This window comes from Trematomus bernacchii, unplaced genomic scaffold (assembly GCF_902827165.1).
Source record: "Trematomus bernacchii unplaced genomic scaffold, fTreBer1.1, whole genome shotgun sequence".
NCBI lineage: Eukaryota > Metazoa > Chordata > Actinopteri > Perciformes > Nototheniidae > Trematomus > Trematomus bernacchii.
Window position 1 is genome coordinate 144,508 of NW_022987782.1, and position 144,179 is coordinate 288,686.

The 144,179-nt window shown below is 41.6% G+C and overlaps 1 protein-coding gene across 1 annotated transcript; it reads left to right on the forward strand.

Moving 5' to 3' along the window:
- The first annotated feature begins 4,641 nt into the window (after positions 1-4,641).
- Positions 4,642-112,814, forward strand: adgrb1a (adhesion G protein-coupled receptor B1a). The gene is made up of 31 exons (XM_034149330.1): positions 4,642-5,377; positions 40,592-40,750; positions 41,599-41,703; positions 43,213-43,380; positions 43,773-43,952; positions 44,928-45,092; positions 45,806-45,970; positions 46,081-46,182; positions 46,289-46,395; positions 46,743-46,937; positions 47,416-47,484; positions 48,949-49,057; positions 54,127-54,270; positions 63,530-63,605; positions 69,038-69,140; positions 69,245-69,288; positions 82,337-82,463; positions 89,575-89,678; positions 91,735-91,837; positions 92,134-92,284; positions 92,367-92,436; positions 92,721-92,787; positions 94,672-94,757; positions 102,038-102,136; positions 104,989-105,160; positions 106,244-106,339; positions 106,432-106,471; positions 108,060-108,712; positions 109,862-109,897; positions 110,092-110,250; positions 112,022-112,814. Exons 1-31 carry the CDS (start codon positions 4,642-4,644, stop codon positions 112,214-112,216), a joined length of 4,785 nt encoding a protein of 1,594 aa, XP_034005221.1. The 3' UTR covers positions 112,217-112,814.
- Positions 112,815-144,179: the final 31,365 nt, after the last annotated feature.

Sequence of the window (144,179 nt, forward strand, 5' to 3'; positions counted from 1 at the left end):
CCAGTAGTGCGCGCCTCCGCCCCGCAGTGGGACCTGCCGCTGGTGCTCGAGGCTCTGGTCACAGAACCATTTGGGCCTCTGGAGCTCTCCTCCCTGAAAGCACTGTCGTGGAAGACAGCATTGCTACTTGCCTTAACGAGTTAACCGCTTTATCGGTGCACCCGAGTTGTTTAATGATCCGGGGTGACCAGAGCAGGGCGACACTCAGGCCGAACCCCTCCTTCGTGCCCAAGAGCCTAAGGAGTGCGTTCAGGTCGAGGGCTATTCAGTTAGGGGGCTTTAATCTTCCACCCCATAGTGGGGCGAGGGACGCTAAATTACACCTCCTCTGCCCGGTGCGTGCGCTGGCATATTATGTGGAGCACACGGCTGCCCTTAGACCCACGGAACAGCTCTTTGCGTGCTTCGGGGGTGGGGTAACTGGAAAAGCTCTGTCCAAGAAACGCCTGGCAGGCTGGCTCTGCGAGTGCATTGCACATGCCTACGGACAGGCGGGGAGAGCCTTCCCCACGGGGGTCCGTGCACACTTTACACTAGCCATGGCTGTGTCAACAGCCTTATTTAACGGCGTGAGTGTGGAGGACATATGCACGGCGGCATCTTGGTCAACGCCAGGCCCCTTCATAAAGTTTTATCTCTTGGACATGTCTGACTCCTTTTCATTGTCTGTGCTTGCTGGGGCAACACAGGACTGGTGAGGAGGGAGGGGGGCTGTGGGTCAGTGGGCATCTGACCCCCTCCCCGGACGTAATGCGCATTACGTTTCCCCGGCCCCGGGGGACGTGACGCGCACATGGGCCCATAGGGGCTGGAGGACTCTTTTCCCCCTGCTTTAGGGCAGGGGGGGGGGAGTCCTCCACGTTATAGCACACCTCCGCGGGGTAAGCGCGTCAGGGTGTGCTCTGTCAGCCGCAGCCTCTTTTCTCTCCACGGTTACGACCGAGGGAGAGGTGAGTGAGGCGCAGCGGCTGCTAACCAGAAAGCCGGTCAGAAACAGTGAGATGGAACAGTGTTGTTGTGGGACGACAGCGCGTGTATACATCGGGGCTCTGTACCCATAGAGTCCAGTAAAGGGCGGAGCCTGTGAGAGATATAACGAGGGGTTACGTATGGTAACCCTTGTTATATAAACACAGGCGGAGCCCTCTACTCAGGGGCCCTGTCTGTCCTATGCTGCTTGCTGAAGAGAAGCAAAGGATGGCAGTAAGGAGGCGAGGCCTCCTTTTATGCGGTGAGATGCACGCGCATTCAGGTAGGCCCGCCCACTCTAGAAAGTCTCAGTGGATGAATGCTTGCATGATAGGATCGAGGGGAGTACCCATAGAGTACAGTAGAGGGCTGCGCAACCCCTCGTTACTAAGTATATTTACTCAAGTACTGTACTTAAGTACTATTTTCTCATACTTGTACTTTACTTGAATATTTCCATGTAATGCTACTTTATACTTCTTCTGCACTTATTGTACTTTTTACGCCACTACTTTTAATAATAACTACTTTTTACATATGATATAATGCAGTACGCTACTACCAATATATATATATATATACGTATACGTATATAAAAAAGGATTATCTTAATATTAACAAATTACAACATTTAAATGCCCTTACATGTATTTGTAAGCAATTACAATATTAATGATACTAATATATTACTTTCAAAACAGCCATGGTGCATAATGGGTGCTTTTTCTTTTTATACTTTAAGTACATTTAGCTGGCAATACTTCTCTACTTAAGTCACTTTTGAAATCAGGACTTTAAGCGCAAAGTTTACTCAAGTAAAATATCTAATATCTTATAACAAGATGGCTTCCACGACTGAACACAGGAAATGATGATTAATACACAGTAAATTTCTCTGAGTAAAATTGACTCAAATTGAAGAAAATTTTACTCTAAAAATATAACATTTGGTCCCAACCTATATAGAGTAAAATGTACTCTTTGTTCAGAGTTTTATTTTTAGAGTTCATTTTACTCTATTATGTGCTCAGATTTGACTCTGCTTAATGGTTATTTACTCTATGTAGTGTATATTAAAAACAACTCTACTGCCATTTTACTCATAATAGAAGGTCATTTTACTCCCAATAGAACGTCATTTCACTCCAACTAGAAGGTAATTTTACTCAGAATAGAATAAATGAACCATAATGATCTTTACAATAAAAAAGGTCAATAAACCAAAGTGCTTAAGGAACATGAGTGGGCGTGTGTGAAGCTGGCCATTGAGCGGCCCAACCAAGCAAGGAGGCAGAGGCAGAGAGTTCAAATACAACCCGGTGTGGGCATTTATTCCTCTTTGTGGTACAGGATACACAGCCTCAATATGACTGTCTCACGTGAACACAGTCACCAGCCACCAGGACCTCTCACACTCTCACACTCTCACACTCTCTCACACTCTCACACTCTCACACTCTCACACTCTCACACTCTCACACTCTCACACTCTCACTCTCACACTCTCACACTCTCACTCTCACTCTCACTCTCACTCTCACTCTCACTCTCACTCTCACTCTCACTCTCACTCTCACTCTCACTCTCACTCTCACTCTCACTCACACTCACACTCACACTCACACTCACACAAACAGGAAAACAGAACCTAAATACACACAGGACTAATCAAACCAACAAGACACAGGTGAGGAGGGAGGAGAAACACAGGGCACCAGGTGAACGCAATCACCAGCAACAGACAAGACGGGAGGGGGAACACTTTTCAAACTAAAACAGGAAACAGAGACAGACAAATTAAAACATAGACAGATTGTGACAAATATATGCATAAATGACATATAATCACATGCTTCCTGTGCAATGTTTTAGCGTGGAACAAATGAATATACTTCGCCAATAATGAAGCTATATAATCCGTAACGGAGACCGAGATCTATGGCCCCAGAGATCACCTCCGTTACAGCGTGGTCATGGTTTAACTCCAATAGAATTGACTCTGCATTTTTGATCGCACTCTAGAAGCTATGAGTAATAAATACACTCCAAAATGATTAAATATCACTATTTCAGAGCAAAATAGTAATTACTCTGGAAAAAATACTCACCAATATTTCCTGTGTATCATGATTGGTTGGCTTTTAAACATATTTTTAAGAAGTAGAATTCATTAAAATGCATAGTATATTTATTTTCCTTTGATCATTGATATCAGAAACCTTAAATGAAATAAAGATCATTCTGAAGAGAAATGCCTAAAACATCATTGAATTGAACTATACTATTGTTAAACCCCTGTAGAACAACAAGCTGTATTCTAAACACTGACATATTATGTTTCTATAGTGTACAGATGGCAAACAGTTCCACATGCAGCCGATACAGAGCAACATCACTTTCCATGTATCATGTTTTTGGTCCCCTTTTATTCGGCTCTTTGCTTTCCTCTCCACTGATATGACTTTTTCTTTTGATTTCAACATCTTTACTCAGTGTTATCAGTACAGTACAAGTGGTCTCTTTTCCCAAATGTCAAATATGTATACCCACTGCATAGATCTACATTTGTTTATTTGTACTCTATTGCAAGTTAAGAACAGGATACAGGGGTTCTAATTCTCCACACAGCTAATGGCCAAAAAGCGCTCTAGACAGAACAATGTGAGTGACCTCTTTCATTTCCTCTCATATACACCTATGTTCAAGTCAAATGAGCTTTTCTTCTCATTTCCCCAAACTGTAGTTATTTAGCTGTGAAGATCATTTATCCTGCTTCTCATTATATTCTGTTCTTTTTAGTTCATATCTGCACTAATCATTCTGCTTTATTTTTAGTATACATCATTTTGTATACAATACCTTTAGCTGAAAGTGTGTATTTTAATTATACTGTGTCATAGTGTTTTCAATAAAAGAACATTAATTATAGCTTCAATCAGCAGAAGTGCTCTACGGGAAGCAGCCCTTCATATAATGTTCAAGAGCTGTGTAATAGAGGAAACCAGCCAAATCACAAAATAAACAGCTAAGTTATGAATCTGTATTTAAAGCAAAACATCTTCTAATGATTTTGGCTTTAATAAGAAAAAACAGAAAGGACTATTGATCATGGTGTTGTCTCACCCCTGATGCATTGGAGTAATGAATGGCTGCAGGTGTTGTGCTTTGGTAATTAATAGTCTTGTAATTGGACCAATTAATGAGCTAGCAGATGCAATCTGTGAGCAGACATTCTCTCAGGAGAAGACCAATCTGAACTCGCACAGAGAAGAAAAACTTAACTCAACTGCTGTCTGTCTGCCTCCATCTGCTTCATCTCCCTGTTGTTCTCCAGTGGCTGCCGTGGGTTTACAGAGCAAATAATACCAGCTGATTTGCAGAGAATAAGAGAATCAGTGTAATACCGTTCTGTCGTCTGATGAGATACAAACTCTAATTCAATTTCTGTCTCTTTCATTTCGCAGGTTCTTGTGAATCTCGGGTTGACTGATGCAGCCATGGGCCGATCACTGGACCTCTGAGAGCACCTACCCCCCCCCCCCCCCCCCCCTCACCCTGTTCCTCTCCACCCTCTATTCTTCCTCTGCCCTGCAGAGCTGGCAGTAGAGTCCTCCAGAGTCAGAAACCAGCCACCAGCCTGTGATACCTTCTCCCCCCCTTCATCTGTGCACCATGAGAAGTGTTGTTTCTCAGATTAGCGGGCCCCCCAGACGGCCCCTGCTGGCCCTGCTGCTGTATCTGGCCCCTCTGCTGCTGATGGAGGGTTGCTGCTACGCGGCCCCCTCAGGCCCGGAGTCTGACTCTTGCTCCACCCTAGTCCAGAGCCGCTTTTTCGGCTTCTTCCTGTCATCGTCAGCGTTCCCCAGCATGCCCTGCTCCTGGACTCTGCAGAACCCCGACCCGCGGCGCTACACCATCTTCCTCAAGGTCACCAAACCTACGGAGCACTGTGTGCCGTCACAGCTGCGCACCTTCCAGTACGAGTCCTTCCTGGAAACAACGCGCACCTACCTGGGCATGGAGAGCTTTGACGAGGTGGTGAAGCTGTGTGACGCCTCGGCCCCCGTGGCCTTCCTGGAGGCGGGAAAGCAGTTCCTCCAGATGAGGAAGGGTCTTCCTCGGGCAGGAAAGACCATGAAGGATGGTGATGGGGATTTCAAAACTGAGTACCTGGTGGTCGGGAAGCGAAACCCCAGCATGGCAGCCTGTCAGATGCTGTGCCAGTGGCTGGAGGACTGCCTGGCCTCCAGCACCTCCAGCAGGCCCTGTGGCATCATGCAGACCCCCTGTACCTGCTGGGAGCCCCCACCGCTGCTCAGTGAGGGGGATAGCTGCTATCACAATGGAGTTTACCTGGAAAACTGTTTACCCAGCGTGAAAGAGAGTGGAACAAATGCTGAGATAAATGGTGAGTAGGAAAGCTTTAATGGTTATTAAGCAAAAAAAAAAATATTACTCCTATTTACGGCTATTTAACAAAATAAATGACGCCTATTTTCTAAGGGGATTACATCATGGTTCACAAATGAACTTAAAACGCATCTAAGTGCTGAGATTAACGATTATCTGGGCTTCTCTGTCAAACAATCACGGAAAAAAAAAGCTTTTCCTTCAACAGAGAAAAGTGTATTTGTTTTATCTGACAAGGTCACCCTTGGAGTATAGCACGCTCTCAGCGAAATGACAGAAAATGGCATATGCAGTAGCGATCAAGCCGGTGGAAATGTGTATGATTTGTGGAAAGTGAGGATAATTGCATGTCATTGGGCCGAAAGCAAGTAAAGTGCTTTGGCTAAAGTAGAGGAGATAAAGAGGGACAGAAGGAGGCAAATGGAAGGTTTAGGGTTTCATCTGATGGAAGCCAGCTCGGTGACCTTGCGAGGTCGAAACCGTATTCCATCCCTCCGGTCCGGGGAGAGACACTCGATCGGCCTTCGGGAAACCTGTGGAAACAGAGGAGAATGAAGCGCTGATATCGGATAGCTCTGGGGCTTCTCAGAAGGGGGGGGGGGGTGATGTAAAGTGAGACAAAAGAGGAAGATAGAAGGAGAAGTGCTGCGATGGAATACTGGCCTGTGGCTTGAGGTCTAATTGTCTGCTGCTTGATCCCGCCCCCCCCCCCCCCTCTTTCCCCGGCAGACAGGATGTGGCCTGACATCTCTATCCTGGCTTCATCAGGACTATGGCCAGAGGGAAGGAACATTTCTCTGCTCCCTCTCTCCCCCTAACCTTTCCACCATCTCACTCTTCCTCCTCTCTCAGTCACTTCCCCTAATCAGCCAGTGGTCTTTCTCTCAGTCCTCCTCCTCCTCCTCCTCCTCTGAGCCACCACCAATCTTTCCCTCTCCAGGCTGATAGTGGGCTGATACTGAGCCAGTCGTGGGAAGCCAATGAAGCAGAGAAGATGTTGGGGTGGGTATCTCCTGCCTTATCCTCCTCCATTCTCCAGAGCGGCGAATATCCCCCAGCCTCCTCTCTGCTAGTTATGGCCCTTATGTAATCCCGCTTATGGTGTTCAACAGCGGGGCGTGGGCTGTTTGTGCCTTAAGGTGTGAAAAAAAAAATATTAACCATCCACTGTTGGCTTTTGTAGAGATGGAAACGCTTTATAGCTCTGTGTGCTTCAACCCACACGGGCGAAATGTCTTTCTGACGATAATCCTGCTTCAGAGTGGCGATGGAACCCTGTGATGAGCTGAAATAGAAAAAGGCAAGCAGGCGCTGAATATTTGGCTGGATGGCTCACTGGATGGATTGAATTGGCGGATGAAGATAAAAAAGGGGTGGGGTAATGGATTCTGTGTGGAAATAGGTCGGAGAGCCAGGCAGTTATGGCCCGCTGTGTAGAGGATGAGAGGAATAGATGGGTTGTGAGTGATGAATGAATGAAAGACAATAGACACAGTAGGGGAGAATAAAGGGGAGTGAAGAGGCTGACAGGCTGAGAGGGGAGTTGTCTCAGGTGAGGGGGCCTGATGAGGATGGATGGTTGTTGCTTGGGTCAGGCAGAACACAGCTGGCCCGGTTTGGTCCCAGAATCCTCAGTAACTGAGGAGTTCAGAGATTACAGCTGCCTCCCAGCATCCTTCACTCCCTCTCTGCAGAAGGACTGAGGTTCCGCCCAAAAGCAGAGAGAGGGGCGAGACCTTCTGTCAGCTCTGCTTAAGTCCAGCTTTTCGGTGGTTGGACAGGAAGTTTGGCGTCTTATTGTGTTGCTTTACCTTGTGCTGAACCTCTCCTCATATCGCCTTGTGTGTCTAAAGCTTAAAAAATAATGGAAATGCAACTTAAAACAGAGAGCAATTTCCCTTGTCCAAGCAGCTTAAAACTGTGAGGGCAGAGACAATTCAGATTATTGTAAATGGAAACTTCACATGTGCAGAATTGTAATCATTTCCTCTGGGGTCCCCTGAGGTGGCTTTATAATCGAGTGAATTGCCACTTTGTCTTATTCAGCCAGACATCATGTCACATTTAGTCAATACCTCGGGCCCAATATCTCTAGATACGTCCATAACAATCTGCACATCAAAATGTAACTCAAATGTTTAGAGCCTCCTCAGGAACTTTGACTCTTTAGGCAGGTGAAGAGATGAAGTGGGCGTGGCAGATGGACTCAGTACAGCAGATTCTTCTCGCAAAGTTTGTGTCCCACCACTGACCTGCATTTCACATTTCAACCAGAACAGAAATCTTTCTCTTACCCTTAAAACAGTTTTTGTTGTGTAACGTTAACCTCGCCATTCCATTATTCCCTAACTTGGCTTTAATGAGCTTACTTACCAAAGCATACTTGTCGGCACATATATTACAGAAAATGAAGAATTGGTCTGACTGAAGACCCGTGTTAAACATAATCCAGGGTTTGCCAACGTTTTTATCAAACAATTGAGTCTTCTGTTTGGTAAGCGGTTTGTTACTACTTTGTTTACTTCCGTAACATAGTGACATCACTATGTAACAATTGTGCTTCTATTGGCTAGCGCACCAAAGCATTGTACGTGAAAGTCTAAGGGGCGGGACATCAGTAAGCATTTGACCAATCACAACAGAGCCGGCCAGCTAACCAATCAGAGCAGACTGGGGTCTGGTTTCAGACAGAGGGTGAAAAGAGGTGCTGCAGCACAGGCAGTATGAGAAAAATAAAGAGCTTTTTGAACATTAAAGCATGGAGACATGTAGAGACACTACATACTGATATACACCTGAACATCAGCAGGAGAGGACTCTTTAAAGTAGAGACACTACATACTGATATACACCTGAACATCAGCAGGAGAGGACTCTTTAAAGTAGAGACACTACATACTGATATACACCTGAACATCAGCAGGAGAGGACTCTTTAAAGTAGAGACACTACATACTGATATACACCTGAACATCAGCAGGAGAGGACTCTTTAAAGTAGAGACACTACATACTGATATACACCTGAACATCAGTAGGAGAGGACTCTTTAAAGTAGAGACACTACATACTGATATACACCTGAAGATCAGCAGGAGAGGACTCTTTAAAGTAGAGACACTACATACTGATATACACCTGAACATCAGCAGGAGAGGACTCTTTAAAGTAGAGACACTACATACTGATATACACCTGAACATCAGCAGGAGAGGACTCTTTAAAGTAGAGACACTACATACTGATATACACCTGAACATCAGCAGGAGAGGACTCTTAAAGTAGAGACACTACATACTGATATACACCTGAACATCAGTAGGAGAGGACTCTTTAAAGTAGAGACACTACATACTGATATACACCTGAACATCAGCAGGAGAGGACTCTTTAATCAATATATTCCAGTATCACTGTCAAAAACGTCATTGTTGAAAATATTAGCTGACAATAAGCAATGACAATTTTGATGAATAAATGTTGACCTTAGTTTGATGCGGTCAATGTTCCTTCCAGTATAAAATCAGATGAGGTCAACCTCTAGTATGACCGATATAGAACAACTTGATTATCTGTCTCACTGTGTCAATAAGGTGATCAATAAGATGTGCTTAACCTACACTGATTCTAAAATGACCTCTTGATCCAATTTAAAGGTTGTGTTTTGTTACAGTTTTTATCAATATCACTGCAGTTTCAATTAAGTCACAGTTTCTCTGAATAGCAGAATGTTTGGGAGATATTAAAGCAGATCCTATAAAATGAAATTCAAAATATTTACAATTAGCGGCTTCACAGAAATGCCTAAAAAAGTTAAATAAATAATCCTGCCTTATTACATTAAGTCTATGTTTTATGAGCGTGGCTAATTGTGTGAACACAGCTCCTGGGCAGTGTGAGAAATCTTTAACCTTTAAGTTAAGAGGAATGGTGATTTCAGGGCTATTTTTGGAATGTTCTGACATTCAAATGGTCAAAGTTAAAGGTTTTGGGACAAAAAATTGGCTGATGGTCCAGAGATATTGGTAGCCCTCCAATGAGTGGATGTGTTTGAGTTGTGTCACGAAACGTGGTGTGGCACGGAGCAGGAGGAAGGATTTATTTGTTAGCCCTCAGCGGACAGCAGGGGAGGCAGTGAGTGATTAAAGGATGGAGGAGAGAGATGTGAGGAGATGAGAAAGCACATGACTCAATCTGAACAAAAGAGACACGTCTGTAATAGCTTTGAGAACGAGCCAGAAATGAATGGCAAAGCTATCTAAAGGTAAAGGCGGTCTGATAACGACTTACGCAATACAATGGGAGCATCAGGGGTGTGCTCGGTTGTACATAATGCACTTTCACAATTGACTTTCAGACATTTTTTATATGTAGAGTAATGATTAAAGCTTGAAAAATAGGCCTGCAAGCATAGAGTGACATGTTACTGTCTGCACTGGACACAGATAAAAGGCTCTTATAATAACAGTGTCACACTGCAAACAAAACAAGAAAATCATCATTTTGAGACAATGTTTGCTGGCTGGACAGACATGTTAATTTTTTACAAATGAACCCCCCAAATTGGCCAAAAAAGGTTAATGTAAAGCTCTTTATCAGATTTGAGAGGCTATATCCTTCAAAGTTATTCTATTTATATACAGCTCACCCTAAAATGCCCGAATGAGGTTTCAAAAAAGCAGCTTTCTCTTGCCTGATATTGTATACTGGTATACCACCATTACATCTATCACTCTCCCATAGTCGACTGTGCACTGCTCATTGTTTAAATGGAAGGCTTTGGGTTTGATCTGATGGAACTTTGAGCAGTTCTCATGAAGATGAGTCAGGAAAAATCAAGTGATTTGATCATATTTGCACTGTGTTTGTGTTTAATTTGTGAAAGGGTGACTTGTAATTCCATGACTTGAATTAGACCAATGAAAAAGCTTTATACCAAGAATAAATACTTGTACTTAACATCAGTCTCATCCAGTTTTCCATTATCTGCTGAAGTTGAACTTTACTTTTAATCAGACATACTAACATTAAAAAATCAACCATTTATAGATAATAATTGTATAGTTGGACTTGATAGAAAAAGACACATCTCTAAAAGGGAGATTTAATGGAGTCAACAGCACCAACAAGGTGAAACATCAGCTAAGTATATCCTTATGAAGGCCACTCTGTATGTCTGTATGGATATGATTGGATGTTGCCATTCAGCTTGAAGCACCTTCACTCTGATGCAGTGATTATAAAGCATGACTACAGCAGCTGATGCCAATCAGCTAATGCAAATGCAACTTAAGTGCTTTGCCTATATTCAAATGCTCCATACCACGAAACGTGCCACAAATTCAACTCTGATAGCATTTTGTTCAGAAGCTCCGAAACACTTCTGTTGTGTCCTCTGGGAAGGTGCAGTTTCAGTCCAGCTTTAAGATATAAAATAGACTTTTGGGTATAGTCCGACACAGGCCTAAAGGTCTCGTGGGGGGTGGTGTCCATATGAGGCTGATCAGTGAGTGAGTCAGTTCAGGAGATGCTAGAAGATGTCAGATCACAGACTAATCAGTTCTGCTTGACATAGTGATCGTGATGGAAGGATAAGGAAATAATAAAAAGCCAGACTCTGTCCAAAAAAGTAACAGCATGTGGAAAAAAGAAGGAGGAAACCCATAAAGCCTCCTGGCCTGCACTCCTCCTCCAGTGGCTGGCAGCTGGAAGATGAATGTGAGTTCTCTGTGGACCACAGTGCTGCTAAACTAAGGGATTTCCATCCCGCCTCCACAAGCAGCACTGAGGATTCCTAAAGCCGGTCGGATGCATTACCTCCTCTTCACATCCAGAGGTGGAAGAAGAACTCAGATCTTGTACTTGAGTAAAAGTAGAAGCAACACAGTGTAGGAATACTCTGTTACAAGTAAGAGTCCTGCATTCCAAATGTTCCTCAAATAAAAATATGAGCATCAAAATAAGTACCAAAAGTAAAAGTAGTGATTGTGCAGATTGGTCCATTTCAGAATAATATATATGATATGTTTTATAATGATTGATCATGAAAGTGTTCTCAAAGCTGGTAAAGTTGCAGCTAGTTTGAATGACTTTGTATACTGCAGGGTAGCTTGTGAATTTACTCCAGGTGGAACTAAAGTCTGAGTTAACACTTGATTATATTTCACATCATTCATCCACATCTGTAAAGTAACTAAAGGTATGAAATACATGTAGTGCAGTAAAAGTACACCATGTACCTCTGAACTGTAGTGGAGTAGAAGTACAGAGTAGCATAACATAGACATTCTCAAGTAAAGTACAAGTATCTCAAAATTGTAATTAAAGGTAGGGTAGGTAAGTTTGAGAAACCGGCTCGAGATCGCTAGAATTTGAAAATACACAACCGGAAAAAATCTGCCACTTCCTTATAGAGCCCCTCCTCCAACACACGAACGCGCACATGACCAATGAGGGCACGAGATAAGTTTGTGCCCCGATGGAAGGCTGACAGGCAGGTAGGCCATCCAGTTATTTTAGCCGGGCCGGCTAAAATGATTGGTCGTGCTTTTTACAGTATTACGGCTTCCACAGATGATATTTTTGTATGGATTTTTTGTCAAAGCATTTAAGATATTCATTGCTATCGGGATGTTAAGAGCATTCCATGGAATATAACAAAAAGTGTATCTCGAGCCGGTTTCTCAAACTTACCTTTAAATGCAGTAATTGAGTAAATCTACTTAGTTGCTTCCCACCTCTGCATCCATCCACGTGTACACACACATACACAGCACAGTATTATCGTAAATGACACACACTGGTGCAACCACACACTGGTCCCTCGTGACTGACTGTGGGTGGCTGACCGAGGGAGGGAAGAAAGCTGATTTTGTGTGTGTGTGTGTGTGTGTGTGTGTGTGTGTGTGTGTGTGTGTGTGTGTGGTGTGTGTGTGTGGTGTGTGTGTGTGTGTGTGTGTGTGTGTGTGTGTGTGTGTGTGTGTGTGTGTGTGTGTGTGTGTGTGTGTGTGTGTGAGCGTGTGGAGGGAGCGAGGTGCGGTGTTAACCACGGGGTGCAGCGAGTGGGCAGCAGTAAACTGACAGGTGATGGCAGGAAGTTGCTCTGTGCTGGTGTAGCGCTCGCTCCGCCTGCAGGGAGCCATCAGCCTGTCTGAGTGCTTTTCATATGGAGGCAAGGAAAACAATTACCCAACGTGTTCCTGGTGGTGTGGTCACCTCATGTTCACCTCACAGAGGATCAGTGCAATTATTAGAGATTGGTGGCTGTGAATATAAACGTCACAATTATATATTTCCACGTCAGATCAATTTGATTTACAATCCTCATTGATGTCAGTAAATGTTAAACAAATAAAGGGAGAAGTATTCTAGGAGACATGCCGCAATGCCGAGTCCAGCTCTGAACCATGGGTCAACTTTTCAAAGGATGGACCAATGTCAGGCATTTGGCATCATTAGCGCTTTACTGCTGTGCCTCCTTTTGAAAGGACTGCTGGATTACAATACACTGGTGTTACAGTTCTACAGAGTAAACAGTCTGATAGACATGTGGGTCAAACTCCAGCAGACGTTCTGATGGGCGTAAAGACACCGCCTCCAAACCTTCTTACTTTGTGTATGGTCATGTGGATTGCTTTTGGATTCTGCACTAATATGAACAAAGATAAGGAGTAGCCTCTATAGAATTTGGTCATCCTTTATTAAATATGTTCTTTTATTTGTTTTCTTTAACAAACAATGGCACGTCAGGTTACTAAAGTCTGCTGAATGGCAGCTTGTGTCCTCATAGCTCCTTTGTCAGAAAGGCACTTGCAGGCGGTGACCAAAGCCCGTCTCTATTACAACTAGACAATGTATTATCGCTGTTGTATGACAAACTAGAATCGGCCCGTTGGGATTACCAAAGCAAACGTTTTTATGTTTGGGAGAATTTAAGAAATAGTTTGGTTACAGGGCATACATAACAATCAAGATACAGTTCAAACTGAAATAATGAAATAACAATCCACAGATCAAATAAAAGATAAATGATTAACCATAACTGATAAGAAATAGCTAACAGATAACAGATATATCATTTATACTCATAATTGTCCAATCTTACCACAGGGTCATGAGTGATGTTTTGTGTTCTATATCTCAGCAATTGATCTCAACCTTCATCAAAAGTAAGGACTTGTTTTCAGATGATCAGTTCATTTATATATTCCATAAATGTATATTCCATACATTTATTTGACCAGATTCTTCCATTCTGGATTATGAAGTTATTATCTTTGAACCAGTTCCATGAAATGTGTTTCATAATTGCTCCTCTTATTGTTATGAATAAGTAAGATTCTTTCAATTTCTTCCACATTTCTTATAGTTATTTTCCCAGTAGCCACTTCAATCTTTACAAGTCCAAAATATATGACTATGGTTTGGTGTTAATTCTCTCCAGTCATTTGAAATGAAAGTAACATAAAGTGTCCGCCCAGCCGATGGGATCTAAACAATGATCTTTTGAGTCTTTCTAATGGTGGTTCCTGTCTGAAAGATGCCGTCAAAAACAAGCTTCTCCCCTTTTTGCTACAATATCCCTTTTTCCTGAGAAGTTCAAATATTTTAACGCATGGAGCGGCCACAAAGAAAAAAGGGTGCACTCAGAAAAAGCTATTTTTCTGGTGGCAGTAATATACAGCTGCATGCACTCTGAAACATACTGAAAAAAGACAATGCTGTTCAGAATAAGTGGTCCTTACCCAGCTGTGTACTGTCATTGCTTTTGTTACAAACATTACACAAATGGAGTAGCCTATATATTATTTTGGTCATACTTCATTAAATGTGTTCTGATTTTTCATTCAATTAAAATGTTCTTTCAACCAAACATCTGGCAGGTCAGCCTTCTAGAACATATAAAGTGCACTGAAATGCCAGTTGATGGCCTTTTGTGGTAGCCTGAATGAGAATATATGTAGTGCCTATCCAAGACATTTAGAGACTGAGCCTGAATATTAAAGCAGGCGATCAAACAGAACCAGCCCGGGGTTAAGGTTACAGTTTTCGCTGCGGAGCTGACAGACCCAGCCTCTACAGAAGTGAACAACTTAGCATTTTAAAACTGTTTAAGGCGATGACCCTCCGCTGAAGAAGTGTCTGGCCTTCAGCAGCTCCACCTGTTCTCTGTCAAAGGACTCACTTGAACTTAAAGTCAGTGTGAAGCGACATGAGGAATGGTCTGTCTCTTCCTCCAGGCTTCCTGTGGACGGACGGCCTCTCTCAGGTCCCTCTCCACGCGGCTTTATTAAACATTCATGCTTTAATTAAGCAATTTTACCTTCGCTACTTACCGAGTGATGATAAAGGCACTGCTCTAGGATGAGCGAAGAGATGTGTGTGTGTGTGTGTGTGTGTGTGTGTGTGTGTGTGTGTGTGTGTGTGTGTGTGTGTGTGTGTGTGTGTGTGTGTGTGTGTGTGTGTGTGTGTGTGTGTGTGTGTGTGTGTGTGTGTGTGTGTGTGTGTGTGTGTGTGTGTGTGTGTGTGTGTGTGTGTGTGTGTGTGTGTGTGTGTGTGTGTGCTACGTGAGAGAGGTCATTAATTTCCTGCCATAAAGGAAAGTGTGCGGATTAGAGAAAAGGCAAGTTGAACTTCTCCCCCCCCTCATCAGTCATGTGTGACTGCAGGATGACGTCAGCTCGTCACCGTTCACTCCTTTCTCCTCTATTTTACACTTCATCAAACATTTTCTTTTTTAAGGAGAAATCCAGTAGAGTCGAGGATAATATAAAGTCCTTTCCCCCCGTCGGAAAAGTGCTCTATAATGAGAGACTGCGGTGTGTCTTTGAAAGGTGAAATTGTGTGAGACAATCAGAGTGTGTGTGCACACTGCCAGTCTCCTTGGTGTGAGGACATTCAGCGGCGGCCGACTGACGCTCTTCAGATTTGACGAGTCGGACAATGAAGATGAATTACTTGGAGCATGCTGAAATGTTCGGGGTTATTGCTGCTGTGTACCAGAGCTGGATAGCAAAGCTGTCTATATGTGTGTGTGTGTGTTTGTGAGTGTGTGTGTGTGTTGTTGCATCTTTGTGCCTCTGTGTCCTTGTTAAGAGCGGGCACTCGCTCTGCGGGGCGGCTGTAAGGCTCTCTCCACGGTGGTGTCACCTGGAATGACACCCAGAGGTGACACGCTGTCAGACCACACACCCACACAAGACGTAGGGCACAACACACACACTCACACACACACACACACACACACACACACACACACACACACACACACACACACACACACACACACACACACACACACACACAGACTAGATCTTGGCCAAGAGCTGCCAGATCCAAGAATATAGCTCATTAGTGCAGACATATCCCGTGTGGTCTTCTAAAGGCATGCACACACAACTCCGCACGCATAATCAGGAAATGTACACACACAGACCAACACACACCTAATTTCCTGAACTTAATACAATAATGGATCACTTTTCAAAAGTGAAGTGTGCTTTAAATCACAATTAACCAAATGAACCATAAAGGATGTATTCAAGGATTCAAGGATCATTTATTGTCATTATGCAACACAGCGTGGCACTATGGGATGCAGTTGTATCTTGTTTCATTACGCTGCACAGGAAACACATGAAGAACAGAAACATTAGTATTGAAGTGCATTTCTGAAGGACATGTTTTCAATGGGCAGCAGGAGAAATGTAAAAAGACAGCAATAATAGTGAATGATCTAGACACTAAATATGCCCTGCATCGTTCAATAAAAAAAGATTAAAACAGGTATCCTTTCAACAATACAGACACACACACATATCTTTCAACATATAATGGAATTTCAAGCAGCAAGGCTCACAGGCATTCTGTATTACTTTCAAATATGTTAATTCTTCTTTTCCTGTAGATCAACTTTTTCATTTCATGTTAAATAACATCTTTAGGTGTGCATGTGGCACCTATCCATCTCAATGATACTTTCATATATTTGCTTTCATTTCTAAACTCCTGGACCTAAATAGATCAGATGGGTTTCAACTAAATGTTTTCTTCTTTCTCATGTTTTCTTCTTTCTCATGTTTAAAATTGTGAAAGTAAAAAACATATCTGTGTTCTCTGAGATTTCAAGTCTCTGATATAATGAGAATCAAGTTGTGATAATAGGAAAATAAAGTTGTATTTTATTAAATAATATTTAATATTTAAAGGAAAAAAATGCAATATTGAAGAGGATAAAGTCAAAACATTTGCGAAGAAAATATTATAATATTAAAATGTACTTTTATAAACAAATGAGAGCATCATTGTCAGGGTTTGGAAGGAAGGCAAGACCCAAACGCAGTACACAACTAGAGGTCAAGTAGTTTGAACAAAAAGCAAGCTTTCATCCACAAAAAATAAGATTACCAAGAAAACAAGGAAAATGCACAAAGTGGGGAACAGGAACAAAACCAGGAACACGAGGTGCAGGAGCCCAGGGAAACCAACAGGTACAGGCATGGGAAACCAACGACCACCCAACAAGGAGCTCAAGGGAAGACAAGACTATAGAGACACAAGACCAATTACAAGAGCTGGGGGGGCAACTAGGGATGCCAGCGATTATTCGATTTTTCGAATATTCGTTGCAGTCTCCATAATCGAAAATTATTTTTCAAAATTCGTTTTTATTTATATATTTTTTTATTATTATTTATGTTTTTCTTTTTTTTCCTGGCTTAGTTTCAACCAAAATATAGACTAATGCTAATAATAGTAATAGTATTAATAATTGTAAATGGCCATTGGTCACACCACCAGTTTGTTTTACTGTAAACTTGGAGGAAACCGCAGACTGCTGCTGCCTGCTACAGCCTGCTACAGCCTGCTACACACCGACCCCGCCCCCCCCCCCCTTCTCCGTCACACGTGCGATTGATTTATTGGCGATATACAGAACAGTGAGAACAACACAACTAAAGATTAACAAAGAAGAGTTCCTCGTGGAACTACTTCGAACTGACAAGTGCAAATGAAGTAAAATACAAGCTTTTAATATTCGCCAGGGCTGTCCGATTTTCGAATTTGATCATAGTCAGTTTCTGGCATCCCTAGGGGCAACCCGTGAACACTATCAGACAATCACTGGGAAACTAAAGACAGGAAGTGAAACTAGACCAGACACAAAGATGTAATACTTTCAAAATAAAACTGAAAAACAAACAGACTGTGACAATCATGTGTGAAATTAGTTTTAATGACCTGAAGTCAGGTTTAACCAATAAGAGCCCAAGAAAATAAAAGTGGTCACATGATGTGTGAGTCAATGTGAAGCAGCAGCTGGAGGACAGAGGGCCCAGGGTCATGGCTATCACATCAATGATGTCTTGTAGGGGAATCCTAAAACATGCAAACTTGATGTAATGTATTATATTGTACTTTAGTTCTCCAAATATCAGATATGTTTTAATGCTTGTGGAAATGCAGACTGGAAAGAGAAAGAGAGATAACCCACACAAAATGTTCCCTGGCCAGAACATCAGGGATATCATTACAAACCCAGTTAATGATTGGTTAATGAGGGTTGGCTATCTGCAGGAACCAACAAATGTTTAAGTCACCCCCTCTGTGTTACAAGTCTTAAACCAAAGCCAAGGTCATCAGACACCCTCATTAACCTGTTAAGCCCCAAGCCTGTTTTTCAGGTCTCAGGCTCGAAAATGACATTCCCAGAACAAATGACTATATCTTCCCTTCTAAAAGGGGTAAATGAATAATCTTTTTTCTCAACGCAATGATACACCTCTGAGTTGGATGTAGAAAGGTTAGAATCAATATAGATGTTTTTATTTTAAAGTAAATTCAGATTGAACATAGTAAAAAAATGTAAATTATAGTTTCCGTCCAAATAAAAAACATTACTTATAGTGAAAACCACCCTTGAATGATGGGATAGTAGACTAAAAGCTTTAGGAATCTATACTATAACATATAATAAGTACCCTGGATCAAGATTGATGCAAAACAAGTGACATTTGACATTTTTAGAGAGATTTAGAAAAAAAAAACCCACCTCTGGGGTCCTTTGGGTGCATATTCCATATCTCTGGAACCCATCGACCTCTTTTTAACCGTTAGAGCCAATAGAATCGAGAGGGAATTCCTAAATCCATCTAAACATTAGCATTGGTGAATGAGAGTGATGCGCAGCCAGAATGCCCAAAACCGGAAGCTCTGTTACACTCTATATCAGGGGTGGGGAACCTCCGGCCCCCGGGCCGTATACGGCCCGCGAGACCATTTGGTACGGCCCTCGAGGTAATTTGTAAACACACGCAAAAAAGAAAACAATTAAAGAAATCTAGACCGCAAAAAAGTTAAACAAGCGAGTGCCTGTTTTTCCTGGCCAAGGTCAGGGTCCTTGAACACAACACGAGCCTAACTTGTCATCACGTGGTATATGTCTCGTCTGACAGGGGTGTAGTTCTGACAGAGAGCACCAGAACGTCGCTCCGGCACTTCCAAAAATTGCAGTTCTGGTCGCACAGTGATGATACTTATACCATTGGAATCTGTGGAATCTCAGCTTCCATATGATATCTTGTTTGTGCAGATCCGATGAAGTATAAACGATTGCTACCGTGAGTTATGTGCTAAGTGTGTTAGCACTCTTTCGCTTGGTGCTAATTCAGAGGCTTGACGTTAAAGTTGTGTTTTGTTTCCTTAAAAATTGTTCATATAGTCCGTTAGCTGAGTTTCTTCCCGTTAAGTGGGTATGACACATTCATAGGTTGTTAAATGTTAAGAAGCCCTGAGACACAGTTTCCCCGCCGGCGGGGGCTTAACAGGTTTTAATAGTATTTTTACACCAAAGTGACTCATGCCTCAGTCATACCAATCATAAATAATAGAAACATAATCAGCATAAGAAATGCCAGTATCTCAACTCTTTCCGTGCAATGAAACGGGTTTATAATCAACAACCAGAGCCGCTCCTCATTCCGTCTTCTGTGTTGAGATCGATTGATTTACTCTCATTTATTTCCCATCAAAGCATCACAACACGATTAGCTCGTGCCTTTTCACACTTTCATTCATGTGCAGCATAGACTTTTTTATCTTTTCATTGCCTTCCTCTCCGCTAAAGATTATATTGCTCAATCTACTCTTAAAAGAAAATTACAATTAATTATGTTCTGGCATTGTGAAGAACAAATGGTGTTATTGCAGCTCAGACGCCCAGAGGCACTGATGGTACATCTTTTCTGTTTCAGCTGAACACATTCTCTCTCCTCTCCAGATTTGGCTCACTTCATGAGCGGATCACTCATGTATGATCTTTATCTGTAGTGTGAGCGCTGTCATTCTGTGCTAAAGCTCCTGCTTTCAATTTAGGAGCTCAATTTGGTTTCAATGCATTGATAGTTGGATTGTTGAATTGTTAAAAGCTATCCTTGGACTCTGTGGTTGCTGACATCTGCAAAAATCCATCATTTGTGCTCAGTTCAGCTGAGAGGAGGTGGTCAGTAGAAGAAGAGTGAATGAAAAGCTGAAGACATGACGCAGACGCAGAAAAACAGCCACCAGTCAGAGTGAGGTTGTGTTTGAAGGGTGGAGCAGTAACTTACCTTAAAGAGGTTCATATCAGTATGTAGTGTCTCTCCTGGGACATGTCTCCATGCTTTAATGTTCAAAAAGCTCTTTATTTTTCTCATACTGCCTGTGCTGCAGCACCTCTTTTCACCCTCTGTCTGAAACCAGAGCCCAGTCTGCTCTGATTGGTTAGCTGGCCGGCTCTGTTGTGATTGGTAAACCAGATGTCCCTCCCTAAGCCTATCATGTACAATGTGTTGAAGCTCTAGCCAATAGGAGTGCAAGTGTTTCATATTGATGTCAGTGTGTTACAGAAGTAAACTCCCTCTGGAGGGAACACAGGAATTGTAGCCTTTGCAGACCATTTACATGCACTAAAACCTATATAACACTTTAAAGCTCTTAAAATCTTCATAAAATAGTTTTTTTTACAACAATCTGAATTTGATCTCTCAATTTGAGCACCAGCAATGTTGTTGGATAATCATGCTTTCTTTTATTTAAGTTTTAAATAAAGTTAAACTTACAGCAACGCCCAGCCAACAGTTACACTGAGAAATAAAGTGACAGGAACTGAGATGAATTCACAGATCAGAACATTAGTGTACAGCACGGGTCCAATTCAAGAAGTCACATGCAGGTGTGTAACTCCAGAATAAAAAAGTTACTCAAAGACTGACTAAGTTCTGAATAGAATTTTTATCTTAGCATTATCTTAACTTATCTTATATTATGTTTTAAATTCATTATTCCTGAAATAGATAAACACAAAGAACTTTGCAGAAAGTAGACTGTATTACACAGACAAATACAATTGTAAAACTCACCTGTCTTTTCTAAGAAACCGATAATTATGGTTTCCCATCCAAACCAGCTAAGCGCTGCTCGCGTTCTCAGAGCCACACTAAACATTTATTAGCAAAACAAAATTAAGAAATGGCCCCAAAACAATAACCGGCAACACTGTCAGATGTTGGGCTGCAGTGTTGTTAGGATGACACATCTAAGACTGCACTCGACACAGAGCTGCATCAAATCAAGTTCATCTCCAGGTTCACAGTTTTCATGATGTTCACCACTGGAATTTCTCTTTTAATTCTCTGAATAAATAAGTCTATGGTGTTCAGAGGTGACGGTGAAGTGGTTAAAACATGTATATCTAATGTTTATATTAAGGAAAAAGTCCTTTTATTTTCAAAATGTCACAAAAATAGATTTCCGGGACATTCTTATGATGTCTCCATTGTGACTTCAAGACTTTCATCTTTCGTGTCTGCCTTAGATGAGGGTTCTGTTGACTTGCACTGCCTGTTCCAACAATCTTAGAGGTTGATTTCCTGCCATTCTGTGCCTGCTTTTCCTTTACAATTGTGAAGCATTTTATTCTAGCCTTTGAAATAGATGGAACATCTCTATTTGAAGAATGAAAACTGAAATTGAATGCAAACACTGAAAAGGCCATGTTGGAAGTGCTCAGTCGTCTGAGCTATTACATTGATTTCATTTATTTTTAATCACCACTCTTCATGCCGACATTTTTGTGGAGCGCTGTTTGCCTCGAACAAAATGAAAACGTATATTCAGAAGCCGGTTTGTCAGCTTCCAGGCTACTAAGTGGAAATTCATTCCCTTCCATTGTGGTGGGTCCCTGTGTAACCCTGGAGCCTTAAGCACCAGAAGACAGCAGAGCAGTGCATCTGCTGCAAATGCTCTTTCATAAAAAGCAAATGTCTGGCTGCTGATGTTAGCAGAACAATTGTTAATGACCGACACGCTGCAGCACAGACAGGAGGTTCATCCATGAGCTTCTGGAGCCATAATCACTGCAGACACAAGACAGTCCGTACAGTAATGAGACGCCAGGTTTTTCCCAAAGAACCCTCTAATATCTCCCTGCTTTCATACCTTTAAGGCTAAAGTTAGGGCTGTGGTTCAGTCTGGCACGACACCTTTTTGCAGATATTATATTCCTCAAGAATGAAAGGAAATGTTCCACATCAAGAGGACACAAAGCTCCTCCTTGGTTCCTGATTCTGATGTGTCAAGTCTAGACACATTTTTCACACACCAGTGTCCAATTATAACTAAAGGTATTCACCTAAATGTAGATGTTTCTAGTTTTTGTTGCCACGGTTTTTGTAGGTTTGTTTGATCCAACCCAGTCCCACCTAAAGTCGTAAATCCCTTGGAAAAACATGCTTTTGTTTCTTTAAAGGTTCAGTCATTTTTTGTATTTAAAATGTCCAGTCAGCACTGATTAAGGAGCATTCTTAAGCAGTCTTCTGGTTCAGGATTCTCACCAGATGTTGGAACCTGACTCCAGGATTTTGCTCCAATTCATTTACAATAGCTTTAGTAAGTGATAAGGTCTGTCTCACATTCAGTCTGTGCATCCCAAAGGCCTGTCATGTTGTTCTTCACCAAACTGGGAAAACAAATCTTTACGGAGATGGCATCGCCCTGTTGAAACAGGAAACATTAACTGATGGCAGACAGGTAAAGCACATGCTGGTCTTAATATATAAATATTCATACAGTACATGAGTCAGTCTTAAAGACAGATTCATCCTTCAAGTGATATACTGTAAGGTAACAGATGTACAAGTATCTTTTGGGGTAAGTAGTAGTAGTAGGTTCAAAATTGTCATGATATACAAATAAAAACAAAAAAACACTGGTTTGACATAAGATTTATAATATAAAAGGAAAAAAAAGATAGTAGAGATCAGTTTCCTCAAGGTCTTCCTGCTGGTTGCTGTCCAGAAAGAAGGTCACGGATAGTTTTTTGGCTATTTCTTTTGGCATTTCACTGTCAAACCATTATTCCTTTATTTCTGTAAATGAGCTGCCAGTAGTTTTTTTGGGACTCTCACTGCACCACTACCAATACTGCCAAATCTGTTTCTGTATCATGGCGGCTGTGTCTCAGGAGGTGAAGCGGGCCTCGACCCAGCAGGAGGTTGGAGGTCTGAATCCCCGGTCCTGCACCTCGGCATGAACAGGGGACATTCAGAACGTTTGTGCAGTCAAGAGAGTTGAAGGTGAACTGAGTTGAAACCCTAAAAGTAAACCTAATGGACAGAAGGACTGTGCTTTGGAACCCCAAGTCTAGATCAAACCCTGAAAGACCCTACAAGTGCATCCGGAAAGTATTCATACCCCTTAACGTTTTTCACATTTTGTTATGTTACAGCCTTATTTCAAAATGGATTAAATTATTTGTTTGTCTCAACATTCCACAGACAATACCCCATAATGAAAAATAGAAAACGTTTTTAAAGAATTTTTCGCAAATGTGTTAAAAATAATAGAATGAAATATCACATGTACATAAGTATTCACACCCTTTGCTATGACACTGACAATGAAGAGAGAAGGGCCTTAGTCAGAGAGGTGACCAAGAACCCGATGGTCACTCTGACAGAGCTCCCCATCCAAGCTGAGGGAGCTTGAGACAATCCGCAAAGAAGAATGGGAGAAACTGCCCAAAGATAGGTGTGCCAAGCGTGTGGCATCATGCTCAAGAAGACTTGAGGCTGTAATTGCTGCCAAAGGTGCTTCAACAAAGTATTGAGTAAAGGGTGTGAATACTTATGTTTATGTGATATTTTAGTGTTTTATTTTTTATTCATTTGCAACAATTATTTTAAAACTGTTTTCACTTTGTCATTATGAGGTATTGTGTGTAGAATGTTGAGAAAACAAATTAATTGAATCCATTTTGAAATAAGGCTGTAACATACAAAAATGTGGAAAAAGTGAAGGGGTATGAATACTTTCCGGATGCACTTTACATGAAACTCATTCGTCAGGTTTATAGCTGCACCCACCTAAGTGGAGGCGGGAGCTGAGAACTTCACCGTCACACCTCCAGCTGCATGTTCCTCCCCCACAGGCTCTCCCTACATGGCCCACCAGGATGGTCCCCCAGCGGCCCCCTGCCACCTCCTCATACATTTCTCTCAGCTTATCTCAGGCTGCGTCTCTGAGTCACAATGCAGTCACATCCCACACTGTGTGGGGAGACAAGGGCTTCTGATGTATGAGAGTGTTATAAAGCGTGGGCAGAGTAAACCTCATTGCTCAGAGATCATAGTGTGTGTGGTGTGTGTGTGGTGTGTGTGTGTGTGTGTGTGTGTGGTGTGTGTGTGTGTGTGTGTGTGTGTGTGGTGTGTGTGTGGTGTGTGTGTGTGTGTGTGTGTGTGTGTGTGTGTGTGTGGTGTGTGGGTGTGTGTGTGTGTGTGTGTGTGTGTGTGTGTGTGGTGTGTGTGTGTGTGTGGTGTGTGTGTGTGTGTGTGTGTGTGTGTGTGTGTGTGTCTGAATCTGTTTGTATGTGAGCCAGTGGATCCGGGGCGTACAGGTTAGTGATCCCTGGACGCCTCTGAATATATTTCATACGCTGCAACGTGCCGTATGGGTTTTAAATGGAGCTGTTAAATGCGCTCCCGAGTAACTTGAAGAAACGCTGAGGAGAAAAAACAATGACGCATGCATCATCTGAGTGAGTGAAAAAGCTGGAGAGAGTTAAGGACACACCGGAGCACAGCGGGGGCGATTTTCAGTCTTAATAGCCATGTTAAATGTTGAGGGGGCGGGGAATCCACTCAAGTCCGTGGAGGAAATAGAGACGCAGGCTCTGGCAGTTCCCATAGGAACACTTTAGCCTGATGCCCGGTGCTGAGAGGTTTCTGGGGGGAAGACAACCTGTAAACAACACCCGGCTGCAGAGAATGTACTTTTCAGCAGCTCTCAACAGCTTTTTAACCGCTGTGAAAATCATGCATATCACTTCGCAGCCCGGCTGGCAGAGACTTCCAAAGTAATTGCAGCTGAGATGTTTGACAGGCATTTGGACTAGAGTGGCCGCATGCAGTCTGAGCACGGAAGCTTTATCAGTAGTCGTCTCAAACCAAGACGGATGTGTGTTGAGAAGGACAAAAAGCAGTAAAGAGCCTTATTTCTGCGAGCTGTCAGTCAGAGTGGAGAAAAAGAAAGAAAAGCATCTGATCCCTGTAGTGGAAGACCTTTTCAGCCTTTCCTTATCGTTCCCTCTGAAATGGGGCATTCATCTTCGGAATTGAAATGTCTGCTTGGCTGACCTGCACCTGAAACCAAAGAGCGGCCCATGATATGTATTTATAGACAATGGGTTGGGGCTGAGCGTTTCAGAGATGGGGCCGCTGTGGAAGGTGAGGGGGGGTAATGGTTTGTGGCTCCTTGGATGTTGACTGACACAGACTCATGCTGATTCATCAATCTGTTGGAGAGTGTGGGATTGGTTTGTGAGTGGATCACAATTGAAGCATCCATTTACAGTAGTAGCATTTAGTTTCCTATTTTCCCTGCAGGAGTTTGACTAATACATGGGTTTTAATAAAGCTCCTTTCTGACAAACACTTGACATGTGCTGGCAGTTTGACGTATGCTTTAAAAGGTGTCTGAGTCACATTCCTGTAAAGATTAGAAATCAACATTCAAGCAACACATTTAACTCCACGTAACTCTGAACTGAACGCTGTCATATTATCACAGAAACTACAGAGGCAGAGGGTCGGTTTGCACAAATAACCACATAGCGCCGGCCTTGTTCCTGTACCCCGCAGCCTCTATATTTATAGAAATGGAAGACTACTATTACATGAGTACCTGGCTAAGTTGAACACAGTTTTGCTCATTTTATTTGAATAGCTTATTAAAATAAATGGTGCCATTCAAGGTGTACATCAGTAGTTTTCATTGTTTTTCATTTTTGTGACAAACAGACAAACAGTGTGAAATCCGACAGGGCCATCATGGGTCAAATAAAATGCTTATTATCAAGTAGAAAGAAAAAAAACAATATACAAACAGACATACAACAATACTGTACATATGCACACACCTATACATTTGTTTACTCATTTATGTACTTAAATACTTCTTAGTGCATACCATAGACTGTATATATAAATGGACGTAGGGTCCGTGACGTCACCCATAGGATTCTGCAGAGTTGCAGAGAAGCCCTTAGTAGGCGGAGTCGGCCACTAACGGCTCGACAGTGACGTCAGAGTCTAACTCCCGCCTGCTCCAGCCTGCTCCAAATAAGGGCAAAGAGGCGGAGCCGAGGCGGGACCTGCTGCTGAAGCACAAGGCGGGGCTCCAAGCTCCCGATCTAGCTGAAGCTAGCAAGCTAGGCTAACATGCTCACATGTTCATGCTCACTTAATAAGCCTTGTTCAACATCAGTTCTTTAGCTAATACTACAGCGGGTTGCAGGCGAACTGAGTCCGTGTTTCGCTGCATTCCTTGATCTCCAGTTATAATGCCGGACTCCGCCGCCGGGACGCCGGAGCTAACGGAGCCGCAGGGGTCTAGCTAGCTCCCTGCGGCTCCGTTAGCTCCGGCCGGCGGATTCCGGCGGCCACCACTGAGATAATTGGGTCCCCTTTTAACATTTGCTCCCGTTTAGCATTATGGGCGTCATAGTCTTACCCAAGGCTGAATCATAAACTAAGCTGTATATATATATATATATATATACACATGTATAAAGGGTTACGTCCTTAGCTGGCTAATAAGCTATATAACAAGCTAAGCTAACAAGCACACAAACACCTGCTAACGGGGTTAACATGTATAATATTATCATTTTACTCAACGAAAAAAGCTGAGAGTAGACTTCTTAGAAGTTCTGTTTAGTACATTCAACCGCACAGCACGACATTTTAATTGTCTGGTATTTGTAACAACATTCCCTAAAAGGCACAATCACCACGAACACGGCTAAAGGGTCAAGTACAGTAACTACAACTAGCTAACGTTGTAGCCTAGCAGAGTGGACAAGTTGCTGTTAGCTGACAGTGAGGCACGTACCTGTCCATCAATGTGACCACGCCCTAATTTATGCAAAACTTTAAGACCTAATATAAATAAAAGGGTCGCGTTATAAAACAATTCACTCAACAATTAATAATCATTAAGGTGGAATCTAACTATATCCCAAATAATTTTTATTGCATCCAGGGGTAGAAACATGTTTATTTCTGCTGTAAAGTTGGGCATTTTAACATGGGGGTCTATGGAAATTCCTCCTTTCTGCAGTCATCGCCTATCGGCCAATAGATGAACTGTAGTTTGTGGCACTTCCTTATTGGCGTCCCGGCTCTGCCCCAGAGTTTGCCGCTTGGTGCATACGTGTATATACATTTAGACACATAAGGCTAATGAAAGTAGGGTAACATTACAGCATCAGAATATCAGTAGTTTCTTTTTAAGCAGATCTTTGCAGATGTTGTCGTTTTGGATCTGGATGTTGCTAGAGCCTCAGCATCACTGTACTACTTTCATATTTTTGTGTCAAGCTTTACATAAAGCACGTAAAAAAACATAAATCATATGTAATTTTAAAGTATGCTGTTATTGTTAGTAGGCTCCAGGATAATGAGACCAGCCCGGTCATCGACAACTTTGTCAGGTGGTGTGAGGAGTCCTATCTACAACTGAACAAATGTAAAACCAATGACATGATAATTGATATTAGAAGACATGAAGTATTGGAGACAGACAGTGGAACTTGTTTTGGAAACACTACCTACTTTATGTCTTTGCTTTCCAATTCACTGCAGTACAACCTCACGTTTTGTGTAACATGTCTTCAATTTGTGCAAACATTGTGGCTCTTGCTGTCAAGTCATGTCTTAGTGGAGCCGATACAGTGCATTTCGGTAATGGACATTTATGTTTTAAAGCACAAGAGCTTCTATTTCTACAGCCTACTGTTGTGCATTCCTGTCTGAGGAGGGCTTATATGTGTAGAAATGTAGTCGATGTTCCTCCCCGGTTTGAGATAGTCCCTGTGTTTTCATATTATTGGAATATGTCTGACCAGAGAAAGGATTTCAGAGTAGTCGGAGGACATTGTGTGTAACCTGAAAAGAAATCTAGCCTGAAGGAGCTGTTAACCTGCCCAAAATAATTCAGATTTCAATGGAGAGATGTGCCGTCCCATGATGCTCTCAATGCTGCTCAAAAGTCTTTCTCACTGAAAATAAGATAAATCTAAAGAAACAGGCTGAGAACTTGCCATATTTCCGTGTGCTATCTGGAGCATTTCCACTTGTTGTTACACATGGGAAAGAGGAAACATCTAAAATGGGATTTGAATCACTTTTGAACCGAGGACACTCTTTTATGAAAATTATTTTTATTATTGTCCAGTGTTCCCAATAAAAATAATGTTTAAGTTCAAGAAAAAGAAGTCAACCATGGCAAAGGGAGACGACACACGTGATGTCAGGCAGGGAAAAGGAGTTCCAGCCATGCTAGGTTTCCCTGTGCCATAATCAATCTGTGTCTACATTTCACATGTGCTCGCGTTAGTGTTGACCCCCAAATAAAGTGGTTTAGTTCATCTGGTTAAAGTGTGGGTCTGATTGTCGGCATGCTTGCTTCGCCAAACTTCAATGTCACCTCATTCCCACAGCTCGGCAAATGACTCACAACTGGGATGTAGGAAAACAGATATCAAGGTTAATACAATAACAACATACATTCCCAGGTTATTATAAACCATATCTGTCCTTTAAATATAACTGTAGTGGGGTGGAGTAAGTATTGTGTGTATCTAAATTCTGATATATAATCTTTCCCTGTGACATAGTCTCACACTGGGTGACATCATTATCATGAACAATGACACACACTGTTGATATTTTAAGAACCTTTACAACCAAACTTCAATTGGACACACCCAGCCATCACATTTTTTCAATTAATTTTCAATGGGCAGCTTCAGTCCAATAGAGTGGCGAAGTCCCTCCCCTTCCGGTGGACCTCCATGGGACCTTATTTCGGAAAAATTATGTATTGAAGTCAATGGAGAGAGAAAGATTATCTTTCGATCCCGTTTGAATTGTGCCACGAATTACACATATGGTGTTTGTCAATTTAAAAGATAATTTTGCAAGTCAAAAAAAATACAAGTAACACATTTGTTTGTGTGAAACGCTCAATGAACTACATCTCTGGTCAACAACACACATCACCAAGATGGCCGTCACTACTGTCTTGTCAACAAAATGATTGACTACCCTCACTATCACCACAATGAAACACGTCCAGAAGAATGTCATGCAAAGCTGCCTGCCTGCCTTCCTTTGATTCTCTCTGAACTGCCTGGTCGTTTTAATTTCAACCATTTGTGCAGATAGCATGAAGTAGAAAAGATCGCCGATCGCCGATGCTAGCGTTAGCGTTAGCATTTCTCCCCCGGGCTTAAATTGTGTATTATAGAATGATCACACCGGTGACAGTACTCTTCAAAGGGTTCACGAAATATGACTACTACTCTTACTGTTTAACATTTTGGGTTACTTGATGTTACTTCATGTTAAGGCTAATAAAAATGACAAGGCTGTAATGCTAACTAACGTGCTAGCTACTAGCTAGGTAGCTAACTTGATCCTTTCATCAGACGGGAAGCAAAAGAACGAGCTAGACCCATTGCTGGTATGATAACAACCTGGTACTAAGCACACAGGCATCTTGTTAAAGTTATCTTATCTTAGCCAGCGCCATATAGATAGATTATATCTATATGGCGCTGATCTTAGTTATCTCTTAGTAGAGGAAAACAATTGTGACATCACTTACGTGACTCTGGGATTTGTAGTCTTTCTAGTTGCGTATTTTTCATAGTCTTATATTTCAACAGTTTTACGACAAACTGTGACTTTTTTGACATGGAAATGATTTTTTAAGATTGACAAACATCATATGTGTAATTCATGGCACACTTCAAACGGGATCGAAAGATAAGTTCTCTCTCTCCATTGACTTCAATACATTATTTTTCCGAAATAAGGTCCCATGGGGCGGAAGTAGATGGGCGTGACTTCGCCACTCTATAAGATTGGTGCTGGTTAAAGAGTGAACCCATGAACTGAAGGTGAAACACAGGCCGTTTCTCAATCACGAGGATATTGGCTTCCAAGCCAATATTTCAAGGATGCTACGTCATCAATTGGCGCAGCAGGACCGTTCCAATGTCCAGCATACTTGGAATTCCACCGAGGCCGCGTCCTTGGTTTGGGGGAAATTTCGAGGCTGCACATGGGTAGACTTCGCGTCCTTAAAATCCCCACAATGCTTTGCGCACGGACCAATTTCCCCAAATCTGTGGCGGAAAATGTAAGGCGGGGCCTATCATATGACGCACACCTGCACACTTACTAGCCTGTTCCACTCGTTGTTTTCCGAATGCCAGGAAGTATTCTTGCCTAGCTTCTGAAGCAAGTGACTCGGAAGACATGTGCTACCAAGCAAGCGTACTCGCGATTGAGAAACACCCACAGAATCAGTTGATGTTACCGCCCGACGCAGAATTGTGTCTTGATATTTGTCACCGTGCCCTGGCTGGGGGGCTGTTTGGTGCTCGGTGCTCTAGAGGCTGCTCTACGGAGACTGATTGATTGACTCTTTTTTTCCATTTCATTGAATCACCTAGAAAGTGCAAAGGGCTATTAGACCTGTCAAAAACACAATGGAGTATTCAAATCAAATCACCTTTTATTAATCACACATGAACACAGCACTGAAAATGTAAGAATTCAATGTTTTATGTCAACAGATGTCACATGACTGTATTAGGTCAGTTGAAAGCAATAATATTAAGTTGAAAGTGATTTTTTTAAACTTCATATTATTGCTTTCAACTGACCTAATACAGTCATGTGAAATCTGTTGACATTTTAGTTTTTTCAGTGTGTATTTAAACTATAAGCAGTGGGCAGTTACTATGATGTGCCCATGGAGAAGTGTGGGGGTTCAGTGCCTTGCTCAAGAGCACCTTACTGTAGCAATACCCAAGAGGCATACTGGCACCAGTCCACAGTCCACATCATTTTGTCCATCCTGGGACAAGAACCAATGACCGTGCAGTTAATCCTGTTAAAATCATAAAATGTGTGCATTTCTAACTACATCCACTCAAAATGCAACGAAATCAGTGGCACATTTTTTCAAGAAAAACCCCGTAGTGCATATTCACTGCTGTAAAGAAAAGAGAATAACAAAACATAATTCTCTCTTTATAAGGACAACACGTGAGCGCTGTAATTGATGTTGAATTCTAACATTGTGCTCAGTTAAGAATAAGACTACCTTTTTTCTCCCTCTTTTCATTTCCCCTTTTCTTATCAGTGCCAAAATTGTTTCCCTCTTTCTGTTCCTGTCTCCCTTCATCTCCCTCTGCCCCCCCCCCCCTCTCCCCTCTCTCCTTTCACCGCCTGTTATCTCCTCCATGCAGTTGACTGCTTCTGTCCTCTGGGTGTCAGCACTCGCCTTATCCTTCATTCAGCCATCCAGCTTTGTGTGGACTAATCGGCCCGCGTTTCTGCCTGCATTTCATGTTTTCCTGATTATTTTTCTCGGCCCTCTCGTCTCTGTCTTTATTTCATTTTCCTCACCCTCCTGCTCCACCCCCCCCCGGCCCCCCGGCCCCCAGCTGCCTGCTTGTTTCAACAATAGCTGTCAACTTCAACATCATATTTCACCATCCTTTCTTCCTAACACGGCACACACACACTCAATCGATAAATCTGCAGCAACCCTATATATAACAGTGCATGTGTGTGCGTGTGAGACCTTTAGTGAGGGGGTTTGGGGGGGGGCGGGTTAGTGGCAACTATTGATGATTCCAAAGCTGCAGAAACAGGAGCTGTAACAGGAGATGCACTAAGCATGCTCCAAACTGAAGGTGGAGATGATATCCAGGAAGTTCTTCATAAACACATAAATAATTGCGCGATACACATACATGCACTCACATAAGTGCAAAGCCATGCAACACACAGCAGGTGAAGGTCAAGCTGAAGGTCAAAGTAAAGTAGGCGGTTTGAGAGGTGAGCAAGAAAGGAGAGTTTAAGGATTATTGTTGTGATTTCTGGGAAAAAGACCCCCTTCTGAATTATTCAACATAATGTAATGCCCTTGCAGAGAGAGAAAGTCAACACTGTGTCACTCTCCTCCCATTACCTCCCCTCCCTGAGTCTGATTATTGGGCAGGGTGAAGAAAAAAAAGTTGAAGTCTTGTCATTTTGTCAGTTTTTTCCCCCAGAAGAATGAATCTGTAAATGGACCCCGCCCCCTTATTCTCTCGCCTTGCCAAAGCCTTCATTTAACAGAAGGAGCGTCTGTCCTTTGCTCCAAACTGCACTTAATCTCCCTCTGTATTCATAAAGCATATTTGTTCACAATAAACCCAGAATGATCCAGGAGGGCAGCTGAAGGTTACTCTGCAGTGAAAGGCTTATTTTAGCTCCAGAAAAACTCAAACTGGTTCCTTTCTGAACTGTACATTAAACCACACGTCTGGGACAATGCAAGCATAATGTACATATATCAATAATGTTATTAATTGGTCAAAATTATACAAATATTTTAGATTTCCAATAATTAAAATGTTAAAAAAGAAACCAACAATACGTCTGTAGCAACAAAACAACCAATACATGAAGTCTCTAAATGTGTTCCTTAATAAAAGCTTGTACCAAATGTAAAGTTAAATGATGTTTACTGAACAAAATGTATTGTGTTTTACCTTTTTAATCCGCCGAGAGGAAATGTTGAGTAATAAAAAAGCTTTTTCCCTCTGGGGGCATAAGTGTGCTCAGGTTGCTTTATGGCAATCTGTCTATCTAACCTTAATATATCAAGGTCAAGGATATTTAAAGTGTTCTCCATAAAAGAACATTATCTTAGTTTGGAGGAAATGTTACAGAAAACTACAGACATGTCGATAAAAACAAACTTAATAGAAAGTTGATAAAAATGTTCTTTACAAAATCTAACCTGCACTGAAAGAAACAAATCAAACTGCTCACAAACATCACCACAGCTCAGATCTCTGTATCATACAGCGCCAAACACATGACAAGCTTTCAAGTACACACTACGGAACAGATAGAAGGATCATTCTATGTTTTCTAACAGTTGTGCTTACACAATGGGACCCTGTGACTCTTAGCATAACTAGCTTATCAAATCTTAGTTAGCATTAGCTTACAAATGTTCAATGCGTCCCTGACAAAAATACTGTAGGTTGGAGTGTTTCATAGCAACCGGGTCATTTTATTAGATTTATTTGTTTGTATTTTATCATCTGGGAGTGTAGTATTATCAAATCAAGTTGTGTCTGTCTAGAAGTGGTGTTGACAGACCAAATGAATAACAGACTGAACCACTGACTAAGCCAATGAGAAAGTCCGAAGAGGAGAGGAAACACTCCGAGGTCCAGGTTAATCGTCAGCGTAGTTCTGGAGGTCTAAATGTAGTGGCAACACTTCCAATGCATAAAGTCCCTAAGGAGGCTAAAGAGTTGTTGTTCCATGGAGTTTAATACAGAAAGTCAAACAAACAATCATCTTTACAGGACCATAACTATCTGAGCCTAGCCCACCCTCTTTGTCATCCACCCACGTGATGATAGCTGGAAGAAGAAGAATATATCTTTATTGTCATCATACAAAGTATAACAACATTTCTTAGGCATCTCTCTCTCAGTAAGTAATACAAAAGAGACACAAAGACATCAATAAAAGCAGGAGTAAAAGCCGAGGTAGCAGCAAAGACAGTGCAACGCAGCAGGATACAATTCCATGTCAATGAGCATATTTACACAGAAACAAACGATTCTAATACATATTTATTAATAACTGTGGTTGCAGTCTTTGAGGTGCGTGCGTGCGTGCGTGCGTGCGTGCGTGCGTGTGTGTTCACAGTTGTTGTAATGTGCTCTGAGGTTGGACAGGGATGGGAGTGATGGAGGCCACAGCTCTGGGATAGAGGGGTGTCTCTGATGCTACGGACCTCAGTCGGGTGGTGTAGATGCTGCTGGGGTCTGGGAGCTCAGTCCTGACGGTGCACTGAGCCGCTTCACCCCCTGCTGCAGATCCATCCTCTGGGCGGCTGTACAGCTGGCGCACCTCACAGTGATGCAGCTGGTCAGGAAGCTCTCCATGATGGAACAGTAGAGGGTTGCCAGCAGAGTCTGTCGTAGCCTGGCCTTGTTCAGTTTCCTGAGGAAGAAGAGTCGTTGCAGGGCCTTTTTCACCAGGTTTGAGGTGTTGGAGGTCCATGTCAGATGGTTGGACATGTTGAGGTCCTCACGCTCTCCACTGCTTCTCCATGGATGTGGAGGGGGGAGGTGGACTTCCTTTCTTGTTCTCCTGAAGTCAGTGATGAGCTCCTTGGTTTTAGAGGTGTTAAGGACCAGGTTGTTGTCCTTAGACCACTCAGCCAGATGTTCCACCTCAAGCCTGTAGGCCGTCTCCTCATTGTCTGTAATAAGCCTCACTACTGTGGTGTCATTTGCAAATGTAATTATGGAGTTACCAATTAAAACTGTGTGCAATGTGAAAAATAATTATAACATTAGAAATAATCAACAATGGCTAACTAAGGATTTTGGCTCTTAAATACTTTCCAACGCTACCCTGTGTGTGGCACTCACACACATCTAGCTCCAAACTAAAAGTGTTCTTAGTCATTTCATTAGACATCTTGCCCTAATAGCTATAGACCAACATTTCCTTATTTAATCCTCATTCTTAAATGTGTGTCGGTCATTGCTTTTATCAAATGTTACTCAAACAAGAAATGAATCGTGCTTTGGTCAGGAACTACTTCAGCAGCAGATGAATCACCATCTGGACCTCTAGTGAGTCTTTGTAGCAGCAGAGGTATGAACTGTATAGAGGATTCACTTTGAAAAACTAATGTTTACATGTTCATGAGGGAAGCGTGATGTATTGTAATCGTTCTTGGATAACAATGGAGCTCTTTGGCACAGAACAAATGATTTATCAGGCTTTGGATAAACACACAATTTAGAAGGATTTATGAATGGTTTTGTTTTGTCTCAGAACCTAAGGAGGAGCTCACAGTCCGGTCCCTCTGTCCTTTTATACTTCTCTTTTCTCTTCATTTACCTTCAAATTGACAGGATTCAGACATTAGCAATAAAGTTTGCACGTCACTGAATGACCACTTGTCAGGACAACTCGTTGCCATGGTAATGACATTATGCTCATGGTGACTGAACTGGCACACACCCACAGCTCTCTGTTGTCTTCGGTGTGTGTCACCTACTTTTCATATAAGTGCACTAAAAATGTTCCCATACATAGAATAACACATCTAATTTATAAGCACTTCTTTGCAGACAGAAAGCAAGATTAAAGCCCCCAAAAGGTCATTCCATTCAACAGTCAATCAAGAGTGACGCACCAATCATTTAGCTATCCAAAGAGCCTTACCAGATACAAAAAAAAGAAAGTTTGTCTGGAAGCACATTGGAGGTCAGTGTAATAAAAAAGCTTTTTCTCTCTGGGGGCATAAGTGTGCTCAGGTTGCTTTATGGCAATCTGTCTATCTAACCATAATATATGAAGGTCACGGATATTTAAAGTGCTCTCCATAAGAGAACATTATCTTAGTTTGGAGGAAATGTTACAGAAAAACTACAGACATGTCGATAAAAACGATAAAAACTAAGTTTACAAAATCTAACCTGCACTGAAAGAAACAAATCAAACTGCTCACAAACATCACCACAGCTCAGATGTCTGTATCATACAGCACCAAACACATGACAAGCTTTCAAGCACACAATACTTTGTTTATTATCGTCAAAGTGCACAAACTGGTGAGAAACAGATAGAAGGATCATTCTATGTTTTCTAACAGTTGTGCTTACACAATGGGACCCTGGGACTCTTAGCATAACTAGCTTATCAAATCTTAGTTAGCATTAGCTTACAAATGTTCAATGCGCCCCTGACATAAATACTGTAGGTTGGAGTGTTTCATTGCAACCTGGTTATTTTATTTTATTTACAACGATCTTCTATGCTGGCAGCGGTCTGATAGCGAAAAATAGCAGACCTGGTGAATGTGTAAATTGATAGAATGATAGTTTTACTCGTCCAATGGGTTGATGTTGTTTGTTTTGTAATTGTTGGCTTCCAGTGGATGAAATGGTCAGTTCCTGCCTGCATTGGACTGCTTATTGACTGATTGAGTGCGGTCACAGAAACATAATAATAATAATAATAAATTATATTTATATAGTGCTTTTCTGTTACTCAAAGATGCTTTAAAGGGCCCATGTCATGCTTTTCCGGTTATTACCCGTCCCCTTGTGTGTTATGAAGGTTTCTATGCATGTAAACGGTGTGCAGAGTCACAAACCCTCAAAGTACACCCTGTAGTGAGTAAAACTCTAACACAGAAAAGACCTGTCTATGCTGCCCCAGAACGCCTCGTTGGACATTTCTCATTTTCCATTGTTTGCTTCCTGGGTTCTGTGACGTGTGAATACCCAAATCAACAACAAATGACTGCCCAAATGGACCAATCCGTGCAGCACCTCACACACCAGGATCCCTTGGCTAACTAACAGGGAGTCCCCATTGACTTGCATAGAGCTCCCTGAACACTGGTAATAGACGAGTTGGGATGGCGGAGAAATGCTCTCCGCAGACCCATTCTCACAGCGTTATAAACCTTTTTCTTACTCAATATCAAGCCACACTTATTGTTTTTACTTCGGCTGTGAGTGTTTGTGTGTGCTCAGGATGACTTTCACTGTGTCTCGCTGTATCGCCGACCCGGAAACCTGTCCGCTCCTTGCAGCAGCAACGAGCCTCGCAACGTCCCGACCAATCAGGGCAGGAGCTCCAACAAGCCGTTAAGGACAGAGAGTGAATACACATACTATACAGAGATGCTGTATGAGAAACCAATGTGATTTTGGAACATTGCACAATTTAAATCTATTCTAGTAGACCTCAACAATGGAAATATGATCAGTAGAAATGGCCATGACATGGGACCTTTAACATGAACAAAATCCAATTTTCGCAGCCATAAGTAAACACTCAGGCTACACTCCGTCAGTCTGCTGACAACAAAGACATATTGACTGTGATCACTGGTGCCTGCTGATTTCATTTCTGAAGGAAAACACAACATTTGACAGGTTTGGACTTTGTCCACTGAAATCTGTCTCTTTCAATCAATAAAGTTTGGCTCAGCGGCAGTGAAATCAGGAATGTGTGTGTGTGAGTGTGTGCGCATATCTGACTCTTTTGACTGGATCAAGTGCCCTCCACAGCGCCCTCCCTTATCCCAACCCTCATCCCAAATTAAAAGGACTTGCAGCTAATTAAAAACGTGTGTGTCTGGATGTTAGCCAACTTCATGTTCTATTCATGCAGATTAATACATATTTGCCGTTGCCTGTGGGGGCTGAAAAGCATCTGTCTCTGCCATTAAACATTCATGAGTGTGCAGGACAAAGGGAAAGAGAGCCATGGAGAGCCACTCCTCCTCATATCAGCACACATCTTAATGGAGCACATTAAATTGGAACGGCCAAACAGGGAATTTCACAATGACAATGGCATTCATCACACCTCTGTTTTAAATCTCCCCTCAGATCAGTCTGTGTGGCCGGAATTCTGTTAATGCAAAAATCTACGTATTTTTGTATTAACTCATTTTCTACTAACATGTATTCCACTCATATACTTCACTTCCAGTTTGGCATACAATAAACATGCAAAATGACATATTTGAATGATGTATTGGTACATGGTAAAACCTGATTTCCATTTAAACACCAGGTTAAATGGTTTAATGATGTGACAATAGAGTGGGCGGTTAGTGGAGAAATAGAATAAGTCAAAATGTAACTCAACATATATACATAATGGAAGAAGGCTGTGTCTTTAGTGTCTATATATTTAAATATTAGGTCATCATATTGATTTGTATTAATTGTGCATGCAATTGGTAAGTTAGTTTGAATGAAGGAAAATAACCCTGCACTTCTGTATAATGTATTAACATCAGGTTTCATCCCTATAGTAAACACATGCAAGACTAGATACTAGAGAGAAAAACCTCATTATAAATCTGTGGCGTGACACAAGAAGGTCAGAAGATGATTACATGAATAATTAAAAACATACATTCTTATATGCACACATGTGAGTCTGACACTTGAGCAGCTCCTGTGTTTTCTCTTCTTTTTCTGAAAACCTTCAAATATGACTTAGCAATTACACTATGAGGGTAACAATATGTCTTATAATTGGTTTATAATTAGTGATGCATTTATCTATCTATCATTTACATTTTCAGGAGGAGATAACACTAATTACTTTTTAGACTGCAAGGTATTTCCATCCATTATATTTTCTAATCATTGGAATGAGTACAAAAGTACAATATGTACTGCTAAAATGTATTGGACTGGAAGTATAAAGTAGCATAATATGAAAAAAACTCAAATGAAGTACATGTACCTAAGTACAAAACTTGAGTACATTATAGGTCTCCTATCATGCAAAATGCACTTTTTAATGTCTTTTATACATAACTATGTGTCCCCGGCGTCAGGAGACTCACTAAGTGTCAGGAAACAAAACCCTCTCTCTTTTCCTCCATACCCACATCTCTAAAAACGGGGGAACAACGGAGCTGATCCAGATTTGCTGAGTCATCAATCAATCAATAGGATACGGCTGTAGTAGGCCTAAGGCCTTTTAGTCGCTCATAAATAAGTAGATCACTGTTCTTATATACTATGGATGCTGGCAACAGTCACATAGTCCAAAGTGAAGGTGATGTTTGAGGCGGGACTTGAGACAGTTAACCGTCTTGGATGTGACAACGCTTTCTGGCAGATCATTCCACAAGTCAACCACACGCAGGCTGAACAAGTTGCGGCGGATAGCCAGTCTTGAGTACTGTTTCTTCAACTTGAGGCAATGTCCACAAGTCCTGGTGTTATAATCTCGTTGTAGTGGGCATGATGTTTTGTAGATGTTGTGGAGATATTTGAAAACTTCGATGATATCTCCCCTCGCCCTTCTATAATACATACTCGGGATCTTAAGACTTTGCAGTCGTTCTTGATATGGTAGGTCCTTTAGTTCTGGAACCAGCTTCGTTGCCCTTCTCTGTATTTTCTCGATGAGCTCAGCATCCTTTTTGTACATGGGGGACCAAGCGACATTCCCATACACGAGGAGTGGCCGTACAAGAGAGATGTATAAACTACGTACTACGTCAGAGTCCAAATAAGTGTATGATCTGCGGATCATTGCTAGGATACCATTCGCTTTGTTACTTGCCCGACGGATATGGTCACTAAATGTCAGGGTATTATCAACATTCACACCAAGGTCCTTTTCATTCTGAGTCTCGGATAGGTTTATAGAGTTTGAATTATCACCCATATTATACTCATATTTTGGGTTCTGAAAACCTAAGTGCATTACTTTGCACTTTGCTGCATTGAATTTGAGCTGTCAACACTCGGACCACCTCAGCATTTCCCTGAGATCTGACTGGAGTTTTTCTGCATCCTCTTTACACTTAATTACCTTGAAGACTTTAGTATCATCTGCAAACATCTGGACCATGGAGCTCACATTATCGGGTAGGTCGTTGATATAGACGACAAACAGTGCAGGACCCAGGACACTCCCTTGTGGAATTCCACTGAGAACTGGGCACCATCCAGATGGTTTCCCGTTAACAAAGACTCTCTGTCGCCTGTTTTTGAGAAAGTCTGAGATCCAGGTGAGTATGTCTCCACGGATACCATACCCGTAGAGCTTCTTCAGTAATCTTTTGTGAGGTACAGTATCAAATGCTTTCTGGAAATCCAAATAAATGGCATCGAGACTTCCTCTTTCGTCAAGGGTACGAGACCATATGTCAAGGCAGGCCAGGAGCTGGGTTGAACAGGATCTGCCCTGGACGAAGCCGTGTTGGCGGTCTGATAATAGGTTATTATCATGACGACATTACTCAAATGTGGGCTGGCTTTAAACCCACGGCACTATCAGAAACGTCGCTATCAGAAACGTCGCTATCAGAAACATTGCACGACGTGTTTTGGAAGTATTATTGTCTGTGTTTACACTAGCAAGCATCTCTAACACTCAGAGCTAACCTATACTGGAGAGAGTACATGTATGTGTAAGCAGGATATTAAAAAAGGAACTCACCTTGTAGTAAACCCACAAGAAAAAAAGAATTTGAGCTCCATACTGTTTCAGAAATAATCTGAGTGGTTTGGAACATGATATAGCGTTTAATCAAGGCAGCATTTAGCTGTATCTGCCGGTAGAAATCTCTCTCTTCCCTGTGCAGCTCACAGCTTGCCTGCGTGCTCAAAAGGGGGCGGGGCCAACAGCTACTGACCCAGAATCAGCACTTCTCTAACAGGGCTGAAATAGAGGGATATGAGGGATGTCTAAAAAGCATGATCTGTTTGGTATTTTGAGCAAAATCATCATAGACATGTTTTTTATATATTTTTATATACCTGAGACCCATAATATATGCCTAAAAATAGCATGATAGGAGATCTTAAGTTACTTTCCACCACTGCTCAGGGGGGGAATTGATGTCTACCATTTGGAGGGTCAATGGTCCGATCATCATCCCTAGAAACGTGTTGGAAATGCAAGATACCCCAAAATTGCTCCTGCAGTAGACGACATGTAACAACATGTTAACCGATTTGATCCAGAAAGTGCACTCTCTGGTCACCCTTGAATGCAGTGCTGCTGTGTGTGTTTCAGGCGGGTGGAGTGTGTGGGGGCAGTGGAGACGGTGCAGCAGCGAGTGCGGAGGCGGGATTCAAACCCGGGCTCGGACCTGTCAGTCACCGGCAGAGGAGTCGTACCTGTGTGAGGGGGTGCTGGAGGAGGGCCGTCCCTGCAACGCTCAGCCCTGCAGCGGTGAGACCCCCATCCTGTGTGTGTGTGTGTGTGTGTGTGTGTGTGTGTGTGTGTGTGTGTGTATGTGTGTGTTGTGTGTGTGTGTGTGTGTGTGTGTGTGTGTGTGTGTGTGTGTGTGTGTGTGTGTGTGTGTGTGTGTTCATGTTTCTACACATCCATGTCTGCAAGATGTATTTACTCTATGTGGTTAATTATGAGCACCAGGTGTGTACAAATTGTGTGTTTACAGCTTTATTTTAATATAGTTTTTTTACATCTTGTTCATCCCCTTGTGTACCCGTCCTCTATAAGTCAGCGTGTTGACTTAAGGAGTGCATGTTGGAAAGGGGACTTTGATCGATGAAAATAATTAGGGCATGGTCAACCGTTTTAAAGACCATGCATGTGTAGTGAACATCATTACACTCACAAATGAATGAAAGGACACAGGATATCAAACATCTGAGCACAATTATGTAAAAGCTATTCACCAGGAAGCATTAGAGCTTTTACTCAATTGTTCTCCTGCTTCCTTCATTTGTACAGGACTAGCATTTCGTTTTTGTCTGACAAATAGCTCCAACAGCATTATCGTAGATGTGTTATGTGTTTTTTTTCCAGTTAGTCATGCCATCAGAGGCATTCAAGACTCACATGAACATAATTATACAACAGCTGAAAACATAAAGCACTGCACACATTTACAGCACACTGACACCGACAGCACAAAAAAAAGTCCCAAGTTTGGCTGATGCTGTTCTGGGTGACCATCACGTCACGGTTGTGTCCCAATTATAAGACGTTAATGACGGACCACTGGTTGCTAACCCCCGCCCCCTCCTCCCCCGGCCTTGCCTCACCCTCTTTAGGCAAAGGCCTCCATCTCTCTCGCAGCCAATCGCTTCGCTCGGTGGACAGCCGCAAGCGTGATGACGTAGACAAGCCCCGCGGCGGACAGCAGAGCCCTCAGACAGGTAAGACAACGGGACGCAGAGGGAACCCATGCATCAGTCACTGTGGCAGCTTGGGTGACCAGCACATCTGTACACTTTACACACCATGACCACAAACAACACACTTTTAATCTACACATCTATCAAAATCTCCCAAAGCAGTGCCTCGTCCGCAGTGGACTAATTCCAACATGGACCCTGACTGAACATAGTGAAATGGTATTTTATGTGGGTCATAACAGGACACTGTGCTCTGTCTGTAAAACACTACACCGAGTCTCTGCTAAAGTGATACTCCACCCAAAAACAGGAGAAGCAAGCACTCAATAGTAGGCTGAAGGAACCGATTAGGAACCCCTCAAAATGAGATACAAGTCTCCTGTCTGGTGTATTTGGAGCTAGTTGTTTAGCCTAGCTTAGCATGATGGCATGGCAGCTTCACTGTGATGTCAAAATAAATAGTTACACACATAACTCCCCTAAACCATAATACATAAGTGAACTTTATTGGTAAAAGCTGTTGCTTTTTTAACTTTGAAAAAGCAATGCAAGCTGTGTGCCTCTTTATGCTTATCGAGCTAGTTCATTAGCCTCTTGGCTTTATCTCCGAACTTAATGAACAGACAAGAGACTGGTATCAATCTTTTTAAAATGTGAAACATTACTAAGCGGATAGTTAACATGGATAAATATCTAACAAAGAAGATGGATGACGAAAGTGGACCATGATGCAGGGTTGGCTGCAATGGATTATTTGATCTGCACCAACCACAAAAGTCACTGTTGGATACCACCGTTACTGATATGAATCCAAGCAGAATTAACGTAAAGACCTTTCAAGCCTAAAGGGTTTGCAGTTTTGACACACAGAGCATTTGTGTGAAGTATCACTTTACCTAGCTAATCGATTCACCTCTTCCTGTTTAGTTCTCTTCTCCCTGCTTCCCAAGCTTTAACTGCCAAATTCTTCCCTATTGGTGAATGTACCTATTACATTGGCAGTCATGGCCATTGAAAAGATGACTGACATATCCTAAGCCAGTGGCATTAACTTCCACTGGAAGTTAATGCAGAGGATATGAAATCAGAGCCCCACAGTTGAAGAAGAACAAGCAGAACAAAAGCTGGGGTACATTTCAGGGGTCGCCTCCTTTTGAAGGATGTCGTTTACGAATTGACACAGAACATTAGATGGTTTGGACCTGCAGCTCAGTTCCTATGGAGCAGGTCTACAAAGGATTTAAGCCCTCTGGCAAGTTCCTATCATTGTCTTTTAAAGTATGCGATGAGCAATCAAGGCTACAAGCTGCATGTAGAGGAACCATTGGTGGGTGAGCCTCCTCCACCTGTCGCCTCAGAAGGAGGCAACCCTTCAAATGTGCCTCAGCTGGAATCTACCCTCACACCACAACCCTTCCTGTTTTGGCCACAGAGGCTGCATCCCGCATGATAATTAGTTATGGCCCTTTCCTTTTCCTCTTTCTTCTCCTTTTATCCTCCTATCCTTTACCCACCCCCCCCCCTCCTCAGTAGACTCAGCTTCAGGTGAGGAGTGGTCAGCGTGGAGTGTGTGTTCTGCCACTTGTGGGGAGGGCTGGCAGAGTCGCACTCGTCTCTGTGTGTACGGCTCCTACAGCACCCAGTGCAGTGGGAAACTGCGCGAGCAGAGAGCCTGCAACAACTCTGCTGTTTGTCCAGGTAAGCCCCCCTCCCCCCCTCCACAAACCCTTCCCTCCACTTCCACCTCCCTGCGCTCGCCAAGCCCTCTCCTGGACCCTGCCTCACCCATACAAGACCCTCCTGACTCACCTCCTCAGGCACTTAACAGATCTGTCGCCCCTGGGTTTATTTGTCCCCTCACTTTGCCTGCAGTTAGGAAGGACCCTCACTATTACAGCAGATATTCCACAGTGCTCTCAGGCTCTCGTACATGCAGACAGGCAGGGAGACTCCTCAACTTAGAAAGCAATATCATCCCAATCACCGGCTAAACAGCAGTCATGTATCTGAGTCAGGTTGACAGTTGAGTTCTCTTGTTGTGGTGTGTTCAGGGGGTCTGTGTATGTGCCTGTCTATAAATCATACCCTAGCTGCTCTGATTGCAGTGCACGGCGCTTGGGACGAGTGGTCGCCGTGGAGTTTGTGTTCATCGACCTGTGGCCGAGGTTACAGGTCGCGAACACGAACCTGCGCCCCCCCACAGTTTGGGGGGGATGTCTGTGATGGCCCAGAGAAACAGACCAAGTTCTGCAACATAGCTGTCTGTCCAGGTGAGGAGCACATTCAAGCATTATCTATTTCAAATCGTGCATCATTGGAATAAAATGTAACCTTACCGCATGCAACCTTTACAAGGCTACTTGGGCCTTTTTGTTAATAAATGAGTTAGTAAATTGATTACATTCTGTCCCCCTATAATGGCAGGATTCTTACCTTTCTTTCAAGTGTGACTATTTGGAAAAGTGATCAACACGTTTGCCTATTAAAGCTGCTCCATGTCACTGCAGCATGTAACCATATTAAAACAGGACAGTATGTAATGTGAACCAGCTCATGCATATCTGTAGATCAGAGCTGTCAAACATACACCCTGCAGGGTGACCTTACAAAGTGTAAAGATTTCAGAGAAGACATGGACTGCAACTTTCACAACTTTTATGTATTTTGTATTTATACATTTACAAGGCAGGGGGATAACTTGACCTTCTGCCTTAATAGTTCCCACTTTAGTTTGTATGGTGCTTGTATACAGTTCAGGTGGACAAGATGACTACACAGATGTGGAAATGAATGTTAAATGTAGTTGTTTTGATCATTAAGTAAAATACTATATGGTTCAGTTCAAGATCCGATGACTAAATGTCTTGAAATTACACTTATTTTTCTTAAGAAATGTCAGGTTGTTCATAATGTTTTACAAAAAGATTAAATGTAGACATTTTCAGAATGTACTTGTATGCACTAAAACAAAGGGAACAATTTAAAGTTGTCATTAAAGGGTTATTATGCTTTGATTCGATTGGTCAACACCCCTGCCTTACATATAACAAAAGCACAAAGAATAAAAGAAAAGATGGTATGTCTAAGTACACATTGTTTACAGTGAACCCTATGTGGAGATGGAAAACTGCAACTCTATTTATTACATTTTTGGGATTTTTATATAATCAATAATGCACCAAATGCATGTATTTTCCGTGTTCTCTTCCCTGCGACCCTGCTGCTGACCTGGTGCCCGCTCCCAGTGGATGGAGTGTGGAACGAGTGGTCCAACTGGAGCTCGTGCTCCGCCTCCTGCTCCAACGGGACCACTCAGAGGACCCGGGAGTGTAACGGCCCCTCGTACGGGGGCTCCGAGTGCAGAGGGGAGTGGCTGGAGACCGTTGACTGCTTCCTTGGGGAGTGCCCGGGTATGAAAGAGACAAAGCCAGAGCTAAATATTTACTGTGCTCCAATAATGTGTTCCTTGCTCTTTCACTACTAGCTGTTGTATATAAATGACATATTTAATCAAACATGCATTTACTTCATTGTTACACACAGAAGGTACTTTCTGTTTCTATTGTGTTCTATTGCTTTTCAGTTCGATATTGAATCATTTGTTGTGAAAGCCTACATAATCAAACTCTTTTGAACACACATTGGCTCCTCGGGTTGGTCTTAGCAGTGCTTCATGGTTTCACGTGGCTTTAAAGGACCATGCATTGTTTCTGCATGTGTTATCCAGTGTGGTCGGAACATTGTAAGAATGTGAGAAGTCGTTAACAAAAGAAAAAGTCTGACATTTCTTTATTAACATAAAAAGAGGGGGAATCAGACATACAATAAACCAGATTCATTGATTCAGCTACCAGAGGACTTGCATTGCCTAGACTTTTGCTTTCTAGTTTCCTCCCAGCTACCAACAGTTTCCATTCATTGCAGATTGCTATAAATGATCAATGAGTAAGTGAGTTTAAAATCTCAGCTAACTAATAAATGATCTTCGTGAATAAATGCAAAAATACCAACACACTACCATTTTGAAAAATGTTCTACAGTATTGTAAATATCTAAACACACTGGGTTTAATTGTGGCTGATGAAGTCCTGTCTAACAGTCTGTGTGTTTCTGTTTGTGTCAGTGGATGGCAAGTGGCAGCCGTGGTCTTTGTGGTCGGGCTGCTCTAAAACCTGTGGTGGGGGGAGCCAGCAGAGAAACAGGATTTGTTATGGGCCCTTTTTTGAAGGGCAATCTTGTCCCGGAGAACGGGAAGAGGTCCGGCACTGTAATGAGAAGAGATGCCCAGGTGAGTGGACAAACATAGGTTGCTTTGTCAGCAGTATTTCATCAGGACTGGAAACCTGAGGTCATATTTCATAACATATACATACTCATTTACTGTCCTTTTGGGAACAGAACCTCATGAAATATGTGGCGAGGACAACTTCTCCAACGTTGTATGGAAGATGACTCCAGCTGGGGATACAACGGCAGTACGCTGCCCCCCCAATGCCATGGGTGAGCTCACACCTCACCATCAATGATACACCAAAGTCCACCTGGAGTTCTTTGAGTTGGATCAGAAACATATCTTGCTGATATAAATGCATGTGTCCTCACACAGGGCTGATCCTGCGCCGCTGCTCCCTGGACGAAGAGGGCGTCGCCTACTGGGAGAATCCCACCTACATGAAATGTATATCCAATGACTATCGCAGCATACAAACTTTGGTGAGCTGCTACAACATTTTTGTTTACAGTCTTGGTAGCCTTAGAGCTAAATTACCATATAAAGACAATAATTCAAATCAGGGCACAAAGGTACGGCGGCAGACAGATGCAAACTCGCAACAACAGCCCAAAACACTTCCATAAGGAAGCTGCAGCTTCAGAAACAATGCAAATATAAAACACAACTGTGCCAAAACACATGCAAATGAAGAAATGTCTTCACCAACTTGAAAACACTTACGCAGCCTGAAAGTTAAAAAAAAGTCTCTCCTAATGGAAGTGTTTCGGGCCGTTGTAGGTGTTTATTCCTTACTGTTAAAACTAACAGAACCCACTGTCTCTGTTAGACCCGGGAACATTTGTCAAAAGCACAGCGTGGCCTTGTGGGAGATGGAGTCTCCGAGGTGATGACCAAGCTGAGGGTGACCTCCAGTGATGGGACCAGCTACAGCGGAGACCTGCTGGCCATCGTGGACGTGCTGAAGAACATGACGGAGATCTTCAGGAGGGCGTACTACAGCCCCAGCAGCACAGACATGAGGGTGAGGAGATGCTGTTTGGGTTTACTGCTAGTGGACCGCTGTCTATACACTTGTGTGAGGGTGTTTTCTACCCTAGAATAAACCAGTAGAGGTTACAGATGATATTATGCTGTTTGGAGTTCTCCCTCTCCTGTAGTGTCTTCTACGTATATGTTGTGATGCAGAGGCTAACATCCCAGTGTTCCCTCCAGAGGGAGTTTCTCTCCCACACACTGCCAGAAACACCTGCATTGGACTCCTTTGTTTACTTCCATAGCATAGTGACATCACTTTGTAACATTCGCGCTTCTGTTGGCAAGCACTCCAACACATTGTATGTGATAGGCTAAGGGGCGGGACCCTCTAAGCCAGGAGTGTCAAACTCAAATGCGAAATGTTGTCATGAGCCCCCCCCCGGTTCGTACACGTAACTCTCTCTTCTTGAGTCTAGAATAGAAAGATAACAATGTCATATGTTTTTTTAAATACTTTTTTGCAGAACTTTGTGCAGTCAGTCAGCAATCTGTTGATGGAAGAGAACCGGGATAGATGGGAAGAAGCACAACTGGTGAGCATCCCCCTCTCTTTCTATAACTGGATTTACATCATCACACATTCTGTAATTAGTGTCTTTAGTAGAACTAAGGGTAAAGTAATGACAACAACCCTTCTGCTGTACAACTGATGGGTTAGACAGTGTTACAAAGACACAGGTGGACCAGCAGCCCACCTGTCAGGAGAGTGACAGGCAGAGGAGGACTGCTGAGGGACAGAAATATCTGCAGCTAATGAGTAACCGAGTCACCGCTAACACCCACTCCTCCATCTGCTGCACTCATCCACTTGTGCCTCACTATCTGTGCCTCCCTTCAGCCGTCCAGCTGTCCGTGCTTCTCTCGCCATGCACACACCAGAAGAATGCCAAACAAACCAACTCCAGAATGAGTGTATTCAAATGCAAATATCAAGCATTGTGCAGAAAGAGTTTGTTATTCCCCTGTGAGAGGATAATATGAAGAGGCACATTTTTATAATATCCACTAACTGTGTGGCTCTTACCTTACTGTAATATATTTTCTTTGTTAACATTAACAAAATACATCTGATTTGGTATAAACACAACATCACTGCTCACCAGTCTAAAGTGTGGATGTAATATTTCATATTTCTGAATCTGTGTGTCCCTGCTTTAAGGCCGAAACAGTTGTTTTTGTACTTCTCATGGGTAGATAATGAATACCTTGCAGTGACTTTAAAGTTCATCCTATCTCAAAGCCAAAACTTCTCCTGAGACCGTTATCAGGGCTAAAGAAGGATTACCAGCAAGGTCAATCTGCCCCTGAGACCCCAGCCCCGCAGGGGGCAGGACCCCAGTTTACCATGTGGCAATAACGGAAAATGTGAAAATGAATTGACTTGCTTATATAATGGTCAAGCTATATTCATCAGGTTTCACTTCTCGGCAACTTGTTCAAAGTGAAATACATGGAGAAGGGAGGACAGCGCTTTATTAAACGGTCTATAAGGCAGCCAGAGATGATTATATTATACCAACAAACACACTTATAACTCAGAGTTGTACTACTATACATACATGTGATCAGCCAGACAAGAGATGATTTATGTGTTGTGTTGTCATTATTGGGAAAACATGGCGCTTGCAATACCATTAATTTATTTATTTATTTATTATCATGGCAAAAATAAATAAGATGGACACAAAGGAATTATTTGATAGAATAATACAATGACTATAATTAATGTACTTACCATTAAGTGTCAAGCTTTACCTAGTAATTTAAAAGAAGTACACAGTCATAACCAGTGTATATGCACCACATGAGATATGAATGTTTGCTGTGTGGAATTTGAGAAACGGTGGCCTGTAACTACAAAAAACGCTTCTTTATGAAATACTTTCTATTTCAAATGCTTCAACAGCAGTTTACATTTGTATGAATACAGTTTGTTTATTAACCTGAAATCCATAATCCTTTTTCTTATATTATTCTTTTGTGTGTGTGTCACTCAGCTGGGACCCAACATCAAAGAGCTGTTCCGTCTGGTGGAGGACTTTGTGGACGTCATCGGCCTGAGGATGAAAGACTTCCAAGACATGTATGAAGTCACCGATAACCTAGGTCAGCCTTATCTCCATCACAGCTATCTCTGCTCATCAAAAGAAACTCTTATCACAGCTCTGCTCTATTCTCTGATGATTGATCTCCATATCTACTGGAAATACATAGGAGGCAGGAAAAAGGGGGGGGGGGGTGACATTTCCTGTGCCCTCACTCAGAACTCCTTCATATCATCTATGTTTCTATTTGAGCTTGTCACAGATATACAAATGAAATACTGGTGTGTGTGTGTTGGCCAAAAGGTGAGAAGTATTACATAAATATAAATAAACATGAACATACATGTGATAAAGACATGTACTTTTGAAAGCTCACAGTTTGTCTGTCCATTAGATCATTAGAGAGGATGTCACACAGACACAAAAAAGGAAATTATAAATGAATATCTAGAAATGGTATTTGTATTATTTTGACTGCATACTGATCAAAAAACAATAATACAATATTGTTGAACTACATGAGTAATTTTATAAATATTTATATGGGATGAATTTGATTGAACAGATACTCTTCTCACTGCAATTGTCACGCATTGATTTGGCTTATTGGTCTTATTCATTTAGTTTTCTGTTGCTGCTTTTGATTTGATCTAAAGTTTATTTTGGTGCTTTCAATGCCAGACACAAAGAACACCATTGAAATGAAAGTGGTAAGGAGAACCAAAACAAGCTTTGGGTGACGTCCATAGCAACAGGCATTATTTGATGCCCCAGCTAAAATAAATGAATATTTCGTAACGTTTGATCAATGAACAGTTATTTCACTCATGATGTGATTGGTCACTCTGATGGAGCATCATTTCTATGATATTGGAGACGAGTAGTGGTGGTTCAGCCACGTTATGGATTTACAAGTACATCTTTTTTAATTCAGCTGCATATAGTCTGAATGGCTTATCAGCATTTCACTCAATCTGACTCCATTTGTTGAACTAGTTAAAAAAAGTGAGCCAAGATCCTTATCTACAGTAGCACCTTTTCAATGTGACGCCTTTTCAAGTGAAACCTTCACACACACACTGTTACTGCATTGTGAGTCTCTAGCAGGGGTGCCCAACCAGTCGATCGCGGGTAGATTCCCAGTCGATCGCGAGATGTGTCTAAAAATATTCTGTTTTATCGTTAATGTCCTATAACATAATCTTCCTGTGCCAGAATAATGCACTTGAACGCATTAAAGCTTTGTGATTGGCCGGCGTGACCCCATGGTTCGGGGCGTGGCTGGTGGGCATTGGGCACTAGTTCGCTGAAGTTGTCCGTGTCAACAGGAGTGACAGTCCGCACACACACAAGACCGCAATTATGGCAGAAGCAAAAAAGCCCAAAATATATCATTTTCACTCCGAGTGGGAGGATGATTATGTTTGTATCTATTCCAATTCAAAGTCCATCCGTCTCATCTGCAATGCGAGCGTGGCTTTATCGAAGAAGGGTAATTTAGGAGCGGCATTTCAAAACAGTGCACAAACACTACGAGACGGAATTCCCTCCTGATTCTGCCCTACGCTCCCAAAAGGTGAGGGACCTGAAAGGACAGCTAAATGCACAGCAGTCCATTTTCAACAGGCCCAACAACAAGAGCAAGGCTGCTACCATAGCATCTTATCGTGTCAGTCACGTTCTTGCCAAACACATGAAGTCTTTCAAAGATGGCGAAGTTGTGAAAGAAGCATTCCTGGAGGCTGCCGACGCGCTTTATGGGGACAGTAAAAATAACAGTAGCATTTCAACAGGTTTTTGATATAATAAAAACTCAAGTTAGATACCGTTATTAATCAGCTGTAAGTTTTAGTTTGTTTGAACTTATTCATTATAATTATTGTACAAAATGGTATAAGAATGCAAACTTAAATGTATTATAGTCTATTATCAATTCAGGTTAAGAAACTAGTATTGCTTGCATCCTATTTTAAAGGCATTTCTTTTTATACTCTACTAAAATGCAACAAAAAAAGGGTTTGATTCTATTAATTTTGACTTTTTTATTGCACTTTGGCAGCAGATTCCTGTGTAGCTTCAGATCTGAGTTGTCTTATTAGTAAGCCTAATTTATACTTTTGTAGCAACACTGTGTAGATTAGAAAGAGGTAAGATAAAGGATCTGCAGTATTTTATGAAGTATTAATCGTACAAAGGTCAGATCTCGGCAGACTGGCAACTTTAAAAGTAGCTCTCGGTTCAAAAAAGGTTGGGCTTTGATAGACTGTATACAGGGGCGGACTGGCCATCGGGACGTTCGGGACGAATCCCGATGGCCAGTACTGAAGTGGTCCGGTCGGACGAGGTGGGCCGGTCGGATAAGTCACTAGCACCCCCCCGTTGATAATTTACTTGCGGTACTTGCTGTACCGAGGTGGGCCGGCGGTACCGAAGTATATATGTATTTTAAATCTACAGCAGTATTTTTCCTCATCAGTTGCTGCCCCTGAGTTTTGTCCTTGTCCATTATATATAAATACAGTCAGATTCCACCACTTCATCATCCCTTAAAGTGGACCTATCATGCTATATTTAAATGATATATTGTAGGGCCATACCTATATAAGGTATATTTATACGTTTCTGTTTTCAAAATACCAAACAGATCATGCATTTTAGCCATGCCTCATTTCGCTCTATGTGCTGTTTGCTGTCTACGGGGCTGATTATGTGAGCTGCAGCTGACCACGCCCCCCTGCAGGAGAGGGAAGCCGTGCTCTGATCAAGTCAAGAGGGGGAGAAAAAAAGATCTCTGTTCTCCGTGTTTTATTATATAGAGTCGTTATTCATTTGTTTTAAAGCTCAATAAATAACAAAGAAGACCTTTGACCGGCACTTTTCTAATATTGTCCGGAAGATTTCAACTTTAACGGACATCTTGACCGGCGAAAGAAACTGAAACTGAAACTCTGCCGCACGGTCCCCTCGTTCCTTGGAAGAGGCGGAGAGGTGGGTGTTTGTCATCTGCTGGTGGACTAACCGGAGAGAATTACAGTGCTTGCCTCGACGGGGAGGGATTGCATTGAATTAAAGCAGCAGGAGCAAACGCTTGCCTCGGGGAGGGAGAAAAAAAGCCACAGCGGAGAATAAACAGAAGGGTAACCATGGTAACTATGGGCGGGAAGTCTTCTTCGCTGCTTTTGTGGCAGACTACAGCGCCACTTACAGGCCTGGCATATGTACTACAGCGTCTCCAGCGCTTTCGAGCGGCAATGGCCGGCCGTGGCCCAACCCCACATTCCCCTGATAGGTGGAGAGTTGGCCCAATAGCCGTAGCGCCACTTCTGTGACGTCATAGAAGTGTTCAAATCTGGATCAGTTTTTATCAGATCCGTTGCAGCCCCTTTTTTAGAGATTTGGGTATGGAGGAAAATAGAGAGGGTTGTGTTTTCTGACACTTGGTGAGTTCCCTGGAACACCGGGGACACATATTCATGTATACAAGACGTACAAAAGTGCATTTTGCATGATAGGTCCCCTTTAAGGAAAAGGTCTGGTAAATGATGAATTACTGGAGAACACTGAATAAAACATGTTTTAATACTATCGTATCCAGCCAGATGGCACGACTTCTATAGCATTCTATTTCTGTGGCTCAGTATCTACAACAAGAGAACAAACCCCGGTCAATATTATGATTCCCCAGGGCCGCAGGTCCAGCAGATCCACATTTATAACAACCTGCTGTCTGCTTCCATTGCCCACTCACTGTAAACGCTCTGTTTTCCTCAAATAGGGGGAAAACATAGTGCAGTCATCACAGAGGCTCCGCTGCTCCCTGTGACCTCCAGATAAAAAGGACTTTGAGTTGAGTCAGGGGAGAGTGTGTGGGAATTGGGGCCAGATGAGAGGTCCTGTTTGTAGCGGGGCCACCTCGCTGTCTGGAGCCCAGCAGCCGCCCACACCTGCAGCGGCCCCTCCCACTCCATGAGCAGAAACAAAGCGGCGCACATCGTCTGCCAACATGGAGTCAGATCAGCTTCCTCCTCAAACTCATCGAAGTAGTTAGGTTGTGTAAGACGAGGAGACTCATCAACTCCAACTCTGTCTGGGACTGATCTGGATCTACTTCTAACAACATATAATGATAGGATACTATAGTACAAGGATGCATAGTAGTTGCAGTTTTTAAATTAAATTAAAACGCATTTAGTTTGACTTCTCTTTGGTGATTTACTTTAATGATATGAACCAGAAAAGAACCAATCCTGTTTCTGTTGCTTTTCTGTTCGACATATGTAATATTCAAAGCTGGAATACAAACAGGGCAAACCATGGAGCTACCCAAAGCTCAAGGCTTTATGATGAATTCATTTAAAATAAGTTTTGGAGAATTATGCAGATTATAAACTGACATGATAAGAGCTTCAAGGTGAAGGCCTGTCTTTCTGACATTGTAATAGAAACACATCTCCCATCAAAGTAAATTGTACTATTTGGTATTTAGCTTTTATGTATAATTTATTTTGTAACAATGTTCCTTTTTACTTTACTTTGTTTTCCATATTCATCAGCATACAGGTCAGCTTTATATCTTGTTATGTTTTGCAGTGGCGAAGCGTGTCTATCACAACTGGACCTTCTGTAGACACAAACACACCCGCCGCCGCAAAACATCTGATTGGTTGCATTACTTTTCTAACACAAAACCACTGAAATGCGTAGTGCATGGACCGAGAAGGACAAACAGATCAACGTAACACTGTAATATTACAGATCAACAACACAGATACCATTCTCATTTAATCATTTTACATACATTTTATTTATATAATTAAATCGATCTTTTGTTTGTTTTATCTGAGTGTTCCAGGGTATTCTCTGAATACCTTGAAGGACCTGACGGTTCGCCACTGATGTTTTGTCATTTTATATAGCTGACATTTTTATCCAAAGCAACTAACATGCACTGAAATACTGTAGACGTGCCAACAGGAGCTATTTGGGGTTGCCCAACAAAACTTCAAGTGCAGGGGCGGATCAAACCACTGACCCTCTGATTGGTAGAGGAGACAGCCATTCACCCCTGAGCTACAGCTGCCTGAGTGCAAATCCATGATAACTAACAGCTTGCACGTTTTTATGTTACAGTTTTGAGCGTCCACAAGCGCCCGGTGGTGGGTCAGGCCGACATCAGCTTCCCGATGAAGGGCTGGAGGGGCATGGTTGACTGGGCCCGCAGCTCTGAGGACAGAGTGATCATCCCCAAGAACATCCTGTCCACCGGCAAGCCAGGTGAGAGACGTCAATCTGCATCCCACTGAGACATAACCAGTGGCCTTTTCTCCTGGAGGCCAAGGGAAGCCAGGCTTCCCCTGTTTTTTCGGACTGTAGTTATCATTTTAATAAATGAAAAAAACACTTTGTTTAGTGTTGGTAATTCTTCTGTGCTGTGTGTTGCTGCCATCTCTCCCCCATTCTCATTGAGTATTTTACAAAGAGTGAAACAGCGCCCCTCTAGATGTTATGGTGAAACAGTATATTGCACTCACTGTAAACTAATGTCATGGTCGAGAGGAGGCCAGCCGAAATTGGCATCCCTTGGTGAAAAGAAATGGAGGGATTGACCAATCAGATGAGGCTACCGTCATGCCCCTGCCAACCTGTGATTAGTCAGGGCCATGCCAAGGGAAGCCAGGGGCGGGTGGCTTCCCTTGGCATGGCCCTGACTAATCACTCGAATCAAATCGCATCAACTTCGTACTGTCATCACCGCCGTTAGCAAGTAGCAGCATTAGCAAGTGCAGTTATGGAGGGTGGAGATTTAGAGTATTTAGTAAAACATAATTTTACTAAACTTTCGCTACTTTTTTACTTTTGGGCTAAGGACTGAGCTAATTACAGAGACGAGGACTGCTGCTGCACTTGCCGTGTGTTAGAGAGGGAAGAGAAGGTGGACTATCGCATGCAATGTTTCTGCACATAACTGTTTTTGAAGTCATGTGTTCCATACACGTAGCCTACTGATACTTTGATGTGAACGTAAAACTTTAAAGGTCTCCTGATTTAGTTTATGAATGAATGCTTATTTGTTATTCATTACCAAATCTGCACTGCGCATTAAGCGGCTGGTTATGCATTTGGGTGGGGGGTTAGCTGCATACATTAATAAGAAAATGCATACATGAATAAGACGAGAGAGTTTCTGCGGACCTGTCGGTTAGATAACAGCTGTGTGCAAGTCCTGCATCTGTATGATACACATTTGTGTAAAATGATACCGGGCGCTGTAATAACTCATCTGGTTACGTTTGACCCCCCCCCAAAAAAGGGACATCGATTATTGGCTTCCTCAAATGTTTTCCCCACGCCACGCTACTGGACATAACATACTGAAGTAACAGAGTGTTTGACAAGAAATTAGTATTTTTGATCATTAATAAATGTGTCTTCTGAGAGCAAAACATTCCCACCTAAATATATTGGTGCAGGGAGGACGTGGGCAGACTGGGAAGATGGAAACATCCCATTGCTCGCAAAAGCAATGGGATGTTTCCATTGGTTTTCGATACATTGCAGAAAAAAAGCTCAGTGGAAAACACACCTTTATAATACTTGCACATTTTGTTCCGCAGGATAATTTCCACATATTAACAACATTTTAATGGTTTTTGAAGAGCACAGGCAATCACTAGAAGTAAAAAGCTAACGATTGAGTATAAACAAACTACATCACGGTCACATGACTGTGCATCTCCACCGCTAAGCTAAAGGGGGCTAATGTCTGGAGGGATGATTCAACAAGGGAACCTGATTTTGTAAAATGCTAAATCCTTCCTACACCACTATACTGCAGCCCTATCTGTTTCAACGTGCTTCAATGTGTGTTTGACTTGATGTGTGTGTACGTACGTGCTCGGTGCATTCGTTTTAGAGGAGCTGTCTAGAGGAAAAGAGCAGGCATAGGGAACAGCAGTTGATTTATGAAAGAGTGGTAACTGACATTAAATTGTAAAGAAGAGCGCCTCGCTCACACGTTTCAACCAGAGCTGGTTGTATTTAATGTTGAAAATAAAACATGCAGGAGAATAAACATTTCATTTTTCATCCCCCACTGTTCAGCAGCTGGACAACAACATTCCTTGTTGTATTCAATAAAGCCAGTTAGTTTCATACAATGTTAATACAAAGCCCATCTGCCTAATCATTTGATGGTGTTGAATTGCAAACAGGAGCATTGCATACTACTTTTTGCTTAAAGAAGAGGGAATAATAGGACTCTGTGGAAAAACTGAGAATACAACAACATAAAATGTGTATCTAAAAATGTTGAAAATGAAATATTGCTACCTTCCATTTAATGTCATTGTAAATGGAATTGATTTGGTCTCTGGAAACAACTGCTAGGCATTCAACATCTGTTGACACTAGAGACTAAATGTATTATTGAATCAATAAAATATGTATTAATACAATACAGAAATCCTTAGCTGCTGCCTTCAGCCTTACACAGGAGCTTACTGACCTACCCTTGGTAATTATTGCTCATAATCTGAGACAAACATGTATCAAATATGTCACAGAACAGGGTTTTGTGCTGAATTATATTTGATAAGGGTTCCATGCATGTGTACACTTAGTGTTCCCTTTATAAAGTATGCCTCTTGAGTCAAATGCAATCAACGCTTTTGTCATAAAGCAGACTCTCATGTTTTCTGTAACGTTAGTTTTCGACCCTGTCATAGAGGTATTAATAAAAGCATATTTGAGCACTGAGGTCAAAGTCAGAGTCTTGGTGGACTGCTTCATGCTGAGAGGCGCTTCTAAAAGTCTGCCATGCTCATATTGTACATAAATATTGAAATGATGGCTAATAAAGTGAAAATAGACTTACTCACATACATTACAGTTGGTGGTATCTAGTCAAGTACGAGGCCCTATTATGCCTATTGGGGTTTTCCCTTTCCTGTAGTGTGTCGTTTTTTGGTGCATGTAAATTGTCTGCAAAGGCTAAAATTCCTATGTTCCCTCCAGAGGGAGTTTCGACATGTTGAATCGGTGGGCAGTCGGCCAAAGGCTGTCGGCAAAATAAATCACTCTGATTGGCTGTTCAGCTTAGCGAATCAGTGCATGAGAAGCGAAACGGAAGTGAGGGACCCAAACAAACTATTAATTCATTTACCTCCAGCTCTCGACACAGGTTCTGGAAAGCCCCATGAGCTTCTCACTGTAGAGTGAAAATGGAACACGCACTTTATTGTTGTTTGTTTATATCACGCAGTCTGTTCTTCTTCTCTCGGTTATCACGCAGTCTGTCTTCCGCTTGTTGCCTCTTTTGAATGACGAATACACACTACCGCCGCCTGCTGGTAAGGAGAGTTATTGCCACTCACGCATGCGCAGTTCGTACGTGCTTCTTGGCCGTCGGCTGAAGTCTTTGCGGTGTGTTCCAGTGCGACACATGGCCAAGACGCAGAGACGTGAGGCGACACAACAGTCGGGGGTCCGTCTGTGTCAGTTCTTTGGTGTCAGCTTGGTGTGTCCGGGCCTATAGGCTAAGGGGCGGAACATCTCTAAGCGGTTGACCAATCACAACAGAGCCGGCCAGCTAGCCAATCAGAGCAGACTGGGCTTTGGTTTCAGACAGAGGGTGAAAAGAGGTGCTGCAGCAGTATGAGAACATTAAAGCATGGAGATACTGATATGAACCTGAAATAATAGAGCCCTTTTAAGTAAAGACTTCTTTCTCTGAGACAATTTTAAGAGACCTAACAGCAATTTGCCTCGAACACCCTTAATTGGACTGCGTTTAACCAAGAATACTTCCTTATTAAATATATCTGGCATGCTGACTCAGCGACGATCAGTGGCAACACGTTAACCAAGCCAGCAGCTCGGGGATCCCAAGACCTTTTCTAGTCCAGATTGATACATATACAGTGTAATCTTGTCAGAGCGTTCTGGGTCTGCACCCAGTTCTACTCGCAGGTGGGGGTGCAGAACACCTCCACTGTGAGGGGAGCAAGAGGCCTCCTTATCAGATGACTGAAAGTGAAAGAAACTCATTTTAGCTGCTTGTATCCTCAGTGGAGTTTCAATTACTTCCTGAACAGGTGATGGTTGGAATATAAATAAATAGGTCAATCCAGAGCTTTATCTCCAGGCTCCACTGTGTTTTCATCACAACACACCAATCTGCCTGTTGCAGGTGACTTCTTCAAATGTGTTTTTGTTCCATTGCTTGAGCACCGCAATCAAAGCTTCATTCACAATCATTTGTATTGGAGTAATGGAAGACATTTCTCAGTGAAAGAAAATAGTTTGATATTGAACTATTAGTGTTTATGTTGGCTTACCTTTGACCAAAGTTGCCATGCATCAGTACTGTATTACAACTGATTGCAGACCGCCGGTAAAACGTATTTTAATTCCATGTAATCTGGAGTTTTATAGCATCAATCAATATCAATATTAATGTTGTGGAATTTTGTGGTGGCAATATTGCTTTATGAGTTGTAACACATTATGAAGGGCAGCAGCAGCAGCTAGTCTCCTCTCTATGCAGGTGCTGCCGTTTCTGTCCATGAGCTGTTAGCGTGGGTCCGTATCATAAGAGAATTGTGTCATGGTGGTATTCAGTAACAAAGTACATTTACTTAATTTACTTGTACTTTACTTGAATAGTTCCATGTACGGTATACTTCTACTCCACTACATTTCAGAGATTAATATTGTACTTTTTACTCCATTACATGTATTTGATAGCTTCCATTGCGCTGCATCAATCATATGAAATATAAAACACATTTACAGTAATGCATTTAGTCATACAGTGGGTACATTCACCAGCTATCAATCTGTCTAATACTTGAATTAGCTCTACCTGTGCCAGCTGCATGAAACACAATAATGCATCAGTAATTATACTCAAAACATATAATGGATATATATTATTCTGGAATTGGCAAATCTGCATAACGAGTACTTTTACTTGATGTAGTTGAAGCTAATACTTTTTTACTTTTGCTTAATTAACATTAAGAATGCAGGATTTATACTTGTAACAGTCATTTTACTCTTTGTGTTTCTACCTTTCCTTAAGTACAAGACCTAAGTACATCTTCACCCTTGTGTTTTATCGCTCGATAAATAACCCCATGCCAAAACACTTTTCAAAAAAGAAAAGCATTGTAGCTCAAACGAATGGTCCTCTTATTATTGACTGGTGGCTTTATTTTCAGTAGCCGGACGGGTTATTTATCAGTCGGGACATTTACGACCATAAAAGACAGCCCTGTACTGCTAGTATGCTAATGAGGCCGTCACTCCTAATCAGGAGTCAACAGGAGCCAATCAGGAGCAATTAGAGACCATTTCCACCCCAGCTGGGGGAGCGTCTCCACGGTGACTCCAGCAGCCAGCCTCTTTATGCACACAGCTTGGACGTGCTTACATGGATCCAAGCAGCACTGTGACGCCTTGTTCACACTGATGCATGGTTCCCTTCTCACATCCCAAGAGCATTCTTTAGAGAAAAGAGAGAAATGTGTTTATTGAATGTTTCAGTGTTTGGGGGGTATACAGGACAAATGGGATGTGCCTTCTCTTTACAGTGTGCAACAACAATGACCTACATTCAATCATCTCTATTTGTTATTGCAGTGTTTTTATTTAAAGTGCAAAATAAAAACTGTGTCTATAACTTTTAAACAGAGAAAAACCAACATCTTGTCATTCTGTATTAGCTGCAGAGCATTTGCTATGAGGCACTTTAGGAACAATGCAGTTTAACACACAATCAATCATTCAAACTGTGACCCCAACCGTGACAATACATCTGTCTCCCTGTGTGGTGTTTATATATTATTTAAATGTACTGCAACAGGTAAGACTTACCTCCAAACTTCAATGATTGATGTTGTTTTTCTGCGTGGTCTCTCCACATGGATTTACTCACACACCAGTGGAGGCCTTAGTATTAAAGGGGCTGTGTGGAGTTATTTTGTAGGCAGACATAAGTTCAAATGTGTATTCAGTGTTCCTCACCGCAGTGTGCATCTTTTAAAGAGGACATGTCAGGCACAGAAACCTACAACACAACAGGAAAGGGAAAAGCTCCAAACGCATAATGGGGACTCTTTAAGTCTGAGAAATGTTTGGAATACATGTTGTTTTCCATTAAGCATTTGTAAAGCCAATTCTGTAAGCACTTTGTATGCAGCACTAATAACACGCATTTCGACTTTCTAGAAATGCACAAGGTTACACACTCGTAAAGAAAAGGGCTACTACATAGTGCAACTAGCAAAAACTCTGCTTGAACCTTTAAGAGGGTAACAGTTCAACTGTGAGACACTTGGCATTCTCCTAAATAAGCCCCTCGTTTCCAAAGATGCTGATGTCATGTGCTGTTCCTTCTAAGTGCATAACGATATAATAAAATGTACAAATGCGATGGTACAAGTTAAATGAATTTAGAGACAAAGTAAAATATTCATCTGTATTTTTAGTTTTAAACTTGACCAAAATTCAGTTGTTTTGTTAAAGCCTCCATTAGGAGGCAATGTGAGAAAACTACTGCAAAGTTCATGATGAAAATCCTATCTGACGGAGAAGTTAAATTTGTATGATGTTTACTCCGCTCTTGGCATGTGTGTTACTGTTAGGAGGTAATGGAGTATATTAGGTAAGCACAAGTGCACACTCGCTTTTAAAGGGTTTTCTAGTCCACTTCCTCTCACCACTAACTGGTTTAGGAGAGCCCCCAATACGGCACATTCTATCTGCAAAGTGAAGTGTGTTGAAGCAGCAATTTGACCAAGAGATATCATGTGTTTCAGACTTTATGCCTTGTCATGAAAATGAGCTTTTCCTACTCATAACATGTGTGAAGCCATGTGAGTAATGAAGCTTATTCATGACCACATGCATGAGCATATTCACACAGCATATGCAAACAAGTATCCATTCTCACATTGTGCAAATGCATATCGACAGACACTTGGCTAGGGACTGTTTCAGTTCTCCTACGCAGACATATAACTTATTGAATCACTGAGGAAAGTCCCTCCAGGCTTAGTGTTGTTGGGCACAGACAATCTGGCTGAGCATATTGGATAGGCCAGCCAAAGAGAGGATGAGCAGGACACATAACACTCCATCCTCCTCACACACACTAACACGTCTTGCTTGGTTCCCCCCTGATGCCCATGGGAGCTCAGCTGTTGCCTGGGAGCCTCTGCCTGGCACGCTGATCGCTCTCAGGCTGCCACAGTGTGCTGGAGCAGAAGAGCTGGATGTCTTCAGATGGCCCGGCAGATGGAGTTGTGTTTTTTTCGCCTTTGACACTGTACCCAGAAAGAGGAGGCATCTCCTTGCCCCGGGGCTGTGTGTGCCTTTACATAGTCCAGCAACTTTTGACACATTTCTTCCGATGCTGGCACTACTCTGTTGTCTTGCAGCAGAGGGAGCTCACCTGCAGGGGGCTGCAGCAACATGCAGAGCAGCCAATACATACTGTGAGAGTCCTGTAGATGTTTGGGGATTGTGAACGATCACTAGTCCAAAGAACTCCAAAATGAGACAATAGTGCATATGTTCTGAAGCCACTCAAGTGAGCCTGGCAGCCAGGCCATTGGATGATGTGAAGGGCCTGGGTATGCAAAATCATGGGAGTGCAAGTAAAGGTTGAGATCATTTATTTTATTTACCCAAATTATATAATATTTTTACGATTGGTTATAAAATGAACAAAGATTCTAGAGCCTAAGCATAACTAAACCGAGTTGAGTGCTCCTCGAACCGAGACACAATGATCTCCTCTCCAAATTGCAAGTTTTAAAGGTCACCTATTACGCAAAATCCACTTTGTCATGTCTTATACATAAACATGTGCAACAGGGCTGAAACAGAGGGGTGTATGGGATGCTGCAATGATCTGTTTGGTGTTTAGAGCCAAACACTTCAGAGACATGTTTTGTATATATCTGAGACCTGTAATATATTGATGCAAAACAGTATAATAGGGGACCTTTAATAACCATGCTGCCCAGTCAATAGTTGAGTACAGGGGAGATAAGCCCTTTCTTCATTAAAAGAAGGGGAGCTTGGGTGAAGTTGCTCTGTGAACTGAACACCCCTTGGGTTTCAGGAGAATGGCACGGTCCAATCAGACGCACATCTGCTGAGGCAGGTGTGATTCAGCAGCTCTGCTGCAGGACACTGAAAGAAATTGGGTTAACACTTTATATTTACTGGATCAAACAAGTTTGCGTGCAGTAAGATTAGTAAAATAAAGTGGGTTCCAGTTTGTGTGATGTTAAACAGAAACAAAAAACATAACCTTTAAGAGGTGTTGGTTGTGAGTTACAGCCTTTACAGAAGACCTGAAGGCAGTATGATGTAGACCCAATGCGCTGACTGAGTCAAGTCCAAACTGTCCCTTCTTTCACTTTTCTGGAAGGAAAATAAGTTGCTGTTTTTACTTTCTTAACAAAGTCTTTAGGGTTTTAAATAGATGCAGGCCATATCGACTTATGTACAGCATGTGCCAAATGAATAGATAACCAAAGTGGGCCAATACACTCTGATCTGAGATTAGCCATGCTAGTTACTGCCTGTTAGCAGGATTGTTGATGTGAAAGCACTATTGACAGAGTGGTCAGTACATTGAGAACACAGTCAGTCCATCCCTCTGTCTACTGCTGTTTCATTCACACTTCCATTGGAGTCAGCCCCAATCTACTCACACCAGACTCCTCTTGTGTGTAATGCTGTGTATGCCTGTCATTTTAACAATCATTTCACTTGCATTCTGTAACTTTATCAATATCCATCTTTACATAGGCTAACAGTAGAGATTTATGTTACTTTTACTACTGTTCAAATTACATTGGGTGTCTGAATGGTGGCTTTCACAGTTCCAAACAGTAGGATGGGTTGAATGCAGTAATACTGTTCTGTGTGCATGTGTGTCAATTAAAAGTAGATTTGATTCAAATCCCAAATCTGAACATCATTAGACATCATATAATGATGTGATAAACGATTGGATCGTTTTACTGTTATCTGGACTGGAAGCCCAGAGGAAAGTTCAAACATGTTGAGATAAGCACCTCTGTGTATCCACTCAGAGTGTCTTTACTCCACCGCTGGAGTTTAGTCCATTCTCCTTTGTTTTATTATTTGATTTATTCCCCAGTGTGAGCCCAGTGTCAGGCTCCGCTGCTACTATCTGTCACTACAGAGATTATTGAAATAATTTGTCAGTTGTATCTGTATATGTATATATGTATATGTATATGTACATATGTATGTATCTGTGTGTTTGTGTCAGGCTGTGAAGCTGTGGAAGTGTTCATAGCTGACTAGTCATGTAGGCCAGCTCCAGTGTCAGAGCTCTTGGTGGCTGGAGGAGTGGAGCAGCCTGGCTGAGCTTCTCCTCTGCAGCTGGCCTGTGAGCCAGCAGAGACTGAACCGGTTAGTCTTTCCAACACTCCTGAAACAACGACATTAACCTTCCTGCTCTGTGTGCTTTTTGTTTCTTCCCAAACAGAATCAGACGAGTCCTCCACGTTTGTAACCGGGATCGTTCTGTACAGAAACCTGGGCAGCATCCTGACTCTTCAGAGGTAAGACTGCTGACACTGAAAGATTAGACACTGTTGACTTATAGTTATTATTGTTAACCAGTCATGAAGCTTGATTCAGGGGATTTGGGGGGTGTATTCCGACATGGACACCAAGGAGCACAAATATAACCGAATGTATTTGACAGGTTTAGCGCACGAGAGCACTGGCCGCAGTACAAGGAATACCTAACAATGCAGGACACAAAGTATATATGTTTTATGTTCTAGGCTTGTTAGTCATTAGTGGTACAATAAAGGAAGGAACGCTATGTAAAACAACTTATTAACTAAAAGTCTACCTACTAACTTTCTTTTAAACTCTCCAACTAACTCAGCAGACCTTGAAGTTTTTTTAAATATCTCAACAACTTCTGGATGTATGCCATGACACTTTTGTACAAACACTCATGGTCCCCAGATGATGGATCATACTGACCTTGACCACTTCATTTTCTATTGCATCACCTTCTTGTTGGCATGATGGTTTAAGTGAAATTCTCTGAAAACTACAGATTCGTACAGACATTCCCTTTCCACTCAGGAAAGTTTTAATGTATGTAGTGATTCCAACATTTTTTTTACCTACAAAACAGACCAATCAACCCCAGCTGTTCTTTTGATTAACCTGTTAAACTAAAATAAACATAGTAAACATAATATTTGCTGAATCATGTTGGCATTATCATGTGTGTACGAAGTGTTTTAGCCCACACACCACTGTGCCCAGTCTGTCCTCACAGACCTGCCAGCATAGCTCGAGTCTCCCAGTCTTGCTTTCTGTTCCAAGACAATTAGACTTGATATGGCTTGGAGTTTAATATGGGTTTATATATTTGTGATCTTATTATGTGTATAATAATAATAATAATAATACATGAGACTTGTATAGCGCTTTTCAGGAAACTCAAAGACGCTTTGACAGAGAATTAAAAAAAACAACAACAAAACAAAACAAAGAAAAATACAAAAAGAGATAAACAAAACAGAAAATAGGGGGGGGGGGGGTCAGTGGTTGAATGCAGTGTTGAACAGGTGGGTTTTGAGTGATGTTTTGAATGCTGTGAGGGAGGAAGAATCTCTGATGGATTGGGGTAGTGAGTTCCAGAGGGTGGGTGCAGCAACGGAGAAGGCTCTGTCGCCCCAGGACTTGAGGTTGGTCCGGGTGGGGGGGGACAGGAGGTTGGCAGTAGCAGAGCGGAGGGAGCGAGTGGGAGTGTGTCTGTGGAGGAGGTCAGTCAGGTAGGATGGAGCCAGGTTATGGGGGGCTTTGTATGTCATCAGGAGGATTTTGTACTGGATTCTCTGGGGGATGGGGAGCCAGTGGAGCTTGATGAGGACGGGGGTAATGTGTTCACGGATTCGGTGTGGGTGAGTAGACGGGCGGCGGAGTTCTGGATGTATTGAAGTTTGTAGTATCAAACATCCCTATGAGTTATGCCGCTGAGAGGCTAAAACTTGCTCTTCGCTGTGACGCGTTCCATACAAGGGTCCGTACCGTAGAGTTCATGGTGTTTGATAAAGACACAAAACAAACAATGTCCAACTCCGGACCACACGGTCAATAGAAAGGAGCAATTCTCTTCTCCTCTTCATCATACACAAAGACGGCATCCCACAGGTGACCTACATACCAATAAACCACACCCATGTGACAATTGTCGGAAGTGATAACCATGAAGAATTAAACGTGCTGTAAATGGAAATGAAGATTATAATATAAATAATAAGCAATGGCAAAAGAAGCGTTTTGGCTCCTACAATGTGGTTGAAAACAGATAGGCAGTGAAAGGCTTGAGAGACAGGAAGAGAGATATATGGACGAACAGAGGGACAATAATATGTTGTATTTTCTGATCTGATGCCTCTATGAGCAGTACAACATTGTCAGAGCCTTCCAAAAAAACATTATAAATCACTGTAACATACACATGAGTTAGTTCTCTTCTATCGGCATTGTCTGGTAAGATCCTTTTTAGGGTCTGAGTTGAGGTTAAGCAAAGATCATCGTCATAGTTGGATCAAACATTGACTATTGGTGAGTAAGTAGAAACAACTGCTGTACTCCTGTGTGAAAGCCGAGGACAATTTACACCTGTCCAGAATCAGGGCATTTAAAATCCGTCCTGCAGTGAATGTTCCCAGTTAAAAAAGGATTTGATGCCAAACAGCAGCACACTGGCAGTGGGTGGCCTCATGTCCGTCCTTTACCTCCATGAGGAAATGGATTTGTTGGGGGAAGTTGCTGCTTGCATGATGCTTAACATACATTTTAGAACAGCAGTATGTGGAGCTCAGTAATCATGTGTTGTGCTTGAATGCATGCATGATTCTGTGAGTAACAGCCTGCTAAATATGACTGTGCTGGTAAGGATCATTATGATAATGTGGTAAAAGCACATAATGAGCCGGTACCATAAGGGAAGAGGACATGAAGCAGACCTCTCCCTCACAGGCCTCCCACAGGTTTTTCTAAATCTTTGGACTGTTGCTGCTCTCCATATTTCCACTTCAAATAAAACGTTATTTATAGAGCACTTTTCACACACAAAGGTAACTCAAAGTGCTTCACAAACCAAAAACATGATGAGGATAATAGTATTTCCCCCTTCCCTGGTAATTATCACAGTAACACATAGCTTTGTGATTAAAAAGAGCACTTAAAGGTGTCATGGCCATTTCCACTGATCATAATTCCATTGTTGAGGTCTACTAGAATAGATTTATATTGTGCATTTTTCCAAACTCACATTGGTTTCTCATACAGCATCTCTGTAAACTACGTGTATTCACTGAATTTCACTCTCTGCCTTTAACGGCTCGTTGTAGCTCCAATAGCTCCAGCCCCCACCCTCCCTGTGAGCACAGTGTGCTCTGATTGGTCGGGACGTTGTGAATCGCGCTGAGCTCTGTGGAGGTGTTGTTTCCTTGTTTAGCGATACACAGCCAAACACAGCCAAACTCATCCTGAGCACACACAAAGTCACAGCCGAAGTAAAAACAATAAGTGTGGCTTGATATTGAGTAAGAAAAAGGTTGATAAACGCTGTGAGAATGGGTCTGCAGAGAGAATGGGTCTGCAGAGAGAATGGGTCTGCAGAGAGAATTTCGCCACGATCCCAACTGTCTGTTATCAGCCTGCAGCCAGGGAGGAGAAATCAGCTGAGCTGCCTGCTCCCTGCACACAGATGTGTGTGTGAGGAAGTCTGTGGATTGGTCAATTTGGACCAATCAGCGGGGGCTTAACGTAACGGCTCCGCGGACGTAACGTAACGGCTCCACGGATTGGTCCATTTCGTTCCGGGTACGGCTTGACATCATGCCGTACCCGGAAGAATCAAATGGGCAGTGACGTATCTCCAACGAGGCGTTTTGGGGAGGTATTTTCTGTGTTAGAGTTTTACTCGCTACAGGGTGTACTTTGAGGGTTTTGACTCTGCACACCGTTTACATGCATAAAAACCTTCATAACACACAAGGGGACGGGTAATAACCGGAAAAGCATGACATGTCTCCTTTAAAACCAATGCATGTTTATAAATAAAAAAATAAATAAAATAAAATGTACAATACAATTACAATAAAATAAGAATATAAATACAGATCAGCTAAAACCAAAATGAAACTTCACTCTTTTCTCTTTTCATCCTTTTCCCCCGTATTGCCTCTGCATTGATTCCCCTCCTTTAGGTAAAGAAGGGAATAGGAGATGAGTTTGAGGAAAGACAGTAGATGACACAAACATTTAAGTTGACTGATTGTGTTTTTGAATGAGAGGGCGATTGTGCGTACAGGACACACTGATGATGTGAGGAAGAGCAAAACGGAGCATGGTTTGTTGAACACGTTTGTCCGACTGGAAGCTTTCGCTGTCAGAACTTCCAGCAGCAATTCACTTGTTCCTGATTGTCTCATTCCACATGATTGATAGTAGTACCTATGAAAAGCAAAAATTGAAATGCATACTAAACAGTCGAGGAGAAAAAGGATAAGCTGTTGAAAAACAATGTGGACTGCTTGAGAAATTCTCAAACTTGTTAGGTTTTACTTAGCAGGAAGGATTATGTGTTGGCTCTGAAGCAGAGCACGCACATTCTGCTGAGCTCATCAGAGGCAGATACATCAGAACATCTGTAGCATCTTTTATTGTTGATTCAGCAATTAAGGTGATTTTGATGCCTATGTATAAGCTGACTGAATTGCAATGCAGCCATGTCAATCTGCCCTTTCCAACTTCACACGTGTTTCATGTTCCCTTCGATGCAGTCGTCTACGGATGTCATTGGGTGTTTCTCAATGTCGAGTAAAGCTGCTCCAGAGCCACTATTTCAAGCATACTACGTCATCGAGTGCCGCCGAAGGACTGTTCCAATGTCCAGCATACTTGGAATTCTACGGAGCCCGGCGTACTTCGTAGCGAGACATTTCGAGGCTGCACATGTGTAGACTCCGCGGTCTTAAAATCCCCACAATGCTTTGCGCATGGAGCAATTTCCCCAAATCTGTGGCGGAAGATGTAAGGCGGGGCCTCTCATATGACGCACACCTGCACACTTGTTAGCCTGTTCCACTCTTTGTTTTCCGAATGCCAGGAAGTATTCTTGCCTCGCTTCTGAAGCAAGTGACTCGGAAGACATGTGCTACCAAGCAAGCGTACTCAACATTGAGAAACACCCATTGTTTGTGATCAGTGATTTAAAAACCTCTTCTTCCAAAATGTTTAACCACACTACCTATATGGCTTGAGATATTGCAAAAAGTTGATGGTATATCTTTCACCACTTTGGTCCATCTTGAGTATCTCAGCAGCTTAGATAGTCCTAATGTCTTTGGTGACCCCTCGACCTTTCCTGTAGTGCCTACACAAGATGTTTTTCATTGAAATGTCTGAAAAATTGCTATAAAATCTGACTCATACTACCTAGAACAAATATCCGTATGACATTCATGTTGTCTGAAATCGCATATAGCACCACTAGGTCAATATTTTCACCTATCATGTAAAGTTGGGTTGGAGTCAATACTTTGACATTTATTGGATGGATTACTATGAAATGTGTTAAAGTCATGGTCCCATTGGGAATGACCCTAATGAAGTTGGTGACTCACATATATTCATACAGTGAAATGTCTCTTATCAGCCATTTGGAACAGATATTCATCCAATAAAATATATTTGAATGACTTGGGTAATCCTTCGTCTTTTTATCTAGCAACATCATTTAGTAAAAACTGTTGCTGTGCAAAACTCAGTCATCAGCTTCAAATGTACTTTGTTTAATGCTAGTTGGCTAAAAGTAGCGTGTAAACATACTAAGTTGAGATGTGCACATCTTGACTTGTTCCTCCTTTACCTCTGCACATTCGCATTGTCCTTCAGAGCTAATGCTATCATTCCACAGATCACCCACTGATGTTTTCCTTCCTCCCTCTAGAAACACCACAGTCCTCAACTCCAAAGTGTTATCAGTGACCATCAAGCCCACCCCCGCCTCCCTCTCCGCCCCGGTGGTGGTTGAATTCTCTCACCTGTACAACGTGAGTAGCTTTTGTCTTCAATATATTGATCTAATATGACATGATGTGGTATTACCGGTTATCTTTCATGCTGATCATATATTTGTTCTGCCCCCATCCATTAGGGCACCACCAACCAGACGTGTATATCCTGGGATGAGAGTGACAGGTGAGTTTTACAGTTTTGGTGATTTGTCTTTTGATCATGCTAGTAGGTCTTTTGTATGTAATCCTAATCATTGTACCATGCGACATGGAGGATCCACCTATTCTGATTCTACCCCATACTTGAAATTGCCTGTATTATAGCTTCTATAATAGCTTCTACATGATTCTTCTTGTTGATCCTCTAACTTTATGACAATTTAGTTAGCCGGAGTACGCTGCCACTAACCAATATTCAGTAACTCCCTGTTTATACATCTGCCCTACACAAAATCTATATTTTTCCAGACGTTTTGTAATTGTGACTTCCTCTTTCCAAACGGATGAACCTCAATGTTTCGGATAACATGATTTTTATCATTTAATGCTAAAATCAAACCACTTAGATTTGCATTAGATTTGCCAAAATAGCAGAACATATCACTATATATGTGTTTCTTAAATGCATACATGAAAAAAACGTAATGGCATAATTTGATGTCTTTCTTTGCAATGGACAAATCAGGGCCAATATTCAGTCTTGTTCTTTTGCAATTGAAGGTAAATAGACTATTTAAATGATCTCATATCAGAGGAATTTGGCACGCAAGCTAATTAAACTGCTTCGTTCTAAAAACCTGAGCTTACACTGGGTTCTTGATGAATGTAATTATTTAGTGGCATATTGGCGACACACTGGTAGTTCCTGGTACTCCATGGAGATGTTTTAGCATGTTCCCTCTGAAAGCTCCATGGCGGCCCAGAGTGTTTTGTATTGAAAAGAACAGAGCACTGCTCCCAGATGAAAGGTGCTGATTGTTTGAAACAGCTCCGCAGCTCTTGTCTGGCAAAGCGCTAACCCCGTGCTATCACTGCTACGACACTGATGCAGCATGTGGAAAATGAAAAGTGTCGCCCACAGCTTTCCTCTCCGTCGCAGCCCACGCACACACACCAACATGTTCCAGAGAGCAGAGCGGAGTCTGAGAGAGAGAGCGTGGCAAGTGTGGCAGGAGGCAAGAATACATATTGAACAGTTTGGTCTTACTGCTTCTGTGGCCAGATCTAAAATCGCTGCTCATTTACTCCTTGCTCACAAGTGCCCTATTTGTTTAAAACAAGAAGAAAGTGAGCATGTGTGAGCGTGAGCACTGAGCGGAGTAAAGAGTGAGGGAGAAGGAAAGAGGCAAACATTTGGAAGCCTTAATGCAATGCAGGTCCAGCATTTGCATTTAGATGGAGGTGAAAAGCAGAACATCCACCGTTTCAGACCAAAAATGAATACGAAGTTTGGCGTGGCACATAACAGACCTGCAGCAGGAGAGAGTCTGAAACATAGAAGACATTTGAAGGAAATAAGAGTCGATACTGAGAAACTGAATGCATGATATCATTCAGCCCTAACAATGCAAAGGTATGAGTATATACAACTAGTAAAACCAGTTTGCCAATATAAAAGTGTTTTTCAAACTTAGATTTCAAGTTAAAATAGAATTTGCGTTGTATTATGTCAATATAAAGTTTCATATTAAAGGCGTATTTTCAATGACTCAAAAAGAAGCTGGCAGGTGCAAATGATACGATTTAAATATGTTTACTTGAATCTAACATTTGTGGGCCTGCTGTTGTAGTTAACATATGTTGGCATTTTGTTCTTAATATAATGCACAATAAGGGACAATTTGATATAATAAAGTGTGCTGTCTAATTGGCCTTTCCCAACTCACCTACTCTGCTGCTATAGGCTTTTGTTTTGAAACAGCTGCAGGAAGTATTGTGTGTATTTTCAGAAGTGTGTCAATTGTTTGATTCGTTTGAAACAGGTTTGAATACAAAAGTGAAGATAGTGATTTGGGACATTTCAAAAATGTCCCAAATTGGGATCAATAAAGTACTTCTTATCTTATAAACAGTATGTCATGGAAAGCGGAGAAGGGTGAACCTAAATGCAGGAGAAAGATTATCTTCACACAAATTCATTATTTTTAAGAAATGTAACTAAATCACAAGCAGAATAGAACATAACTTAACAATGTACACCAAACAAGAATCCAGGGGGGGGGGGGGGGGGGGCTTTTGTGTTAAAGATGGAATTAGTGCCTTTTATGGCAAAAGAAATGTTTTGCCATTTTATTTGTTGGACATATTTATGTTCATTACACACAGTATGTAATGAAAACCATAAACATGTGCTAATTGCTAATCGGAAGTGTTCTACATCCTCTGAACGGTTATCATTAGCTGTATGATCATCACTTTCTCAGAATGATGTACATTTCCACAGCACTCTATTTCTACTTAGTCGTCTTAAGCCTCAGCACAGGTGATAGCTGGGGCCGGGGGCATTATGTTTTTGGGTTGACTACACTTGTCCCAGTTCCCTGAATGCAACATCTCAAAACATCTGGAGGGAATTTCAAAAAAAGGTTCACCTGGACCTGTATAAAGTCATTAGTATTTGGTAACACAAGGTTGAAGGTCAATGTCACTGTAACATGACAATAGTTATTTGGATGTTGGCCATAACTCAAGGATCCGTGCGGTAATTATGATAACTTTACACAAATGGCTTCAATCCAAGCTCAATGAAACTCAACAGTTTATTGGGCAGATATTTCTCATTAAAAGCGTTCTAGTTTTGTCGTTCTCTACCTTTTCTTTGTTTCGTTGGCTTGCTTTGTTACGGAGCTGTAGAACGTTTTGAGATTGATTGACAGGAATTGCAAACACTGTATAAATTCAGAGCAGCAGATTAGTGAGGACGACATGAATCTGCTGTTCGCTGCTAACGGAGGTAATGCTGTAGAAATGTATTTTATAGAACAGACTGCCACTGCCTTTATTTGTTTTCAAGATGCCCTTTTTATCAAAGCAAGGACAATGAATCTAATCATTTGGCGTGTGTGGTTCGGGGGGGGTGACACGTCTTTTCAACATTACAATTCATCTTGGACAGCAGGCATGATTAATGAGTTCATATTTGGGGGAGAAATTGGAAACTGAAGAGGCGTCGGCGTGTTGATAAGAGACGTGGAGCAGCAGGGCTTCAGTCTGCTGAAACTGATAAGAGCCTCAGCAGCTCCTTCTCTCCTCTCTCTGACATCAGCTCTGAGATGTGTTTAGGTTCATCCCGTGTTTTGTAGTTCCACCTGTTGGCTAACTCTTTATGCTAGTTCTGTATGAAGAGTGTAATAGATGTGTCCGGCAGTGGCTCAGTAAGTAGGGGCTTGGACTGTGAGCCGTAGGGTCGCCGGTTCAAGTCCCCAACCAGACCTAAATATGGAGTGTGGTCTGCTACTTGGAGAGGTCCCAGTCCACCTCCTGCCCTGCCGTGGTGCCCTTGAGCAAGGCACAGGACACCCCCCCCACACCCGGGCGCTGTACAATAGCTCCTAGTAGACTCCTGGTACTAGGATGGGTTAAATGCAGAGAACACATTTCACTGTGTGCTGTGTGCTCTTCATGTGAGAGCATTATAGAGGGGTTCATCCCTCCCATTCTATTCTATGTAATACCATGACAGGAAATGAAGAAAGAGAAAGATGGTGAACAGTATGCAGAGAGGTTTAAATTAATTGGAATTCATCTCATGTAACCTAACCCTGAACTATGGTGTTTAAAAAGACACTAAATTGCATTTTAGATTGTTAGTAACTTCCTCAGCCTTTCACTTACAGTATACAGTACATCTTGATTTTTAACATGGAAAGACGGACTGTACAGTAGAATAATACCTCACCTGAAATGGACTATTATCCACCCCACAAACATTATGCATTACATGAATGTAAACAACATGTTTCTTAATACTGTGAGTCATGCTCAGCTCTCTGAATACACTGCACACATGTCTGCATAGCCCTCTACTTTAAAATATAATACACTGCAGTATGTCATTTATTGTCATATTCATTGTACTAGGTGTTTTATTTTTTTAGCTTTTAAGTTTCTTTTGTATATTTAAATTTAAATTTGATGTAAATACTTGTTTTTATAATTTTTTATTGCTAAATGGTTCTTACAACTTATTTTCTTATATTGTTTATGTGTAAATGTACCTGGCAATAAAGTTGATTCTGATTCTGACACTATTGCTTATTAATAATGTGTGTAAATGCACAGGCCCGTGATCAGATGCCATTACCCAATACGAATGAAGGTACAAACCTCTTAAACCACACACACCTGCACTGACTGCAGTCAATGAATTGATGTCATCACTCCAAACATTGGAGCCTGTTTGCAGGGCCTTCATTCCTTATTAGTGTTAAAACTGTTATGCAAGCCCATTGACCCTTAAGCCAATGTTCTACTTAACGCATTGGCAAGTTCATAAAGGTCAGAGTGACGTACATGTTATCATCAGAAGGTGTATACCAAGGCTCTGTGCAAACTCCAAGTACTGACAATCCTTTCAGAGTGTGGACAGTCCACAGCAAAGTGGGAGCAGAATGATCTTCTGTGCATAGAAGGAATGCAGCCGGGTTGTTTTTGCAGTTGTCTGTGTCCATGTCTGTTTGGAAGTATAACCAAGAGTGTAGTCTTATCCTATTCTTTAATGGGACTTTTGCACAGGTACTAAATAAGTGTCTACCAATCAGAGGGTCAGGGATTTGATTCCAGACCCTGTAGTGTCCTTGGGCAACATACTTATCACCAAATTGCTCCTTTAGGCATGTCTAAAGTATTAAAGAGTATGTATATTGCTTTGGGCAAAAGCGTCAGTTAAATGAGATTGTACCCTATTATGTACCCTATTATGCAGAAACTAATATGTACATATGGTTGTCTTGCAGACACCAAATAACTATAGCTGCGACTGAAAACATTACTTTCAGATGTGGATCACTTTGAAGAATCCTTAGCAGAGCCTGTACACTGAAACTGAAATGGTTGTGTGCTTAAGAAACATTTTTGTCAGACAGCAATTTCCTTAATCTCTTTATCTAATGGTTGTAGATTAACTCTTAATGTGTGTCACCAGGAAATTCAAGTCTCTGAATGAACAACTAATTTTGTCACATCCCATCATCATCCATATGCTGCTATTAAAGCTGCTGGCAGGCAAAGACCCTGCAACATTTAGAGAAACACTGCAGCAATAAGAGAGGCGGAGACACTTCTGTGCAGGCTGAGCATTGTTTACCAGACTGCAGTACTAACTAGCCTTCGTTCTGATCATACAAATCACGTTGGCTGTCTCACTTCATTTCCAGAGTCAGGCTGATGTGAAGGAGCTGCCGCAATTCATCAACCATTTTACAGCTGACCACCAATCTCCATCAGAGGCTGTGATACAATTATAGAAGTGAGGTGAGGTTCAGTGGGCTGGGGCATGTTTGTTTACAGGTACTTCTGAATAGAAACAGGCTGAATTACAAGCAACACACTCCATAACCATCTCATATGCCAGCCCAATGAATACCTTGGAAATGTTCTCCTACACTTGAGTGACTTTAGTGTATGGACAGTTGGAATTTAATAAAAATATTCAGTATCTAGTCACAATCCTGCTGCGTCCCTAAAAAGGGTAAGGCACACTAATGCCAGGACATAAGAGCCTCTTATTACCATGGTAATGTGAAAATATTAGCTTTGTAAATAATTAGTTTCTCGAAAAAGGAAAACTTGAATGTCATATTTTTGGTTTTTTTCAGCTCATGGTTTTGATAGAAAGAATGTCTTGTATGTGTCTGCCTGGATTTAAAAAGTTGGGACATTTTCTTGACCATCCCTAATGGGGTTCGAATAGACAAGACTTTATGTATATTATGAAATAGTATATAGTATAAAAGCAGAAGACTGCATTCATTCACCACTTAGTCTCAGTGCAAATATCTGTAAACACAACAGTTAGTATTGCCTGATACATTTGTGATTGGGAAAATAATATCAGACGTATGCCTTCAGAGAAAGAGCTCTTTATTCACTCTCCTTTAAGCACCAACTCCTGAGGAAAAGACAAACCAACAATCTTACTCCTTAGCTGCTAGGGACATCACTGGTTTAGCAGCTGGTTAATGACATGTTCTGTCTGTTTGGAGCAGGGGTCTCCAACACGTCGATCGCAAGCTACCGGTAGCTCGCAAGCCCTCAATAAGTAGCTCGCCAAGCAAATCCAAAATGTAAAAAATACACACAAAAAAAAAGGAAATGTAATTAAAAGAATCTACCCTATCCATAAACGAAACCTCAATCATAGCGAACTCTATCTACTTACTACAACTCCATCATGTTGTGTAGCAGAATCTACACTACACATCAGCCCCATTGAACAGCCTATCATGCCAGCCTATACAACACATGGGGGGCAGAGTTTTACTGTGTGTGTTGCAACTTGCATATTTATTTATTGCACTTGACCCACACGCATGGCGTAATTTCCCACTGGGACAGGGGGGACAGTCCCCCCCACTTTTCGAAATCCCGTTTGTGTCCCCCCACTTTACAAATATGTTTATTATTATTTTTTAACGCAAGCCGTTATCGCCACGGAGGAGCACGCAGCCTCTGTGAGCGAGAGAGACAGAGAGAGAGAGAGAGAGAGCTAGGGAGGGAGGGAGGGAGAGAGAGAGATAGGGAGAGAGAGAGAGAGAGCTAGGGAGAGAGAGAGAGAGAGAGAGAGAGAGAGAGAGAGAGAGAGAGAGAGAGAGAGAGCTAGGGAGAGCACACCTTTATCTATTGTAGATATAGACAAAGTGAAACGAAATCATTCCAACAGTGTGTACTATAGGCAGTACCGTTGAAAGGGGAGTGATTAGTAAAATAAGCATAAATAAAAAGAAAGAAATGCGTCAACTAGGTAACATAAGATAAGAAATAATCAAGGTTAATGATTTGTTATTGGTTGTGATCATAATTCTAAAGATGTTTTGGATTATTGAAAAGTATACAGCTCCCTTTCATCTGAGTGTTGAGAGCTGTATCCATACATTCATGTTGTGCTCAAAGTGCTCCAGATTGATGCATTTCACTTCAACATTTAAAAATACATCTTCCCGGGGGTGCAGGCCCCCAGACCCCCCTAGAGGAGGTGAGTTCCCCCCTAGAGGAGGTGAGGACCCCCCTAGAGGAGGTGAGTTCCCCCCTAGAGGAGGTGAGGACCCCCCTAGAGGAGGTGAGGACCCCCCTAGAAGAGGTGAGGCCCGTCCACCCCCAAATAAAGCAGGTTAAAATAATTAAATTGCATTCATTTTCTTTTAGTAAACACTGAAAACGGGTCCCACAGACCCAAACAGCACACAAAGGTTAAAGGTCAGCATATCATAATGTTAAAATGTGCTAAATATATACACTGCAAAAAACTAAAAGTAAAAGTAGCTCACGACTTGTTTTAATTTTTGAAAGTAGCTCTCATCCTAAAAAAGGTTGGAGACCCCTGGTTTGGACCTTGGAAGATATTGTACCAAGCTGAGACTGAATTAGAACAGTAAAGTCACAAAGACCTAAATATTGAGCTTATCAAATCAAATCAAATCAAAGTTTATTTATAAAGCACATTTAAAAGCGATTTTTGGTCGGGCCAAAGTGCTGTACATGTAGTAAATACTACAATCACATAAAAACACCTTACTACAATCACAATAAAAGACAATAAATTACAACAGATATATAAAAAACACAGGGAAAAGTCAGGAGTCATTTATAGATGCCACAGAGCTCCATAAATGTGAGGGGAGTTGGTGGTAAATATGTGTGGATGTGTCACTATATGTGTTCAATATAAATATGAATTGTGCAGCCCTAATAAAGTATGCTTAAAAAAAAGGACTTTCTAAATTATCAATACAGCAAGCTTTATTTCTATGTCAATGTACCAATATGTGTACAGTAAAGATAATAAGCAATGTGTTGTATATTCATATTGTATGTTGACATGTGAAAAACTAATTCCATTACTAAAGTTAGGGAACATGCAGAAAAAGAACAGTTCAAAGTGAAGCAGCAGAGTCTGACTTATACTGACTTTAAGTTCCTAGTACATTATATAGGTCAAGTTTAAAAAAACCATGAATCCCACATTTCCTATAATGCAATGTGACATGTCCCCAGTATATAGAGCATCTTTCTGTTATCAATGTGTAGTCTCCTGCCCAGGCCGAGATAACATGATGACTTCATCAGTGTTTATATTCCCTCTGTGCTGGCAGACTGCTTCAGCCGCGTGGACTGTTTTTGGCAGAGGACATTCTTCCATGCAGGGCTGCTGGACCAGCACCTACATTATCCAATTAGATGGAGGGGGGGGGGGGGGGGGGGCAGGGCTGTCTGCAGGCCACTGTGTGGATCACAGAGAGGCCTAATCACGTCAGCCATACAGAGAAACAGCACTGAGTCTTAATATATTGGATTTCTGTTAGAGGTGATGTGCTAATGTCAGCACTGAGTCACCTCCTGGGGCTAACTCTGTCTCTCTCACACACATGTGCACACACGTAGGCACACACACTCACACACTCACACACACTCACACAACTCAACTCAGTCCCAGATTTCTGTGAGCTTATGAAATCAATCGACGTGAGTATGTGGCTTTAAAAAAGTATTGCTCATCACCTTTTTTTGTTGAGCTTATTGCTATTGTTGTTGAGGAGACTTTGACTTATCTATTGACTCAAGTTTGTCCCAGATTATGTTTTCATTTGTGCCATCAATATGTTTCAAAGGCAAGTGAGCATATGGAATAGGTTGGGGTTGGTGGATGGGTCTAGCGAACACAGGATGTTCACTCAACAGACTGCTGCACCAAAAGTCAACTTCTTCAATGACATGATAGAAATACTTATTTTACGGCAAAACATGATGTGTCACTAATAACTGTGCAGTTGTTTTGCACTTTTGTTTTATTTGTTTAAATGTCCAACATTAACCACCATACAATTTCTTTAGGAGACTCACAAAGTGTCAGAAAATAAAACCCTCTCTCTTTTCCTCCTTACCCACATCTCTAAAAACGGGGGAACAACGGAGCTGTTGTTTATTTTGTTGTTTTTATTATGCCTCCTGTAGCACCTTGGGATTGCTGTTAGCAATGAAAGGTGCTTTATAAATCGAATGTATTATTATTAGCTGATCAAGATTTGCTGCGGTCATGACGTCATTACTAAAATGTGGGCTGGCTTTACGTTGAACTCCTGGCAACGTCCCGCCCACGTCCCAACCTATCGTCCCCTATCAGAAACGTCGCTGTATCAGAAACAATGCGTGACGTGTTTTGGACGTAATATTGTCTTTGTTTACATTAGCAAGCATCGCTAACACTCAAAGCTAACGGTTTACTGGAGAGAATATGAGTAAAGAAGCAGGAAATAAAAGGTACTGTCCTTGTGGTAAGAGCTTGAGCCCCATACTGTTTCAGAAATAATGCTTGATGTGGTTTGGAACATGATATGGCGTTTAATCACGGCAGCGTTTAGCTGAGTTTCTGCTGGTAGACAGCCTTCTCTTCACAGAGCTCACTGCTTGCATGTGGACGCTCCAAAGGGGCGTGGCCAGCAGCAGCTCCAAATGGGCGTGGCCAACAGCAACTCGGTTACATTTAAAGGGCCAGACCCAGAATCAGCACTTTAGTAACACGGCTGAAATAGAGGGGTATGAGGCATGCTACAATGGGTGATCTGTTTGGTATTTTGAGCAAAACACTTCAGAGACATGTTTTGTATAGACATGACCCTATAATATATTGTTCAAATATAGCATAATAGGTGACCTTTAAAGAGGCTCTATTCTTTTTTTGTTTTTGTTTTCCCTCCCCTGTAGTGTGTTCTATACTGTAGGTTGTTGTGCATTTGAATGTTCTGAAAAGGCTCACATCCATGTGTTTCTCATGTGTGTGGGAGGTTGTCTCCTAACTTTTGTTAAGGTGGTATACAGACAGCTTATAAATTAAAGGAAAACACAATACAACCCAAACATCCATGGGAAATTTGAAGTAATGAATTGGACATCGCTCTCCACCATCATCCCAGCACATATTTCAGTGAATACTAGGAGAATCGGACCCTGTTCTTGAGGCTTTAGTGGAACAACACCTAACAGACTTCATGTTGGTTTGTGCTTACATTTCTCACCCCATTGTATTAAATCATGAATTTAAACAGACATCTGAGGTTTGGTGTAAAGTTTCACTGGATTTGGCTTCACTTGAGTCTGGTTTGTGCAGAGTCTCTTGTTCCTGAACAGCAAGTATTAACAGAGACTGTAATGCTTTTTTTTTTATTGGTCTGTTTATTCATAATAATAATTTCCTAGAAAGCTCCCTGAAATAGACAATTTATTTTGGCAGTAATAAATGAAATAGAGACGATGTGCCCATGGTTTCTGTTGTTTTCTGCAGCAGTCGTAACGGAGATGAATTATGAGGCAACTGCCTAATATATAATATGGAACAGAATCAAAAAGCCTTTGGGTCACTTACCTACCTACCATATAAATAGTGTGTCACACCCGTCATTGTCTTCAATAATTGATCATCCGTACCTTTAGCAATCCAAACACACACTGACCCATTAAGAGAAATTGATGGTTACAATAATCCATGCAGAATACTTTAAGAACGTTTTAAGACACACACCAAGCCGATTTTCGGCGTCGATAGATGTCGGGCCGTCGATGAGCGTTGTGTCGCCCTACTCAGATTGGTGTGTACTGCACCGTCGTGTCTTTTCGGCCGTGCCGACACCTTCCGCCGCCGATTCAACATGTTGAATCGGTAGGCTGTCGGCTAAAGAAATCACTCTGATTGGCTGTTCAGCTAGCGAATCAGTGTATGAGAAGTGAAACGGAAGTGAGGGACCCAAACAAACTATTAAGAAGGCAAATCTGAGATTTCCTTTAACCCCAGCTCTCAACACAGGTTCGGGAAAGCCCCATGAGCTTCTCGCTGTAGAGTGAAAATGGAACGCACACGCTATTTGTTGTTTGTTTATATCACGCAGTCTGTTCTTCTTCTCTCGGTTATCACGCAGTCTGTCTTCCGGTTGTTGCCTCTTTTAAATGACGAATACACACTACCGCCGCCTGCTGGTAAGGAGAGTTATTGCCACTCACGCATGCGCAGTTCGTATGTGCAACTTGGCCGTCGGCTGAAGTCTTTGCGGTGTGTTCCAGTGCGACACATGGCCAAGACGCAGGAGACGTGAGGCGACGTTCCGTCGGGATGTGTTCTTTGGTGTCAGTTTGGTGTGTAAGGACCTTTACTCTGTGTAGACTCTTTGGGTTCCTCTGAGCGTCTTTTGAAAATGCAACACTATTGACATTTCAAGAGCTTCCTATTATCAGTGCCTAACAAATTAATTAGGATTCCATGACCCGAGTACAAGTTAAAGTCCAAACCTGCGTGCTGCACAAGTCTGTTAATTGAAGTCAATCAAGTGGATGTAAATTTGTTGGAAGAGAATTGAAGTCTGTCGCCTGTTTCTGCCATGTGGTTAATTCATAAAACTTGGTTGGTTTTTCATCACTTTTACATATTTGCTTAATTTCTCTGTGCACTGGAGCAGAGTAATGTAGGGCCAGTCTGTATCAGGAGCACGGCTAAATTGAGTTTCTCTGAATAATTGCGAGAAATATCAATTATATCGTATGCCGAACTGCTTTGATTCATCAACAAAAGACTTTGCACCACTCTGAATAGTGAAGTGATGATGATGGAGAAGAGCTGTTTCCCTATTCAATATTACCACTAATACTTGGAGTATACACTATGTAAGAACTATTAGTGCAAAAGTCATTACTCGTTATAACTGACACAATCTACATTTTTCAACAGGAAATTATACAAATGTCAAATAACTTTGTCTTCCACTTCTACAAATGTCTAATTTGGAAAGTTCAGGCCACCAGGAAAGATGTTTAACTTATTCTTAACCATTCCCAACTAACCATCATCAATTATTTGGGTTTTTGTGGTAAGAACACAGATATACCTGTTTTCAGCAGGGGGGTTCTGAAGCGTCTTTTCCTCCACAATATTATGAGCAAAGCAATGGAATGCCAGTATAATGTTAATAAGGTGTTTTTTATTTCACTAATATGATATTTAACAAAAAGATAAAAGCGCTAATCAACTCACCACGTGACACAATCCCTTCGCTTTGTGATTCCCTTCGTAGGCATAGGGATTTTTCAAATTATAAATTATAAATAATAAAAGTTTGTTTATATAATAATACAGATGATAATTATGGGTCATATTTATTTAAAAATGTATTATAGTAATTTAATATGCAGCCACTAACTTAATAATAGGACGTCTATAATAATAATAAAAGGATACAAATAAAGTAAATTGGCGGGGTAGTTGGCAGTGAAGTGAAGAAAACATGTTTTCAGGCTTTGTCTGCTCCAATTTTTTTTTATAAAGTGCTAATCAAGGCACCATGTGACAATTCTTCAAAAATATGCATACAAAGGGGAATAACAAAGCAAAGAAATGGTTGTTTTATTATTAATAATACAAATTAGGGGTATTATATAATAATTGGATAAAGTCGGATAGTAATTGTGAGTAATATTAATAAAAATAAAAATAAAGTAGGCTACTTACACTACAACGTCTATAATAATAATAATAATAATAATAGTAAATCAGTTGGCAGTGTGATGAATAAAAAAGGAAGTCACACATGCCAAGGAAGTCGTTGTCAGTCTTTGTCTGTTTTACCTGACATTTAACAGCAACAAATAAAAGTGCTAATCAAGGCACCCATAATAAATAATAATAATCCTGATAACTATTGTGATTATTTCTATTCAAATAATCACATTAAATGTGTGGGGCAGTCGGAAGTGTGGTCCCGGCTCTCCTCTCGCCGCTCTTCTCGCCGCTCTTCTCGCCGCTCCTCACACCGCTCCTCTTGCCGCTCCTCTTGCCGCTCCTCTTGCCGCTCCTCTCGCCGCTCCCTCTCCGCGCCTGTGCTACCGGCGGAGATGTAAAGTGGATTAAATAGCCGGTGTAACGCGGTGGGATTTGAACCGCTGTTTTCTCTTTTGCCGGGGCTGCATCTGAATTCACCGCATCGCTCTCTCTGTGTGTGTGAACGTGTGTGTCTGTGTGTGTTTCTCCCGTGTAGCTCCTCTCTGCTGGGATCCTGGTCTGCCAGGGGCTGCAAAGCCGTGCTAGTCGACTCCTTCAGAACCAAATGCGTGTGTGACAGACTGTCCACCTTCGCCATTTTAGCACGGCTAAACCCCGAAATGGTAAGTCGGACAACCTCCCTTTGACTTCGTTAACGGTAAAGCTGTCAGTAAACGGTGTGTTTTGGGGGGGTTTTATGTGAATGCATCAGCTGTTGTGTTTTTTCCCTCTCCAAAGGGCGTCATTGTCATTACATATCAACAGATCCTCCCTCTCTGTCCCCCTCCTTCCCTCTCTCTGTCTCGACATGCCATAGCCATGCTGCAAAAAAAGGTTATTATAGCATTGCCACGGGAAAGGATTTCATTTATTATTTTGCAGGGGGTGGGGGTTGTTAATTAATGTTGCACCTAGAAGGAGATGTTCCAGGAGGGATCCACACATAGGGCAGCACTGAGCATTAAGATGGTGCTGATCACTGTCACACACTGACATGGTGAGTGGGATTTAACATCATGTTATAGCTCAGGATCATACCTGCATGCACCCCCCACCCCACCTTCTGTATTCCATCCAGCAATTCTTGTTCATATTTGCATATTCCAACACATTAGACAGGCGATGGTGTCTCCATGGTTACCAGGCCCGATGGAGAAGGTGCTGCATGACAATCCAGTGATGCAAAGAAACACACATTTAAAAAAGACTACAGCACTGTAATTCACATTGTGTCTGCAGCGTGGACACAGCAGTGTGTGTGTGTGTGTGTGTGTGTGTGTGTGTGTGTGTGTGTGTGTGTGTGTGTGTGTGTGTGTGTGTGTGTGTGTGTGTGTGTGTGTGTGTGTGTGTGTGTGTGTGTGTTGTGTGTGTGTGTGTGTGTGTGTGTGTGTGTGTGTGTGTGTGTGTGTGTGTGTGTGTGTGTGTGTGTGTGTGTGTGTGTGTAATGAAATGTGTGTTCGTGCCACAGGAGCATCCCAGTGACTCAAACCTGCCCCAGATTCTTTGGGGAAAGGGCAGTGTCTTGGAGGGGAGTTTTCATTCAGTGCGATTAGTTATTATTAGACTGGAAATTGCCTCGGAAGCAGTTTGTTCACTAGTTGCCCTGGTAACAGCATGGGCACCGAGGCTTTTAAAGACATAGAGGTGCTGTTTATCCTGCTAGCTGCAGCCCTGAAAGAAGACTAGGCCGGATGAAGAAAGCTTGGGTTTTTCACCTTGAGACACACATATTTCATTATTTTGTTCAAGATATTTGCAGTTTTGAGGTATATGACCATGAGGAACGGATGTGATAGAAGGTGCTGTATGCTTTGCTGCTGGAAGCTACACTGGTGTGTTCCCTTTGTGATTTGTGCTCAGTGCTGAAATGACTAGTTCATGTTAATCAGTTGAATCAATGATTGGTCAATGCTCATTTAACCCTCCTGTTGTGAAATAGTTCAATATCTTGGTAATTAAACCTGGATTCAGGACATATTTAGCCTAGCTAAACAAAATGACTCGAAGCTGTGGTAAACATTTAATCTGTTTAACGTGTACACACAGAAATGTCTATGGGATACTTCTGTGGAACATCTTCAGCTATAGTGTGCGTCACAGTGATTGCTGTGCACTGATTTTTCCTTTGGTCTCTGTACATGATGATACCACACGTGGACGCATGACTCAGATAAGCGTCACACAATCACTGCCCCTGGCTATTGTTGGTTAAGCAAATAGTTCCACAATGCAACAGCCACTGACACCACATTAACCTCAGTCTAATCCTGTAACGATGTGGCCACGGGTTGGCGTATTACTTGTGCTTCACTTTGAATGATGCAACCTTGCTAACTGTCATAACGCTAAGCTAGGTTTACAAAATATTTTAAAACATTTTTAACATTGAACTATCACCATTATGTAGATTCTGTGATGAAGAAGGGGAACAACAGATGCATTTGTTTTTCTACTGTCCATACGTTGTAAGTCTGTGGTCAAAGATTCAACATTCTCTCAAATTGATTTTACATTTACACCTTTCAACACTTTATTTGGGTAAGCTAGGCCAACCACATAATTGTCTTCAGCTTCATACATTATGTACAGACATAAGATTGGTATTCATCTTGTTAACCGTGTTAGACGGAGTACCACACACACAAAGAAAGTGTCTGTGGGATTTTCTGCAGAGCATGTGTGATTGGCAGCAGAACCTTTTTTCTCGATAGCCTACGGAACAGGCAGGGAAACCCCTACATGTTCATCTCTCAGATCAAATAAATAAATAACAATGAGTTGCCAAATATATTTTGGCAGTAGTGAAGTGTATGTGTGGCAAACATTGGGTTTCCTTTGAGTCAATTGGAAGTTGCTACTCATTATTGTAGCTATTAATTTGCTTCTTATCATTGCACACCTTTATGGTGTTTAACTGTTGGGCATTAGCTACAGTAAACAGCATGTTCAAAGAAACTGCTGCATTTATATGTACGGTGGATGTTTGACATATATTTTACCATTTTAGACAGCTAATGTTCAGCCAGAGAACTAAAAATGAATCAATAGGTCAATCAATAATGAAAACAGACATCAGTCACAGTACCAACGCCCTACCCCATCCCAGAGCTAATGTTCAGTTTAGCTGTTAGCTGTGGCTGAGTGTGTGTCAGGGGGTCTCACCTCAACAAGCAGACACACTGAACAGCTCCTCCGGCATCACTCACAGCAGCAGGATCATCAAAGGTTGTTTTTATGGAGCAAGGCATGATATGTGGCTTATGCAAGACAATATACTGTAACAACAAACAGCCCTCGATAATCCAGCACAAATAATGTTTCATTTGATCATTTTATTGTGGAGAGCAATTTTGTCTTTTTAGAATTTTCATTGACCAAATCATCAAATATGTGTTGAAGAACATAAGTCAAATACATGATGTGCTCGAGTCAAGCTTGTTCCCAAATAAATTAGCATTACATTTGATAAGATTGTCCTGCGATTGAGGATTATTTTCATATCTATCTATCCATCCATCCGTTCATCCATCCATCCATAGTGTAAGATGTATCATATTGTAGCTGATGTTAGCTGCCATGCTAGCTGGTTGCTTATCTTTTACATAAAGAACAGGTCTTGACAAATATGAAATGTATTGCCATATTTAGCAAACATTAACAGAATGTGTTTCATCTAAACATGTGAAACTGAGGTGATGAACATGTTATACATAATAGTGTCTGAACAGCATTGGCATTGTCATGAATGCGCCTGTTGCCATAATATAATTAGCATTTAGCCTAAAGAATGTACAGTTTTAGACTCTTGTCTTGTCCAGAAACAGGTACAACTGTGAAACAGGAATATAAGCTAACCCGTACAGTGGAGCATGGTGCCTCCTCAGCTAGCTGTCCTCCTGCAGCCTGCCTCCATGTGTGCAGAGGCAGCCTGTCCACAGCTCTGTAGCAGCCCGGAGGCTTCACACACCCTGAGGAAAGATTGTGGTGGTTCATTTTGCCAGAAAGGGAGGAAAGCCATCTCCTCTCCTCCCTCATTCAGTGTCCCTCTCTGCACATTCTAGTTATTGCGAGGCAGTCATGCTAATTATTCCTACTGCAACACATAGTAGCTGCTAAACGGCCAGCCGCTCTGACTGCAGCTATCCTCCTACTGCCCCAGCATAATAAACACCCCAACCCCTTTTTTCCCTCTCTGCCTCCCCCCTCTCTCCTCTCTTCTTTCTCTCCCTCAATCATTTCATCACACCATTTTCCATCCTCAGTTGCTGTGTTACATTTAAGCCCTCGCTTCCTTTCTCTTCCTACTACATCATTTACTCTCTTGCTGCCACCTCTCGTGTCCATTTTGCTCAGTTCAAAGCCGCTGCAGGCTTTTAGAGGGGCAGACTGAAAAAAAAATGCACAGGCAGTCAAAGCAAAGGCCCCAAAACCTGAGTCCAGTTGACTGCCGCTGCTAGTGTGTTCCTCTCTGTTCTGGGGTGGGGGGGGGTGAACGTGTTTGTTCTTGTAACATTTTGAATGTTTTAAGCCTGCGTGAGCTTGTTTGAATGTGCTGGATAGATGCAGTAACAAGCCTCTGTGGCCAATTAGCCCACATTCTAACAGTGACACGTTAATAAATAGGACCGACTGAGGTCTGCGGGGCTGTAGGCCAATTCAGGGTCATCATAGTCAGATAACAGAGGGCATGCAGGACACACCACATACTGTATATCTATGGTAGTCATACATGCCATCATACAAGTTGTATGGAGGAATGTCTTGGCTGTGTGGTCTGAATGCTGTATTCAGATTTGGCTTTTTGAGTTGGCTAATAGTTTTAGCGTTTTGTGAAATGTGCTCATTGGCTGTCTTGCTAAAAGTTAGATGAGAAGATTAATGTGACTCTTGTGTCTGCATGGTAGATATGGAGCTGGGGCAAGCAGCTAGTTAGCTTAGCATAAGCACTTGAGATGTGGGAAAGCGACGAGCCTGGCTCTGTCCGAGGCAACAACATCCCACTTTCAGTACATATAAAGCTCAATTAAAAGCATGTTATTTCTCCTGTTTAACCGATGCAAAAGCTTAGCTGTAGTTTAATTAGGGTTAGCGTTAAGATTTCTTGGATTCTCCCCAATTGCCTGGCAAACTCAAGATGAAAACACCGCTCCAGGAAGCTGTGCACTGCACCCAGCTGCTGTTCATCAACAAACACTTTAGGCATGTACCTTCTCCTAGAAGCACTGATAAAACAAGCAAGATTATATGTTGTTTCCCTCCGTCTGCTAAGTTAAGCTAACCATGACCTGACTCCAGATCTTAACTGATCTTAATACTTCCCTTTCAGTATGGTTTAGTCCATAATAGTTTCACATTTTATTATAATTTATTTCAGTCAACATATTATATTTACAGCCAGGCCCCATTACTAGGAAGCATGAATTACTTTTATTTCATTAATATTCCAATCAGTAGAATAACATTTGCATACCATTGAGTGTAATTGATACCTATGCAATTTGCTTAAGCAATCATATTTGTTTACTGCCAATATTGGCAGGAGCTTCATCTAATAGATTTCTAAATGAAATGACATCCCATGGTCTTCCTCAGTGGAGGTAGCTGCTCATGTGGAATAATGCAGTCTGGTCACTTTAATGTGGATGGTAGCGCTCTCGTTTAGAAACTGCGTGAGACTTCCTGCCGAGCTCTGTCATTGGCTAAGGAGGAAGTAAAAGTGTTTCTGTCTCAGCAGACGCCTTTCCATTTGAATGCACTCATAATCGTGTTCTTCCCCCTGTTTTAGAGAAGGAACTCACTGCAGTGCAGATTAATCAGAGGGATTTAATTAACTTGGCCCCAGCACACACACCTGGAGACAAGACAGGCTATAAACTCAGCCAATTATCTCCTGCTAGGAGGGAAGTGGGGGGGTGAAACTCCCTCAAGTCCAGGTCCCTCCATGTTTAACCCTCCTCCGACCACCCCCCTCACCAACTGCAAAGCTTTTTTAATTAAACTGTCCCTTCACGTCACCTTAACCCTTTGCACTTGGTCACAACACTACATACCATCATAAGGCCTGTGTATGGGGGTGTTTATGGTTGTGAAGAGCCATATTGGACTTTAAACATCACTTGTGTAGTTACCTTGGCTATATTTGGCCGTATTCAATTATTTCTTACTTTCTCTTTGTGGGCATGTTTACTGGCTCTATTGGCGCTAGGGAAGGCAATGTTGGTCGGTCCAATACTGATCTATAAAATGGTGTATAGACACGCATGGTCTTCAGGATATATCCACCTTTTATGGTCCTCTGTCGTGCGTGCGTGCGTGCGTGCGTGCGTGCGTGCGTGCGTGTGACGTCATCCCTCTAACCCTTACATCTCCACTGACCACCATAAACACTGTGCAGACAGCCAGCTGGGGCTAGCCGCTCTAACTGACTGAATCCAGTCATCTATCTGTGAGTCTCCAGTGAAATCAGCAGTCTTTGTAGCTGATTATCAAGAGGCTAGTTTTGATATTGGCCGTGTCGTCCATCTGATGACATCTATGCTATATGTGTTTACAGACACTTCCAACTACACACAACCTCCCTTTTTGTCTGATTCTAGAATACATGTTGCTGCTAGAGCTGTAGCTAAAGATTTGAAATTTGATTTGAAAAAAAATATTAGTATTGGTTTGACTGATATTGCAATTGCGCTATGATTCATGCTATGCGAGGGAATGACCATCATTGCATTATTATTCTCATTGTCAATGCAAAATATATGAAATGATTCTATAATGATGATCTGTACCAAACAAATACGTTTTTTCCTGTCCTTTAGAATATGATTTCTAGGCCAAGATATCTGCAGCTCCACAGTACTTCATTCAAATGGTAAATTAAAACATATTTAGCCTTAAACAAATATTGGTCTTCCTGCAATTTGCACTCGTCCATATTGCAATTTTGGTTACGTTTTGATTTATTGTGCAGCCCTATTTACTGCCAGGTCAAAAGAATCAGAAACATATGAATAAAATACAGTAAATCAAGCAAAAACAGGAAGCCAGTATGCCGTTGCTCAAATCATTAGCATCCCAATACTTGGTAAACAAATAATCAGTTGAAGTTGAAGTTTCACTCTTCTGTCTATAAGACACTTCAGGAATCCCTGAATCAGCATTAGCAAGCAATTCTGCTGATCTAATTAAGATATTTAGATCCAGATGACATGTTAACTAGATTAACCTTAAATCAGGTTCCCAATGGGGAATTTGATTTTGGGTGCAGCCCTTAAGTAAGAAAAGTAACTTGTTGATCGTTTTTTTGTTGAATTGACTACATGTCAGCGGGAGTTTCGATCCCTCGAAGATGTGCGATCTTCATCAGTGGTTTTGCAGTTTTGTTTTAAGCGTGAGCTACAATTTCTGAGAACGTTGGCCTGCTGAAAACATCACAGAGACTGAAGTGATGCTAAGGGAAATGTAGTCTGCTGCATTTGAACCATGTTAGGAGGTGAGATCTCACCAAATCCAGTCAACAGGGAATGGTTCTGCTTGTGTACTCATCTGCTGACAGCTCCTGTCAAAGTCTACACACTACAGACGGACCAAGCTTCTCTGTGTAATGATGCTTTCAAGACTTTAGTCTTACTATTCATCATTGTGTTTATGTGTGATCAGCTGATGAATCATGATTGCATCAGATTACATGACCACAGCTCTTTTCATATTCTTTGTTCTTTTGCTTTTCTCTTTCAGAACATGGATAAGACTCAGCTGCCCTCGGTGACGCTGATCGTCGGCTGTGGAGTTTCTTCTCTGACTCTGTTGCTGCTCATCATCATCTATGTGTCTGTGTGGAGGTGAGATACAGTGACCTGTAACCAGTGAATAATGTAAGGTGGTAACATCACGCCAACATTTCTACAGGTGCAACGATTTGTTCTGTACATCTGTCAGTTAACCTGAGACACAAAAAACCATGGTGGTGTTAAGTGAAGACCAAACAGCTAGCGTGTGCTTGAAGAGAAGTTTTAATATAAAACATAAACATACAATCACCATTCTTTCATGGGAAACCTTTGATCCGTGGTTTGAGATGGGAAGTCAAGTACACGTCATGCTTCTGTCTGAGTATTTACCTAGCAATTCAATGCTCTGCTGCAAAAAGGTTTAGAGGTAATGACAGATGCTAATGCTACTACAGTGGGTCATAGGTCATTGGCTGCATCTCAGGTCGGTTATTTCTCATTTCCTCGCTCCTCGGTCCTCGGTCTCACCGGAAGTTGATCTGTCTGCGCCATCTTGAGTAGCGTCCCATGGCTCTTATTTCTGCCGGAGGATCGAGGAGCAAGGAGCGATAACCGAGGAACTACCAGACCATCCTCCGATGAAATCCTCAGAGACTCGCCCCGCCCCCTTACTGTGTATCGCTCACTGATTGGACGATGCAGCGCATGCACTGATCTGATGCTTCTTGACATGAGAGCAGTTTCCCAGCGGAGTGAAGAAAACACATGAAACTCACGGGACTCACTCCTCAGTTTATACTGTGTTTTGTTTCAATGAATGTATCATTCAGTTACAAATATGTGATATATCTGAACAACAAAGTGGTCAAAAATTATTTTATTTATTTATTGGAAACATTTTCATGATCGCTTTTTCGTTTTACATTTTCATTTATTGTCATTTCCATTCAGTCAGTCATTAAGTGCTATTTAAAATGTTAATTTGCTACATATCCACACAAACAAAGTGTGCAATGATGAATGTTAATCTAACTGGGTTTTGATAGATAACATATATCTTTTTCTTCTCTGAATTATTTTATTTCTATTGTGCACTCTAATCAATATTAATCCAACTATTGTTCGTTTATACATTTTAAGAATGGCGTTTATCTTTTTTGAGAATGAGTTCTTATTTTATTAAATATATTTGGGTCTACAACAGATGATACAAATGTATATGTCAGTAAATGTGTGGCGGGGGTGTTTGTGAAAATAACGGGGACAGAGCTGCTGTCAGACGATCAGCTGTGCGGAGTCATCACAAACGGGCGTCGCTTCACGTGACGCTGCTTCACGTGACGCTGCTTCACGTGACGCTGCTTCTCGTGACGCTGCTTCTCGTGGTTTCCTTGCGTCTCTCCATGCTTCCCTGGTGGGAGGGACTAAACGCAGGGAAACGACGCATGTGAGGGACGCAAGGATTCCATTTAATCGACCTGAGATGCAGCCATGCATATGGATAAGTAAACACCGCTTCGTGTTAACACATTGTATCAGCGGCTAAGCTACATCTGTACCACACAGAAACTGGCTTACATAAGCAGTGTCAGGCTACATAGAGGAAATGAAAATGTATTCATTATCACCAGAGCCCACAATACCAAAGGGATCGCAGGTCGGCAAGCCAAGTGGAAGACAGGAGAGTAAGAGGTGGTATCCATCACTTGCTTTTCTACTTCAAAAGTATAAGGCACTACTTGTACAGTTGATTTGACTCCTTCATACTCAGAATGATAGGGTATAAATATCTTCTGTGTAGCCCATCCATCTACCCTGCTGTAGTTCTTTGCTTTGGATGGTAGCCTACCCAACATCTTGAACCATAATCACCCAACAAGAGAAAAGATCAGCTAGTTTCTAACCCGGATATTATGTTACTACTACAACACACTAATGCACCTCATGATTGGGGACCCTAAAGAAAGTGACACACTCACATATGGGGACCCTACTCTCTTCCCATTGGGAAAATACCAGAGAGAGTGGGCCAATAATGTAGCTTGCAACAGGGTTAAAGTTGCAAAGGGGTCTGTCTGATTTACCCTGATAAACAATGCATGGTTTACAATATGCAAATCCTTCTGTTACACTCATGTTCTGTCTCCTTCCTGTCTCTGTCCGGCAGGTACATCCGCTCTGAGCGCTCAGTCATCCTCATCAACTTCTGTCTCTCCATCATCTCCTCCAATGCTCTTATTCTCATCGGACAGACACAGACTCGGAATAAGGTGAGAGCAATGTATTGTTAGTATTTACTTAACAAATGATCACAGCAGCTTGTCTGATTTATGTAATCTTACTTGTTTCTTAAATGTTATTCTCTTTACCTCTTAATGTGTATATATGTATACATATGTTTGAGTATGTGTTGATGGTGTTCAGATGTGTATGTATGTATATATTTGTTATCATTTTGTATATAGTCTTATTCTTTGGGACGGTGAGAAACGTCATTTTGCTCTCCCTGTTTGTATCACACACACAGGGAAATTGACAACGCAGTTGACTTTCTCTGTTGTTTCAGGTCTTGTGCACCCTGATCGCTGCGTTCCTTCACTTCTTCTTCCTGTCGTCGTTCTGCTGGGTTCTGACCGAGGCGTGGCAGTCCTACATGGCGGTGACGGGCCGCCTCAGGAACCGCATCATACGCAAGCGCTTCCTGTGTCTCGGCTGGGGTGGGCCTTCTGTCTGCTGTTCTCATTGGTTCCTCTGCTCTCTCATCTCCGCTCTGTTCATGTGTGTTCTGTTTCCCTGCAGGTCTCCCTGCACTAGTCGTGGCGATCTCAGTGGGGTTCACCAAGGCAAAGGGATATGGAACACCGAGCTAGTAAGCATGCTTTGCTCCAGCTGCAGCATATACCTCTTTAACTATTAATGCAGGGACATTACACATGGTGGGGGTTTATGTGTGCAGAATAATGAACCTCTCTCTTTCTCTGTCCCATATATCTTTTACCATCCTTATTCTTGCCATGACCTGGACCTCTCACCTCCTTCTGTCCCTCCTCTCTGCGACACTTCTGTTTCCTCCCCCTTCCACGCCTCACCCTCCATCCTCCCTGTTTCTTCTGATCACGTCTCCCTCCCTCTGTGCTCCCTGCCCCCCTGTAGCTGCTGGCTGTCTCTGGAAGGAGGTCTTCTCTATGCGTTTGTTGGACCTGCTGCAGCTGTCGTCTTGGTATTTCCTCTTTCCTCTATAGTCCTCTTTGTGGTTAGCTTGTCAAATATCTGCTTTCATTTAGATTTAGACCATTAGCATCATGTAACAGTTTTCACTTTCAACACAATCCATATCAAGTCGGCCTCTCACTGCAGATATTTAACGGCAAAAATGTTAACAATCTCACATTTCTGTTAAAAAACAGTAAAAACACTTCATAATACAAGCCTAACATGAAATAAAATCAATATAAAAAGTTGACCAAAAGAAACACAGCAAAGATGATCTTTAAATGTGCTTATTTAACCCATTATTCTGTCTGTAAAATACTTGTTATTGAACTGTTACTGCAATGTAGTCATACATTTTAAAAGTGTTTCTAAGAATAATACTTCAGTGTAAAATTAAACAAATGAGATCACTGCCAAGTTGATAGTCCATGACTCCCCCTCCTCCCTTTTACTTGATCTTGTCTGCTTCTCTACCTCCTCTCTTTTTGATTTCATTCCTTATTTCCCTCCCTTTCACATTTGCGTAATATATGTCTTATATTATACCATGTTCTTCATATTTCCCTTTCTTTTCTAACCTGCTTTTGTCTTTTCTTATTTGTGTTTTCCTTTACCTCCTTTACCTTTATTTACTTGTTGACTTCCTTATTTCCCTCCCGTGGTCTTCCTTTGCTTCATTTGACTTAGTTTCTGTATTTCTAAGTATATCCTATTTCCTCATTTACCTCCTCCTTTCCTTCCTTTCCTCTTGCTTTTCTCCCCTACCTTGTTCCTTTCTTATTAACTTAGGTTCTTTGCTATATTGCCCAAAAAGTATAGTATGTTTTACAGTTTATTAAAATATGTCCACCTTTAAAATTGGATAATAATGATCAAACAATAAGTCATATTAAAAAGCCAGCTTCCTGTTCACTGGCAACTGTTAAACTCTTAAAACCCTATCTGACAAATCTGGACAGCTCAAACATACTGTTCAAAATCCCCATTCAAGCTTTAATAAGCACAGCATATTACTAGTGTTTGAAATGTGTCCATGGTTGAACCTTCATAGAGCAAAGAATGGACACTGCAGCAGTTGCATGATGACCATACAGGTGTTCCTTTGATCCACTCTGACAGCTGCTGCTTGAATTGGAACACCATTCAAAAAACATATAATGACACATGTATTGATAATTGTCAACTCAGCTCTCCTGCTGTGACCTATGTCTGGGCTAAATCTCAGTCCTACACACACTGCACTATCCAAATCCATTGGCTTCAGTTTGGGTGATTCACTTCCCAGAGCCTCTTTCACACCTACGGTACAAGAGAACAGCTTGTTTTGGGTTCCCTCTTTACACCTACCTAATTAAACAGCATCACAGTGGCTTAACAGATGTTACTATGAATCCTAAAAGCATTAACATCTTTGGAATCAACACAATTAAAGACAACCCCTCCCCCATCTTTGATTTCTCAATGCTTGTAATTTATGCATGGTCTGTCTTTGTTCAAAAATGTATTAATATGTTAGAAATCATCCATTCAAACATTGTGTTCATGCTTCACTGGTTGGTGTTTGTTTAAGTAACGTGAGATGATACAGTCTAGTAATTACAGGAAGTAGTAGTGTGTGTGTGTGTGTGTGTGTGTGTGTGTGTGTGTGTGTGTGTGTGTGTGTGTGTGTGTGTGTGTGTGTGTGTGTGTGTGTGTGTGTGTGTGTGTGTGTGTGTGTGTGTGTGTGTGTGTGTGTGTGTGTGTGTGTGTGTGTGTGTGTGTGTGTGTGTGTGTGTGTGCGCGCATGTTGCCATTGTTTTGTGGTGTCCTTCATCCTTCACCATCATCAGTCAGATGTGCAGTAATGAACCTGTGTGCTCTGCATTAATCCTGTGCCTCTTCTCTCCGGCAGGTTAACATGGTTATTGGAATTCTCGTATTTAACAAACTGGTGTCCAAAGACGGCATTACTGATATGAAACTAAAGGAGAGGGCGGGGTATGCCTTATACCACACATCCATTTTACACAGTGACCTATAACCAGCCTGATAGCTCAGACAGTGTGGGGGGGGGGGGGCACTGTTACTGGCTCTTTGCCTAAACTGATCCTGGGCCATCATTAAAAACGTTGGCAAATTTGATTAAAGACACTGAGAAAGACAATTGGGATTGAATTATTAAAAAAAAATGATCTGAAAAAATGACTATGATCATCTGGGGTTTAGAATATTGAGAAAGAACAAGGATGTGGGAAGCTGTCTGGTTATTGGTCCTGCTCAGACTGAGCAAGATGATGACTCATCTCATTGCTTTTTTTAAGTTTGAAATGTGTCCCATGTCCTCCAGCTGCTCTCTGTTTGCAGGTGTTGCTATTGATGTCAAGTTCTGTAAATCCATTGTGTCTTTTTTTCTCCTCTTTGGTTATTTCAAGTAGAGAGAAGCAGGGCTTTAAAACACCATGATACTATCACTTCAACATTTTAGAAAAGAAAAAATAGGCAGTGCATCTTAACTTTTGTATTTCTGGTGCCTTGGTTTTGTTGGTTAGAATAACATTGTACTCAACCAAGTAACTGCTGACAGCTGCACAAACAGAACTCCCATTGAATTCATACAGATAAGAGATAGGGTTTACCTGAACAAACAGTTTCCTACTTTATGATTTTAAAGTTTAAAGAATGTATATAATTCTTTGTTTAGTTTAGTACAAAGATAGGTGGAGAATGTGTTTGGCTTAAATTAGCATGAAGACTTAACGCAAGAGAAACCGCTAAACTAGCTCTGTCAAAAGTCATAAAAAATGCACCTTCCAACAACGTTTTATTATTAGTAGCAACTGGATCATAACAACTTAATCATTATATGTAAAGCTCCTTTTGCACAAAACACTCTGAGGACATACAGTATGAGCTTGTGTGTTCTTGTGCGTGATACATTATTCAATTTCTTCCAGTGATGATGTGCATCTTCTAAATATCTGATTTATGAATACATTTTTCGTCACAACACAATGTTCTTCTGTCACTGAGAAGAGCGTTGTGGGTGAAAAGCTAGCATTGTATGTGAAGTGGTGAAAGGAGACAGTATAGGGTTCTGCACAAGGGAAAGCTGGGCAGTGGATGAATGATGGTCAATGGTCAAAACTCCCAGATCAGGAACTGTCCTAACTCCAGAAGGAGCAATAACTGCTGATTGATCTCATTGGCTAGCGATGATGTGTCACCATGACATCTTTCGAGCTGTTGGAAAGTGGTTGCTTTTTACTTTTGAGTGAGGTTGCTTCTGCTGTTTTTAAGCCACTAGAAAACACAATCTCTACCCATTAGCTAAAAGTATGACAATAATTAATATTATGTTGTAAGTTCCGATGTAGCCAGCAGAAATCCAGGCTAAAATGTCCTGTTCACAATGTTTATCGTCAAGATGCTAGACAGAAGTAGTTAAGAGACGACATGTACAACCGCATCGGTTCACGTCAATTAGCTGGTTTACAAGCTAATTATAAGCTAATAAAAAGCCTAATTGTTGTCAGAGCATATCCAATGTCTTCTGACATACCATTCCAGTCACAGGGACAATTTACGGCCATTTAAAAGCCAGCCCAAAAACTATTGGTCAGCACTATTCAGACTTCAAACTGAAACCCGAACACCTCCAATACCAAGTCCTATCTGTTGCCTACAGATTCTGCATGTATATGCTTATAGATTGCTTGAAACAATCTCAGAAACTGTATCAGTTGCCTCGGCTGACTGTGGGTTTGGCAGCAAACAAAGATATTTTCCAAAATGTTGGAGTGATCCTTTATAGGCTTGATAAAAGAACGTGTTTCTTCATACATTGTCAGAGTAGTGTGTTATAAACATAAATAGGCAACTTACACATACGTTTTGTACGCAAGAACATAATTGCTGGCAGCTTGAGTCTTAAATATCATTGTTAGTATCAGACCTTCAAACAGCCATTGGTCAAACCTCAGAGCCCTGCTCCACTTTACCCAGCAGGCTGTTTTGTCTCCATTGGCATTGTTGGTGCATTCAAATGTTATTTTCTTTCTCTCTGAAAATGTTTGCTTTCTTCAATGATCTCTCTGTTCAACTGTTCTTGTTTTTGCTGTCTGATGTCATGTTTGAGTTTGCACAGAATCCCCTCTCTCTCACTCAGGGCTCTCCAATCAGGAACACCTCAGTCTCAGAAGCCCCCTTCCATGTCATCAGTGATTGGGTAAAAAAAACCTGCCCATCCCGCCCTCTTCCTAATGTATAGCTACCAGCCCTGCCCATCTACAAATCTGCTGAATCCTCTAGCTAGCACCTCTGATTGGCTTACTATCACTTCCTGCCTATTTCCCTGATTATTCCACTAGTGACCTCACCATTTATGCTCCTTCCTGCTAGCTGAATAGAACATAACACACTACTGCCTCAGGTTCTGATAGCTTCTGTAGTGCTTTTAGATCAACTGCTTCAACAAAACCACATAGTAGTTGCAGTGCAATAATATTCATGTTTTGTATTTACTGAAATGGTGTGTGTGTGTGTGCAAGGTTAGTGTGGTGTTGTTATGATTGCATAGAGTGTGTGTCTGATGGAGTGACTTCTAGAAAGGTAGATTGTGGTTTAGTAAGGACTAGATTGTTCCTGCATTTGAGTGTTCCTTGACTCTGAATGTCCCTTCAGATATGTTCCACTTTGTTGGGTTTTCCTCGTAATATGTCACAACCCATGCTCGGATAGCTTTGTTGTGTACTCTTAAATGAGTCACCTAATTCAAGGGATAGAATCATAAAAGTAGAATATACCTGGTGATTATATTGCACTTTGAGGGAGTACACAAGGGAGTACCTTCTGGCCATTTGGATCAGTACATCTGAGATAACCTGGTCCACTTACTTCAAGCAAATCCAACTCTGTACGGTTGATGCTTCTTTCCTACAGCTATCATGGGATGTCATGCTGTTGTCATGCACACACTTCCACTCAGGAGGGGCTCCTGACTTTAAGTTGTCCTGGTAGATATCTAAATGTGTTTTGAGTGTTGACTCTATTGCATGTTACATGAAGGGAGCACAGTTTAGAAGGCAGTCAACTGAAACTGGTCGTATCACTTCCTGAGAGTAGATCAATCCATCAACAAGTAGCCAAAGGAAGCTGGCTTCTAATCATATACATATAGTCAGAAAGCTACTATGTGGTCTTTGAGTTGAGATGACTTTGTCAGACATTTGTATTCAAAGGTTGCACTGGTGTGACCCCTCAACCTTCTGCTTAGTCCTTGTCCAACTCCTACCTGTACCATGGGCTCCCTGAATGTATGCTTTCCAACGTTGGGATATTAAAACAAAAGTCCCCTGCTCTGACAGTGTGTCTGTCACATGGTGCCGGCCCTGATGCTATTGTTGACAGTGCTAAGTATGTATTGATGGCAGTCCCTTAACCTGAGCCCAGTGTTACCATACAGTGATTTTATGGGGCTTTTACTTCCTAGCACAGCAACAGCAAGATGAGTCTCTATTAAAGCAATTCATAAAGCTTATGTGATTCAACAGATAGGAAAGAGAAGGAAGTGGTGACTTGACAACGTCTGGTGATCAGCCAGAAACAGCATGGGGCCGCTAACATATGGGTACAGCGCTGATAGGGGTAGGGTTCCACTGTGATCTATACAGGTAACAGGCCAGTGTTTATGTTATGAAGTATTTTCCTTTCTAGGTGTATATCACATCAAACTCCTATAAACATTGTTGGACAAAAAATAATATCAATATGGATGCATTAGAGTCAGAGATATCATCTTCCATGTTCCACCCATTTCCCTCCTGATCTAACCGTGCGCCTGCATTGCCCATTTGGCACCTCGACCAAAGACATTTTGGTCAGAGAGTATTTAGCTACAAGTGACTAATGTAGCTCCTCTACCGCAGATGGATCTCATTGTCAAACTGCTAGTCTTTACTTGAGATATCAGAGTGCATACAGCTCCCTCTGGAACCACAGAAAGCTTCTGACAGACCGTTTGCTGTGGAGTTCATAAATACCCACGCCCGTGCACATTCAAAACATAAATGGCATTACGATTTTATAGTTTATATTCTTAATTCTATTATTTGTTCTGGTTTTATGCACTTACTATTATTATTTTTTACGTTTTCTTATTGCAATCTTTTCTGTCCTGTCTGGGATCATATCACTTTTATTAATTAAAGCCCATAAATAGTAAATAGTGACTGCGTTTATTTATCAAATCACATATTGATCAAAACTAATCAGAACTAATTCATCAATTCATTTGTACTTTCATCAGTTCAGTTCAAATCATCTTATTGAGTGAGATTCTACACACAGTGACCTTTACATGTCATCATTTCCTCCACATACAGTACACAGTAGGTCCATCTCTCTCCCTCAGACCTCTCATGCTGGTTGCTGAACGTTATCTGACTGTCTTGAAATAACCTTTTATTGTTTGCGCAGAGTTTGGTGGTTGTTGTTTCTAGCTCTTTATGTGGAGGACATAAGAAGGAAGTGAAGAGGTTCCAATGCTATTTTTTCTTTTGTGTGACCCCCCGCCACCCTTCACCGCTCGCCTCTCCTGCGGGTGGTTCTAAAGGTTCAAATGCAAAACATGTTTAATGAAGCTAATGAATTTGTGCAGCATTAATGAAGCGCTCGGCGTCTGCAGCAGGTCGGCCCACTCCTCAGAGACAGGCCTCGCTGCTTACTTCCACACAATTAGAAGTTCATTCTCTGAGAACATTCAAACAGACAGGAGAGGCCTAATTCCAATTACCACTGGAGTGTGTTTTCTCCTTAACAAATGCTTAAATGCTTTCAATCATCAAGCCTCTGTATTTACAGCTTGTAATAGAAGTGTAATCAAACATTAGGTTTGGAATGAAAACACGGTCTGCAACTTTAACAAGTCCTGCCAACTCCTAGAGTTCCATTGGATGCAACTCTCTGAAACAGGAAAGAGTTTCTGTTTGATTCAAGGACTACCTTCTACCAGATCCATTTCAAGTTGGATTTGTATTCATTCTGTTTATTGCATCTAACCCACCAACCAAGCACCCACCTTTTACCTCTCCTTCCTCAAGTCCAGGGAAATGGTGTTGTGTTTCTAAAAGTCTTGATTGCTTTTTAATGCCACTGCCTAAAGCGTACATCTAGCGGCTGTATTGCCCTTTTATTTGAAATTGAATTTGTTCCATTATGTGATTTTTAATCCAGGCGTCCAGGGGCTACAGATATCGATTCACACAGCTCTTCAACTTGAATTGTTGTTTAGCAGGAGGACATACGGTAACGGATGAGTTTGTTATTACTTGTCAATATATTGGAGTCAGTCTTTTCGAGCAACAACACTGAAGACAAACTCAGAGATATGATTTGAATCTCGATGGTTTGGGGAGAGTTCGGTCTTTAGGTATTAGAAAGTAAATATAGTAATGTCGTTTATTGGTGACCATACCTGGAATTGATCTGTTGCTTTCCTAATAGTTGTAAAGTGTTGTATATACATATAGTAAGTTAAAACCATAGTCTTCGGTCAACTAATTAAAGCAACCTCCGACCAAACAGCTTTTTATATTCCTCTTTTTCTGAATGACTGAATAGCGGCAGGGATTGTTACATCAACCTGAGGTATTCATAGAATTGTAGATATAATTGAATTTGGGAACAGGAAGTGCTTCAGTGATCTAGAAAATCAATATGTTTTGGTCTCAGTGTCTTACCGTGAGACTGACATTTAGGGAGCAGAGGACGTGAACAACGGAGAAAGTGTAGGTTTCCTTTGGTGTTGTGTTTTATGTTGCTTTGTTGGAACAGATGTTTCTTGGATAATTCAGTGATACTACACATTTTTGTTATTGACAGGAAGCTGGAGAAAACTCAAATAAAGAGATACTTTCTTTTGCAATTGCAAACAGTCACTGCAGCATAGTTTCTGAATTCATCCAACATTTATCCAGGGTTATTTCAAGATGAAGTTCAGGGTTTAATTCGATCAAACGCATCTACTCAATGTTAGCAGTTCTCGCAGTCACAGAATTCCTCTTAAGATTTGTAGCAGATTTCTTTGCTCAAAGGAAAACAATGACTTGTATTACTTTGGCCTTGTTTTCGTTGATTTGGCCATTGATTCTTTTCAGTTATGATACATTTTTACTCGGCAAAAAAATGCTAAGATATGGTGGCGACATTTCCAAAATTAGATCTGATCGGGCAAGAAACAGGAACGTTCAGACAATCGGGATGTCTACAACAACAACGGTTAGTAAAGCTGATCTTAGGAGAAAAGCGGACTGTACACTCACTTTCAGGTAGATTCTGTCCGACCGTCTGAACACTCATGTTTCTGAATCCATTGAAACATTTTTCAGAAACATTCTGAGATCTCAACAATTATCTTATCATGGCCAGTACATCCAGTAGCCAGGGATACACAGCAGGACACGGGTTGTTACAAACCACAGTTTGTATAGGCTTTTATAAAAAAATATCCGTATACAGTATTGTACTGTATGCTAATGATTCAGTGCTGCAATGCTACGGCACAATACATAGTTTATGTAGTACATTTCAAATGAACAGGAGTTTTACTTGTGGGACCCTGCCCTAAAAGTAATAACTTCTTCCACTTGCAGCTCCATGAGAATGGCTGCTTGAGGGAACGCTGTTTATTAGTGACTGTGACTCCTTTGTGAACTCTGACTATAAACACTGACAACAGCTTGCACGTTTGTATGTTGAGCTTTGAAATGTGTATGTGTGTGAAAACCTTTGCATTAGTACTTGGCAATGCTCGTAATAAGCAGTTAGAGCAAATATAGATGACCGGGGTGAGACACATGCACCACATCATCACAATCAGAGCAGCAGAGGCATAAACCAAGATATGAAATGACACGTTGGGATGAAGCCTTTTTGAGCAGATAGACTGTTGAGTGGGTGAAACACTGACAACAGAGAGCAGTCTCAGTTACATCAGCTCCTCAAAGACGGTCAGAGTAGCACCACGTCATGTGGAACATGAAATATGCACCAATGGCCCCACTTCCCCTTCCCCAGACTAACCTGGGTAACCCCCCCCACACACACACACACAGAGACGGTTGGACGTAGCCCTGAGAGAGAGATTGTGCGATACACTGTGACTCACTGTGTGTGTGACTGCCTGTGCGTGCTGGTGTGCGCACGTGCATTTGTGTGAGTCTGTGTGTAGGTGCATTTGTATCTGTTTGTGTATGTTACAGCGTGTTAATTTGACTTTGCAGTCAGATGACAGTGCCACTGTACAATATGACGCTCAAATGTGCCAAGTGCGGGGTTATCTCTTCGGCTGACGTTTCCACCACAGCTACCAGTAACGCCATGTTAGTCCCGCTAATTATTTTTCCTTAACTCTTCTTACCTCTGTTCTCTCCTCTACTGTACGCCTCCCTCTGCTCCCTCACTTGATTGGTTCTCTCTCCTTTATCCCTCTGTCATTATTTCTTCTCCCTGATGCCCTGGCAGACTCACTCAATATGAACAGCTCCAAACCAACTGTTCACTGTATGAAAATCTGTGTGTGTGTGTGTGTGTGTGTGTGTGTGTGTGTGTGTGTGTGTGTGTGTGTGTGTGTGTGTGTGTGTGTGTGTGTGTGTGTGTGTGTGTGTGTGTGTGTGTGTGTGTGTGTGTGTGTGTGTGTGTGTGTGTGTGTGTGTGTGTGTGTGTGTGTGTGTGTGAGTGAGAAGAGATCATACGGGGCACAATTTGATCAGACCACATGTTGGGGAGGCTATGGCAATGTCTGCAGAGGACAGCATTACAGTGTTATGTTCATAGTCTGTGTATGTGTGTGCGTGGGTTTTGCCTTGATTTCCATTATTATCGACCTGACTCTTTATTTTTATAATTAGAGTTGTTTGCCCCTTTTTGCGCAGGTAGTGCTGCTCTCTGATACAATCCACTAAGAAAAAAGCTGAGTGAACAATTAACACACATCGTTTCACTTAATAGTCTGTAATGCGACATTGCTCACACACTTCACACCCATTCATATTTCCGGCTAGTGGTTTTGAATACCAGAAGGAGACAAATCTGTTCAAATGACAGCAGATCATTCTGTGTGTCTTTCTGTAAATGGGCTTATGAGTAGATCTGAGTACATAGAACATGTTTTAATATTCAATGATATTGCTGATTCTGGTCACATCTTAGTCGACAGCCACATGTCAGCCTCTATTGTTAATACAGGATGTATTGAGTAGTATACAGATTGTCCTTCTTTATGGCCTGGGCAACATAAATGAATGACCTGCTCCATGAAGTTCCTCTTGTCTATTATTGTGTCGCCATGTTCCACTCGTTTGTAATGCTGAGTGAAGACAGTACAGTCAGCTACAATGACAGCCAATAACTGCCAAGAGGCTTGTATCAATCTTTTGATTATACATTACATTATTTCATTTGAGTCTTTCATTCTAAACGATGTTGGCGGTGCTCAGTGGATTGTATTGGAGAACAGCAGCCCTTAAATAGTGAAGGTTGAGGTCTAAGTTCAATCATTTCGGTTATAAATGAATATGGAAAATAAGAGTGAAAACATTTTGAACTATCCTTCAGGTAGAATACAGCCATTTCCACTGTTTGCGTTAGTCAGCTTCCAGCATTTCCCCCCTGACAGGGTGTGTCCTGCAGAGTGTGACTGTGGGCCGGCTGCAGGGCCAAACAGGATGCACATAATGACAAACATCCATTCACAAGGAGGTTCAGGACAATAATCAGCCATCCCACTTCCAGTATTGGTGTAGCCCTATTTAATACCAGAGGTGGAAAGTAACAACGTTATTTTAATTAAGTGTTTACACTGCTTCATTTATGGTTTTCCATTTGTTGGACTACTTTCTTTTATATCATAACATAATTACGTTTGTTATATAATACCTTCATTTGTCTGTTTCACATTTTGACTTTACAGAATAGCTTAATAAATGCAAATGATAAAATGACCTTTAAAACATTTTTATGTATTAGTACATTTGTCAGCTCCAATTAAAAACACTTTTGAACAGGTTACAATTATTATTATTATTATTCAAAGATGATACAAACAGTTGAATTAAGATGTTTTTCTCTCATTTGACTGTGACATGGATCTAGCATGATGTCCTTTTAGTTTATGTATCCTATTTAGAGTGCAACACCGGCAGTAAGCTGTCCAGGTAGACCAGCTACAACACAACACAAATATCATTTTTAAATCTTAAATCACATTTTCGTCCGGTGCTAAGCTGCTGATAAAAAACAAACCACGCACTGCACACAATGTAAACGGGCCAGAACCCCTCTGTTTCCGGGCTTTTATTTTGAAACACCGGCAGGAAGTTGAATTGACGCATTGTAATTGGAAATAGTAAGCAAGACAAGTAAATAGGTATAGAAAAGCAGATTGGTTAGTGAGACATGACGTTTGTTTACTGATTAGTGCTGAGGAAATGTCAATAATGAGTGTCCCGTGAGACATTATAACTCACTTTTTATTAGTTTTATTCCATTGTTGCATGGACCATAGAATTTTACTAAAGTACTTTTTCCACTTCTTGAATATGATCTAACTCAAACTAAATGTGACCCCCTATCTAATAGGTTTAGTAGTATACAAGGAGCACATTAGAGTGGGAGCTAAGCGTTTGTCTGACTCTTCTTCAGCCTCTCTGTCTCTTCTGCCTCTGTTTGTCTCCATTCTGTTTCAGCCTCATTTCACTTGTTTCCCACTGCTCTCATCACTCCTTCTCTCTCCTGTGGCACTAGATCCTCTATGGTTTGACTGAACCATCCTAAACATACATGCATGTCATATATGTGAATTATGAACATATATATCTGCAGATAATGGATGTATGTTTCTGTTTGTATAGTAACATAATGATTTGTTGTGATGTTATTTTGCATGGTTAGTGTTGATTTCCATGCTAAGAGCGTGGGCAGTAATCAAGGGCAAGTAGGGAATTCATTGAATGTTAAACATTACGTTCTCTACTTTTTACATTACAAAGGGAAAACAAATTGTATTTGTTAGAATATATTTGAATGATAGCCTGCCTTAGATGTTACCATCCAATAATGTGAGCTAATGACAAATACAGAATGTCTTCCAGCATGATGTCTGCCAGCATTAGGCTTCCCTCTGTGTTGTCAGTTTGCTGGTGCTGTGTCTGACCGCTCCCCCCCCCCCCTGCAGGGCGTCCCTGTGGAGCTCCTGTGTGGTCCTGCCCCTCCTGGCCCTCACCTGGATGTCAGCCGTCCTGGCCATCACCGACCGGCGCTCCGCACTCTTCCAGATCCTCTTCGCTGTCTTTGATTCGCTGGAAGGCTTCGTCATAGTGATGGTGCACTGCGTCCTGCGCAGAGAGGTATCGCACCACCAACTGTTCCTACACTTGTTTCTGGTTTTGTTTGAGGCAGAGGTAGAATAAGTACTCTTCTACTTAAAGAGGCCCTATTATGCTTCTTGGGGTTTTCCCTTCACTGTAGTGTGTTATAACGGTTTGGGGACATGTTCATTGTCTGCAAAGCCTAACATCCCTGGGTAAAATTGGACTTTAATGCCAAAAATGTAGACAATCTTTTAACCCAGATCTTAACTGGTAAATGCTGATGTAACATCTCAACCCTTTCTGCAGAACCCTTCCTATAATGTTGTGTCCCTGAGCTGCGTGAAGGCTTTTAATGTTAAACACTGTTGCATTGATTTCATTGTCACTATAGCCAGAGGTTAAATTGGGATTTGATGTGGGGGCCACCACATGAGAAAGTGAGAAAATAAAAATAGAAAATATTACAAACTGGAATACATTTACATCTTAAATTATTAATATATACATACATTTTTTTCACAAATATCCAACCTTCAAACTGCCATTTTAAATCAACATTGCTCTGCACACTTACTTACGAACAGTAAAAAGCAACTACTTGAGTAGTGATATCATCCTATCCTTAAAGCCCTGCTTTGCTTTGGTCTGGCGCACTAGAATAGCTTCAAATATGTGTGTGGAAATCTCAGTTCATTTTTAGGGCTGCGCAATCATGGCCACCAGTATGCTGTAAATCTCACTGTGAACTTTATAATCATCACCACATTCAGTGTTATTATGACTGATCATAACTCAGCTTTATGCACACACATACGTTTAGCTTGGTTTAAGAAACGGGCTCCGTGTTACAAGACGGGCGGGGGGGGGGGCAGCAGTGTAAACCTCACGATCGGAGCAGAGACACACGCTCACTAAGCCGACAAACTATAGCCGGTCGCAGACATCTGCTATTCAAAAATAAAGTCAACAGGGGGGGGCAGAAGGCCATGTATTATGACATCACTTGAAAACATTCGGCAACGTCTCATTGACTGGAGACGTTGAGCCTCTTCTATAAAAGGATCTGATGTATGTAAATATCCTGCTAAAACTAAGAATAGAATCTGTGCTTCATTCCAGGTTCAGGAGGCAGTGAAGTGCCGGGTGGTGGACCGCCAGGAGGAGGCTAACGGAGACTCCGGAGGATCCTTCCAGAACGGCCATGCTCAGCTCATGGTGTGTTTGTTGTTTGCACCTCTCAGGATTTATTATTCAATATTGGCAGAGTGTGCACACTTCATTCACTATTTCTTGTTGTGTGTCCACAGACTGACTTTGAGAAAGACGTGGATATAGCTTGCAGATCAGGTAAGCTCCAGTGTGTGTGTGTGTGTGTGTGCGTGTGTTTGACTTTGGGGGCTGTTCAGAAGCTACAGATGTCTCTTTGTGCCTCCTCTCTGTCTTCTGACTGCTTCACATTCCTCTGCGTTGTCGGAACAGATGTGCAGTGTGTTCCCCCTCCGTTCTGAACTCGTGTCTTACAATCAACATCACAGCCTCCCTACGCCGAGGAGCTGTTGTCAAAAGAAATACGGAACATTAATGCTGCAAAAGGCAGTTTAGCCCGGCTGATGGGAGTGGGATGAGCGCGTGCTGAGCAGTTATATGAGCAGTTATATGCAGATAAATAGAGCTGTCTCAGTGGCGCTGTATAATGAAGTCCCTCCCGACAGAGCCGCATCAGATAGCGGCTCTGATATCCGCTGGGAGTGAAAATCTGATTATCTCTTGAGACAGGATATCAAGGAAAGCATCTGGAGCAGAAAAGCTATTGAGACACAGACAGGCCTGATGGAGAGGAGAGAGAAAAGAACAGAGAGACATTATTGTTTCTTCTTATATGTCAAGTAGGAAGGGGGCGTCACAGAGAGCGGATATTTATTGTTGTTGAGGATAAAGCCTTGATGTTGTTTACCAGCATGGACGTGCTAAGGGACATGCTGCCATGAGCCAGCAGCTGTTACAGTGAGATGAGATCAGGTCACAGGGTCAGCCATGTACAGTAGATATTTGATATCCTTTGTTCTGGGTAAGGGTTATGGTTAGGGTTAGGTTTGATCATGTTTGTCACAGTTGTGAATCTGACTTGCAGAAGATCTCTCACCAACAGTCACCATGGTGACAGTTTGCATGCTGCCTCAAAACACTCTTTGTCTCGACTGAACGACAGTGACTAATCTGATCATTTCAATGCAGATAGCAGTGTGTCCCATAGCCTAACCAGTTCCCATGGTAAAAGTGAGAATTGTTGCAATTACAATTAGTGGTATATACGTATAGAGCTAGAAAGTAAGGATGAAACCATGTTTGAGTCTTGGTAGAACAGTCAGGCTTTTTAGCCATAAATGTATCACTATGAACTTTTCTTTTTCATATTGATAGCTATAAGTAGATTTGTTTATCTTTGTTTTGTAATGAACAGGAGAACTACAGCTCCTAGCTGAGGGGAGGGGGAAGACCACTGTGTGACTTGGATTAAGTCTAATGTACAAACTAACAAAACATAGTGGGCTGTACAGCCCCCATTTAGTGGCACAAACACAGGAGGGCTAAACTACAGGCCGAAGTTAAAGTGAAACTCTTATATTTATGGGATTATATTAATGCTATTGTATTATTGCTTTTGATGAGCTGTCTATTACAGGATGTATCACTACTGGTCTTTACCCAGGTCTAGAAGGGGGTTGCTTCTGTAACTGTCAAACATAAGGGTGTATTATTGAAGAGGAAAGGCAGGCACAGCTGGCCCAATATCTTTACACACTGCATTTGATTAAATACATTTCTATTGAAATTGTTTCCTTGACAACATGTGATATTGATGCATAAAGTGCAAAGGGGCCTCCAAGCAGGTACATCTGGTCCTGGTTCAACTCTGTGTTTCTGTTGCCTTCAGGCACCACGAAGCGCTCCTCTCTCCAGGGGGAGGAGAAGGCCTCCGGGACCCTCACCCATCAGAAGGGGTCTAACTTTAACACCCTGCCTGCCAGCATGGCCAAAGTGCACCTCCAGAATGTGGCCGACTACACCAGCCACACTCTGACACTGCGCAGGGACAAGGGGCCTGCCAAGGGGATCAGCACCGAGCTGCCGGGAGCCAAGTCCATCTACATCTGTGACGGAGAGCTCTTCAAGCAGCTGGACGGAGAGATGCCGCGAGGGACCGGGGAGGGCAGCAGCTCCGAGGGCCCGGGCAAAGGCCCCGGGTACGTGCTTCTGCCGGGAAACAACACCGGCACCCTGAAGCTGGCCAAGGGGAAAGAGGAGGCCAAGTATAACCTCGGCATGGAGCAGCTGCCTCAGACCCGGCTCATCCACCTGGCTAACCCCATCAACGGGGAGCCCGTGCCTGGCTTCGGGCTGAAGAGCCTGCCTGCCGACCAGATCAGTGTGTCGTGTGCTGACAGAGACTCACCTGCACACAACCTGCAGAATATGCCCAGAGACTCGCAGGGAGCCAACAGCCTGTGTGAGGGGGGGGAGTCTGGACACTGCGCTGTGATGTCCAAGAGCGAAACCGTGTCCACACTGTCCATGAGCTCACTGGAGGTAAGAGCACTCCACTGATCAGCATATCTTTATCAAAGTAATGCATTATCAGCCTCACATTTCATACTTTAATGAATGTTCTGCTAAACCATACATTCTCAAGAATCAAGCCTTTTTTTAAATGGTTTATATTCAAGATAACCACAGCGTTTAAATACTGGTTTATTTTAAGATAAATAACTTTTACATCATTTCCATAACATGTGTCTTCATTTCCACTCTCAGGGTCATTACAGTTCAACGGTTGATAAGCATCAACTGCTGTTCCTTTCCCCATCCATATATCAATGTGAATGATGCCACACATCATGCCAGCTTACTGTTTTATGTAGGTTTATTATTTAGCATGAACTGCTGCCATTCATCCAGTAAACGCCAGTCACAAGTTTGCCATTTATTTATATTGTATGTATATTTGCCATAGACTGTTTGAGCAACACAGCATTAGCACCATGCATCCTAGGGAAATGATTCATAACTCACTTAGCTAGGGAGCCTCACAATAACAAACTGGATTTGAATGATTATAAATAAATAATAGGATCATTACTTAAAACTCCACAGGGCAGCACTGTGCTACATTTCTTGTATGCTTAGATTTTCCCATCTCCGCAAAGAAATAAGGCAACACATGTACTTCCTTCAAAACAAGGAAGTATTGCAGTGTTAGGGCTATGCTCTGTAAAGAGGGTGCTTTCACTCCGCCTGTACTCAGACAGCAGCGTGAGGATGAGCCGGCAGTGATCGCCACTCAGCGGCCCGACATCTGTCTGATGGTGTCTTTTCACTTCCGGGCAAAACACACTTCCATAACGCCGAGTGAGGCGGCAGCTGCAGCAACCGGGCAGCCTGAAGGTCAGCCTGAAGGTCAGCTTTTCCTTCACCACTCCGTGATGGAGGACTTAAAGGTCGTTCGGTCACAATCTGTTAGTTGCAAACTTGTGCCAGCAGGGTCAGAATGACCAGCAGCAGACCTTGTTTCCTCCCTCATGACTCACTGCTCTCCCTGGGTCTCAGAAACACCCTCTCTTCACTGGCTGATGTGGAGATGCACTGTGAAACAGTTAAGAAACACTCGAGCGTTTGTCTCTTCACGAGGCACACAATATCAAGACACATCTTTAATCTCTCTGTCTCATCTCCCCCCAGAGACGAAAATCACGCTATGCAGAGCTTGACTTTGAGGTAATTTGAGTCTCTTTGATTCCTACAGAGCTTTTTAGATTTATCCCAAAAAGCTTTTCAGACCTCTAGATGCTTGCATACATTTATCAGATTTTGTCAAAGCTTGAGTGTGACTGTAGACTCAACACATTACATGTGAAGGGGGCAAAGTAGAATTGATGCTGTTGACCTTAACGTGCAATATCCCTGTGTAGAAGATTATGCACACCCGGAAACGCCACCAGGACATGTTTCAGGACCTGAACAGGAAGATTCACAGTGCAGACAAGGATAGAGAATCTCCACCTGTTGATGCCAAAGCTGCCAAAAGATGGAGTGTGTCCTCTGCCAGCAGCGACAAGACCAACATGAGTGTAAAGAGTTTCACTTTATTCTGTTCTGCCCCCCCCTCTTCCTATATCAAGTGTTGTCCTCCTTTTCCTCTTATCATTAGCTCGAGTCACCACACTTGACTGGAGTTTCCTGTTTCATTATTAGTGCAGCCATTTCAAAGATTGCATTTTTTACCTGCTAACAATGTCTGCGCCAGAAAAATGAGCTGTGGGGCATCAAGGGAACTAATTGTGGGTGAGCATAGAAACCACAACAGTCATTGTCACTCCAAATGTGAGTATTTCCAAATTGCACAATTTGTTAGAGCTTGTTTCAAAGCCTCACAAAAGACAGACTTATAATGATATAGATGAGCTGCCAGCGTGGGCTCTAGATAAGTACAGACTAACGTGTTCCTACCCAGCACAAGACATATTATTTTGGATTTGGTATATTCTCCACAAAAGGTATTTATTCAGAAATGTCCCTTCTCCTTTCTTTTAGTGCACACCATCTGCATCTATGCATGTCGTGTGTTTCTAGTATCCAGTGGGAATAGCCAAACAGACAGGACTGATTACACTACAGGATTATGTCAGTTCAAATGACCTCAATGTACCTTTGGTACGGGGAATAGCTGCACATATTTGAATACCTAATCATCTCAATGAGCATTACCACAGCCAGATGGAGGTGGAGCCAGCCAAGCTAATCATAATTAAAGTTACATCTCTTCTAAGTAAAGATCATCATGCCCATGCAAGTGTTCAGTTCAGTCAGATGAATAAACACAACTATACCTCCTTACATTTCCGTTCAGTTCATAATGTACTGCTGAGATTCAAGACATCAGTGAAGGGTTAGGGTTAAACAAAGTAGGTTAGGATTGAATTGGTTTAGTTACAAACAGCAGGCACAAAAGGAATCCATGTTGGCTCTGTAGCTGCATCCATTCCATGGCAGCATATTATTTCCATTTCCTTCTGCTGCCCCTGATCTCCATTCGTTTCACAGCTTTGGACTCAGGTCTTCTCTGGCATAGGTCCGAGTCCAACTTCACAGATCAACGGTGCCGCTAATAGTTTTCAGAACACAGATATATATGTTAAAGTCCTGCAGCATCACACAGTGTTAGCTTCCTTTCAGAGACACAAACATGTTGAGCTCTGCAGCAACAACATGTGTTGCCCCAGCCACAATCATTGTTGCATCCCGGTCCTAGTAAATCGAGCAAGCTACGTGTATATACTAACTTCAGATTGAACCAGCAACATCCATTGTTGGTAACAAAAGAATAGTTTAAAATGTATGAGAGTAATTGTAATGTGTATTTGCTTTCTTGCTGAGAGTTAAATGAGAACTCTATGTTTCTTATGGATGGAACTTAAGCTAGGAGGTGGTTAGCCTAGCTTAGCATAAAGACTGAAACAACAGGTAATGAGTCTATGCTGGCAGATGTGGTGACTCGTGGAAAAAAGTGATATTTTCCAGTGTTACCAGACACTTTTTTTAATTTCAAACAGAGCCAGCAAAGCTGTTTCTTCCTGTTTCCAGTATTTATGTAAAGCTAAGCTAAAAACAATAGCTCCAGCTCCATACATCACACAATGAGAGTGGTGCTGATCTTCTCATTTAACTCCAAGCAACTGATAAGCTTGTTCTTTTTTAACTGTCAAACTTTTCCTAAAATAAATGTAATACATTGTCACAAGGGCGTGAAGTTAAGTAGGTCCACCAAAAGAACTCACATTACAGCTTATTTGAGATTTTCTTTATCTCTGAGGAATAAATCCTTTGTCCTCCTCCCATTAGGACAAGCAGCAGACCCCCAGTAAAAGGGCGTGGGAGGGCGTCAGGAAGACCCACTCCCCCCCCTCCTGGGTGAGGAAGGACCTGGAGACGGTGGCCGCCTCCCCCCTGGAGCTTCAGGCTGTGGAGTGGGAGAAGACCAGCGCCACCATCCCCCTGGTGGGCCAGGAGATCATGGACCTTCAGACGGAGGTGTGACCACCGCGGCCTCACACCCACCACTTCCTGTTTTCCCAATGCGCTCAGACAAAACAAGCCGACACACCACACACACACTGCCCTGCTCAGTATTTCTAATCAAAGGCTGCTCGAGCCAACTGCGAGGATGTAAGGGGGAGGAGTGCGGGGAGGAGAGAGAAGCGTCGCGATATCAGAAAATAAATTCAACGACTAAAGAGAGGACAGGAAAATGACCTCTCTTTCTGTGTTGTCTCATTTGATGTTTGTTTTTGTCTGCTCATCTTGTAAATGGTCTCAGAAACCACAGACATGCAGACAGATTACCCAGGTAGCAGATTCAGTTACTATATGAGCATCATATGTTATAAACCACATAGCAAAGGCAACGTTTACCCCTGTATCAAATGCATTTTATAATCATGGTTATGTCTTTCTTTCCGTTTGAGAGTGTCGTTGCATCACTGTTCTGCTCTCTCTCATGATGAACGCTGTCAGGCTCCAGATGCCTCCGGACTGATTTTTTCAATCTCAAAAGGAACAAACAAGGCAGACTGCCAGATATTCAGCCATGTGGCCCTTAATGTCCCCCCCCCCCCCCCCCCCCCCGCGCCACACACACACACACACACACACACAACTCTCCCCAATCCTTATGGCTCCAACACTTTTCCCTCCTGATGGGACCAGTTCTGCCTTGCAGTGACAAGCGAAAGGAAAAGGAGGTAAAAAAATAAATAAAAATGGAAGACATTTCCCTGAGCAAAATGGAAGGTTGCCTTCTCATCGATGGACACCTTAGAGAGCAGTTCAGCGCTCTAATTGGTCCTCAACCTCACAGCGACAACATGGACGCCATCAGTGTGTCCAACAGACACAAGCTGTTTGACTCTCTCTCCGTGTACAAGCAGGCTTGGTACAGTCCATGCAACATATGACGGGGTTTCAAAGATGCGAAGGTACTCGTGTGTGTGTGTGTCTGTGTGTGTCAAGTAGTGGAAGATGAGTAAATGAGTAAATCTATAAATATATATGGTATGATTAAAGGCGAGGATGTATATGAGGCAGAGGTCATCAGAGGTTGCACACAGAAAGCACAAGGCTCACTTGGAGTCCTGATGTACAGCATTGTAATTATTACAACAGAGTTCTACAGAATGGATTTTAGCCTATAAATATCTTTCTTACTGTGCTTGGGGATAGTTGTTATCATTATTATAAATATGAACATGATTATTCTGATACTGATCCTCCCATCCCCTTCTCGCCCTGTCAGGGTACTGGACTATACGAGTGTTCTGTATCGCAATGTAACAGTGTGTGTTTTGATATTACCGCCAGTCACTCCCTCAGATCTGTATTTGTCGAAACCCTGACCTCCGACCTCTGACCCAATGATCTGCACCCCAACCTGCCCCCCCTCCTCCCCTCACTGCCCTTCTTAATTTACTGGGGTCGCCTCTTTGTTAATGTACAGTTTTCAGAGCACAAAATGAATGTGTCTTATTTCTAATAAAAGCATATCTATATAATAAAACAGCAGCCGTCCTCTCGTTTTCTCACATTTATTACAGATGATGCATCACGGTGCGCACAGCCTGATGGAAGTGTACTAGGTCTTACTGTATAACAGCGTCACAGGAGCATAAGAAGAGAAGAATCTTAAAGTCATTTCAGTTACACAGCAGGATGTACGTTTGCAATCAGAATGCTATACAGTCACATTTCAAACTTACAAAAGATGAACCCTAAAAACGAACCTATCCAACCCAGATTACTAAATGGTCCCAACAGTTTGATTCTATTAGTTTAAACATTGCTTGAATATGTAAGATACCATGAATAGAGACATTCGCTAGCAGACATAACATTACACTATAAAAGGAACTCTGAGAAGTGTAGGCTTTTTCCTAGCTGTATGTGCGAGAGAGATTAAGACGCATTAAATGACTACTTATTGTGAAAGATACTATATTTAGTAAGCTTCAGAGGGCCGTGGTGTCGGTCCGAGCGCTGACCTTGGACCATGATATCGATAAGATCACTATCTTCTTTAGGTATGTTATTTTGCAAGATGATAAAACACAACAATAAAATACAAATCACAATATATATTCATGTGCAAAATAATAAATAAGGCTCAAATGAAGACTTGTAAAAGAAAAAGATAGCTCATTAAGTAATGATTAAATGAAGATATAACATTAGAAAAATGTAGACATTGCAAAGGGGGACAACGTGCAAGAAGGTGAGAAACACAGTGAATGCAAAGTGTTGCCTTCACTGCACATGGCACTTATAAGGCTCCGAGAATGACTGACATCCCTAAACTAAAAAGCAATCTGGACAACAAAAAGGCCATAGACTTCTAATAAAGATTTAGGCAGCCATAACTTGTCAGACAAATACATGCTAAATAATATATCACTGACAAAAGACGTATGCTTTAGAAAAGCAAATGACCTCAGGCACATTACCTACAAGAACCAATACATTCTTATTTGCACCTGCTTTGATTGTCTTTGTAAAACAAAGAGTAGTCATTGTAAATGGAAGGTCTTCATGGGGATGTGTTTGTATGATGAAGGTGATAGATCACTCACCGGTAGTGACATTCAGTACCTTTAACTGCACCACATATATTAAATAATAAATCATGTGACAGCTTTAGATAAGTGGACAATAAATTGACACACTGAAATGATCTCTGCTGAGATGTGTTGCCTAATGACAACACATGGTCATTTGATGAATGTGTTGTTGTTCTTAAGAGTAAATGATGGTTGATTTAGAGTCAAATATATATTCTGTAATTACTATAATGTCTCAATAGAGCGGTGCAGGGATGACGTATTTCTGTAGGCCGACCTAGGAGTTACAAGGGGTCCAATGAAAAAAAAAAATATTTTCCATTGGTATTCTTATCAGAAATAGAAGCTTCAGACATTCATGAGTACTTAAGTATTTCTTAATTACTTTCCTAATTACTTTAGCTTGTCTTAAACACAGATTTTGTTTCAGGCAGCTTCCGAAAAAACACAATAAATGATTTATACTGGATGACTGAAGATGTTGTTTTAAGTGTTTATCTTTCACCCACCACCCATTCCTGTCTGAGTGTGAGAAGGCTGTTTGACCTTTGTTGCAGATTCACAGCACTTTGTATGGAACGCTGACGCCTGTCATGACGGCTGTGCGAACACACCCACATATTCTCTCTGCACTAATGAACTCCTGACTCACGGTGTAATAAGTGTTTGATCTTCGATGACTTCACTTGATTCTTCTTTCTTCAGAGGCTCATTTTCGTCCGCAGTGCCCTCAGTGGTGCGGTGATGTAGCATGAGGAAACAGTGGCCTGTAACATCATTAGTTTCCATCCAGACACATTAACCTCACGTCGTTAATCAGACCATCAGCACACATTAGCCTCCACTGTGCTGTCCTACACTGGCCATTAATGCACTCTGATAACGCTTCCTGACACTTGTCGCTGATCTCTTCATGTTTCTGTGGCTGGAGGAAGAGCAGGATGATGATGATAAAGACGCTGCTACCATCCAACATTTAAATTAGCTTTACAAAATGTGCATTAAGTAGTCTGCAACTTTTTCAACTTCTACAACAGTAACACTGTGACACTGAATGAACAGGGTTGATTCCGTGTCACTGTGGAGTGGACCCAAATGAAGGATTAGACAGACTAAACAGAAAGTACTTTTCATGTCAGGTAGGCTGAACTACATGGAGCACCCAAAACAAGGCTCTGACCGTGAAGCATGAGCAAGGGAAAAGCAGGACAGAAACAGAAACAAAGGAACGGATTAAGTGCATGTGTGCAGGAGGGGGGGGCTGATGGGCAACAGTGCCCTGTACGATGAAGCCAGTCCAACAGACCCTGGATATGTTTGAGTTATCTGGCTTAACTAACCCTAACAAACACGATCTCGCTAAACGGTCCTACGACACTGGTTATGTCTTATGTCTCATGTCTTTATTAGGATCCCCATTAGCACTAGCATGAGCATTGGCTATTCTTCCTGGGGTCCTCACACACACAACACATACATAGACATACATACAACAAAATTAAAACAAAACAAAACAGCTCATCATTTCATGCAAGTGCTGTATGAAGTGAAAACTAAAATGGTCATTCAATTATCGCCATCCTAAGGCCAAACAAAAGTAAATACAAATAAGTATACATAATAATATATGCATACATAGCCACAGGCACAGTTCAAATGTACTTTATAATACTTAAATAATTTTTTAGCAACCTTTTCAAATGTACTTGAGAATTTTCCTGAATGATGTGGACCGGTAAAGAGTTCCAGCTGACCATGGCTCTGTACATGACTGTTTTCTGTCCCATATTTGATTTAGATTTGGGTAATACAAACCTTCCTTCTATTGTGTGTCGTGCTTGATAGTTATGTTGTGCATATTGCGCTATAAACCTTTGTGATAATATATGTGGTGAGTGAGTCACTGTAATATTTCTAACAAAATATAATTAGACCTCTGTCTGACACGTAACCATTTCAGTGTCTCCAGCACTGCAGTGACTCTGGTTCTGTAGGAGCACTGCAGTGACTCTGGTTCTGTAGGAGCACTGCAGTGACTCTGGTTCTGTAGGAGCACTGCAGTGACTCTGGTTCTGTAGGAGCACTGCAGTGACTCTGGTTCTGTAGGAGCACTGCAGTGACTCTGGTTCTGTAGGAGCATCTCAGTGACTCTGGTTCTGTAGGAGCACTTCAGTGACTCTGGTTCTGTAGGAGCACTGCAGTGACTCTGGTTCTGTAGGAGCACTGCAGTGACTCTGGTTCTGTAGGAGCACTGCAGTGACTCTGGTTCTGTAGGAGCACTGCAGTGACTCTGGTTCTGTAGGAGCACTGCAGTGACTCTGGTTCTGTAGGAGCACTGCAGTGACTCTGGTTCTGTAGGAGCATCTCAGTGACTCTGGTTCTGTAGGAGCATCTCAGTGACTCTGGTTCTGTAGGAGCACTGCAGTGACTCTGGTTCTGTAGGAGCACTGCAGTGACTCTGGTTCTGTAGGAGCACTTCAGTGACTCTGGTTCTGTAGGAGCACTGCAGTGACTCTGGTTCTGTAGGAGCACTTCAGTGACTCTGGTTCTGTAGGAGCACTTCAGTGACTCTGGTTCTGTAGGAGCACTGCAGTGACTCTGGTTCTGTAGGAGCACTGCAGTGCACATCGTGCTGCCTTATTTTGTGCTACTTGTATTTTGTTTAAATCTTTTTCAGCAGCACTAGACCATATAACCAAACAATAATCAAGCTGCGACAGAACCAAAGCATCCAGAACTTGTCTACTGACATCTATTGGCAAATATTTTACAATTCTTTTTACAAGTGACACACCCCTTCCCATTTTACATACAACATTATCAATTTGTTTAGACCAAGATCATTTATGATCCAGGGTTATACCTAGCAATTTTGTCTCCTTGACCTGTTACATTTGAATATGGTTTAAATGTAGTTGCAATTTTGGTTCAACTTTTAACTGATGATTTGATCCTATTAATAAAGATTTAGTTTTTCCAGAATTAAGTACTAACTTATTATTTATGACCCACTCTGATATCAGTTGTCGATCTTTATTCATAACATTTGTCAACTCTCTTATAGTCGATAATAATATATTGCTGAGTCATCTGCATACATTACAATTTTGGCTTTTTCTAACACTAATGGTAGGTCATTTGTAAAAATAGAAAATAAAAGTGGTCCAAACAACTACCCTGAGGTACTCCACAAGTGACTGTCTTCATCTTTGACAGACTTCCATTAAAAAAGAAAGAAGAAAAAACAGTTATCAACTCAGTAAATCAACCCAGGGTTTCTGTCCGGCGTGAAAGGGGCGGGGTTAGCAACATTTGACCAATCACAAACATGGACAAGCGTACTGGCAGCGCCATACTTAATGAAGAGTAAACTATCATGTTAGACAAATATGAAGAAGTTCAACTTTAAACATCCATGACTTAATGAAAAAGAACACCGAGCACCATGATCAGGATGATAACACAGAATGAGAAAATCTTACAGAAATAAAATAAGGAAACAGATAAAACAAAGATCATTATTATCATTTGTATTAGAAGCAGGAGTAGTAGAAGTAATGCTAGTAGAAGTATTTAGTGGGTGTGGCGGGTCAGTGTCCTCCAGAGAGTGTTGCAAATTAAATGGTTTTTTTACATTTACTTTTTTATAAACCAAAAAACAGAGTATTTTTATCATGGTCAACATATTTTAAGTTGTTGTTTTCCAAATAATAATAATAAAAAAACACATTGAGATTTGCAACATGAATCATTCTGTTAAAGATGCAAAAGTTAGATTTTGAAGGGTGAAGGGTCAAACTGTCAGGGTATATATATTTGCAACAACAAAAACATTTTTGAAAGAAAGTAATAATTCCAGCAGAATTGTGTTACCTGATGTGAAATAAAATGTTAATTAACTTATCTGGCAAATTCAAAAAAGTTGTTATTAAAGGTCCCATGTCATGGCCATTTCTACTGATCATAATTCCATTGCTGAGGTCTACTAGAATAGATTTATATTGTGCAATGTTCCAAACTCACATTGGTTTCTCATACAGCATCTCTGTATAGCATGTGTATTCACTCTCTGTCCTTAACGGCTTGTTAGAGCTCCTGCCCCCCCCTCCCTGTGAGCCCATGCAGTGGCCGTCTGCGAGACAGCGAGACACAGCGAAACCCAGCCCGAAACCAGCCCGAGCACACAGACACCCGCAGCCTGGCTGGGAGTGTGTGTGTGTGCTCAGGCTGAGTTCCGCGGTGTCTCGCTGTCTCGCCGACCCCACACCAGTGAGACAGCTCACAGTGTCCGCTCCTCGCAGCAGCGAGCCTCGCAACGTCCCGCCGAGTGTGTGTGTGTGTGTGAGGAAGTCCGCAGATTGGTCCAAATGTAACGGCTCCGAGGACGTAACGTCACTATACCCAAATACGTCACTATACCCAAGAAGAAGAAAATGGAAAAAGAGAAATCTCCAACGAGGCGTTCTGGGGCAGCATAGACAGGTCTTTTCTGTGTTAGAGTTTTACTCGCTACTTTGAGGGTTTGTGACTCTGCAGACCGTTTACATACATACAAAGCTACATAACACACAAGGGGAGGGGTAATAACCGAAAAAGCATGACATGGGACCTTTAAAGTATCAGTTAAATGTTCAGCGACATTTTATTTGGTGGTCTGCCAAAATACCCTGCAGTACAACATCCACACGTAGTGACTGACAGCATTATTTACCTTGTTTGTGGGTGTGTAAAGGCAAACAAGGTTTTACGTTTAGTGCAGATTGTGGTCTGATTTAATACAGAACAGTATCCAGAGACTTAAATCACTACACTCATTATTAAACTTTTTACAGAAAACAAGATCTATACTCTATTTCCATCTGCTGTTCCTCACCTGTCCAGCAGGTCAGCATTTATGATGAGGAGTAGTCCACATTGTTGTCTTAACCTGGGAGATACCACTGGCTGCTGGAATATAATTAGCAGTATTTATTGTGCAGTACAAGGACTGGACTACCTCATCATATTGGAATCACCCTTTTATAATTAGTATCCATATGATGAATGATTGTAGCAACCATAACTGTTTTTATGATGGCATGTCAGTAATGAAAAAATTACTTTTTTCGACATTCCTGCCATTTGAACAAGAAAAACAGTTATGGTTGCTACAATCATTAGATGACAACTGCAGAAGATACACAAAACATGACATGGTCATATAAGCAAAGTTCAATTCATAAGTAACTGAGCAAATAAACAAAATTAATCATTACAATGAATAACTACAGGGTATTTTCCAAAGAACATTAAACAACACGCACAGCAGTGAGTCATATACTGACATCTGTTGGTGTTTATTTCCTGAAACTCCAAACAAAATGCTGCTTTCTATCCAAACTTTGTTCTCCATCAAACTGCAATTCGCCGACAGGCAGCTGTCGCATTGAAACCAGAAGACACCTCTGAGTCGATTTGGCTGTTTGATCCTCACAATAAAAAAAAGCACACTGCCTCACAATGTGCAACCTCACAAGTCAGAGAGTAAATAACTCACATAGACCAGTTAATTCTTCCTTTGCACAGGAGTCAAAATGCAGATTCACCATAAGCATTAAAGAGGCCCTATCATGCTGATGGGGTTTTCCCTTGCCTGAAGTGTGTAATATATGGTCGGCAAAGGCTGAGTCGAAAATAAATGATGAAAATATGTTTTAATATTTGTTGTCATTGTCGAATAACATATATTGTATTGAATATATACACACAATGGATAGATACAGTCTTTCAGTGTGGAGTTAGATGGTTATGGTATTTAGCAGACGCATTTATCCAAAGCAACATACAAAAAACATAAACCACTAAAATAACCATAATTAACACTAGAATATCAATACAAACTTCAATTGATAGAACAACAATAGTGGTGATAACAAAAATAATATATGACATTACACTAGAACTGGGGTCGTTTGGCAATAATAAAATCCATCACACACATCTCACAGATTAAAGCACATGACTAATACTTCGGGTTAAAAACAGTGATGCATAGCACTAGCTGAGACAGGGAATGGATTGATCTGATTAGATGATAATGCAACCCAGTCTCACGGCATTTCGTGTTATAGTCACGAAATGTAATCTATTGATTCGTGTTCACCAAGAGCAATGTATTTCTATTGGTAGTGTGTTTCGTGCCTGCACCACGTGTTTTTGTCCGGTCGGGTCTTGGAAGACTGGAAGCTGTGGGGTTCATAAAAACATTTTCTTACTCAATATCAAGCCATGATTATTGTTTTTATTTTAAATTGTATAATGTCAGACTTTTTTTGCCGAAAATAAATGGGGCTCAGAATACTGAAATATGTATTTCTTAAATCTTTTTTTCCTTCTAATTTGTTATTCTTTTCTAAATAACACACTGTTATTTACTCAACAATAAACACACAATTATCCTTGTTTTTATTTATTTGTTTAATTCTATAATCTCAGGCTTTTTTGCCGTCCGTCAGGAACTGAATTTCAAAATAAAGTAATTAATAATATTATGTATGAATTCATTTTGTCTATTAACTAGGGCGCCGGGTCATGTTATGACCGTCTTTTCTATGTTGCTGTGGGGTTTTTCCATCAGTTTGGGGTTTAAAATATCAAAACAGTCATAAGTAATAAGCCAATAAGTAATAAGCCTTATCAGCCTCAGCCATACCTATCAACAGAATTGCGTTGCCAGGCAACAGCTTGGGTTCATGTTCATTTATAAACTCTTCATCTGTCATGAACTAAACTGGAAACTTATACTGGAAAGTACAATTTATTGTGTTAACACTTTAAACTTGACAGTTTTTTAACCCGCACCACTGGGTTATTACATTTTTTTGTTGAATATGTTATATTTGATGAAAAAAATATTAAGAGTAGGCCTACATACAAAATAGGGGGAAAGTAGAAGGTCAATGATAGAAATATAGAATATAGAAAATCAAGAAGATACTGTAAGTGATCTCTACAATAAAACAGTTTAGTGCCGGATGTACAAAGATATTAATAGGAGGATGTGCAAAACAGACAAACTAATTAACCTTTATTTAAACATTAAAGAATACTCATTCAAATTCTATTTTGGATAGTCTGCCGTGGCTTCATTCCATTTCAAAGAGCTGTTTGACGCTCGGCGTAACCTTGGCGCACTGCCACTCCAACATCCAATCACAGAGCTTGAAGACTAATCATGGGGTTTGTCAAGCAAAGGGACTGTAGTCCCAAACGATAGCTGAGGATTATGGGTAGTGTAGTGTCTTCGGCCATCCTAAACTCCGAAAAACTATTTGTTTCTCCGAATCGAAGGGGAAAAACACAAAAGCATTGTACACAATTTAAACCAATCAATGTTGTGTAATTAACAAGGATAAACTGATGTTCTTTAGTGGATGAGTAGTGCAGATATCACTGTAAAATCATTTGACAGTGAGGGGAATACTTCCGGTTTTACTATGAAAACTTCGAGACCGAAAATACTGTTCTCACCCCAAGCTGTTGCCTGGCAACGCAATTCTGTTGATAGTTATGGCTGATAAGGCTTATTACTTATTGGCTTATTACTTATTAGTTATTACTGTTTTGATATTTTAAACCCCAAACCGATGGAAAAACCCCACAGCAACATAGAAAAGACGGTCATAACATGACCTGGCGCCTTAGTTAATATACAAAATAATTTCATACATAATATTATTAATGACTTTATTTTGAAATTCAGTTCCTGACGGACGGCAAAAAAGCCAGAGATTATAGAATTAAACAAATAAATAAAAACAAGGATAATTGTGTGTTATTGTTGAGTAAATAACAGTGTGTTATTTAGAAAAGAATAACACATTAAGGAAAAAAAGATTTTAAAAATACAGATTTCAGTATTCTGAGGCTCTGAGCCCCATTTATTTTCCTCACGGACGGCAAAAAAAGTCCGACATTATACAATTTTAAATAAAAACAATAATCGTGGCTTGATATCGAGTAAGAAAATGTTTTTATGAACCACACAGCTTCCGGTCTTCCAAGACCCGACCGGACAAAAAGACGTGGTGCAGGCACGAAACACACTACCAATAGAAATACATTGCTTCTAAAATCGTTAATTGAAACGAAAAAAAGGGGGAAATCGTGTTGGTGAACACGAATCAATAGATTACATAACACGAAATGCCGTGAGACTGGGTTGGATAATAATAGTTCCCTGTAGGCTATGGGCAAACCTTTTTCATTCGTGGTTGGTGGGATGAACTACCTGCTGTCCGTTCAGCGACAGCCTTTGTATTTTCAAGAAGCTTTTAAAAACTCACCTTTTAAAACATTTGTCTAATTAGTTCATATATTTGAGTCTTACTCGTAAATGTAATCATATAGTTATTATTTTGTCATCACCACTATTGCTATTAGTCCGTTTTGCTATAAAATTATATTTGTATTAATTACCATAAACATATCAGCCATTTCAACTAAAGTGAATCGGAAGAACGCATGAGAGTGACATGAGAATATTAGAATAAACTAGAGAATGCAATTCCTGAAGAAATTGCTAGTGGGAATGCTTTATGCTGAAAAGCTGACGCTAAACTGCTATGCTGAAATGTAATGTGCAAGAAGAAAGTGAATAATTTAGATCGAAATGATACATGAACACTGAGGGCTTGAATGTGTGATGAGAGAAGAAAAGAAAGTAAAAAGGCTTGGAAAAGCAGCAGAATATTTGAAATGCAAACTTTTGAACTAACTTGATGGCGAATGATCTGTCGCCATGCCAACGGCATTTGATGACATCCCATAATACGCTTAGATGCGTTGATGGCTGTGTTACCAAACCTGTGAAGTTTTGGGCCATTTGGAGCATTTTCACTGAAGTTATGAGAAAACCGTGTTTCATGGCGGGCATTGTGTTGCCATGGCAACGGCATGTCCCGTAGATGTCTTCACGGCTGAAGCACACATGTGAAGTTTGAGCACTTTTTGAACATTTTCATAGGAGTTATAGCGACATCATGTTTTATGGCGAGGGATATGGTGAGATCTCAGATTTGGCGTAGAGCTGTTGAGGCATGGACCGGTGATATACAAGTGAAGATTGGGGGACGATCGGACCGCGTCGATTGGACTTACAGCGACATCGTGTTTCATGGCGAGTGGTCTGTCGCCATGGCAACGGCATTTGAAGAAATCTTAAAACTGTCTCGTAGATGTCTTCACGGCTGGACTGTTAGCACACATGTGAAGTTTGAGCACTTTTTGAACATTTTCATAGGAGTTATAGCGACATCGTCTTTTATGGCGAGCTTCCATGGAAACGGCATATGGTGAGATCTCAGATTTGGCGTAGAGCTGTTGAGGCATGGACCGGTGATATACAAGTGAAGATTGGGGGACGATCGGACCGTGTCCATTGGACTTACAGCGACATCGTGCTTCATGGCGAGCATTGTGTTGCCATGGCAACGGCATTTGAAGAAATCTCAAAACTGTCTCGTAGATGTCTTCACAGCTGGACTGTTAGCACACATGTGAATTTTGAGCACTTTTTGAACAGAGAGAGAGTGAGAGAGAGAGAGAGAGAGAGAGAGAGAGAGAGAGAGAGAGAGAGAGAGAGAGAGAGAGAGAGAGAGAGAGAGAGAGAGAGAGTGTGTGTGTGAGTATGAAATGAACAGTTAGAACTGACTGCTGTCAGTTGGAGTGATGACATCATCGTGTTCCATAACACAGGTGTTTATAGTTGAGCTAACGAGCTATGAAAAGATCAAAGGCTTCATTGTTCTGAATGAGAGATGAACCTCTTACATGTGAACGTTTTGTGGAAGAACAATAACAGATATCTGTGAAATTTCAAAACGTGAAGCATGTCAAGGAAGTTGAGTATCTGAAGTGTAATTTTTGTGTACTTTCGGGTTAATAATGTGGCCTTTTTGGCAGTTTAACTAAAGGTGTGCGGCTGCTGTGAGGAAATATCAGCCTGAAATTACAATGGGCTTTAATGGAGACATGTTGAACGTTTTTGTCACTTCGTGCCCTCAAGAGGCATTTTGTTTAATTATTTTGCTTAATTATTTGTCATTTTTCAAGCTACGAGATGTTTTCCTACGTTTGTCATGAAAAATTATGTCTCAGGAATGTAGGGTTTGGGAATTATGGCAGTTTTTTTTAAAAATATGAAGGGAAATTTCAAGATTTCCTACCCTCTAGCTGTGACATCACGCACTCTAACTTAACGAGCTGCGCAATGTTAAAGTTCAAATGTTAAAAATGTGATGTATTATGGGATGTATCTCTGGAATTATGAAAGTTATGAATGATAAAAGTAATAGCAGTCGATTCCCGACCGAGCTGAACGTTTTGATGTTTGAACGGAGTTTCTGCGATGTTGAATGTGGGAGGAGAAGACGGATAAAATAATTGGACGGAATAATAAACTTTTCGTCCGTAGCATAACATATAGTTGGAATGCTGTATCAGCATTCCCACTAAATAAGCAGCATATAGTGAGTATATAAAATAAACTCTGTTTTAAAAGCTTTCTTGATAAATAGTCACTCCAATCCAAATCCATTTTTGTTAAGTGGAGAAAAGCTTTTATTTATTCACTATTGTTCAAAGAAAGAAGGCATCATGCATATCTCATATAGCACTTAAATTGAACAATTTAGCTAGGGTCCTAGGAATGCGGTCCTGAAACTGCAGCCTCCGGTATTGCAGGAACATGCTACTCACTCTGAGTGAAGCGGTGAGTGACACAAAGCTGAAGGAACAGAAGTTGCAAAGTCTGATTCAGAAACCGAGACAAGCAACTCCAGTCCCAGAACCAACAGACAGGATGACCCGCTCTTTAAGAATCAGTCCGTGTCACTGAGTCACACATGGATTTATTATGTTTTAGAAAAACTCGCGTTACGGTTATTTCCCGTTTCTGTTCGATTAAAAAATATGAGGTCTTGGCTTGCAGATTATAACGTATTTTTGCTATATTCAGACGATAAATACTTGTAAATACTCGTGTAAAGTTTGTAAAGGAAGGAGGAAAACTTCCGCGATCCAGGTCCCCTCTCAATCTGTTCCTCCTCAATGCTACTACCAATAGAAATACAGGTAGTGAGTGACAGGTGATACAGGTATAACACAGCAGGATCTGGGACAGGGGTTCATCTTTGGCTTTCACACTATTACAATATTATTGCTGAATTCAAATAAAAATATATCCTACTTAAATAGTGCTTGATTAAAAAAAAAACGTTATTATTCACTAAAAATGAATGACACAAAAATGTGATCTCTGTTTGATGAGATATGATGAGGCTAACTTAATTTCATAAATTCATGGGATTTATGTATCAGTAAGACAGAGAAATGTTAGTCTGAGCTCACATAGAGTATTTGTTTGTCGACGTGCATAATATATCGATGCACAACCATGTGTTTTTAAAGAAATGGTACAATAGGTGTAATTGTTGAATATTTGCTTGCGAATATTTGCCCTAGACTTCTGCTTTCAGGCGTAGTTATTTATGAAGTTAATACCAAAACCAATAATACTCCAATGTAGAGGCAACATTGTTATATAAAACCTTATTTTATATATTTATATGTATATTTATATAGTCTTAAAGTTACAACCGGCCCTTTGAGGGCAACCATAATGCTGATGTGGCCCGCGATGAAATTGAGTTTGACACCCCTGGGCTAAGGGGTGGGAATGTCTAAGCAGTTGACCAATCACAACAGAGCCAGCCAGCTAACCAATCAGAGCAGACTGGGCTCTGGGGCCTCATTTATAAAGCCTTGCGTAGGATTCACGTGGGAAGGTTGCTTACGTAGGACAAAGCAAATAAATACGCACAGACATTTTCCGATTCATAAAACACTGCGTAGGACTTGCGTGCGGCGTAGGACTTGCGTGCGGCGTAGGACTTGCGTGCGGCGTAGGACTTGCGTGCGGCGTAGGACTCAGCTGCCAAATCTACCAAATATATGGTGTTCTTAGTTTCCATACCTCCTGTGTTTTATGAGCGACTTATCAAGTCTCAGCGAATGGCATAAAACATTATTAAACATGATAGTATATAAAACCATGCTCGTATCTATACAACCTATAGAAATGCAAAACGGCCTCAGTTTAGACGTAATTCTGTCCTTCTGCATACCGCATCATTTATGAGAATACATTTCATAACATTAAGACAACATATTCAAGGTGGTTTTCAATAACACATCCGTATATATTTATTTCTCCAAGTTATGTTTTTGTGTGCACTGAGGAGTCTCAAACAGGCGTTTGTTTAATCATTTTAAGATTGGCTTCTATCAATTTTAGAATTAATTCTTCATATATGATACATGAGGTAACATTTTATTTTCACATATTTGTCTCCATTCTTCCTTCTGCCAACGGTGTCGCAGTTTCTCGTCTCTCCCGTTTTTGTGCGTACGCATGGGTCAGAGTTTGCGTGGAGGACCGCACATTTTCCCGTCAAGTTTGTTTTTTATAAATCCCAAACATTGCGTGGAAACTGGCATACGCCATCTTTTGAGCGTACGCACCGTTTATAAATGAGGCCCCTGGTTTCAGACAGAGGGTGAAAAGTGGTGCTGCAGCACAGGCAGTATGAGAAAAATAAAGAGCTTTTTCAACATTAAAGCATGGAGACATGTCCTCTATAACAAAAACAAGCATAATACTGTATGTCTTCATGGGTTTGATCTGGGCTGTTCCAAATATGAGACATTTTAATTCTACAGCACAAATTCATATTTTAAGAGATAGATTGAAAAGTCAGACCGCCCCCCTCTAACACACATACAATCATGTGGCCTTACTGACAAATGTTCCCATTAAGGGATGTGAGCCAGCTAATGGGAGCAGACACTCAGCAGAGGGATGAGGTGCAGAGGTAAATGTGTCAGCACATGTGTTTCATCTGCTCTGGTGTTTTGGCTGCAGAACAAGGCTTTAGCCTTCAGAGCTCAAATGTGTTGTGACACCTCTTCCTGCTCACAGCACTGTCCTCCTTTTAACACTTTGAAATGTTATACATAAGAAAGAACCCATAAAACAATATCATGTATCATACAATAGTGAAATGAACAGCAGCAAAGTAGAAGTTTAGACCAATTGAAATGATTCTGACTGGATAAAGATAATGTACATTCATTCAGTTAAGTAATAAGTAAAGCAGTTGTGGTGCAGAAGGAAGCTAGGACGCTAACCAGAATGTCAAATACAATTATGAAAGAGGAACTACATTGCCAAGAAGCTGACACTGCTGAAGGACTGAAGCTACTCCTGCTACATGTACTCTTTGTTGTGCAGGTTTCTGGTACCAGTTCTATCAATATCTCAACACTTGACCAACGTTTGCACAAAAACAAGCCATTGAAAAGCTGCTCATTGTATATTCCACACATACAGTATTGTACGGGCTAAATGACTTGAATATAGCTTTGTAGAAGAAACTCTCTATTGTTTTCCAACCCAGTTCAGATTTGACCACGCCTACCTCCGCATGATGAAAGCGCTACAGTCGCACACAAGGGCATCTTTTTTAAGTAGAATGAGGAAAAAAGCGCTTTTTTAAATATGACTGACAATCACATTAGGCAGAGCTGAGTAAATGTTATTGAATCTTTTGATATTAATTCACCATGGATTTAAGAATAATAAATCAGCAAACAAGTATGACAACAACATAAGTACATTACATGTACTTGGTAACTTTCCAACACTGACAGGGTTTATATAAAACATTCAGTTCAATACGTCTTGCAGCACTGGACTTGCACTGATTGCAATGCTAGTTGCTACAGTGGCTAACGAAGGTGCGTCTCGGTAGCTGCAGTCTGTCACCCCCTAGTGAAGTTGCCTCTACGCAGCATGAAGTAAGGGAGATGGACCGTGTGTAGAGGTAATTCGCTAATTCTTTGTGGTCTGATAAACACTGAACTGATCAAATTTGATCTGAAATTGTTTTATTTTCAAGCCAGAGTGAATAAGTAGTCGTACAGAGCTACGTTGATGCAAAAGTGGGCGTGGTTAAATCTTAACTGGGTTGGAAAAAACGATGGCTCCTGTACAGGTGGAGGGAAAACTGCAGCTGGATGCCAGTAGTTTCCCCCGAAGAACAGGTTCCTGACTTATCACAAGCAAAAATATTTTATATTTTTTTGGAGCTAAAAGTGACCTGTAATTTTACACTGGTATTTAAGATCTATAACCATTTTTAGGCCATTTAGCAGTCACTCTGATGGAGCCAGTAACACAGAGCCCGAGTTGTTATTCATTTGACGGATGCATTTCTGTCACTTTTAATTTGCCACATCTAAAAACAATTGTCCTGCAGCTGGATGGGGACAGGCAGGGAAAACAATGACTGGAGGCAGCATATTGCATGTTGAAGGAAAAATTAAATGAGCATAAGCCCCCTGGCTCCATGTCCTAGGTCATCTGTTAATTTTTCATGGGTGCCTCACTAATTCATGAGGACATCTGTTTTTGCATCTTCCATTTTACGAGTCCCATGTTCGGCAGTTAGGAGAGGCTCCAGCTGCACACTGATGAGACGTGACTTCTGATGGAATGTCGAGCAGAATACAACTTTACTCAAACACACCATATACACACACACGCACGCACACACACACACACACACACACACACACACACACACACACACACACACACACACACACACACACACACACACACACACACACACACACACACACACACACACACACACACACACACACACACACACACACACACACACACACACACACACACACACTGGCATATGCTGGCCTGTTAACATAAATTGCAAAACAAAAAATTTAAGTAGTGCTCCCTGAAGAAAGCAGCCTAATAAAATGCAAAACAAATGACACACTGATGACTTTTCTATTATTAAAGCCTTTCCAGCAGTGGGGCTGAAAGGTTAAGTTCTCAGGGTGGTGGTGAAGGAAAGGTCATGGGTCATAAAAACAGATCCCAAGCCTTCCCTCTGTCAGGTATCAGGTGATGGCTAATTAACTGATATTAATGCTAAATTATATATTAAGGTGGTTAACATGTTAAATATGAATGGGGACAGGCTCATGTTCAGGTGTATATCAGTATGTAGTGTCTCTACTTTAAAGAGTCCTCTCCTGCTGATGTTCAGGTGTATATCAGTATGTAGTGTCTTTACCGTGACGTGTCTCCATGCTTTAATGTTCAAAAAGCTCTTTTTCTTTCTCATACTGCCTGTGCTGCAGCACATCTTTTCACCCTCTGTCTGAAACCAGAGCCCAGTCTGCTCTGATTGGTTAGCTGGCTGGCTCTGTTGTGATTGGTCAACCGCTAAGGGATGTCCCGCCCCTTAGCTGGCAGCCCATGTGGCTTGGTCCCAAAAATAGACAAAGATAGGAGCACAAGTGTTACATTAGGCTCGTTTGAAATGAGCGAGACCGACGCAGACCTGCGCAATTGCGATCGCCGTCTTGCTAGTGCATTGCATGATGGTTAGTAATTTTGTCCGACTTGCTCTGGAGGCTCGACTGCATGAGACGTTGAAATCTCGCGGGACAAAGACGCCGGCAGCCTTGAGAGCGAGGCGGAGCAGTTTCTCTCCACGAGCTGAAGAAGCGAAATGCTTGATGGGAAACGACTCGCTTGTATATCGAGCTGAGCGCTCATTGGTGGTTTTTACCCCGTGCTGGTGATGAAACTCTCCAATTGGCTCCGCAAAGAGTTTGTTGTTGTTTTGTGTTAGTTTCACGATGTCTGTGGGAGGGAACACAGGAATTCTTGCCTTTGCTGACTATTTACATGCACAGAAACCTATAGAACACACTACAGGAGATGGAAAACCCAAACAAAGCATAATGGGGCCTCTTTAACATCAAGGTAAACATTAGATAAACTCTAATAATGTTACAATATAATGGGCCAGAAAAATATTTACCACATGGCGAAGGGCAGCCCCAAAGTTGACCCGGTGACCTTGCTGACACAGTGATGGAAGATAAACGGGACACATTAAGAATAAGCTTTGAAGCTTTATTGCATCTAGAATGATACACTTTGACTGTTTAACCTTTTGAACTATAATAACCATTGATTGTTGCCACGGATGCTAACGTTAGCATTACTCATTCCCTGTTATATGCCCTGAGTCTGACCTCTGCTCTGTGAATACACACTCACACACACAGCACTAGCATCAGGATCTCTGATTGTCTGGATATTACAATGTTAAACAGGCCTAAACTCATTATAATGATTGATCATGAAAGTGTTCTCAAAGCTGGTAAAGGTGCAGCTAGTTGTAATGACTTTGTATACTGCAGGGTAGCTTGTGAATTTACTCCAGGTGGAACTAAAGTCTGATTTAACACTTGATTATATTTCACATCATTCATCCACATCTGTAAAGTAACTAAAGGTATTAAATACATGTAGTGGAGTAAAAGTACACCATGTACCTCTGAACTGTAGTGGAGTAGAAGTATAAGAAGCAAAACATTGAAATACTCAAGTAAAGTACAAGTACCTCAAAATTGTACTTAAGTATAGTACTTGAGTAAATGTACTTAGTTACTTTACACCACTGCCTTGCTGTTAACAGCATGAGGTTTTCTCTGCAACGCTTCCAATGACAGAACAACTCGAACTGGAGCAGACTGGTGTCATTGTTTCCCTTTTATTTCTTCAACACTAGTCGTTTTAATCCCCAAACACAATAATAACATAGTGTGGGAGGAAACTACATATTATTGGTAATAAGGCAGAGCAGTTTTGCTGCAGAGGGAGTGTATATTCATGTTTGTTGTGGTTCTCCTTATTGTTTACCAGTGTTAATAAGGGGGAGACTTAATAATGCGATGTAGAGACACTGGCTGTGTTCACTCCACATGAGAAGACTAATTACTGTAAATCTAATCTGCAGGAGAGGCCTATATCTAATTACATGGAAATAAAGGCTCAGTGTGTCTCTGCTGTGCTGTTAGTGGGATTGTGCATGAACGGACATATTCGCTCTGATCTTTCGCTCTGTTTCCTTCTCTATATCTCTCTGTGTGCATTCCTCCCCAGGCACAATCCTATTCAGGACCTACATGTGTGTTCATCAAACAAAATCAATAAGATACAGCTGAAAATAGCAGCTTCTGTCTTTGCCGATAGGATCCCGCTGACAATCCTCTAGATTCAGGCAAAGGAAATAATGAAAAGGGAAAAAATATATATATTTGTTGTAGAAGAAGAAGGTTGGAAGAGAATGTAGCCCTGGGTCAAACTGCGATAAAGACATCGGCCCGTGAGGCGTTATTAAAGCGCATCAGCATCTGTGTGTATCTGAAACTTGATCCGGTCATACACATGAAAAGCATTTTCTGCCAGTGATCTCATGGAAACTGTGTGTGTACAGTTAAATAATCTTGGCATGACACCAGTGTTAGTGTTGGGGGGGATCTCAGGTCAAACTGTACTGTGGAACTGTGTGGAAGTTGGATGTTTGCAGTTTGTAATCCAATGAATCAAAGTTGTTGTCATTGTTTTTTAAAACAAAGCCTAGTAGATTGCAAAGAGTAAAGCAAAGGACCCTTTCCATAAACGATAAAAATGTCCCCTGCACTGAGATGTATAGCAGTGCTCTGGGTCTGCATGGGTAGGCTCTCTATGTACTCCATACGTCTTAGCTGATCTGCATCTTACCAAAATACACTTCCCGGCTATGTTCAACTCCAGAGAAATATTTGGTCAGGCCAGGCTGCTTGTGTTTTGTCCTGAAAGTTTAAGATGCTGGTGAATATTTTTCGCAATACAAATAGCATGAAGCAAATTGAAAGCAAGTTGAAAAAAGGTTCAGAAAGGTTCCCTTCCTTAGTAAACCTCTGGTCACACCAGAAAATGGCACAGCAGCTTGTTGAGCCATTACCAAGAAGTAATTAAGAGATAACAATCTTTTATGCTTTGTGTGAATGGTGTCCACCGTCTCCTCTGCTCATCAATCTGTGTGAAAGTGACAATGTACCTCTAAGTTTGCACACGCTTTCTACATCAAATTGCTCTCCAGGCAATATGCAACTCTTCTACGGCAGTATCTGCCAGGCTGTGCATAATGCAGCCTCCTTAGGATTCTGTTCAGCCAGAAGCCACACTACTGTTAGTAGTATTTTGAAGTTGTCTGGAATCTCACATTGGCCACATTTATTTCTAAAATAAATAGAATATATAAATATATATAATATAGCATTATGTCATTTCAATCTACAATTTCTATAGCCAGATAATACATATATTTTCAAAAATATAATAATAGGTGATATGTTTGTTTTATCTTCTTTTTTATACAGATGGACATAAAATATTAAATCATAAGGTCATTTGCTGATTTTAGAAATGCTTTCAAAATGGCATTGATTTTCTTAAACAACTTACTTCTTTTATTTGTGCAACCAGTTAACTCCACTTACACTATTAACAACTTTAATCTAGAATGAGGTAAAAGTCGTTTTTTTATGGAATATAAATGTGCCATGGTTTGATTTTAACAACCACAACTTAACTTATATTGTTTGGTGATATTAGGAAACATAAAGGCCTTTCTTTCTTCCATGAATAACATGATGTAACTCGAAGGGCTGAAACATTTATCAGAAAACAGCTGTGGTGTCTCAATATATTACCACCACAGCCTAAAGAACTGTGTTAAACATTAAACCCATCAGATTTGTGTATTTCTTTTTTATTGTATTCCTCAACAATCAAGTGTTTATGGCATTAGCCGCCAACAGCCGCCCAACCTGCCACTGATCCGACAAACAGACGCTGATGTACAGCCTGTCACTCCAACAATCTGACGGAGAAATGTTCCCAGCAGGCGCTGGACGCAAAGCTTTCCACATTGATCTGTGTCTGCCCACAGCCAATGATTAATGTTCCTGTCAGGAATCAACTGACACACACACACACACACACACACACACACACACACACACACACACACACACACACACACACACACACACACACACACACACACACACACACACACACACACACACACACACACACACACACACACACACACACACACACACACACACACACACACACACACACAGAGAGTACTGTGTTTTCTAAATGTTAAAATACCTATTTCCCCCCTGGGACAAAAACAGAACTTTGCTTTCAATAACAACAAAGAAAATGGTATGCTAATAGCAGAACAGAATGTGCTTTCATGCACACCTGAATCAATTTTTTTTAATTTAGGACTGCTCGTCTCAAAGTATGGCCCTAGAGTCTCACTATGCTGCAGCTGAAAGCAGGAGTTGTACAGGCCCGCTCCACAGCCGGCTATCATGGATAACTTCTAATGGTTATTATTGCTTGCATAATTGGAAAACTCATTAAAAATAAATCAACAATAATGCTTAGCTTTACAGTCATAATAGCTCAGCCATCAGTTGCCTGTTCATTCGAAACGCGATGGCTGCAGAAAATAGAAGAGTCTACCCAAATTAAAGAAAACGTGTCACCATCAAGAAAAATGAGCGTTCCTGTTTAGTGGGGCATGTTCAGGAAATCACAACAAACTGGCTGGATTCAGACCACACTATACAATCAGTTCTGAGCAACACTCACAAGCCACAATAGTTTGTTCTAACTCTCCATGAATAAGGTTTGCAATTGATTTGATCAATTAATTTGAACTCATATAAGCTCCATTTTGGGACCTCACTTTTTAAGAGGCAAAAACATGGCCGTTAAAGTGGCCCATACGTAAAGCAGTAGGGAGCCCCTGTTGCTAATTACCTGTCCCATATCGACCATGTTGCTGTCCACCCTGATGTGTGTCTTCACTGGGGTTTAAAGAAGAGTTCAGAATACGCTGTGCCAGAAAAGCTTTCATAGTAATAATGCTGATTAGAAATCACAGAAATGATATGAGTCACTGGGCTTCTGTGCAGGCTGAGCGAAGATGACTCTTGTTCCTCATAATGAGATCCAAACGACCCTCGGCTATTCCCGGCGCTGTGTGCTCTTCTCAGGCTGAGGCCTTACTCTGATGAATACAGCTGCTCCCATACTGTCCAGCTTTCATAGTTCATCATGTTTAGTAGAATACATGCTTTTACCACTTCCTATTAGTGCTTAATATGACTTATTGCTTACTTGAGGAATACTTCAACTATGAAATGCACTATATATATGCCTCCTATATATATCTCCTTTTCAAGATTATGAGGAGAAAAGGTAGAGTTACGATGTGTTTAGCCTAGCGTAGCTTAACAAGTGAAAGTAGGGATAGCAAGCTAGCATGACTCTTTCCGAAGTGAAAAAAAGCAATAAAATACAATAAACATCTCAAAAGCTGTGGATTGTTTACGACTAAATATATAAATATACTGTGAAATGTTCCAAGTTACACTAAGTGTAAGAATGCAATGTAAAGCTATATGACCACACAACCCAGTCTCACGGCATTTCGTGTAATAGTCACGAAATACATTTAATCTATTGATTCGTGTTCACCAACACCATTTTCCCATTTTTTTCAAAGCAATGTATTTCTATTGGTAGTATGGTTCGTGCCTGCACCACGTCTTTTTGTCCGGTCGGGTCTTGGAAGACCAGAAGCTGTGTGGTTCATAAAAACATTTTCTTACTCAATATCAAGCCACGATTATTGTTTTTATTTTAAATTGTATAATGTCTGACTTTTTTTGCCGTCCGCGAGGAAAAGAAATGGGGCTCAGAGCCTCAGAATACTGAAATCTGTATTTTTTGTAATCTTTTTTTCCTTCTAATTTGTTATTATTTGGTGCAGGCACGAAACATACTACCAATAGAAATACATTGCTTCTAAAATCGTTCTGTGTCAGAATACTGAAATCTGTATTTTTTAAAAATCTTTTTTTCCTTCTAATTTGTTATTATTTACATTGCTTTTAAAATCGTTCTGTGTGACACGAAAAAAAATCAGAAATCGTGTTGGTGAACACGAATCAATAGATTAATTTCGTGACTATAACACGAAATGCTGTGAGACTGGGTTGGACCACAGCACGAGAGACCTGCAGCTGTTGACAGCATTTTACACTGGAAATCAAACATAGCTTTAATAGTGTCTCACTAATAATAATATTTAAAAAATCCTAAATGCATCTGTGAATTATAACAGGCAAAGTGGCCTTGATGTAACTTTACACACACAGTCAAGCGTCTGTTGCAGCTGTTGGTCCGAGCGTGTTAGCAACAAGGTGCTAACGCTAATCTGAGCTGAGCTTGTGTTGCAGCACAAGGTTCCGAAAAAAGCCACACCTCCAAGTTAATACAATGGTCATGACACTGACTTCAAATGTGTCTTTACAATCTTTGTAGTTTTTAATTGTTTGTTTGTTTGTAGCCTTTATTTAACCAGGTTAAAAAATCCCATTGAGATCAACGATCTCTTTTTCAAGGGAGACCTGCAATTAATACTCAATCATTGTACAAGAGTTTGGCCCCACAATCGAAGCTAGCCGCTAGCCACTGTCCATTAGCCATCAGTTACGTAGCAAAACAACATGAAAATGGCACAACCCACAGCAATCAAGTTATGAGTTTGGTAACAAACAACAGGTATCAACCCATCCTTTCTGATGGACCTTGTTAAACTAAATGTTTTCCTGTTGTTTAGGAGACACTCAGAGAAAAATAAATCCTTAGGACCTCACATCGGGTGATGAAAATACAGAAAGACATAACACAGTGTGCTTTGTCTGTGCCGTGTCATCTGATGAGTGATAGCTAGTTAATCGCAATGCCCGACTGTGAGGTATATTTAGCAGACATTAGTTAGGTGTGAGTTGTAACATAGCGTTCAGGTGGTTCACTAAAACCCCAAAGGACATCATGTCTAGCTGCAGATCTGGCTATCTTTTTCGAACATACACTTTTTGGCAGATAGAGCAGGAGTTAACGAGAGAGGATGGTCTTTTCTAACGGTAACATAAGATGTGACCTTTAATAAGGCATCTAGGTCCATTTCATTGTTATTTTTGCAGAATCAAATATCAGTTGTAGCCCTTTTAAGACACACACATAGGAAATAAATATACATATTTATACTATGATAAAAAACAAATGAATTGAAATAAAAATAAATGTATTTAGGAAATATATATATATATATATACAGTGTGTCCATATGGAAAGTCTCCTCTTGACTCTGCCTTTATTGCTCCTACAGATGCTCAGTGTAATATGGAACATTGCTTTTAAGATGCTTTTCATCTCCCTGTTTCTACTCATCCATCTCATCTTTAAAAAAATACAATTTCCTGTCTTCAGGCCAGCCTGTTTTTTGATGGAAAAGATCACACATGCTGCACATCTTTTTTTTCACTTTCATTGTCATTACACAGTACAGGTACTATGTAACGAAACAGTTTCTCTGCATTTGACCCATCCTAGTGTTAGGAGCAGTGGGCTGCCATTATGAACGGCGCCCGGGGAGCAGTGTAGGGAACGGTGCCTTGCTCAGGGACACCTCGGTAGCACTTGGTCTTGCCGGGACTTGAACTGGTGACCTTCCAGTTGCCAAGCCAAGTCCCTATCTACTTTGCCACCACCGCCCTTATGAGCCACCACTGGTTATGAACATATTAATGCATTTGCATTGCAATGTGTTTGCAAAAGCTTACTTGGGCAGCACAGTGAGTTTACCTACTTTAATTTAACATTCCTGTAATATTTTACATTTTCATTTGTTTCTACAATTACTTATGTCTGTCATCAGTTTCATTTAATCTATCATGGTAACCTCAACCTTCTGAACAGTGAGTTTATGATAAAAAAAAACATGTACTTTCAGACTGTAGTCCTGTCATAGTTTCTGAGTGAGAACAGATGTGTCTTTTCAAGTGAAAGGGTTTAACTAGTGATGTGACAAAAAAAAACAATGAGGCAGCGTAGAGTTAAGACATCATTTGTTCTTCTTACCTGCATACTTGCATATTTTGTCCCAGTTAAAGAGGTACATAGGCTATTTTTGTAAGTGGGGTTTTATTCTCCAATGTTCCATAATAAATTCCATCCACACAAGCAGAGTCCTCCGTCCAGATGAAAACGAAGAAACCTGCAATTGAATAACTGTCAAGACCATCAGCAAGGTCAGACAACATATTATATACACACGCACAATCGCACAAACACACACACCGTTTTTGTCGTGTGGTTGTAGGATACAACTTTATCCCCTCACAAAATATCTTCCCTTTCTACATGGCAACACTAAAAACTCAGTTTTTAAAATATCTTCACACTGGCTGGTATTTAACAAATCTCTTTTTGAGTGACCTAAAACTCCAGCCTACAGCATAAATGTTATGTCTTTCAAAAGCTCTTTCTGGATATGAAAGGGCAGAGGACTTGAGACAGAGTCCAAAAGTTGAAACTGAAGATGTTGCAGTAGATATGTGGGTGGTATGTGAAAATGGACAACAACATATGTCACCCTTAAAGTAAACAGATATGGTTCTAAACTGTATTGAAGTAAACATGTATTATTTTGAATTGTATTTTAGTGAACATGTATTGTTTGAACTGTTTTAAGTAATCCTATATATATATATTGTCTTTCTCACTTACAACTCACTGACCCAGAGATCCTGTTTCACACACATACACCTCCTCCCACCAGCACACACACATATTCTTTTTAAGGTCCTTTCTGGGCATCAATATATCTGTGTACAATGTTTGTTTGTCTGGGAAAGAATAGTTTGTGTGAAATATTCCTTGGGAAAGTAAAGGAGTGAATACAGGTGCAGAGATAAGATTGACTCTGTCCTTGTGTACTTCCGAATCTCACGCTCTGCTCAGAAGAAAACATACTTTTTCTCAGAACTCTGATTCGCTGTATTGGACCCGACCAGAAGTGAATCCAACCAGTAAAAACACTTGGGGGAGTGAGCAGCTCACACAGCTCCTCCCCACGGACTCTCTGATTCGCTTCGGAGTAAAATGGGAAGGAAGAGTCGACACATCTCCGCCCCAAAAATATGAATATGAATACTGTTGTTTTTGCATGTAAAATGCTTCCTGTTTCTGACTGGCTGGTCCCGATACCTGTATCGCACAGCAGTAGAAACCTGAAGTCCGGAGTACTCTGTAAACTTGTATACGTGTTTTGTTTCTTACCAGTAAAATCAGATTATTGTTATAACCTTTACTCCGGTGTCATTGAATTCCTTCTTTATTAAATATAACCAGGCTCATCTAACGAACGGCGCGTAGCGGAGGTGGGCTTTAAGCCACCATCCACAGTGTTTGCTACAACACCCTGTATATTCCACAATATCACCATGGACAGCCCACAATAGGCGCTTTCACACCAAGTGCTTTTCCCAGGAATTTAAAAAAAACACACACGACTCAACCCAGCGAAAAACCGGTCTCGCGCGTAGACTTTCATTCAGAATTTCCTAGCAAAATAAAAATATGATATTAAACTAATCTTTCAACATAGTTTAACCCTCCTGTTATCCTCAGATTGACTTTACACCCTTTATCCACTGGGGTCAATTTGACACACACATCTGTGTGCAGGGAGCAGGCAGCTCAGCTGATTTCTCCTCCCTGGCTGCAGGCTGATAACAGACAGTTGGGATCGTGGCGAAATTCTTTCCGCAGACCCATTCTCACAGCGTTTATCAACCTTTTTCTTACTCAATATCAAGCCACACTTATTGTTTTTACTTCGGCTGTGACTTTGTGTGTGCTCAGGATGAGTTTGGCTGTGTATCGCTATGTATCCTAAACAAGGAAACAACACCTCCACAGAGCTCAGCGCGATTCACAACGTCCCGACCAATCAGAGCACACTGTGCTCACAGGGAGGGTGGGGGCTGGAGCTTTTGGAGCTACAACGAGCCGTTAAAGGCAGAGAGTGAAATTCAGTGAATACACGTAGTTTACAGTGATTCTGTATGAGAAACCAATGTGAGTTTGGAAAAATGCACAGTATAAATCTATTCTAGTAGACCTCAACAATGGAATTATGATCAGTGGAAATGGCCATGACACCTCTCCTTTAAAGTAAGATCTTTTTGATGTTGTTAATGGAACAATAACTAAAGCAGAGGGTCGTTTTTTTTTTTACAATGATACATTTGCATGTAATAGTCACCACAATATCATCCTACACAATCAACACAAATATGTGTAAAATGTTGACATTTGTATATGTTTTATACTACTAAAACAGCCTGGGGTCAAATTGACCCCAAGGAACACCGATGCGTACAAAGTGCGTTCAGGACATTTAAAAAAGATCTTCATGTTTACCCATTAGTCCCATGACGCCGGGTCTGTATAGGACCTACATCTTCTACCTCTTCTCTCGATTCTGGTCCCTGGTTCCAGCAGACGGCCCCAAACTTCCCTTTCCCTTGCCACATCAACCAGCTCTGACCAGCGTGGAGATAGAATCCCTCCACCTGGTCCTGGTCTGCCCCTCATTCTCCTCCCAGCTGGACTGCCTGGACCACCTCAACAGGCTCCTTTTTACACAAAGGAGCAGCGGCTCTACTCCTAGTTCCTCCTGGATGACCTTAACCCTAAGGGAGATGCCACCCTCTCTTCGGAGAACACCCATTTTCAGCTGCTTAATTATTATCTCATTTTATATTGGTGATTTAAAAGCTAAATCATTGCTATCTTTTTATTTATGTAAAGATTTGTTAAGAGAGACTATGTCAACTTTAAATGGGTCATTGTTTATTTAAAGGGCCCATGTCATGCTTTTCCGGTTATTACCCGTCCCCTTGTGAGTTATGAAGGTTTTTATGCATGTAAACGGTCTGCAGAGTTAAAGACCCTCAAAGTACACCCTGTAGCGAGTAAAACTCTAACACAGAAAATACCTGTCTATGCTGCCCCAAAACGCCTCGTTGGAGATTTCTCATTTTCCATTGTTTGCTTCCTGGGTTCTGTGACGTGTGAACACCCAAATCAACAACAAATGACCGGATTGGCCCAAATGGACCAATCCGCGGAGCAACTCACACATCAGGATCCCTTGGCTAACTAACAGGGAGTCCCATTGACTTGCATAGAGCTCCCTGAATGCTGGTAATAGACGAGTTGGGATGGCGGAGAAATGCTCTCCGCAGACCCATTCTCACAGCGTTATAAACCTTTTTCTTACTCAATATCAAGCCACACTTATTGTTTTTACTTCGGCTGTGAGTGTTTGTGTTTGCTCAGGATGACTTTCGCTTGTTCTCGCGGTATCGCCGACCCGGAAACCTGTCTGCTCCTCGCAGCAGCAAAGTCCCGACCAATCAGAGCACACTGGGCTCACAGGGAGGGGGGGGGCAGGAGCTCCAACAAGCCGTTTAGGACAGAGAGTGAATACCGGTGAATACACATACTTTACAGAGATGCTGTATGAGTAACCAATGTGAGTTGGAGCTCCGGCCCCCCCCTCCCTGTGAGCCCAGTGTGCTCTGATTGGTCGGGACGTTGCGAGGCTCGCTGCTCAATGATCTGGCTTACTGGTGTGGTTTCCGGGTCGGCGATTCGGCGATTCGGCGATACAGCAGGACAGCGCGAAACTCATCCTGAGCACACAAAAACACTCACAGCTGAAGTAAAAACAATAAGTGTGGCTTGATATTGAGTAAGAAAAAGGTTTATAAACGCTGTGAGAATGGGTCTGCGGAGAGCATTTCTCCGCCATCCCAACTCGTCTATTACCAACCAGGGAGCTCTATGCAAGTCAATGGGACTCCCTGTTAGTTGAAAATGTACGCTAAACGTCCTGGTGTGTGAGGAGCTCCGTGGATTGGTCCATTTTGGTTCCCAGAAGAAACAAATGGAAAAAGAGAAATCTCCAACGAGGCGTTCTGGGGCAGCATAGACAGGTCTTTTCTGTGTTAGAGTTTTACTCGCTACAGGGTGTACTTTGAGGGTTTTGACTCTGCACACCGTTTACATGCATAAAAACCTTCATAACACACAAGGGGACGGGTAATAACCGGAAAAGCATGACATGGGCCCTTTAAATCTAAAACAAAGAAAGGGAAAAACAGCATAAATTAAAGTATCTCTGCGGGTCCTGGATGATGGTTTTTCCCCACAACGTATAATCTTCCAGTGCTGATAAATTAGGCACCTCCCCTTTTATTAATTGCTTATATTTACCATAGACAAGACATATGACAGCTACCGCATTCTGGTACTGGGTAATATGGTGTAAACCGATGTGTAATACATTAAAGTCACACACATTAGATATTTAATGTCTCTTAACTCCTGCAGCGCTTCATAAATCTTAATTGCAGTCAACCGGCTATAGAGGTTACACATGGTAGCTGGTTGGCCCATCATTACTCTTAATGCACACACTGAGGATGTGTGTGTGTGTGTGTGTGTGTGTGTGTGTGTGTGTGTGTTTATTTTATTATTTTACTGCAGCATTACAGTAAATGCTGGCCCAGTGTTATCATGTGAAACGTGTTATATTTCATCCTTACTGACCGCCAGAGGCGGTGCTTTAGCACTGGATATCTTCTGTCTCGCGCATGCGTAGGTCGAATATTTATATCAACAAAGTCACGTGTGACCTCGTATGACCCCGGAAGGCATAAGTTCCGGTGTTGTCAACGAGTTCAGTTATTTTTCATCTTCTCGCTGCACAGGTTACTACTTTTTGAGTAGAAGCCAAGCTAGCTTATTGAAAATTCGATTCTAGCTCATCGCTACCTGTAGCCTTGTGATCGTCTCGATCGGAGCTGCGGGCTAGAAACGCTCGCCCTCCAAAGGCTGCGACGAGCTGTTGCCTCCCAAGGGAGGGGACCGCGGTGTTCACCGCTCGGACCCCAGGAGCCGGACTGGTTAAGAGCGGACGCTCCTGCACGTCAGTCGGTGAGATCGCTACCATTTTGTGCTATATATTCTCAAGCTAATGAGATAATTGTGTCCAAGTTAGCCGAGTGTTTTCGCTCAAGCTAATTTGTTACTGCACTAGTGAAGAGAGCGTCTCAGGGTTGAAGATTCGGCCATACTTAGACGACTGGTTAATCTGTGCACCATCCCGGTTACAGTCGATCCAGGACACGGCTCTCCTTCTCTCTCATGTCGCCCGGCTAGGCCTCAGGGTGAACATGGAGAAGAGTTGTCTGAACCCCTCTCAGTGTATGGAGCTAATTTCCTGCCATAACTCCACAAACAAACTAAACAGGTTTTACAAATGCCTTATGATTCACTAACAAACACAATGTGGTTTGCAAATACAAAACACCATCTACAAACTAATGAATTTAGTTTTGCAAAGAAAAGACGTATCTATCAAACAAACACATAACATTTCAGCTTAGGTTTTACAAGTACACAACTTTTTTTTACAAGTGCACAAATTTGTTTTACAACTACAACACTTTGTTTTACAACTACAAAACTTTTTTTTACAAGTACAAAACTTTTTCTTCTCACGGCGGAATATTACTGCCAAAAGTCACGTGAGTGAGTCACGTGACTTTTGGCAGTAATATTCCGCCGTGGCTGGCTCATACACAGTCACACATGCTCACTCACACATGCTACACGGCAGCAGGGGGCGCTACTGAGTCCATTGGGAAGACGGGAGGTTGAGCAGAGCATGGAACAGCCCTTGCCAGTCTGATGACAGGTGTTATAGTGATAATATTATAAACAAGGTGAATTTAGCGATCACAACGAAAACAGCCAAGACACATATTGAGCCCAGAAAATAAATGTTATTAGGGGCTGTAAATATAATAAGCCTTTGTCTAAAATGGACAACATTGTAACTAAGGAGATTTAAACTATATATACAGCCAGGGGACGTTCGGGACGAATCCCGATGGGCCGGTACTGAAGTGGGCCGGTCGGATAAGTCACTGCTCACCCCCCCTTCCCCCCCGTCGACAATTTCCTCGCGGTATTTACTTGCGGCACCACCGAGGTGGGCCGCTTACTTGCGGTACCGAGTTGGGCCGGCGGTACCGAAGTGGGCCGGTCGAGAGTCCCGGGCTGATTTGTAGTCCCAGTCCGCCCCTGTATACAGCGATTCTGCACTCGGTCAATCAGCTGTTTTCATTTTTATTCCTGCTATATTCAATGAGTGATACAAATATTTTTTACCACAAGTTCTTAATAAAACTGACACTGTTGGACTTGGTACTAGTTGACTGCTACCAGAAATAAAATGAAGTACTTTACTGTGTACTTTGTGAGTAATCCTCTGTCAGAGTCCCCTCCATAGTACATAATGCATGTTTTCTGCTATCTTTGATGAATGATAAAAATAAAATTTTACCATTAGTTCTTAATGAAATTGATACGGTTTGACTTTGTATTAGTAAGCCTACTACTAACAATA

Excerpts from the sequence above, each read along its gene's own strand:
- adgrb1a (XM_034149330.1), top strand. The coding sequence starts at position 4,642 with ATGAGAAGTGTTGTTTCTCAGATTAGCGGGCCCCCCAGACGGCCCCTG. Across the intron at positions 46,396-46,742 it reads ATCGCAGCATACAAACTTTG|ACCCGGGAACATTTGTCAAA; the intron begins GTGAGCTGCTAC and ends TGTCTCTGTTAG. Across the intron at positions 109,898-110,091 it reads ATGCAGAGCTTGACTTTGAG|AAGATTATGCACACCCGGAA; the intron begins GTAATTTGAGTC and ends ATCCCTGTGTAG.